At 48.8% G+C, this 142,451-nt stretch overlaps 4 protein-coding genes across 4 annotated transcripts; 1 reads left to right on the top strand and 3 right to left on the bottom strand.

The window, feature by feature from the left end:
- Positions 1–47,249: 47,249 nt before the first annotated feature.
- NEUROG3 (neurogenin 3) lies at positions 47,250–47,792 on the bottom strand. The gene has a single exon (XM_036385612.1). It carries the CDS (start codon positions 47,790–47,792, stop codon positions 47,250–47,252), a length of 543 nt encoding a protein of 180 aa, XP_036241505.1.
- Positions 47,793–59,109: 11,317 nt separating this feature from the next.
- TSPAN15 (tetraspanin 15) lies at positions 59,110–77,916 on the bottom strand. Its single transcript, XM_036385903.1, has 8 exons — positions 77,794–77,916; positions 73,216–73,401; positions 71,296–71,370; positions 68,945–69,040; positions 67,223–67,339; positions 64,412–64,459; positions 62,934–63,050; positions 59,110–59,880 (listed from the first exon to the last, which is right to left on the bottom strand). Exons 1-8 carry the CDS (start codon positions 77,887–77,889, stop codon positions 59,734–59,736), a joined length of 882 nt encoding a protein of 293 aa, XP_036241796.1. The 5' UTR covers positions 77,890–77,916; the 3' UTR covers positions 59,110–59,733.
- A 6,543-nt stretch (positions 77,917–84,459) lies between these two features.
- On the top strand, positions 84,460–95,086 carry TACR2 (tachykinin receptor 2). Its single transcript, XM_036385778.2, has 5 exons — positions 84,460–84,878; positions 88,329–88,523; positions 92,198–92,354; positions 93,045–93,241; positions 94,642–95,086. The coding sequence occupies exons 1-5, from the start codon at positions 84,475–84,477 to the stop codon at positions 94,835–94,837; spliced, it is 1,149 nt and encodes a 382-aa protein (XP_036241671.1). The 5' UTR covers positions 84,460–84,474; the 3' UTR covers positions 94,838–95,086.
- Positions 95,087–97,170: 2,084 nt separating this feature from the next.
- Positions 97,171–135,278, bottom strand: HK1 (hexokinase 1). Its single transcript, XM_036385308.2, is given in 19 exon segments — positions 97,171–100,299; positions 101,000–101,233; positions 101,905–102,060; positions 103,796–103,979; positions 106,143–106,242; positions 106,951–107,046; positions 107,909–107,937; positions 107,940–108,027; positions 108,128–108,276; positions 108,783–109,087; positions 111,628–111,861; positions 113,508–113,663; positions 113,832–114,015; positions 114,101–114,200; positions 115,882–115,977; positions 118,988–119,107; positions 123,763–123,911; positions 128,553–128,715; positions 135,149–135,278. Coding segments are annotated over 19 exon segments (2,751 nt in total). The 5' UTR covers positions 135,212–135,278; the 3' UTR covers positions 97,171–100,154.
- Between the last annotated feature and the right edge of the window lie 7,173 nt (positions 135,279–142,451).

Below are 142,451 nucleotides of genomic sequence, written 5' to 3'. Positions count from 1 at the left end.
AGACAGGATACTGTGGGAGCCCTAGACCCTTCCCAGTGGCAGCTGCTGCCAAACTGTTATGGAGGTGACATTGTCCCACGACAAGCCTGCCAGCCTCTGGGATATAGAGCAGCTGAGGACTGGGAAGGGCCAGGACCAGGAGAGGAAAGAAACCCCTAAATCTCTCTGCCCTGGTGTCCCATTTGTGTGAGAATGTTCTGACCTTTCCTCACAAGGGCCCTGAAAGCTGCTGAGTTTTTCTATTTCCCCATTGCTGTTTCTGTCAATGTGAGGAGAGGCAAGCAAGGTGAAGCAGGAAGGGTGTGAGCCTGGGAGCAGATTGATGGTGTCAGAGAGCAGCATGGCTCCACAGCAGAGTTTTCCCTCCCACCACCATTGCTTTCATAGCACCTGATGTAAATCCTCCCTGGCAGGGTAATTAACCTGCTTTATTAAAAGCAGCTCTACCAGTAAACTTTCAGCCATCTACAGTCTCTTCCAGCTTGTTGGGTTTTTAGCTGCCACTGGGGGCTCTGCCTCCTTTTAGCAGCATCACAGGGGGACTGTGGAAAGATGCTTTTCTGTCCCAAAGGCACACTTGGCAAGACCAGTTCACACAATGGCTGCAGTATTCCAGGATGTAGCATCTCCATCAGGCTGGGGGCCCAAAGGGCATGTCTGAAGCCGAGTGCCAATAAATAAACTTGTTTAAAGAGAAAGGGTCAATCCTTCTCCTTTTGGGACTCATTAAAGTCAATGGAAAAAAAGCTCTTTTTAGCTTCCTTAGTCTTTGCCACTTAGGTCTCGTGCCAGCTCAACATGAGTGCAGTCACTCTAGATTTATGCCAGTCCAGAAAAAGGGAATCTGTTGTGACAGGCCCCAGTGAGAAGAGGGGAGATCTGGGTCATCCCACTACCAAACTCTCTGTCCACATGGCTAAGCCAAGCACTCCTTTTTTACCTCAGGCATCTGAAACCTCATCTTGATGCACTGCAACATTCTTCCTCTTTCTCCTCAATAAATCAGTGCTGTCCACTTCACGTGCACACTTTGTATTTTTTTCAAGTTTGAGAGGCCTGTTCATGATTGCAAACAGCAGGAAGTAAAGCACAGATAATTACTAGATCAGTATTAAGTAGTCAACAGACCCTTGCAGCGGCCCTTGAAGGACATCAGTCTGAAAGAGTGGTTCACCTCCTTCAGGCTCAAAAAATATTTTTCTTTAATTTGGCCAGATGCTGCTACTAATACAGTGATTAAAATAAACTTCTCTGCTTTAAGAGGGGTCAGCAAGGAGACAGTTGTGAGCAGGGACTGCTGCCTACCACACACCTTGCAAATCACAGACTCATTTAGGTTTGAAAAGACCTCCAAGATTATGGAGTGTAACCTTTGTCCAATCACCTCTTTGCCAACAAAACCATAGCACTAAGGGACACACTCAGTCATTCCTTGAAAACCTCCAGGAATGGTGACTCCACCACCTCCTTGGGCAGCCTGCTCCAGTGCTTCACCTGTAGGTGAAGAAATTCTTTCTGAAGTGCCCATCCTGCCCGTGTCAGTGGATGTTGCAATGGATCAGGGCAAAGCCACCATATCCCATGTTTATCACAGAGCTTTGCCTTTCCTGAGGGCTCTGATATGTGTTGGTGAGGAGGGAGCTGCCTCCCACTGGCGCCCCAGCAGTGGGGAACACTGCTTGGCTCTGCACACAACTGTCCCTGCATATTTGGAGCACGGGGGTTTAGTGCAGAGGCTGAAATATCACGCCTATCAGTAGGGCCCTGTGGACAGAAAATAGCAGAGGATCTGGTGGCAGTTTCCTTTCAAGACATACAGGAATAGCAGCACACATCTCTGCTGGATCATGTGGACTGAATTCCTCAGCTGAACTCCTTTGGCTTTGAATTCTACAAACCAATTTTTCCCTCCTTGGCTTGTTTGTTGTTTCAGGACCACTAAACTACCAAGAATGGTTTACATTATATAACCACCCTGTCCTTATTGCATTTTGAGGAGGAGGCTCTGACAAACAGCCAGATCTAATTTGTTCTTTAAATTGGCTTCTAGGCCAGACAGTCATGCCTTCCAGATGGAAAATCCAATTGCACTCACCAGCAAATATCCCAGCACATTCAGGTCCCAAATCAGCTTTGTCCAAAGCATACTCTGGCATGCAATTTGATTTTTTTTACACCCTATGACAGGCTAATGGTCACTTCAGTCCCTGGTGAGGCAGCACGGTTTTTTGTCACCTGTACCAGTTCAGCTGTCAGCTCTGCCCTGCTGTCCTGTTATTTTTCCTAGAAGCCTATCTGACAGCTGCAGCAGCTTTATAACTGCCAGATTCAGAACTGGTCTTCCTGGGAAAGTCCTTTCAGGTTGTCTTTTCCAAGAGTGACTCTCTCTCCTAGGCTTGGTCAACCTGTTTAACACTACCCCACATCAAACACAGTTTTAAGAAAGCAAACGCCATGCTGCCTTTGGGTTTGGATTCTCAGGTCTCCTGCCAGGACAAAATCAAGGATACATTCAAGGCTGGCTTAGGTTACAGCCAGAGTATGGCCAGTGGCACGCTGTGCATGGGACACTAACTCTGCTGACAGCCACCAGGTGTTAAAATCCTGCCACTGACAGCAACAAGGCTGAGCTGCCATTTGCTTTGTCAGGCACCACTGAGGCAAGGTGGCAAGGGCCTTGAGGCAGCCCCCAAACGTGGCTGGGAGCAGGACTCTGAGTTGCACTGCTCCACACATCCAACTGGGGAGCTGGGGGCAGCAGCAGCCCAGGTTGACACAAACTGTAGCACACAGGCAGGAGCAGTTCCAGGGGCTGAGCACTTGCAGGGAAGCAGCACTGGAAGTGCCATTGTCTGCAGCAGAGACAGGTGTAATCTGCATAAGAGGGTGGCCTCAGATAGACAGTCTGTGGCTTTCTCTCAGTCCCTGTGGCATTTTTTGTCCTTTAAGTGTTTTTTGTTGCAAGGCACATAAGATTCTAGGGCTCTGATAGATGGACACCTTGGTGTTTTTCCCACCTCTGCCACTCTATTGCTTGGTGGCCTTTGGTGATCAATGAATCTTTTCACTCTTGGAGTATTCCTCCCTTTCCTCCTCAGGGAAACAAGGCCACTCTGAGCTGTCTTGAAATAAACTGCTGACAAGGATCAAAGAAAGAAAGAGATGAATGAACAGTCAGCCACCAGGAGTTTCAAGGCAAAGTTATCAATCCCTTACTTTGCAAGTCCTGAATCTCATGGTGCCATCCTCCAGGTCTGGAGAGGTTCCTGTCAACCAGGACATCACTTAAAAGCCTGTTTATGTTCAACTCACACCTCCAAGACACATGTGCCATGTGTCATCCAGGGAAAGGCAGTGAGTGGTGCTGAGGGTGACCTGAGAAGCCCTTAGGGACACCAGTGAGTAAGCCTCCCTCACCCTTAATGCTTTGAAGCTGATAGAAGAACAACCATTCCATTGCAATGACTCTGTGCCCTTCCCAAGTTCCTCCATGTTTTCAGGGGCTCTGTCAGCCTAGCAGCACGCATGGCACCAAAATTAGCTCTTTGGGAAAAGGTTAAGAACAAGCTTTCTTGGGATTATGGTCTCTGGACAGCCAGAGCTTGTAAAGCAGGTCAGAGGATTGTCAGCCATTCTGTGGATGGGCAAGGTCACTCCTGAAAGCTTTAGTGAAGCCCCACACTGCAGCTGAGTGGGTGGACTCACTTGTAACAAGACTGCATTACACAAGGACACGACCACAGTGGCTGGCCTGCAAAGAGAGGCTCAGCCAGGCACGTTTTCTGTGAGGGAGAGCCAAGGTGCTGAGCAACACCCAGCAGAGACAGGCACATATCTGCTGCCAGGTGTCCACGACACAACCTAACAGTACCCACGCACCTCCCGAGTCTCCACCTCCCAGAACCTCTTGTAGGGACACACATTTAGCAAACAAGTGTAAACCACCATCAAATCTGAGTGGCTGCACTTTACAGCCACTTCAGCTCAGGCCCAAACAACGGCATGGGAGTCCACACTTGCAAAGACCGAGCCAGTGTGTTTCTTGAAAGGAATAGTTTGTTTTGGTTTCACTTCCCTGCCCACACCTCTCTGAAACTGCCCTCTGTTTGCCTGGGATATTTGCAGGCATGCAACGTTTTCCTGGCTGACTTCACAAGGGACATTGTGGTCCTAACAGGCTCTGCATTTGACTCCTGTGCTGCTGTGGCCAAGTCCTGGATTCCTCTGTGGAGTAAATCAAATAATGTGTGCAGAAGCAGATGTGAAAAAAATAACATATGCAGAAGAACTGACATGTTAAACTATAAGCAATAACTGCAGGTGTGCAAGAGAGCTCCAGGGCTGATGCTCGTTGCTCCATTGGATAAAAAACATTAAAAGTCTGGAGGACCAGGCAGCTATACAATAGGACCCAAGTCAAATTCAGGCAATTCTCCCCAAAAACTGGCATTTTGCAAAGTATGGAGACTGCAACACCAAACACTCTCAGGCTGCAAACAGCTCCCACCAGGCCCTGTCCCCCTTTGATGCTCCCCTTGCACGGGACTGGGAGGCCCAACAGCAGGGATTTATGAAAACTGGTTTCTGAAAATAAGGAAAACAAGTTTCCTGAGGGAAAACAAAACTCAGGCTTGTTTCGCTTTGAAGGCTTGTTTGTTTGCTGCCTTTGGAAAAATGAAGGAAAATAGCAATGGCTTCGATGAAAAGAAAAGCCCAAATGCAGAAAGAAAGAATGAAAAATTAAATATTGTTTTTTGACAAAAGCGTATTGCCTGGCTGCACTGCTGTGTCTATGTCAGAATAAACGAGAGTCCTCACAACCACTGCTGGCAAGAGCCACTAAAATCCCCACTCTGGCCTGGAGCTCTATTCATAAATTATGTGCAGTTTCTGGGAATGGTATGGTCCCAACAGCAGGCACATTTATCAATCTGTTAATGGCAAGCTCTTGCCTACCACATGCCAGGGTCGCCAGCTCCCTCTTCTTGCTCTGCTTGCACCTAGACAGAGCCCACTTTGCAGGTTTTTCCACTCCCACCCCACCGTGCCAAGAAGCACCTGCTGGGGATCAAAGCCTCCTTCCATCAGGGAATCAATTTCCTAAGTACTCCCATCTGGCAGATTTCTTGGTGCTACCCTTCCAAAGAACCATGCAAGGGTTGTTGTGGGGAGCAGTGCTGGAAAGTGCATAGAATCACAGAACAAATCCCAGAATGATTCAGACTGGAAGAGACCTTAAAGATCATTTCATTCCAACCCCCTCTCATGAGCAGGGACACCTCCCACTAGATCAGGTTGCTCCAAGCACTGTCCAGCTTGGGTTTGAACACTTCCAGGGATGGGGCAGCCACAGATGCTCTGGCCAACCTGTGCCAGAGCCTCATCACCCTCTAAGAATTTCTTCCTAATCTAGATCTCTCCTCTTTCAATTTGAAGCCAGACACTAAGCAGTTAAGTATTTTTTCTGTGTGAGCAGCAAATCAGTCCATCAAGCTGCCTCATGCTCCCAGCCTCACGAGGACAAAACCACAATGAATGATCCAAAGAAGTAGTCTTCAACATCCCCTTTTAGCCCTAAGCCAACTAATCTGCACAGTCATGAACTATACACAATTCTACAATATACCAGAGGGAGGGATACCTTTCTTGGCAGAGCTGTGTCTCAGTTTACATCACAATTGCAATAAAATCATGTTATCTTCATTTAACTTTGCACAAATCTATCAAATCTATCCTATAGTCAAAACCGATTGTCTCACAAAATGCATGTTATCAGTTGCAAGTGCCAAAGCAACTTTTCTTCCTCTTTGCTTAGACAAAACACCTTCTTGCCCCAGAAAATGAGCACATTACAGGGTTTCTTACATGATAACAGAAACCTGTGTTGTCATCACGACATCTAGTACTCTGAAACTGAAAACCCACTCAAATACTTCCCTTGAAATGAGAAAACAGAACTAAGAAGCTCTGTGTAGACCCAGCAGTGGGGTCTGCAGGGCTTGAGCTGACCCCTCAGGGTCTGCCACTTGAACCCCCAGCCATACAGAAGAAATGCACGTTTCTAGGCTCGTTTTCCACCTTCTCTTCACATAAATGTGACCCAAACTCAGGTTGTGTGGGGTTGGAGGTGCCCAGCTGTCACCCAGAGGGTCACCCACACTCCTCACCTCAGCAGGACAAGGAGAAACCCAGGGGCACGTACCTGCCCCATCACGGCATCTCCACAGGTGCGACGGGGCAGGACCCCCACACCTCCTCCTCATCTTCCTGCTGCCCCCTGGGCTGTTCATCACTTTTTTCCCCCCTCATTTCTATTTTCCAGCATTTTCCCCCGTCCTTACCTCACTCTGCCCAAGGTGTCACACCAGCGGGTCGGAGGGGCTGGGCTGAGCAGGCTGAGCCGCCGGAACCGGCTGGAACCGGCTGTACCTCGGGCAGTTCCCGCCTTCCTTCCGAGAGAGATCTCTCTGCCCCACCATCATCGCCGGGCATTCCTGCCTGTCCACACAGGCTCCCTCAGCCCCACCGCCATCATCGGACATTCCTGCCTGTCCACACAGAACCCCTCAGCCCCACCATCATCGGACATTCCTGCCTGTCCACACAGAACCCCTCAGCCCCACCACCATCACAGGACATTCCTGCCTGTCCTCACAGATCCCGCAGCTCCACCATCATCCCCGGGCATTCCTGCCTGTCCTCACAGACACCCCTCAGCCCCACCATCATCGCTGGGCATTCCTGCCTCTCCTCACAGACACCCCTCAGCCCCACTGCCATCCCTGAACATTCCCCACCACCCCTCAGAGATCCCTCAGCCCCACCGCCATCTCTGAGCATTCCTGCCTGTCTTCAGCCCCACCATCAACCCCGGGCATTCCTGCCTGTCCTCACAGACCCTCCCTCAGCCCCATCGCCATCGCTGAACATTCCTGTTTCCCCTCAGTCCCGCCACCATCCCCGAGCATTTCTGCCTGTCCTCAGCTCCACTGCCACCCCTGGACATTCCCGCCTCCCCTCAGAGATCCCCTCAGCCCCTCCACCATCCCTGAGCGTTTCTGCCTGTCCTTAGCCCCACTGCCATCCCTGGACATTCCTGCCTGTCCTCACAGACACCCCTCAATCCCACTGCCATCCCTGGACATTCCTGCCTGTCCTCACAGACACCCCTCAGCCCCACCATCATCGCTGGGCATTCCTGCCTCTCCTCACAGACACCCCTCAGCCCCACCACCATCATAGGACATTCCTGCCTGCCCTCACAGACACCCCTCAGCCCCACCATCATCGCTGGGCATTCCTGCCTGTCCTCACAGACACCCCTCAGTCCCACTGCCATCCCTGGACATTCCTGCCTGTCCTCACAGACACCCCTCAGTCCCACTGCCATCCCCAGGCAGTTCCTGCCTCCCCTCAGAGATCCCTCATCCCCAATGCCATCCCTGGGCAGAGGGCACCTACTCAGCCTCGGTGGTCTGGATACCTGGGATAAACATGCCTGTGCTCAAGGAGCAGCCTGTTCCTCACAGGGACCACTGAGTTCTTCCCTTCAGCTGCCATCTCTGGGGGTCTCACCCTGTGCACAGATGCATCCCCATGTTAAACACACCCCTCTCCCCACCTCAAACTAAGTTTCACAAAATGACACTAATTACATTATAAACACTGCCCTTTCTTCCCCCCCACCACCTCCATGTGTTTTCACTTCAGCTAAACAGCAGAAATATTTCCTGGCAGCTGTCTTCAATTGAGGGCAGGGAGGGAGGTGAGCTGGTGGAGAGGAGATCTGTGGAAAGGACCCACTCTATAAGCCTCTTCAAAAGGAAAAAAAAGAAAAAAAGGGAAAAGGAGAAGGAAAGGTGTCATTGCTCAGTTTTGATGTCAGTGATGCTAAGGACAGCTGTGGGGAAGGCAGGCAGTGAATACCAGCCCCATCACCTCAGGTTCCGATGGCAAAGCCTGTGCGTCCATCTACCCTGCACATGACAGCTCCTGCTGCAGCTGCACCAAGAGGAGCCTCCATGGCTGGGGTCAGAGGATCTTCATAAGAGGTAGAGAAACTTTTCAGAAACCTGTCTGGAATAGGAACCCACTGACAAATCCCTCCAACTGCAAGAAATTGTACAATGGTAAAGATGCTGTCTTAGGGGTGAGAGGGTGCTTTCACTCACCACTTCCCAAGCCTTGGAAACCTGAAGTGTCCCTAACATTCCTCTTCCCATTTGGCAATCTCCTGCATGAGGTGTGTAGAACCTGCTGGCAGCAGGGGTAGAAAGTGATGCTATCTTGGCTTTATTCACAGTTGCAAGCTGAAGATCAGGACTAGAAAAATCAGGGACTACAATGTAGAGGATCATGATCCAAACTTGCTGACTATCAAGGAGCACTTGGAGCTGGACAAAAACTCTACAGCTTCTCTTTGGGGACAGGGGCTCATGGCATCACATTCCTGTGCAGAACTGTCCTGCACCACAAGAGCAATACGGTGAAGTATCGCTTGTAAGCAGGCAATTTCACCTCACCTCCATTCTCCCCATGTACACATAGTGCTTATTTTCCTGCAGTACATGAGGTTCTCTTCAATATTATAACACTTCCAGCTGATCCACTTGTACTTTTTTTCATAACCTTGCTGACACATTAAAAAGAAATTAATAAACAACTCAGCGCAAAGCTGTTTTTCATGGCATAACTTCCTGGCTTCCCTCCTCCTTTCTATAATCCCAGTTTTTCTAGGACCTTATACCAAAACCTGACATTTATTTACACTTGAAACACACTCCTGCTCTGTCCCAGCCCCTATGCTGAAGTAGTCATTTCCAGAGGGAAAGTCCAGTAATTAACAAACATCAGAACCCTGGTGGTTAATCACTCTGCATGAGTTATATTTGTACTTGGATTTTCAGACAGCACCATCCCGCCTCTATTGATCCCCTCATCCATAAAAGCCAGGTCCCAACCAGCCCTTTCCAGGCCACTCCAGCATTTACTTTGCTGCACCATAGGCTTGAAGGGTAAATGTCCCATGCAGGTTTCATCATGCCATAAAAACCAAAATATCTCAACTGGGCACTTGCTTCACTTCAATATCCTGCAGAAACCCCCAAATACACTAAACTGTGCATTTCAGTTAAAAAATGGGCAGACACAGCCAGCCACATTCAATACTCAGAGCTCTACCTGCATAGGAACACCCAAAAAATCCTAATTTTACAACGTCCTCTTTACCTTTCATCTTATGCTATGCCCATGGTGGGAGAAGCTGAGCTCCCACCTTGCCACACAAGCTCTTCTCCTCAGTCCTTACAACAGCCTGCAATCAGGAAGGTTCCTCTTGCTGCCACGCTTCCTGGTGGTCCCAATTAATCCCATGGAGTCAGAACACAGCACATAATCGGGAGCTCGCCCGCACAGTCGGCAACTGGAAGCCCCAGACACACTGTATTTATCTGTAAATCAAAGTGAAGCTAAGCAGCTCCCTGGCCCTGACAGCATTGGTGTGTCTCCCAGAACATTTTACAAATTGCTTCTATGACATGCTCCGTGTCTCTCCACGCTGGACAACATGTTTACTCAAGGGTTTCTTCCAAAAAAAATGCCAAGGACAGCCTGTTGGGACCAGAATAAATTCAAGAGGATATACTGTCCTGTTTTATTTTTTACTCATCAATAGCTATTGTGCTGTTTAAAAAACTCAGAAGATTTTTGTTACTGGAAAGCTTTTCAACACTTTGATTTCTACTTTTTTTATCCTTCTTTTCTCTGCAAAATTCCACTTGCAATTCTCCCCCCCACCTCCTTTTTTTTTCTGGGTGATTATGCTAAAACTTCTGCTCAAAGGCTTTTGGCCACATTTTGTCCTCAGATATGCACATTCAACTGCCAGTGAAATTAGTGGCTTGTTTGCATGCGAGTTGGAGGAAGGAATTTGGCTCCATCGGCAACATTTTCTGAGTGGTCACAGAGTGCAATGCACACCAAATTTTTGGACCCCTGCTTCAGACACCACGGCCAAGAGGCAGCTAAATTCCCAGACCACCTCAAGTGGCATACCAAAATCTTCACACTGGTGAGTGGTGCAGGAAACACACTGAGGCCTTGGCACTGTGACATATCCCCATGGAATGCCAGCATGGGAGCCAGATGTTGGTTTTGCTCTCCAGGACCTCACCACTCTTCTGGTCACAACCCAGCCCAGCTGCAGGTAGGGTCAGCATGGAGGAAAGTTGGTGTTACACATTAAAAACGTGCATTACCCTCATGTTGAGGATCTCCCTGAGGTTCTTGGTGGGCTCATGAGTAATTCACCTCATGTAGGAGCAGCTCCCTCGCTCTCCCACTGGTTGCAGAGGGAGATGAGTGTCTCCATGCACTGCCTGGAGTTATTTCACCAGACATCCACAGGCTCAGATGTCACATCCCATCAGATACCCCCCACAAAGGCAGAGTGGAAGGAGGTCTGCTTTCATCCTTCCTGGCATCTGGAAATGTAACAGCTGCTCTTCGATCATCTGCTCCCCTTCAGGCTCATACCTTCCATGTGTGGAGGCAGAAAAAAGAACCTCAGGGGTGGCTCTTGCAGTTGACCCCAGCAGGAAGAGCAGGTCACAGAAAGGCTGTTTTGAGGACTGTGGCAGACTCAGGTAACAACTCAACTAACTTTGTGCCCAAAAGTCAGACAAGACCAAGCTCAGGCCTTTCCCACAGACATATGTGCATTTAAATGTGAGCACACGCACACATTTAAATACACACAGGCAATCATAAATTTAACATCCCTCAGCCCTTATTGATTCTAGTGGAAAGGAATTAGCACGCAAGCTAGCCTTGTGCTGGGAGCCTGGTGTGACCAAGCCATTTTGGGGAGGCTTGGCTCCTTTCCTATGGCTGTGCCGGCCTGGTGGTCTTCATGGACAAATCTGCCATTACATGGAGACTGGGACACAGGAAGCAGCGCTGTGCACGGCTGGTCCCCTTGTTATTTTGGTTAGTGGAAATGAATGGTAATGAATTCCAAGATGGGTGGAGGGTGGAAAAATGAACCAGCCCAGCCTTAATCCCTTTTGTTTGTTCAGCTAACAGCATAATCTCCAAATGTCCACAGACAGTTCTTCAGAAGAAGGAGTATAAAGAGCAGAGGATGTAAAATGCATGACACACTTCCAGTCCAAAGGCCTTCCTGGTACTTCTGTCTGTCTGTGTTCCAAACCACTCCATCCTGAGATGGTGTTTTCTCCCTTATGTATCTCTGACCCAGGGCACAGCCAACATACTTTTCAAACTTGATTTTTCCCTTTCTTGGGTTTTAGGAACCACCCTAAAACACACCCTGAAATGGGCTGTTTGTAGACATCTCCCAGGTTAGCTGTTGAACAGGAGACAAATAAGGCATTTCCAGTCTAAAGAATTGAATTCTGATTTTTGTCTATAGGATTTCTTAACACCTCTGGAGCAGCACCTTCTTCCAGAAATATGCAAATGACTCAGTTATTAAAGCTGCCAAATCTTTCAGTCATTCCGTTGACTTTCTCAGCCTTTATCCTGCAATTCATGTTCTGCAACAGTCCCACTGACCTCCATGAAGCTGATCATTGAAAAAACACTCCTTGCCATCAACAAGAGCATCAGAAGGTGACTTTGTAGGAACACATGGGACTTACAGACCTATTGAGATAGTGCAATACTTTCAGACCTTCTGCCCAGACAGTGCTCACAAATAGACTACAACAGCTTCACCTTGGTTTTAGACCTGAAATAGAAATATTTCTATTCCTCAGAAGGCTCTCTATCTCAGTAAATGTGAGGGGTTTTTTTGGACTGAACTTGTCCTCTGGCATCCAAGTAGTCCCAGTGGATCTGAACCAAAAGAAACTTCAATAAACTGCTCAACTAAAAGAACAGAAATCATTGCCCCCAAAGGAAGAACCTCTCCAGTGTCACAGCTACATAACACAGTGATAAAACTGAGTAAAACTGGTCTCGGTCTCTGTTGACTCCTGAGACCTGGATGGATTTTGTTGCCATCACTTTGAACTGAAGGACACAAAAGACCTCATTTAGTCTTACTTCTTCGTTCCCTGCCATAAAAGCCAGGAAATGCAGTAATATGGCATTTCCAGTGCCATTTCATTCACTTTGTGCCTGAATTATTTTTATTTCCCAAGGCAAATGGAGAAGCGTGAGACAAGCGTCCGTCCTTAATTCCAAATTTCCTGCCATTGCCCAATTTAAACCATAGATTTAACGTTGTTAGGGCAACATTTTCTTCTATATGTGTCTTACTATTGATGTTAACCACTTACTGTTTATTTCCTACAGCAGCTGGGAACATGGAAACATGTACTGAAAGGACTGAGTCACCTCCCTGTTGTCTCATGTTAGCCTTGCACGGCTCAGTAAGGTCATTTTTGACTCCAAATTCAGGAGCCCCTCGTTGTGGCTGAACACAGACCTTCAAAGAGAAGAAACAAGTAGCAAGGAGCCCTGCCAAAACAGGGAAGGCCAAACAAACAGCAAGCAGGGGCGGACAGTGGACCTTAAATCCCACTGAATGCAAAGCAAATAGTGCTGAAGGAAAGGGAACTCCTGCTACTCTGTCTGGTTGTCAGAGCATCCAGGATTCCAGCTCTTTGTGGAGAACAAGAGCTGGCAGGGATGGAGGAGAGCCTTTATTTCCTCCTCAGTTTACACCACTGGCTGGAGGCGAGCCCCCAGCAGCAGCCCCTGGCACCAGCCTCAGGACCCCTCCATGGACTCAGCTTGGGTTAATGACATCCATCTTCCCTGGGAGCAAGGGGTTTGTTGTGGAAACCCTGCCAAAAGAACCTAACTTTGGCTTCTCTTCCCAAACATTTGTGGAAAGGCTGCAAAGCATCTGCTAGGGCCCGAAGCTGAAGCTAAGCCAAAGGCAAGCAGGGATAGATGTCCCGTTAGGATTATAATTCCTGCCAGAGATGTGATGCAGCAGCAGATCCTGGGTCTCCTGGGTAGGGATGGATAGAGGATCCTCTTCTTCCTTCCCTCCTTTTTCCTAAAATCTTCCTCCAGAAAAAAAAAAAGGGGAAAGGCTAAATCTAGGGGGTCCATAGGCACCAGGGGTGAGAGCTCAAGGGTTCCTTGCTGCCCACACCACTTTTGCACGTCTCCCTTGGTAAGGAGAGGTAAGCAAGGGTGCAAGGAAAACGTAATTAACTTCCTATTTTTTTAGGGAGATAAAGGAAAAACAAAGATGGAGGATATGAGACTGCCAGCAGGAAACCAGGTCTTGGCAAAGTGAGGTGTAATGAACAGAAAACACCAGTCCATAAGGCTCTCCACAGGGGATGCTCACAACTGTAATGGAGCCATCAAGAAATTATTGTTTTCCTTACAGTAACACCTCAAGCTCAATTTACAACAAAGAAGAGAGAGCTGTAAAAGAGTTGGAAGTCTCTTCATCCACTGCTGCTTCCCAGGGACTGCATGAGGCCAGTTCAATTTGCACCTTTTATCACCCCCGCCTGTGTTTCACTTGTTTGCAGGAACCCTCACCCCTAGGCAATAAAACCAAAATTACTGCAGAAAGCAGAACATAGAAACTGCTTGCTTGGAATTCAAAGGGGCTTTACTGAGGTGAGAGCTGCCAAAAAGCACTGCTGGACCCCTCTGCCCCAAGCACCCAAAAGCCCTGATCTCACTAGAGCCCTTCACACAACACTGGAGCAGTACAAGACGAGCTCCCCCATTCCCTCAAGTGCCTTCCCATCCATGCATTTCCTTCTGCCTCTACTTGGAAGTCCCAGCCCGACAGGAACCTGGAGGCTGAACCCTAACCCTTTAAAAAATACCATTTTTCCCACATTTTAGGGAGCCACAGCTGCTCAGCACCCAGCAGCACCATGCCCGTTTTGGGTTCAACCCAAAACACAGGAAGCTTACCTGCTCTACTTGGTTTTTCAGCTTGCAAGCTTTTCCCCCAGCTTGGCTGTTTGCTCTTGTCATGGAATTATAGACCAGCCCTCCAAATTACAGCCTGTTTTAGGGCCCAGCTGCTAACCACGAGAGCAGCAAGCCCCTCTCAAAACTTTTTCCATCATTTATCTTCTCCATTTCTGGGAATTGGGGTCCACAGGGCTCCCTGCCTCTCTCCCAGTGCAGCACTGCTGAGGATGTGAATTGCCTCCAGGAGCTGGTGCAGTCATCAGCCAGGACACATAGCACCTGCATGGAAAGGCAGCAGCAGGGGAAATAAAGCTTTTTGCCAGGGGGATTGAGCAGGGTGGATTTTTAGGGGCCTAACTGTGTTAATGATCCACAAGCAGCCAGAAGCAATCCCCAGCTTGTTCTAAAATGCCAAAGGCATTTTTGCCCATCATCTGCAGGGTTCTGTACAGGCAAGAAATTAGAAATACAGGCAGCCCTGCTTCTGTGGGCTGATAATTGCTGTGAGCTGATAAACTGCAGCTCTTCAGACTGCTGTGACCTGCCAAGCACCCCTTCCCTGACCCCTTCCTCTCCCACTCAGCTTTGCTTTCAGGAAAAATTAGGCTGAGTTTCAAGCAAACCTGGGCTGAGCTTCAAGTGAGCCTGAGCCAACTCCTAATTTATGCAGTCAGTGCATTGTTTGGGGTCAAAACCATAAGATACATGAAGGCTTTACCTCATTTTTGCTCCAACCTGCAAGCACATGTGAGACTGCAATTCTGGACCACAGCACAATGCAGGAGCAAAAGGCAGCAGGTCTCAGAGGCCAGGCTGGAGCAAAGGGTTAATGCACAGGGGACCAAGTCCAGCCCAGGCAGTTATTTCAGCATTTCCCTCCAAAGTGATGAATTCTCAAAAAAACCCAAGCCTCACTGCAGGGAAAGATGCTGCTACTCTTAATTAGGCAGAGCTGCACCCTAATCAGTAACCCTTTACCTGAGAGGGCACTGCACAAAAGATGAAGTCAGAAACAGGCTTGTGAAAGAGGCAGAGGGGCTGGGTGTCACCTCCAGTTAGCAGGGTGTAGGAAAATACCTTTTTATTTAAGGATACTCCAGAGACTGGTTGCATTTTACAGACACTGGGGTATCAGAGGGGTTATCATACATGTCTGTTACACTGCAGGCATAAGGCACTGCTGATACTTAGCTTTGCCCCTTTTGAAACATGAAAACTGACTCCTGTCCTGGTCACTTCTTGCAGGGCAAGACAGAAGAGACTTGCAGTGGAAAACAAGGGCCAGAAAAGCCACTGAGTCATTTCCACAGCTGCACATCCAGAGCCCCTCTGCTCCTCACACTGACTGAGACTACTTGCATCACATCACTGCTGCCAGAAAGGAAGTTCCAAGTGCAGGAGAAGGTCTCTCACCTCACAGCATATCTGCCAGGTGAACTGAAGAGCAAAACATCAGACTTGCTCCTTTTAAAACCTCTATTCCACTCCTGTCAAATTCACAGAGAAAGATTTGGCACCATAAAACCCCAAACCACCTTAAATTGGCAAAAGGGAATGGTAAATTAAACCAGTATCAGGGCACTAAGGTAGGATACCCCCATTCTCATAAATTTTAGCAACAGCACAGCTGGAAAAATTGGTCAAGCTTCACCAAGAACCTCAGTTCCATAGAAAAATCCCCACATATCTGTGGCATATTGGTGTGACATACAAAATACATTCAAGCCACCTTTTCACGGCATCAGCACAAGAGGCAAACCACTGTCTGCCGTGGCAAACAAGGGGTCTGTAACTGCTTTCACAGCAAACACTGGCCTGAAAGTGGCTACCAAGAAGGTGTCACAGAGGTTGCCCTCTCAGTGGAGGAGGACAAAGGAGAACAGCTCTTCTCCTCTGAGAATTTTGCTCATTTCTATGAGAAAGTTTAGTCTTGCTGGGAGGTTGCATTTATATTGTGGCTGAAGGGCTGCTCCAAACTGGAGACCAGTAAGTTAAACAATCTCCCCAGCTTGTCTTTGTGCTGCAAATATGTTCCACAGTGCTTCAACAGTTTGGGCAACAGTGGGGCTGTGTGTCATGTATTATTTCTGTCCATCTGGAAGAAGCATTAACCACAAATAAGCAAATTTGCTTGTTCTTTACTGCAAAGAAAGAAGAGCCTTGCCAGAGCAATGCTCATTTCCCCCAGTGACAGATGTTTTGGGTATGCTGGGGTACCAATGGCTGCATGTAAACCAAGAGTCACCCTCCTCCACCCTGAGGAACTGCCAAGTTTTATGGGCTGAGATTCTGAAAAACTAGAAAGAGAGGGAAGAAAAAAGATATTTTTTAAAACTGACCTTTTCATATGAGTCAAGTTTGCTTTTCCCCTGGGTTTCTGACCTGCTGTCCCTGTGGGGTGAAGCTTTCCCAGTGGGTCTCCACTCCTCCTTGCCCTGCCAGTTTTTGCAGCTTGCAGGCAAGGTAGAAGGAGCTGGCCAGGATGGCTGCCTAGCTGAGGATGGAGGCACAAAAGAAAGGCCCCCTGTGGACCATCTGAACTGGTGCTTGAGGGGAAAAAAAAAAAAAACAACAAAACAAATTTCAAGTGCCAGCCCCACATTCCCTGGATCCATACACACTTTTTCTCCCCCACCTTTTCATACACATACGGGCCACTGCTCTCCCTCCTCCAACCTCCCACATGAGCCAGGGGGACAAAATGAAATCGATAAATAACTACTGTTAGCTCCTGCATTTTCAAAGTGGCACTCAGGGATTTGAGTACATGCAACTTTCATTAACCTCATTTAGAGTCAAAACCGTAACACCTTGGCCACTGCTCTGCAAACACTGAGACTTTGCTGCAAGCCACTGGTGCTGGCAAGCCCCTGCTGTTTCTTTGCCCAGACCAAGGCTGAGGTTTGGGTTTGTTTTTGGCTTTTTTATTGCTTTGCTTGGGGTTTTGGGGTTTGGGTTTTTTTTGTTTGGTTTTTGGGTTTTTTTCAAAGAGGAACAGTTGGTGTCCTGAATTTCTCATTCCCCCATTATTGTTTTTGATTGCTGACATTATTCAGAGGTGATCTAAGATCCAAGACTATCACATCCCCATATGTCAAGGTTTCAGCAGCAGGCTGACAAAGTGCTCTGTGCTTTACTGCTAACTTACATCTGCTTGGAAGGGACACCCAGACAGTCTCATTTCTTGTAGAAAGTACCCCAAAATTGTGTGGGCTGGGAGCTCCTGGCTCAGTGCAGGAGAGGGCTTAGGTACAGACTCTGCTTCCTCTTCCAAGGCTTGTACATATGCAGATGTTTATTCCAGGATGGGGGCAGAAATCAGCAAGAAAATAAAACTGACAGGAGGCTGAGGCTTCAGAGCCTCTGAGACACTGCACTCTCCCAGAACTGGAACAGGTACATGCACAGACACACTGACCTCAGCTGAGGGCAGCTTCTGGAGAGCGCATCCCCTCTCCCATTCCACAAAGGCAGAGGATTTCCTCAAGGAGCACTGAGAGTAAGCACTGCCACCAGAGCAGGAGGGCAGGGAGCTGTACCCACCCAGCTATGCTGCAGCCCAGCAGTGCAGGCATTTGGCATTCCTTTTATAAACCACCCTTGCTTTACACCAGGTAAAAACCAAGGGCTCACTTGCTGCAGGCATTACTGCAGCCTGAGAGCAGAGGATTTCTGTGGTTTTCCAGCCGTGATAGGAAAGGGATGGAATCAGCAAAGCAATCACAGTGTTCCTTGTCTTTTCCCTGAGTGGCACTGAGCAGCTCTCCAAGCCACACCTCAGTAGCACATTACATTTACACCCTGATCAGCCCAGACCTTTGATTATGTATTTTTAGAGAAACTTTAGAAAATACTTCAAATTGTCTTCCTTTTTGGGAAGAAAAAATATCCTTTCCAAGAATACTAATTTCTAATCAGGTCTGGCTGCAGAGGAAAAGATCCTTCCACAGGAAAGAGCCTTCAAAAAGGTTTCCAAAATGTTCAGCAGCAAGTCTGGGAGGCAGGTGAATTGTTCATAGATGGTTTGGGTTGGAAGGTACTTTAACAATCATTGTGTTCCAAACCCCTGCCCCAGGCAGGGACACCTTCCACTAAACCACATTGCTCCACCTGGCCTTGAGCACTTTCAGGAATGTGCTATCCACAGCTTCTCTCAGCAACTTGCACAAGTGCCTCTCAGTAAAGATTTCTAATACCTAACCTAAATCTACTTTCCTTCAGCTTAAAGCCATTCCCGCTTGTCCAGGGAATTGTTGCAAGGTTTTCCTTTCTACTCATTTTCTCTTCTTATCTACTAGAAAGTAGACAAGAAAAATAGAGACAATAATAATTTCTCTAAAATTACAAAACAAACCCAAACATTTATAAGAAAAATGGCAAAGAAAGAAACATGTCCGTGTAAATTTCATGTAACTGAAAACCTTACTTCAGGTAAAGATACTTCCATAAGTTCATTCCCATGGAAAAAAACCCCAAACATAAAACATTTGTAACACTTTTGTCAGAATGTTTTTAAACAAATGCCTTTTGTTTAAAGAAATTCAGCTGCATCTCGAGCAGTTTAGCACATGTAAAGAAAGTGTGCAGGCTGTTGGCAAAGTTATTTCTCTGTCAGAGCAGTTGCAAGGATTTCTTATTAAAGAGAGCAGCTCTGGGCTCTTTTCCTCTCCCTCAGCATCACCAGTGGGGATGATGAATCCATGAGTTTGGTTAGTGGAAAAAGCTTCATTATTCTATACATTAGCTAAAAAAAAAACTACACAGAGGCTGGTTTTGCTCAATGAATGACTTGTTTTCAGCTGCACTTAAGCAAAGCTTTCAGGTCATGTCTGGAGATGAGCGAGCAAACCTCCAAAAGCTGTATTTGTACACATGGATGCACTTCCATCCACCTGGTGATAAAAGAACAGGGCCATCTACGCAGAGCAGAGCCACTGGCACGGGAAGATCCACACTGTTGTACACAGCTGTGGAGCAGTGCAGTTTGTGAAACCCCTTTACTACGCCCTCAGACATCTGGCTTGGCCTCTCCGGTGTCTGATACAAGTTGTACTCACACAGTGTTCCCCTCAAGCACATGGAAAGATTGTGGGGTTTTTTTAACCTTTTTATAAGGTCACCCATTTTGTTCAAACTCTGAGAGAAGGGAGAAGCCTTGGGGTTTTCTCCCTCCTTGCCCTTAGCTCAGGCTGAAGCCAGCCAGTGGGGAAGACACATCAGATGCCTGTGCATGGAAGTGCTGCCATCGTAGCTCACTTCATTTCTGCAATAAGCTGAGCAAACCCATCACCAGACAGAACTGTGTGTAAATACTGAGTCTCTGCTCAGTTCTGCACCTACATCTGGATGCAGAGGGGTACAAGTTACAGCAGAAAACCCTACCTGGGGTGCAGGAGCACACACCTCTCTCACCATCAGCCTTCCCCTCGCATAGCACAGGATCTGCCAACCTAAAAATAGGCACCCGTTCGACAGCTGATCCCCACACAAAGGGCCCTCCGTATCCCAGGAATTCCACATGGCTGACAGGCAGGGGAGCAGCCCTGCTTTGTGCCCCAAATACCACTGTCAGTCTGTCTGTCTGTCCCTGCCCAGCACCGCAGCATCCCCACAGCTGAGCTCGCTGCAAGCCCCAGCAGCCCCACACACCCCCGCAGATGCTTCTCCCTGAGAAAGCCAGCATGGATTTACACCAGCACATAAAAACTTGGGCTATTCTTCTCACAGCCTGGGCTGATTTGCCATAGAAGAGGTCTTTCTGCTCCTTTTCCTTCTTCAGCCTAAATCTGTTCTTTTCACCAAGTCATTGTAGTCTTTATGGTGGTGCTTTACAGCATCCACGCAAACTGCTCAGGGCAGGACATGCTCATCATAGGAGCCAAAGCCTGCCAAGTCTGACAGCAAGCTAGGAGAGAAACCCAGACCCCAAACAGCACAAAGCTGCCTGAAAAGCATCAAAATTATGCCACAGGTAACGTTATGAAAAGTTATGGTAGTTTTGAAAATAGCCAGCAAGCTTGGAAAGGACCTGCTGCCTGCTGGTGTGCCACTCTCGGTATTTTAAATACCCTTGGGCTGCCAGTGCTGCTATGGCAAATCATTGCAACACCTCATCAAAGCCATAGCATCGTTAGGTTGGTGGTTTTGTTCCTACCCTGAGAGCAGGTAGGAAATGGAGCATGTGCAGAGCAGCACCTGAGGGGGAAGCACAGCCCAGCCAGAGAGGGAAACAGGGAGGAAAATCCTAGGTGAGGCTGCCCAGAATGACCAGTGGGCAGGACCCCACAGAGAGCCCTTTATCCAAGAGCAGTGGATAAGGCTGGATGAGCCTCAGCCTGGGGCAACACATGGCAGGTATCACCCTAAACTACAAGGGATAGAGCTGAGACAAGCAGGGCACCTTTTTAGGACAGCAAGAGCCTTGTGTAGGAGCTGTCTGGGCAGCCAAGGCTGGAGCCAGCAGCTCCAGGCTCCGGCTGGGGGGTCCATCCCAGTGCCACCTGCTATGGCCAGTCAGCACCGCAGAGCGAGCCCACTGCAGATGGACAGAGCTCCATAGCAGGCTGATAAATGCCTTATCTTGTCATTCCATTATCCATGTGCACTTAAACCCTGGAGCAGATTTCACTGGCTCCCCAGCTGCACTGCCCCGCTCGCGCCTGCCAGGCTGGGCAGCAGAAAGGTGCGAGAGCTGCTCTGACACCAAATCTCTTTGTTGTCTATTTATACCCTGCCCTCTGGAAGCAGCTCACTAGCGGCTGTCACTTGGTGTCTTATCTCCCCTCGCTTTGCAAACTGTCTCCTGGCAGCCCACAGCACCCCTGCCACCGCCTGGGAGGCTGCTCCCTTCCCACTCACTGGGTTTTTGTTTAAAAAAAAAAAAATATCATCACAAGGCACTGTTTGGTTAAAAGGCAGGGCTTCACTCTTCTTTGTCAAAGGCATAAGGATTTGCCAAAGATCCCAAGATCCAAGCCTTTGCCTTCGTCTCATTCTTGGCATGCAGAAGTGGTTGCCTACTGCTACAAAAGTTGCTCTGATTTTTTAAGATTTTCTAAGCCTTCTAGTGTTTACATTCTTGTAACAAACTTTCTCACACACTTTCTGTAAATAACTTATTGTTTTGCATTCTTTTATGGAAGAAGAGAAATTTGATGGACTGTTGGTTTGTCCAGTGTCATTGAAGAGGTGGCACTTTCACCCTCCAATCCACTGTCACTTTTTAGAAATCTATAAATGTTAGAGTCAGAAAATAAACTTCCCTTTTCCACCTTGAGAGCAGCAGTGTGTGCACTTGTATTGTTTCGTGTCCTATAGGGACAGGTACCTAAGGCAGGGCACTAAATAAAATTCATCACAATGAACTCCAGCCATGCCTGCTTGCATAGCCTTAGATATCAAAGTCCTTTTAAAAGCATTTCTGTATCATTATTCCCATTTATAAAAAGGCAGAAAACCAGAGGCACAACGGAATCAAAAGACTGCACATAAACACTCAGAAGCTGTGATCCCAAAGCCTTGTAAGGCATCAAGAGGAGCAGGTCAGCAGTGACTGACCCATGGATTCACAGAGCACTCTCCTCCCTTCACATTCCTCACTGTCAGCACTTGAAGCCCATTCTGTTCACATCTGCAGGGACTTCCAAAGAAACCAAACCACCTTCACCAACCATGACCCAGTATTTGACTCAGCCCAGAGAAATTTCCCATTAAACCATCTCTCATGGCACAATCTCCCTCACAGTGGAGGCCCAGAGTGGCATTGGAGCCCAGCACCACACAGGGATGTGTCCCAGGGAAGGACTGTGGTGTACCCTGCTGGGAACCAGCCCCCAGCCCTCTGTTAATCCCCATTTTTCCCCAGCTCAGGCAGCAGACAGGCATCCAGGCACCAGGACTGACAGGGGGTTTTATGAGCAGCCCATGTCTCTGCACCCCAGGGAGCCTCCAGCTGTTTCTGGAGCTGCTTGCAAAGCCACAAGGCCAGAAAGTGTCAGCTGGGGCTGGGGGAGCCCTCCCTGCCCGGGTCTTGTTGCACAGTCATCTGGTGGGGATGGAGGAGGATGAGGAGGGCAGCCATGGGAAGCAGCCAGGCTGTTGGTACCTGCTTGTCATGGAAGAGTAAAATATCCTAAACAGGGAGGGAGTAGGAGCAAAGGGTGCTGTGGCCCAGGTGAAAGGAAGGCAATGGGGTGCCAGGGATGAATGATCCCACCACAGCAGCAGGGACATGCACAGGAGGAGTGACCATGCCCCAGGAGCAGAGAATCATCACAGAAAGGTCTGGGATGGCAGGGACCTTAAATATCATCTGGTTCCACTCCCCAGCCATGGGCAGGGACACCTTCCACCAGATGAGCTCACAGCCCCATCCAACCTGACCTTGAACACCTCCAGGATGGGCCATTCTCAGTTTGTCTGGGCAACACGGGCCAGTGCCTCACCACTCTCACAGGGAGGAATTTCTTTCTAACATCTAATTTAAATCTCTCCTTTCTTGGTTTGAAAATGTTCCTCCTTGTTCTACCACTATTAAAAGTCACTCTCTCTTTTTATAAGCCCCCTTTAAGTACTGAAAGGCAGCACTGAGCATCACTGGGGACAGGCTTGCCATCAACCCGGAGTCCCCACTGTCACCAGAGTCACTATTGCAGTCACCCAGCCTGGCCTTCTCTCCCGACTGTTCACTCATCCTGCCTCGCAGCTGCCTGTCCTCAGAAACAGGCTGGAAATGCGGTCCCAGCTCCGAAAAGCTGCTGCCATCTCCTGGAAAGAGGCTCCTTCCCTGGAGAGCGGCGGCAGCGCTCCCAGGACACCCGGCACGGGGACCTGCGGCCAGCGACACCTGCTGCCCCAGGGATGGCCCGATCCTCCCACCCATGGCACTGCCCGCTGACCCAGGGGGATGTCAGAGAGCAGGATTACAGGCTGGTACCACAGAGAGGACAGGTGGGCACCGTGGGGACAGGGGCTGGGGCCACCCTTGGTGCAGGCAGAGCCTTCAGGAACACGCTCCTTCCCAGTAACAACCAGCACAAACAAGACTCGAGGCAAACAAGGGTTTCCTCCTCCTCCCGAGTGAAAAATCAGAGCTTTTGAGAAAAGGAAACAGCTCAAGATGATCCCCTCACACCAGGCATCAGGACCCCATCACCCCCAGAAGACTGAGGGGGAAATCATTGTGCTCCCTGGGTCTCTTTCCCTCTGTAGCACCTCATGGGCCATGCAAAATAGAACTGCCCAAAATATAACCCACCCCTTCCACAGCTCCACACTGAGATAACTGGCAGTCCCAGAAGCCTCTCTCTGGTGCTGATATGCATTTTCATAAACACATCTGGCAAACAGTCCCCTAAAAAGGAAAAAATCTGAGCCATCTCTTCCTGATGCTGCTACAGCAAGGAGTTGGGATTGCCTTCCCTGAAGAGCAAGGCACAGCTGATGGCCCCACAACGGGCTGCTGGTGCCCAGGAGCTCTGAGCTGGCCCCAGGAAACGTCACTGCAGTATTTATATCCTTTTATTACACTTTAAACCACTGGGGAGAAACAGGTGCAGAGCTGTCTGTGGAAGAGTGGCCATCAACTACCCCCTCTCAAGCCCTGAGCTGTTATATACACCAGGACAGACACACACATGAGGGAGGACAGAGCTGGACCTTTTAAATCCCTACTGAGTGCCAAAGTCATGGATGAAATCAGTCCAGGAGGAGGACCCACAGTAAAGAGATGATGGGTCTATTAAACACAATTAATCTGGCAAGGACACCCTGCTTCAGCCCATGCAGCAGTTCAGAGGGGTCACAGTCAGCTGGAGATACCCCCAAGTGCCTAAGGGAATCTTTTCTGGCTTCTTCAACAAATAAATCACTGCTGTCCTTCCACTGCCACTCCAGGAGTGCAGTCCCAGGGGAATCTGCTGTCTCACAGGTGTCCAGAACAGGGTGGAAAGGCCATTTGTGGTGTGCACAGGGCTTGGGCTGTACCTCTTACCATGTTTCTCAGCCAGCAGTCCAGTGGTCAATCTGTCATTCCTCTGCAGAGAGGCTGGGGTGTCTCCTTCAGAATAAAACAACTCTTCTGGACACAGCCCAGGCTCTGCCCATTTGAGAGCCTCTGAAAGCTACACATCATCTTCCTTAGAAGGAGGATAGCTGGCACATTTCCTCGAGGAATCTCCAAGGAAAAACCCTTTTCCAAACCAGAGTGGAGCCACAGCATCCTTCAGGGAACCAGAACAGAAGCATGGCCCGGGATGGGTACATTATTGCCCTCAGCCCAGGCAGAGTGTCACCATCTAACCTGAAATGAACCTGACCCAGACCTTCCCAAGGCAAAATTAAGGGACAACTGGAAGACACCAGACCAGCAGTTTTTTAGCCTGAAGAGTCAAGTGCCCTCACTGAGCAGATCAGCAGTGCCACAACTTGGGTTGTGTTTGGGGACACCTCCCAGACCTGTCCAGCCAAAAACACATCAAGGGAGAGCACCAGGTGATACCTTCAGGTTCACAGCTGGCTGGCCAACACTCATTTTTCCTTAACAAGGATGAAGGGTGGCATTAGGATTAACAGTGTAGCAGCCCAGTGCTCCAGCCTGCCTGGCTTGGGGCAGCAGTGAGCTGGGCAGCAGAATTCAGTGGAAGCACCTGGATTCAGCTTGTCTGGTTTTCACAGGAAGGACACAGGAAGCCTTGGACTAATGGATCCAGCATTAATACTTCACTGCTAGAAACCAAAGCCGAGTTTAGCTTTGAAACCCAGCTTTTAAGGGTAGAGACATTACCCAGTGCTGCCCCATACTGCATTACTCCAGAGCAGGATAAATCCAGATGCCACTGTGACAACTACTGTACTGAAAACAAGCCCTTTTCCTTCCCTTTCTTCCCAAGCAGGGGGGATCAATATCAGAGTCCCCTGCAACCGAGCACCTCATAAATCTCCCCTCTGGAAGCAGGGCAGCCCCCCTCAGGGTGCAGGGAAGAAAGCAGGTATTGTTCAGCCAGAGCCAGGTACACCGCGGGGAACGTCTGCGCCGAAACCCAAACGCGTGTGCCGTGGGCCAGGCTGCTGTGACAGCCAGCCCTGACAAAGGGCTGCACTTTCCTCCCCTCCAGGCTCCAGGGAATTGTGCTTCCGAGCCTCACATGGCTTCAGAACAGCCATGCACTTGGTAATGGATGAAATGGAAATACCAAGATCAAGTTTGCCTCCTCCGCTCCCCTCTGCACGTGTGGTGGGGGTATCTGTTGCTGGACAAAGCTGGGGGGTTCCATTTCCCTCAGTGCCATCCCCAGCAGAGCAAAGCTTTCATAGCCCACCTACCAGCATCCTCCTCCTTGACTTCAAGGCCAAGCTCAGGGCACCTTTCCACTCCAACAGCCTGGGTTTGCAGATCTATCTAACATCTGGCTCAGCAAGGGGAGACCCTGTCCTCTGTGTCACTGCCATGGGGAAAATGCTTCCTCTCCCTCCACACACCTCCCCTGGGAAACCAAAGGTCAGGGGAGCCAGAGGGAAATTTATGGGCTTCCCCTCCTAAAAGACTTCTCCAGATGGGTCTCCAATGGTGGATTTTTTTTCCAGGTGAAGGGAGAGAGGAGGAGGGAAGGAGAGGTGGGGAGATGGGTAAGGGCAAGACCACAGGTCACACTTTTCTTCTCACAGCAAGAACATAGGGCAGAAGGACCAGCAAGGGGCCAGGCTGCTATTCCCTCTCAAGCTGTGATGGCAGCAGAAGATGTCAGGCTCAACAACGTGCACAAAGCCAGCCCAGGCTCTGCACTCTCAGCTCACACCAGACCAACAGCAGAAATCCCCATCACAGCAGATGGAGTTGCCCCCTGGAAAATCTCCTTGTGCACACAGCAATGTTTTGGTGATTTGAAGCACCAGCCCACGCTGGGAACCAGCAGTGTTTCAGTTGCACAGAGGCACTGCACCCTGCCTGTATTTCAGCCAGACCTGCAAGCACCAACCTCGCCAAACCCGCTGGGCAGCAGGGCCAGGGGTGACATTATTTCAGTGCCCCTGCTCTCCATAGCTGTCACCTGCAGGCAGCCAGCACAGCAGGACTACAGGCATCACCCAGCCTCCCCGGATTGCCTGTCAGGAAGAGGAAATGCCACGCATTTTCCAGCTGCTTGTACGTGTGCCAGGTCTAAGTGCCACCCTAAAAATACCCCCGGGAAGGAGAGATGTCATCGGCCGCTCGCTGGCTGCACCGCACGCTTCTGTTCAAATGAGGCAGCAACACGAGCCCAGCCTGGGCTTCTGCTCCTCCCCACGGGTCAGACGGTGACAGCCCAGCATCACCCACCACAAGGCAGCAGCAGAGCCACGGTAACACACTCACACTGGCAGGAGCCGACATCCCAGGCGCTGCTCTCAGCATCCACGGGGCACTCCAGGGACTCCGACCTGTGCTTCTGATGGAATTAAGCTCCTGAGCACTCCTGTCTGACCAGCGGCCAGCCCTGCATTGCTTTAGCCCAAAAAATGTTGATCCCTCTGGCAAAAGATGCCAGGCACCTTGCTGGCATCCCCAAAACCCACTCCTCAGTAGAGATGGAGCACCCACACAGAGCATCAACATCCAGGCACAAAAAGCATTCCTCAGCTCCAGGCACGTGCACCCAGCAGACCTGAAGCTATGTCGCAGACATCTTTTATGAAAAATCCTTTCTTTAGGATTTTTCCTCCTGAGAAGCTGAGAGGCCTCAGGAACAAAATGTAACCAATGGTTATCTGCTGCTGTGGAATGCAACAGGTGGATCTTTAATTGGCTCATGTGGTTGTTTTTAATTAATGGCCAATCACAGTCAGCTGGCTCAGTCTCTCTGTCCGAGACAGAAGCCTTTGTTATCATACCTTCTTATTCTATTCTTAGCCAGCCTTCTGAGGAAATCCTTTCTTCTATTCTTTTAGTATAGTTTTAATGTAATATATATCATAAAATAATAAATCAGCCTTCTGAAACATGGAGTCAAATCCTCGTCTCTTCCCTCATCCTAAGACCCCTGTGAACACAGTCACAAAGCAGCTCTCCTGATTTTTGGTTGTTTTTTTTTTTTTTTTTTTAACTGAACAGTGCCTTATTTCCAGTTCTGCCTTATTCAGGATAAATCAGGATGAAACCATGGATGTCACTAAGAATTACCTTCTCATTTTCAGCTGCTTTCCTGCCCCTAACAGGAAGAGATGGTTGGGACAGTTCAGGGAGGCATTAGACACCTGGGCTGAGCTGGGTGTCATCTCCCTGCAGCCTGAGCTGCTGCTCTGGGACATTTGCACCTCTAAAAACTGGCACAATCCAGGGCTATCACACTGCTGGCACTGAGCAGGCAGAGCTCAGCAGTGTCTCTTGCCTCCCCTCCAAAACAGATCCCTGCATCTGGTGGTACCCACATAGTTCTGCTGACATCAGTCTAAAATGAGGGGGAGCTTTGCCATTTGCTGTTGAAGTAGTGCCACTCTCTCACAGATCAAGGTGCAAGGGGCACCCACACACAGCAAGATGGACAAAACACCTTGGGAGCCTTCCCAGGGCCAAAAAAGGCAACAGCTGCAGCTCTTTGAGGGGGTCATCTTCAAAGGCAGCAGAGCCCACCTCTGCCTGCACCCAGGATATAGCACAGGCAAAACTTTACTGCCCAATTAATATAGAGAATTTAAGAGTTTAAACTTAAAGAGCTTAAATACCAGGCTGGCTAAGCAGGACTCCACAGTACTTACTAAGGGCAAAATTATGTACTTTTTTTCTGTGCAGTGCATTCCTGTCACCTCTTTGAAGCCACCTCAAGCCCTGCTTGAATGTGTAGACTCTGAAGGCCCACCTGATGGCTGTGAGCATCCCAGGACAAAAGGCTTCTGTGAGGGTGTCCAGGGCTGGGAGTGCAGAGGCCACCAGGGGCACATCAGCAGCTGCCCCACATCCAAAGAGATGCACCAGCACGATGGGGAAAATTGATGATGATGAGGGAAGTGCATCAGGCTGCGTGCTGGCCCCACAGATTGATGGCCTCTGCAACAAACCACACATAATGGCCAAGTTCAGGCTGCACTGGCCAGGAGCTGAAAGGCAACAGCCATAAATAAACTGGGAAAAAGAGGGAAGACAGAAAGCTGGCAGGGATAAATAAATACTCATGCTGCAGCAGGGCTGGGGGTAGGCACAGGAGGAAGGGCTGCAGCAGCAGAATGGGATGCAGCCCACACTGGGATGGAGGTGCTGCCTCAGAAGTGCCTGTTTTGGGGTGAAGTCTCCCCATCTGATAACACTGAGTTTGTTTCCTCCCCAAATCATCTTTTCACTCAAAAACACAGCCAGCTGCCAAGTGGGGATGGGGAGGGCAGGGGTGTCACACGTCCTCCCCACAAAATAAACTGCAAGGGGACAAAATTAACCAAAGGGGCTTGGGACAAGGGATTTTAGGGTTATAATCCCACTATTACCTGTGGAAACCCAGGGCACCAGGAATATTTCCCCATCTGCTCTGGGGTGCCCTGACCCCCAGGGGAGCACTGACTTTGACCCTCATTCATGGAGAAAGTTTCCTAAACTCCAGCTCCAGAATAGATTAGAATCCACTGAGGTGTGAAGTAGATTGTAGAGAGTAGTGTAGGTCTATCACTTGGTGAGAAATTTAGGTTTGGGGATTTTTAGGATGTTGTGGATGGAAGCAAGATGGAAGGCACAGGGTGTCATCCTGGGTTTCTTCTTCATGCTTCTTCTCCTTCTTTGGGTGGCATTTTGTAATTGGGTGGAAAAGTCCTCATTGTGGGCTTTTGGGGATCAGTTATCGGGTTAAAAATGGAAATAATCTAGCTGTCAGTTCTTAATTGGATAGTTTAGTGTTAAAAGACCTTGCAACAAGAGATTGTTGGCCATTTTTGCTGTGCTTTTCCAGTGTGCTGAGCCTGGTGTGGACAGCGTGCAAAACTCTAGATAAGATAACAATAAACAAGAACCTGAAGACCAAAAAGATCCAGTGCATCTCTTTCCTGACACAGGACCGCTCCAGGAGGGTCTCCCCCAACAGAGTCCCAGAAGTCAGGGAATCGGCAACAGAGACCCCAACAATTACCAAAGCTCCAATTTAGTCTGAGGCTTCCAAGACCTGGGCATCTCAGCAAGTGTCTCCCTGCCTGACCTGGCCAGCTGGGCTTTCCTCATCACCTTCTTCAGCTGACAGCATCAGCCTCAGACTGTTCCCCTTTCACTGTATTGCCCAACAACGAAGAGGGGAGATGGGGGGAGTGGAGATGGAGCTTTCCCTCATTGTCCCCATCTGCTTCATTCAGGACAGTCACTCTTCCCCGGTGTAAATAAACCCTTTGCATTTTGCTGTTGTCTTGTCTCTCTTTTGCTCGTCCCCGCCGTTTTTGTCAGGAAAAGCCTTGCCCCGAGGGGCGCTGTGATTTACGGCTGCCTCAACAAACGGCAGAGCTCGGGAGCCTTGTAGGAACTGCTCCCTGGCAGCCTGCCTGGACAAACACACTAAAAGTCAACCCTGGCGTGGATGCTTGAGGAATTAGTGTCCGTACAAAGATGCATTAAATACAGGGAGAAAGATGGGGGATTTTTACAACGGAGGTTGAAAGGTTCCTGCAGGCTGTTTAACATATGGTGCCTCTTCCCTGCACCTGGCCCTCGCCAGAGCAGCTCCTGGATTCCTGTCCTTGTCACTGGACTCAAATGCCACTCAAGTCACTGTCCCCAGTGTGGCAGGGGCTGAGTCTGCCTGCAAGGTGAGGGTTTGCACATCCATGTGTTAACAGGCAATTTTGCCCCAACCCTCTTCAGCAGATGGGCTTTGCTGGTAGTGGATATATCATAGAGCAGCCCCTGCTCAGCCAGGCAAGGCTCCCCTCTTGCTAGCAAAAATATATAATTTTTTAAACAACTTTTTAATATGTAACACAAAAAAACTTTTATATATATAAATTTTAATACATAATTTAATATATCTTAATTTCTTTTTTATTTTTATTTAATTTTATTTGATTTCTTACATAATTTTTTTTTATTTTCATTTAATGTTATTTAATTTAATACATATTTTAATATATTTTAATTTATTTTTATTTTCATTTAATTTATTAATTTAATTTGTTTTAATTTATTAATTAATTTATTTTAATTTATTAATTTAATTAATTTTGTTTTATTTCTATTTAATTTCTATTTAATTTCTATTTAATTTCTATTTAATTTCTATTTAATTTCTATTTAATTTCTATTTAATTTCTATTTAATTTCTATTTTTTAACTTTTTTAATATTTTTAATAATAATTTTTTAATGCAATAAGTAGCGAGAAAATGTTTTCAAAGTCCATAAATCGAACATTTTGCTCATGAAATCCCTACATCCAGCTCAGCCAGAGGGGACCACAGACCCAGGGTACCCAGACGGGGAGAACTATCAGGAAAACAGAGACACAGTGGCAAAAATAACAATGTTTAAAAACTCTCAACATTTCCTCAGTGGCTGCCAGGAGCTCCTCAGCCCTGCCTGTGTTTGGCTGGACCTTTGTTGCCTTCAGCCCAGGCCAGCCCTGCATCCCACGCAGCCCCACTCTGTTATTGCCATTTGCTCAAATCCCAGGTGCTGCATTAGAGAGGAATACTTTGCATATGTGTTGTCTGTATGTTTTTAAAGTTAATTCCTCCTCTACCACCTTCTGCTCAACAGATTCATCCAGCATCACTGCAGAAAGCAGCCCTGTGCCAGGAGAGACACACTCAGCCTTGCAAAGCATGGCCAGGCAATGTTCCCTGCCCGACGCCAAATTTCCAAAAAACAGAATATAGAAAAATACCATGACCTAAAAGTTTAAAAATGAAGTCAAATAAACACCCCACGGGGCTCTCAATTGCACAAAACATTTTTCCCATGCAAACCCATTGCCATATATGCACTGTCTGGGGTGTGGCCCTGCATGTATGGGACTGGATTTGTTTGGGAAGCAGAGGTGGATGGGGAAGCTCTGGAAAGGCAGTTATAAGAACCAATGTGCTGTAAATCTCCTGAATTAAGTGGGACATCATAACCTGTGGTAATTTAGCAGCTTAAGAATCATCATGTTGACCCAGCTGCCGTGATGTTACCTTAGTTTACCTCCACATTCTGCCTCCAAAGCAGAGCTCCTCACCCATCGGGCAACACCCACAGGAGCACACAGGAAACTGAAGGAAAAGTTGGAAATCTCTCCTGGGTATTTATGCAGAAGACAGGGAATGGATAAAAGAACCACTTTCCCCCACCTCCCTGGGCCAGGCCAGCAGAGACAAAGCCTGGATCTTGTGTCCCCACCACAAGGCTTGGCCTGCACAGGCACAGCCAGGAGTGGGAAGAGGAAGACTGTCTCAAGTTGAAAGATTTAATTAGGAGTGTGTACTCTATTTCTTATCTGTTAGAAGTGGGACATCTTTTCTGCTAATTAAGGAGTTTTCTTTATCTCTTCTACAAACTAATTGCCTTTCTTGGCAATGTCTTCTGTTAATAGGCTATTGAGTATCACTGCATGACTGATAAAATTACATCATCCTACTGTGAGATGCTCTACTCAGGGGGAGGAGCTAAGCATTTTTATTTAGCTATAATCTGAGCTTTAGAGTACTAAAACAGCTTTTTCCTACTAGATTTCCAGAAGAGCAGCTGTCTTCTTTACTAGATTTCCAGAAGAAGACTAAACTTATCTACACTATTACCAGACTTTTAGAGGAAAACCATACCCTTCTACAAAATTACTACTTCAACAGAATGCAGCTGTCAATCTAAGACTACAGCCACTATTTAATTACACTGCTACTAACACCCTGAGTAACAGGGTGTTGGGTCATATTTTGACTCTTTTAGCAGTTTGTTTTCTTCTTTTTTTTTGTACTATTACATTTGTATTTTTAATTTTCCTATTAAAGAACTGTTATTCCGATTCCCATATCTTTATCTGAGAACCCCTTAATTTAAAAACTATAATAATTCAGAAAGAGGAGGTTTACATTGTCCATTTCAAGGAAGACTCCTGCCCTCCTTAGCAGACACCTGTCCATTCAAACCAAGACAAAGATGCAGCCAAACAGTCAGACCTACTCACATTCCCATACAGGGCACAGCTCACCTTTCCCAAAACAACATCTGCTGGATGAAACCCTCTCCTTCCCCACACCGGGATGAATTTTTCCCACCCAGCCTCTTCCTACCAAAAAGCTGTTCCTCCATCAGGCGTGTACCAACAATCCAGGAAGGGATGTTCATCTCCAAAACAGCCAGGGTGTAGGGCCCAGAGGGAGCTGTGAAACAGACCTGCAGTGTGGCAGCTGGCCTCACCTGCCTGGAGCAGGAGCTCAGCTCTGTCCCCAGATGTGCACCCTCCTACCCCACTCAGAGCAAGGGAAAGAGCAACAACCCCAGGTTGGGCTTAAATGGAGCCAGACCATGGGTGTGGGAGGCTCCAGGTGAGGCTGCTCAGGGTCATTATGAGGCCTCAGGGTTTAGCTTTTCTATTTTTCACATTCTGTGCTGCTTTAGTGTGTGGGTCTGGGCTTCATATTATGGGATGGTGAGCTCTGTGCACAGAGCAGGGAGACAAAACAATTCCTGCTCCAGCTGGGGACCAAGGACAAATGATCCAAATCTCAGCCCCAAGAGCACAAACACCGTGGGCTGGAGAGAGGAAAACAAGGATGGGACTGCATGGGCTAAAGCTGGAATGGGACAATGAACTGCAAGATGCAAATGGAGCAGAACTGATCAAAGGGAGAGACCCCATGACCAGTCATGCATTTTGTGACTATTTTAGTTCCCCTTGGGTGCAGCCCTGGCTGGGCTCTTGTGCTGCCCAAAGTGGATCTACTGAGGCCTTTTAATAAATCCCTACTTTATTCTTTAACTCTGTCTAGTCTCTGTTCCAGGTCAGCCTTCACAGGGCATCATTAATGACAACTAACTCTTCCAGTGGTCCTGTCCCTGCTGGGGCTCATCCCTGGGGGTCTCACAGATCTGTCTGCCCCTAAGCTGTGCATAGCCCTTGCACTGTTTTCACTGTGCCCTGGCTAACCCTACCCCCAGCCCCTCTGGGCAGGTGGATCCATGCAGGATTAGTGCTCACAGACTTCCTTTGCCCATCCCCAAAGCACAGCCCAAAGTCACCCTTGCTCTGCAGAGCCTGCCATGTTCTCTGGGCAGAGCTCAGGGCAAAAAGCCTCTTTATTTGCCCTGCCAGGCCTTAAAAAGCTGAGCTCAGGCATGAGCCCAGCCCTGAAGCACAGGGAAATGTTGGGAAGGATGAAAGTTTGACAAGAAAGTCTCACAGATATCTATGCTTAGTAGAAAGATTTTTTTAATGTAGAATCTGAAGAAGGAATAGAAATGAAAGCAAGTTTTGATATAGAAGAAAATAATTGCTGAGCCAGTGTTACTGGATAACCAAGGAGGCAAAGGATGTGTTAGTTAGAAGGGGTTTTTATGGCTTAGAGCAAAGGATAAACCCACCCCAAACAAGAAGATGTTTTTACCAAGCAGGAAGAGACCACAGGCAAACAAGGCAGCAAATGTGGCAAGTAGAAAAAAGGTCTCAGAATTTTCCACTGCAAGAAAACTGAAAAACAACTTCTAGCTGAAACTGTAATGCACTAACTTTTAGTGATTGGAGAATAGTAACATGAATATGGTAATTATAGTAGCTATGATGGGCTATAGGTAATAGTTAATGTTTAGATTGGTCCTACTGTATTAAGATGCTAAGCAGAGAAAAGTCTATAATGCATTGTAACCAAAAGAAAAGTCTATAATGCATTGTAGCCAAAAGAAAAGTCTATAATGCATTGTAACCTAAACCAAAGGGTCTCCAGGCCTGCCTGCAGCTGGAGCTGACAGCTGTGGGCACAGCTCTGTCACCCACCACCCTGGACTGCTGTAACCTCTTGGATGGAATAAACTGCATTTTGGAGAGCCACCTGGTGTAGGAAAGACATTCTGTGCTGTTCTTGTGAGCCAGCAAAGGCTTCCTGATGATAAGGAAAGCCCCATATCTCTCCTGAGAAAGACCCCAAGGTTGCCACCATGGAGATGTGATGAAAGAGAGAAAGTTAAGAGATTTGGACTCTAGCTGGCTCACAGAATGCTGTGGCTCCCTCATCACCCACTGAGAACTTTGTTTCTTTCCTATAACCAATGGGCAGTGAATGTGTATGTTAAGTGAATGTAAATATCTTGAAAGAGTATAAAAGCAACATGTTGCATTAATAAATCTCTCTTGCAGCCTTCTGATGGAGTCATGTACTTTGTGCTGTGTCGTGCTCTATAAGCACAGCCTGGAGTCCCACATCCCTCATTTCAGCTCTGACAGGGAATGCTCTGCCTGCACTTCCTGCTGCAGCCACCCCAGGCACCTTCCTCTGGGTGCCAGCCAGGTTTGGGACATGCCAGCATCTCCAAAGCCACCTCTGACAAAGCCCAGCCTGTTCCCTGCCAGCCTGGGTGCCAGCCGGGTTTGGGACACGCCAGCTTCAACAAAGCCACCTCTGCAGGCAGCCCAGGCTGGGACACCTCTGACACCTCTTGTTGGGGAAGATGAAACAGGAAAGCCTTATAAATATGATTGTCTGGCAAAAGATTTTGAGAATATAGAAACTATAAGCAAGATTGAAATGAAAGCAAGCTTTGAGATACCTTAGTTACTGAACAACAGGAAAACAATGGTGTGGCCAGCTGAAGGTGATCCCCTTTTAATGGAACAACACCCCCTGCTTGCAGACAGGCCTAAGGGTCAGAGCAGACCCTACAGCTTGGCAGAAGGGGTCCAAAGAGGAGTTTGTAGGGTTTAAAATGTAGCACAGTATTGTAATGTAGTGATTCTTATAGGCTGTATGTAAATGCTATAGGATTTGTATATTGTACTAGATTGGTTAGTGAGAATCAGAATATTCAACCCAGAAGAAGATTTATTGTATTGTAACAAGAATCTCACTCTCTTACCCTTTTACTCTCTTACCGTTTTTACTTCCTTACTCTCTTACCCTCTTACTCTCTCACCCTCTCATGCTCTCTGCCCCTCTCTTCTCTCAGCCCTGCTCTGAGCTGTGCCTGGCAGCTCCCAGCAGGGCCCTGCCCCCAGGCCCTTTGCAATAAACCCCAAGTTCCTGACCTGGCTGCAGAGATCTCTCGTCTCCGTCCATCCTGACCGTCCTACCCCCACAGCTCCGACAACCTCTGACAAAGCCCGGCCTGTTCCCCACCTCCCCAGCGGTGCCAGCCGGGTGTGGCACATGCCAGCATCGCCAAAGCCACCTCTGCAGCCAACCCGGGCTGCGACACCTCTGACAAATCCTGGTCTGTTCCCCATCAGCCTGGGTGTGGCACATGCCAGCATCGCCCAAGCCACCCCTGAAGGCAGCCCGGGCTGGGACACCTCTGACAAAGCCCCATCGCCAAAGGAATCTCTGCAGCCAGCCTGGGCACCTCTGGCAAAGCCGGGTCTGTTCCCTGCCAGCCCGGGTGTGGCACATGCCAGCATCGCCAAAGCCACCTCTGCAGCCAGCCCGGGCTGCGACACCTCTGACAAATCCCAGTCTGTTCCCCACCAGCCCGGGTGGCAGCCGTGTTTGGGACATGCCAGCATCACCAAAGGCACCTCTGCAGCCAGCCTGGGCACCTCTGACAAATCCCGGTCTGTTCCCTGCCTCCCCAGCGGTGCCAGCCGGGTGTGGCACATGCCAGCATCACCAAAGGCACCCCTGCAGCCAGCCCGGGCTGCGACACCTGTGACACGTGTGACACCTGTGACACGTGTGACAAAGCCGGGTCTGTTCCTCCCCTGCCCCGCGGTGCCCCAGGCGCTGCCCCCGGCTCTGCCCGTCAATGGGTCCCTGTTCCGCCCCCGCTGCGGTTCGGCCCCCGCCGCACTTCGGAACCCGGGCTTTTATTGGCCCCTCCAGCCCCTCCGATTCCCAGAAGCTCTAAAAAGAGACTTTTGTTGCCGTGGGTTTTTTTTTTTGGGAGTTAAAATACCTTTCGTCATCCCGCACAGCAGAGCGGAGCTGGAGAAAGCGGGAGGGAAATTAAAGTAATGGGGGGGAATTATTGGAATGTGCAAGGCCCCTCCAGACACATCCCTGCCACAGGAAAGGAGCTTCAGTCCCATCTCACTGTGGCAGGAAAAGCTCTGGCTGTCAATAAGCATTTCTCAGCCTTTTGGGGACACGGAGAAGCCCCTGTGCAGAGACCCAAGGCAGAGGTGAGGTGGGGAGTCCTTAGCAGAGGCTTGGGACAGGCTGCCATGGGCTGCTTGCCCCCAAAACCCAGCTCACCGACTTGTCAGAGCCTTTATAAACCCCCAGACTCACACAGAGCAGAGGCATGGCCACTTAGTCCAGCTGAAAAAAGCTTTTCAGCTGAAAAGTAAGAAAAAAAATACTGAGGAATGTTGACTGGAGTTGATGAAGTCATTAAAGCCATATAAAGAGTAATAGTGTTGAGAAGGGGCCCTTTAACTTCTATTTGGATGCAAATATTAAAGCAAAAGTAGATTGCTGTGCATTAGTGGCTGAAGTACACCCAGCAGGTTGTTCTGAGATGTTGTGCAGTTTGGGTCTGGAGAGATGAGCCCTGTGGCCAAGGCTTTATTTGAAAATAAATTCTTTAAAAATCTGTTCTGTATATATAAAGACATAAAAATAACTAGGAAAACAATCTGGCTTCTAGGAATATGAAAATGCTGGGTCAGTCCATACCTGGCTGATGCCCTTCCAAGGTGTCCTACAAGGCAAAGGGGTCTTGGAGGGTTCTGGGGGTGAAAAAAGCACTTTACTTCAAATACCCAATAGCAAAAAAGCAGCTTCCCAACCCTGCTTCTCCCAAACTCTGTTTCCAGTAGTGAGCTTATCCTGGGAGGGCTTACAGCAACAGTAATCAAGAAGCCACAGGGTTCCCCTGTCTGTGTTTCACAGGGCTGACCTTGCTGGGGTGAAAAGTACAGGGGGAGCAGTGGGAAAGGCAGAGCAGCCCCTTGCTCTCCCAGCTGCTGGGATTTCTAATTTGCTTCCTGCAAATCCCCCCTTAGTGCAGCAAAGCCAGGTCGTTGCTGTGGCCTTACCAGGGGTGTGGCAGCAGGAGGAGGGATGAGCACAGAGCAGCAGCAGTGCCAGTGGCAGAGGGGACAGACACACAGACACGCCACCCTCCCACGGGAATGCCCACACCAAAGCCAGGAGAGGGGGAAGGAGAGGGGGGAAACATTGTCAGGGCTCAAAGTCAGGCCACAGGAGGCAAAACTGGTCAGTGCTATAAGAAATGCACATTTCCCCCCCCTCAGAACCTCCCCCAGGTTTCTCCACACACCATTAGCAGATCTTGTTTCTGCCAGCCTACTTGGAACAGTGCAAATGCAAAAACTGAGCAGTTTGATAAAATATAAATAACTGATAGATAAGTAGAAGAAGAAATATTTGAGGAGCTGCAAACTATCTCGTTCAGCCACTCTAGCAATGAGCCTGGACAGAACAGCCATGCCATGGCACGGACCTTCAGGCCAGGAAATGGTCTAAATCAGGCTTCTTCCCTGCAGTGTCCTGGGCTGCTTCCTGAGGTATTGTTGGGTTTTTTTCACCCTCTTGATGTATTGTCCTGCAGCCCATTCGGGGGCTCCCAGTGAGTGCCAAGAAACCTCTGGCTGTGACGCACCAGCCTGTTTTAGGTGGCCAGCAGCCATTCCTTCCTGAGGGAGCTGGAAGCCAGGGCCCCCCAGGGCTTCCCCACCCTCTGCCAGGGAACCTGATGCATTCATTTTTAACATCACTGAGGCATTTTTAACACCATTGAGGCAAAAAGGACAGTTTGGGGGAAGGAGGACTGTGAGCAGCCCTGTGAACTCTCTGGAGCTGTCTGCAAAGCAGAGCCCATTGCACTGCTCCAAAATGTAAGCCATCCCCTGAGTTTTGCTGGATTTGGTCAAATAAAGATAGGGAAGGAAAAAAATAAAATAAAAACAAGCCACACCTTTCCTCAGCCTGGTTCCCAGGCAATAAAAATATCTTGGAGCAGGAGCCCTGGCTTCACAGCTTGGCCAGTGACACAATCCTGCTGTGAGCCAAGGCAGCAGGGAGCTCACCTACACCACTTGGCTTTGCTTGTCCACAGGGGGGATTCTGAGGGTCCCAGTGCCCAGGCAGTATCAGCAGAAGTGATTTGAGTAAGGAAATTAATGGCCTTCCCTTCCCAATGCTCCCATGGACCTCTTCTCCTTCTCCTTCTCCTTCTCCTTCTCCTTCTCCTTCTCCTTCTCCTTCTCCTTCTCCTTCTCCTTCTCCTTCTCCTTCTCCTTCTCCTTCTCCTTCTCCTTCTCCTTCTCCTTCTCCTTCTCCTCCCTGTCCATGCCTGCTTCAAGCACTGGTGATCCCCTGCAAAATCCCAAATGTCCCTTGGGGACCATACACCCAGGGGTACATTTTTCCAAGTGTCTCTCCAAATATATATGTCAGCAGCAGAGAGGGGAGGAGAGCAAGAAAGAAAACCATTTTGTGACTATCTGCTTGCAGATCATTAATTCTCCCTGGGGAGCCCCAGAGCTCTTTCATCTGCTTTTTGCTAAGTTTAGGTCACAGAGGTTTTCAGGTGCCAAGGCAGCAGGGAGCTCACCTACACCACTAGGCTTTGCTTGTCCACAGAGGGGATTTTGAGGATCCCAATTTCCAGGCAGCACCAGCAGAAGTGATTTGAGTAAGGAAATAATTGGCCTTCCCTTCCCAATGCTCCCATGGACCCCTTCTCCTCCTCCTTCACCTCTCCATCCATCGCCTGCTCCAAGCACTGGTGAACCCCTGCAAAATCCCAAATCTCCCTTGAGGACCATACACCCAGGGGTACATTTTCCAAATATATATATGTCAGCAGCAGAGAGGGGAGGAGAGCAAGAAAGAAAACCATTTTGTGACTATCTGTCTGCTTGCAGATCATTAATCCTTCCTGGGGAGCCCCAGAGCTCTTTCATCTGCTTTTTGCTAAGTTTAGGTCAGAGGTTTTCGGGTGCAAGTGTGGTTCAGGGAAAGGCAAAGGCGCTCTGGGCTTTAGCAGATCACTGAGGAGGAATTTGGGCAGGCAACAGGAAAGCTCTTTCCCCGGCTGGGAGGCATCCAGTCAGGACAGAAACAATCCTGGCTGCTGGAGGCTTTTAGAGAAGTAAGAATAGATGTTTACTCGCAGGAAAGCGAGGAACGGAAAAAGTTATCAACGCCATTGTTTGCCACAAATAATTTCACCTTCTCTAGTCATACGGTGAGGTCAAAAAAAGCCCTGCTCTTGCTTATTTAACATCTCATACCGGGGCAATTGCGTGGCCCTTAGGGGGGTGGGCTCAGCCCGGCCGGCCCCGAGGGCTCGGCTGGAGCTCGCCCCGGGCTCTGTTTCCCATCCCCTCCCCATCCCTGCCGTGCTCCTGGTGGCCGAAACCTGGGATCCGGTTTTACCGAGCAGCTGCCCCTCTGCGGCTGCCTTCGGGGGGTGCCAGCTCCGTGATTGCCGCTTGTGAAACACCTTCCACAACCCGGGGCGTGAGGAACTTCTCGGTGCTCAGCTCAGGAGCCGTCCCTGGCACACGCTGGCTGCAGCATCATCTGCTGCGTTTGTACAGACCCGAAAAAACAGGAGAGCTAAAGCTTAAAGCATCACCTTCCCCTGATTGCAGCGGGGCTTGGGGGTTCATGAGCGAGCAACAGGGGCCGAAAACCTCCCCAAAATCCTGCTCTTCAGGCAGAAATTGTGGTCTGTCCGTCTCTGAGGCATGCTGCCCCTGGGGAAGGCTCCTTCCCGGTGTGAACCACAGCTCCCTGCTTTTCCATCGGGACCTCGTGGAGGGCTCCTTGCTCTCCTGCCAGGACCCAGCATCGCCTTCCCCGGCCCCTCGCAGCCCCCTAGGACCGATGGCTCCCTGGAAAAGGCAGCGTGCCCAAAGCCCGGCGTGCCCAGAGCCCGTGTCCGGCCAAGGCCAAGGGCGCAGGGCCCCAGCACCACCTCCTGGTAAAGCAGAGCCATGCAAATCCCCCTGCAGGCCTGGGCACAGAACCTCCTGGAGAGAGAAACCGGGGCTGCCAGACCCCAATCTTGTCCGGCCAAGCATGGGCATCGTCCCTCTGCCTGGCACCACGAGCATCTTCTCCTCTGCCTGGCACCACGAGCATCTTCCCCTCTGCCTGGCACCACGGGCATCCTCCCCTCTGCCTGGCACCACGGGCACGGTCCCCTCTGCATCCCCCGGTGGCCCAGCTGCCTGCTGCAGGGTGAATAGCGGCGCGGCTCGGCCGAGAGGGGACCGAATTTCATTTGAGATGAATGGGCACCTCCCTGCAGCCCGTGACATTTTCATTGCGGGCTAACAAGGGGAGAAAAATCCAATTAGGTGACAAAGAGGGTCCCTAATCGGCCGTGCAGCCCGGCGTGGGGCAGCCGGGACAGAGCAGCATCCCACAAGCGAGCGGGGACAGACCATGGGAAAACAAGAAACTCTCCAAAAGATTCCTCCTGTGATAGGGAATCTACAAGAGATTCATCCTGTCGTACTGCAGGATGGCAAGTGCACTCCAAAATTGGATTTATAGCGTTGCTCTTTGCACCCCCAGGGTCCCATCTGTCAGTGTCCCAGGTCACAGAGAAAGTGCCCCAAAGTGAGCTGGGCAAGGCAGGGACATCTCCTCACAGCTACAGATTCCTGCAGCCAGAATCATGCTGCTCCTCAAAGAAAATATTAATAAAATTTGGCAGACTCCTCCCATGGCACCCACCCACCACCAAACATCCTACAAAACCAAAATCCCAGGAGGAGGTGAGAATGATCCACATCAGGGTTCATTACCACAGCAGTTTTTTCGAACCACAAAAGGCTTGGGATAACCTGTTGCAGTTTTTCCAGCAACAGGTGCCTTTTGCACTGTCAGAATGCAGCCAGCAGTGCCGTTTTTAGGATTGATGGGGTGCAAACCCCTCCCCTGCCAAAACGTGGGGATGTTGGGGCAGCAGAGGATGCAGGGAGGGCACAGCAGAGCACTGGGAAAGGCGAGGGGGCACACACATAAATAACAGCTGGGGTTTGGAGGAAGGGTGATAAATGGGAATGCTGTGATCCCTCGGGAATTATTAACGGTGGGGGAGGCTGAAACCTTGGCTTTGCCCCAGGAGCTGGGCTGTGTGGGGAAAGCTGATGGGCAGGGGGAACAGATGGCTGGGGGAGGCCCGGGGTCCATGCAGGAGCAGGGGCTCTCCCCCAGCACAGGCAAGGAGCTGTGCTGAGCTACAGCAGCTGTGTCTGCCCCAGGACCCCCTGTGCCCTCTCCTCCCTGCAGCCCCTCAGGTGGCTCCAGCCACAGCTCCAGGTGGCCACCGCTGAGTATTGACCCAGTGCTATCTCAGCTCCCACCTTATCAGGGCTAAAGCCAGCTCTGGGCACCAGCACCTGCCCCATTAATCTTCCCCCTGTCCTGCAGGCGTGAGGTCTGTGCCTGAAACAGCCTGGCCAGCGAGGGAGCAGCAGGGCTTGGGGCTGGGGATGATGGATTGGTACCTGGGAGATGACAGGAGAGGTTTCTCTTTTCCCCTTCAGCTCATGCTGTTGCCCCTGCCCTGGAGAAGGGACCACCCTTTATACCAGGGCATATTGGTAGCAACTTTTTCTGCTGAAATTAGTGTGTTGTAGAGTGGGGATGTGGTGCCTTGAGGAGGAGAGGAAATGAGCTCCACTCATGAGCATGGGGTGGGAAGGAGGGGAGAGATAATTTCCCTGCACTTCAATCTGAAATAACAAGCTGAACCTGGGTGAGCAGCCCACATTCCATCCACAGCCTGTAGGCTGACGGTGGAAATGTGATTCCCCATGCCAGGGCCAGCTCCAGGCAGAGCTGCACAAAGTCCAGGCCAAATCACATCTGAGGCCCCAGGAAAAGGAGGTGAAGCCTCACAGCTCTGGCTGAAACAACAACAAAAGGCAGCAATTCTTCATGGCTGCAGCTGCACAACCCCTGGCTTCAAGGGTTAAATGCAGTCAGAAATATCAGGGGGGACCATTAAGCACAGACCTTGTTTGTCCCTCACACAGAAGGGAGAGCAGCCCCATATTTTGAGCAGGCAGAATCCCCAGCCACGATGGGGTGGCCGAGGTGATTCCAAAAGTGTCATCCCCAGAATTCTGCTGTCCCCTTTGCCCAGCAAACACCACTATGGGCTGTACAGAGCTCACAGGGGCAGGGAGCTCCTAGAGGGAAAGCTCACACACTCCTGCTTGCCCCAGGTTTTTCTAGGGATGTTCCAGGCAGGAGAATGGGAGGCAGAGTGACCCAAGCAAAGGCAACACTGAGCTTTTTCCATAAAACCCACCAAAGGACACTGTGTGTCCAGGAATGGCAGGGATGCTGTGGGTGGTGTCACACACCTCCTGTGATGGGAAGGAGGAGCATCACTCAACAGTCTGAGCTGAGCAGAGTCCAACTAGCCAGCCAAGGGCTTGGATTCACCAGCACATAGCACCTGACCAGTTCAAAATGTAAGTGCACACTGATCCACCCTTTCCACATGCACTGTGAAGCCCACAGCTCCCGAAGGGCAGTGCAGAGCAGCCCTGTTGTCACATCAGCCCAGCCAGAGGACACTGGCACAGAGGCCATGGCACTGGAGGCTCCTCAGGGAGCTCGCTGCTTGGTCGATGCTTTTGGCCTCTCCTTAAAAGCCCCTTAAACCCTCAGGTCATGTTTCCCTTGGCACAGAAAGGCAAAATTCTTATGGTGAGGGCGCCACAAGAAGCCCAGGCCAGGCTTAAGGTGGCTCAGAGGTGCTGGCACCCAGTACCACACCCCCTCCTGCTCTCCCCATCTATGCTGTGCAGACAGGATGGAGTTTCCCCCTTCCTTACACAAACTTGGGATCTCCTTTCAGCCATTGCTCTTTTTTTTTTTTTTTTTTTTTTTTTTTTTTGTATTGATTTTTAAAAGGGGGCACTGCGGCTTTAAAGAGCTTCCCAGACTTGCCTTTGTGACCGGAGGAGAGGGTGGGGTGGTGGCGGAGGTGGGGACCCAGAAGAATGAAATAAAGAGAAGTACAACAAAAAGAAGTTAAAAGTGTGAGTGACAAGTTTTCGGCAACAGGCTTCAGCCCCTGTGGGGTCGTTTGGGCGAAGAATGGCTACAAATGAACAAATGAGCTGGATTTTCATGCTTGGTGGACGGTGAATGAATAAGCATCTTTTAAAACCCTATCAGGAACTCTTTGGATTGTCATTATAGCCGGGAGGAGGGGGGCAAAAGCAGACTTTTGAAGGCTGATCATGTGAAAGAATCCCGATTCTTCGCCTTTTCTCTGCCGGCAGGCACGGCTACCCCGAAACGTGCGGGCAGTGCAGCCGCAGCCCAGCATCCTGCCCTGGCCCGGGAGCGCTTCTGGGGCGCCCTGGCGAGCCCCGGGCTCTCTGGAGGAGCTGAGGGGGTTTGCTCTGCTGGCAGGAGCCCCCTCTGGTTCCCAGAGCCGTGGAAGGGACGGGCAGCGCTTTGCAGCCTCCTCCTCCTCCTCGGAACCTGACTGCGGTGTCAGAGGCGGACAATGTGAGAGGGCAGGAAGCAACTCACTTAAAGGCTTATTTAGAGCACAGAGTGGAGGCTGGGGTCAAAGGAATTGCCCTGGGATTATGGGAATCACCTTCATTTTCTTGCCAAGCCTTCAGACACGAGGGAGCCGACCAAGAGCAAGGAGGAGGGGGATGAGTCTGTTGCTGAGGAAAGGACCGGGGTGTTTCCCCTTCCCTGGCCCTGACAATGAGCCTGGCCTCTCTGAACCGTGCAAATAATTTACAGCTTCTGTTTTCGGCTGTTTGGTATCCTCAACCCCCCCATTTTAACCTTGACTAGAGCAGAGCAGTGGTGAGACTGTTGTAGGAGACCCCACAGCCAGGGTTTGCTGAATACCTGTAAAGCCACAGAGGAGAGGGAAGATTCAGAACGAGACAGGTATAAAACCTCCTTCTGTCTGTAATAAATGATAATATCACATATCCAAAGAATCATAAAACTGGGAAATTGTTAAGGTTGGAGAAGACCTTTAAAATCATCAAGTCCAACTGATGTTTAGACAGTCTTGTCTAAACAGGAGAGCTAAAACTGAGTATTGAGGGCATGAAAACATCAGGTCGGGGTGAAGCATTCTTCCCTGGCTGCAAAAATAAAAGCTGAGTTCACCTGGCGTGGGATTTCAGCAAGCAGGGCCCGGGTTAGGTTGGTTTTCATCCTGTTGCCTGCAAATATGTGAGGGCACAAGCCTGAAACAGCCACGGTCCCAGCAGCCACCTGTTTCCCCCACATCAAAAAGTCCCGAGGCCACTGCAGCAGCCGTGGTTATAAAAGCCGGGCACTGGCACTGGGACAGCCCCGTCAAGAGAAATGAGACCATCATGCACTAAACATAGAGAAAAGATAAATGGAAAAGGAGTCTTTCAGTCTTCATTATCAAGTTTCCATGGGTTTGCTAAAACCATAGCAACCGGTTCAAGCAATGATTAACCTAATAATGTGGAGGCAAAGAAAAAAAAATGCATTCAAGCCCCTAAAGAAGTCACTAGTTCTCCAGAGGTAGTAAATCTGCCCCCCCTCCCCTTCCATCCACCCCCAACCTACAGCCCCACGGCTGGAAGACCAGAAGCATCCTAAGTCTCCAGAAAAAAGGAATCAGCAATGCAGTAAACCCCACTCTAGTGACCCCTTTCTGAAAATACAGCAGTACAGACATCTTTGTGAACTTTTGTAATACCTGCTCTTCACTGGACTCTCGTGCTCTTCTTGCTCCTTTTCTTGCCCACGTCCACCCTGAACTCTCTTTTGCCATTTTTTTGCAAAAAATGCTGCTTTTGCTGATAAGTGAGGGTGTTGAGATCGTCCTCAGCCCCACGGTACATGCAGATAGTGAGGGCAACGCGATACCTCCTGTGGGGAGATATCGGCATGGAGCTGCCCTAGCAGGGAAAACATTAAATGATTTTATCACCCAAATAATGACGGTGTTTCGCCTGTGGCCACACACGGAGGCCTTGGAGCACTTTGCAGACTGTTAGAGTAGGAAAACAATACACAATTCAGCCAGAAGGGCGGGGGGAAGGGGCAGGAATACTATTAGGTCTTTCATTGTGCCTATCTGATCTACGACACAGATAGATCACGTTCAGGGCTATGAGTACACACGGAGATGGGCACACACGGCCCTTTCCGAGCCCTCAGCCCTGCCCCACGGCCGTGTTTCTCCAGCCATGCGGGTGTTTCTTCTCAAAGCAGCGAACAGGCAAAGGAGGGGGCCTCTGCATAGACGGGCGGGTCCCAGGAGGCAGCAGAAGGTGCAGGTCTCCAAAAAAGCTCCTGCAGAAAGTGAGATCTGCTCACCTTGCCTGCCAACACTGGCACCGTGCTGCCCTTGCTCCCTTCTCCCGGCTGTGGGGGACACCTCCGTGGGACAGTTTGTTGAAGGAGGCTGGATCAGGTGCACCAGTAAGAGGTCACTGCTTCTCCAAAATCCACCAAGCCCCGTGTGTTCTCTGATCTGCAGTGTCTGGTTCAGCACCAGGGCCGTGCCGGCCTCTCCCTTCCCCGCAGCACCAGGCGATGCCTCCCACACCCCACCTGAGCGGACAGCACCCCAGCATCTCCCGGGAGAGACACACCGGGAAGGGCTCCTCATCCCCCGGGCAGGGCTGAGCCTCGTCCAGGGCACAACGGCGCCGTGCCTTCAGCACCATGGCCAGAGCCCGGTGCGGACCGGGGCTGCTGCGGGCATCGCTCCGCGCACCCACCGCACCCAGCGCACCCAGCGATCCCACCCGCACCCAGCGCCGCCACCCTCACCTAGCGCTCCCTTCCCCGCACCCAGCGCTGCCACCGCACCCAGCGCTGCCACCGCACCCAGCGCTCTCACCCGCACCCAGCGCTGCCACCCGCACCCACCCGCACCCAGCGCTGCCACCGCACCCAGCATTCCCTTCCCCGCACCCAGCGCTCCCACCCTTACCCAGCGCTGCCACCCGCACCCAGCGCTCCCTTCCCCGCCGGGGCTGCCCCCTCAGCCCGCCCCAGCCCCCGGGGAGCGGGGGCAGCGCGCAGGAAGGGGACAGAGGGGCAGAAAGGGGCTCCCCGTGGTTGCCCCCCCACCGGCGGGACGGGGAGCCCGGGCTGCCGTCCCCGCTCAGGTTCCGCCGCTTTGGTTGCGGTGCGGGAAGGGGAGGTTGTTGCGTGGAGGGGGGAGATGTTTGTGCGTGCAGCTTTGTTTCCAGTAACCAAATTTCTTTTGTTCTACAAATTGCCTCAATAGCGTCTCTTTGCCGCGGGCAAACGGGCTCCGCTGAGAACAATTAGCATCACAATGGGCTTTTGGCCCCGCGGGCCGCTTTGTCTGGCGGCGGCCGCCCCGGCGGGGCAGCGCGGAGCAGGGAGGCGGCCTGGCCGTAAATCCACCAGCTACAAATTGAGTCCCGGCAGGAGAGGGCCGGCGAGGGCTGACGGAATTCATGCGGGCTCTCCTCTCGCCACCAGCGTCTTTGCCATCTCCTGCGCTCCCCCTGCCCCCGCTCAGGGCTTCGCGTTCCGGCTGCTGCCCGCGGTGCCCGGCTAAACTCACCCCGGGGGAGGATGGGGTGGCCCTGAGGCGATCCTGCCCCCCGGGCACCAGCGCCGCTCCAGGAGCGCCGTGTCCTTAAAACAGCCGGGCACGCCTCACCTGGAGACGGGAGCTGCCGCAGCTCTGCGGGAAAAGGCATCTGCAGAGAGAGGCCGGGTTTAAATCCGAGCGTGGGCCTGGACGGGCACACGCCCGGGACCCCTCTGCTCCGCTCTCCATCGCCGCTCCGCCCCGCACGGGAGCGACCCCGCACCGGGCACAGCGCCCGGGGCCCGAGGGAGCCCCGCGGGGCCGGCGCGGCCCTCCCGGCGCTGCTGCGCGCGATTTTGGAACTCCCGGAGAGCCCTCGGTGATAAAAACACGGCCTGGCACAGGTCTGGCCGCGACACGCTTTATTTTTCCTCTTCTTTTTTCTTCAGAAAACTCAAAATATAGCTGCGGGTACAGACAGCTGGACCACCGCTGCTGAAAATACTCTTATATACAAAATACATATTTGTTACGAAATATAATCAATAAATACCGATAGCGACAAATTAATATAATTTACCGTTAACGAGTACAAAACCGTGATTTGTTTCTGTCCGCCCGCTCCCGCTGCGCTCTCCAGCCGAGCGGGACGGGACGGGGCGGGGGCAGCGGGGGTCCCGCCGCCCCCCGGCTCTTTGAGGGCCACCCCGGGGGGACACCGGCCGGGCGGGGGCTCACAGGAAGGCGGGGAAGGCGGCGGGGCCGCGGCGCAGGGCGGCGGGCGGCGGGGCCGCGGCGCAGGGCGAGTCCCAGGGCCCGGGGGAGGCGGCGGCGGGGGGCGGCGGCGGCGCGGGGGGCTCGGGCAGGCCCTGCTCGGCCAGGCGGAGGCTCTGCGTGAGCGCCCAAATGTAGTTGTGCGCGAAGCGGAGCGTCTCGATCTTGGTGAGCTTGGCGTCGTCGGGGAAGGTGGGCAGGACGCTGCGGAGAGCGTCCAGGGCGGAGTTGAGGTGGTGCATGCGGTTTCTCTCCCGGTCGTTTGCCTTCATGCGCCGGCTTCTCTTCTGCTTGCTGAGCAAGCCCTCGCTCCGCGCCTTGCCGCGGCCCCGCCGCGCCTTCCCCTTCCTGCGGGCGGCCGCGTCCCGCGGGGCCAGGGCGGTGCGGGCGGGCGAGGCGCCCCGGCTGCCCCCGGAGGCCCCGCCGGCCGCCGGGGAGGGATCCTCTGCGCCTCCGAAATACGGCTGCCCTTCGTCCGGCGAGCGGTCGCTCTGCGGGGCCATGCTGAGCAGCCAACCCCGCGTCGGCCGGCCCGGCAGAGCCGTGTCCCCCGCGGCTGTGCGTGCTGAGCCCGCCCGAGGCTGCGGGGCAGGAGAGCGGCTCTGGCTGCGCGCTCCGCGGCGCTCCCCGCGGTGCCTCGAGTGCGGGCAGGAGAGGTTGTGCCGCCGGCACACGACTGCCGTTTAGCCCCTATATATAGGGCCGGCAGACAATGGGGATTTCCCGGCCGGGCGGCGTGTGCGCCCCCCCGCCCGCACCCACCCCTTGGCACGCTTTTATCTTATCAGCCCGACGGGAGCGTGCCGGCTCCGGCACCGCCCGCTGCCCCGGCCACGCCACGAGAGACCTCGCCGGCTTCCACCCCGCGTCCTGCCGGGACCCCCCGGCCCTGCCCGCCAGCCCTTCCGGGACGGGACCCCCGGGCCGAGCCCGTGCTGCTCGGGGGCTGCACCACGGCCGGGGCGGCCGCACGCTCCGGGGCTCCGCCGGGGTGCAGCGGGGGTCGGGGCGGGTACAGGGGCCCAGCGGTGACAGAGGGCTCCCCAGCGCTCGGCTGCGGAACGCGGGGAACCTCCGGCCTCCCGGAGTGGCCGGGGACGCACCGCCGGGCCAGGCGCTGCCTCACCCGGTGCCAGACGTGAGGGTCCAGCCGGCACCGTTCCGGCTCCGCTCCTCTCGGCACAGCCACAACCCCTTGCCGCTGCTCCGGCGCCGCGGGGCAGTCCCGGAACATCCCCTCCGGTGTTCCCGTCACCCTTGTCCTGGCCCCTGCAGCGCCGGGAGCATCCCCGCGCCCCCCGCGCACCGACCGGCGGAGCTCTGGGCGCTGCGCTGAGAGCGGCGAGCGCCAGCACCGGAGGGCACCGAACGCCTCCTCCAGTCCCCATTCGCGCCGTGACTTTGCTCCCACAAGGGAAGCAGGGGCTGGATCCCGCGGGGGAAGGGCCCTCCCGAGGCCCGAGGCCGCCCCGGCCCCGTCGGGCCCGGCGCTGGGCCCGGGAGCTCGGTGCGCAAAACGTGCCGGGGATTTTTGCGCACCGGCTGCGGCGGGGATGGGGAGCGGCCCGGGCCCGGGGCACCTTTCCCCGGCCGAGGGCGAGGGACCGGCAGGAGTGGAGCCGGGCTCCCCCTGCACGGCCCGACGCCCCCGGGGGTGCGGGCAGGGCCGCCGGGAGGGCGCAGCCCCGGCGGGGCGGGAGTCCCCCCTGTCCTTCACCAAAGCGGCGCGGCGGAGCCCGCTCGGGGATCCCGGGGCCGGGAGCGGCCGGAGCGGCCCCGTCGGGCCGCGGCGGGGCTGGGGGCAGCTCCCCCTGCCCGGGCCGCTCCCCGGCCCCGCGGGGCGGCCTCGGGCGGGCGCTGCCGGCGCTGTGGGGCCGTGCGCGCCGCCTGGCCCGGAGCGCGGTGCGGCGGGCGGGCGGCCCCGCTGGGAGGGCGGGGGAGGGTGCCGAGGGGGGGCGGCCACCGCGGCGGCTCGGGCGCCCCTTCTCGAGGGGCGGCTCGGAGGGCAGCGGAGGATGAATAGGAAGGGCCCGGAGGGGTTGGGGTTTTTTTTTTTGTGCCTGTGCAATTGGATGACAAAAAAATCTGGCGAGCGAGTTTCCAAGCCTCAGACTGCCCACTTCAAACGTCCTTCAAACAAAAGCTGAAGAGGAAAAGAAAGCCCCACCTGGTACCGCTGTTTGCTAAAATAATAATAAATAGATTTCGTTTAATAAATAATTACAAGAGATTGTAAAGTGGAGTACTTTGGGAAGCATTAATCATGGGGCTGGGGGCAGACATCACCTGCTGGCAAACAAGACAACTTTATTGTTAAATCACCTTCCCACTGCCACTTTCCGATAACTCCCTCCCGTCGCCACAAAGCCCGGCCGGGGATGTTTACTCATAGTTAGCATAACAAGCACCATATTACCACGAACGTGATAAAAACCTGCGGGGGCACCGCTGCGGGCTCCCGCTCACACCTGGCCGGGCCGCCCGGTGCGGAGCTGGCACCCAACGGCCCTTCCAGGAGGGGCCCTGCTGCCGTTTACATTGGCCTGGTTTATGCTGCTTTATAACAGGTTTACTGCAATCCCTATCTCCCGGCCCTATTTGTCTTATTTTATTGAAAACATATGGTAACCAGAGCGGCCCCGGCGCATCCCTCGCCTGCCAGGCGTCGGGAACGTTTGGCGAGCCGGGGCTCGGCCGCAGCCCGCCCGCCCGCCCTCCGGGGGCTGTTTGCTCGGGAGAGGGGAGGGCAGATAAGGCTGGGCCCCCTCTCCATGCTGGGGGTGACCCCAGGGTCCGGGGGGCTCCGGCCGCTCCGCGCCCGCCTCCACCCCGGGGCCGGCGGTGCGCGCCCGCGGGGCCGGGGCTGCGGCGGCGGAGGGCGCACGGCACAGGCACAGGCACCCGCCCCGGGGGCCTCGCCATCCTTGCCCCGCTCCCTCCGGCCGGGCTGCTCAGGAGGAACCGTGATTTGCGCTGCCATATGTCGGGCGGCTCGGCGGAGCAGCTGCCGCCCCGGCCCTACCTAGCCGGGGCATTATACCTGCGAGCCCCGCGTCCCCCTTTGAGAGGGCAGCGCGGCGGGGCCGGGCCCTCGCCGCTGTTTTGTGACTTTATTGTGGCGCCCAACAGATGCACGCCGGCCCCTCCTGCCCCTCGCCCCGGTGCGAGCGCGCTGCTGGGGACACAAGGAGCACAGATGCCAGGCGCAAGGTGCACCAGATGCCCCCCTTTGTCAGTTCAAACAATATTTCTCCCTTCCTCCCCCCGCTCCTTCCTTTTCCTGCAAGAGTGGGAGATGAAGGGGCGCAGAAAGAATTTTATATATATATATATATAGTGTGGAGAGGAAAGGCGAGCAGCGGCAAGAGGCGGCCGGAGCGCGTCCCCGGAGCCGCCCGACGGAGCGCACGGGCGGGAGGGAGGGAGCCGGCCCCGGGCAGGGCCAGGAATGCCCGCCGGGATGGCAGGAGCCGCCTCGGGGAGTCCTTCAGTACCTGCCGAGCGCTGCCCTGGACACCGCAGAGCGCGGTCTGTCCGTTCAGTGGGCGGCTGAGGAGCTCCAGAGCCGGCCGATGTGACCAGCCCTCAGCAGCTGTTATCACACAGCAAAGTGTCCCCCGGGGACACGAAAAGGCTCCAGGGGCTGAGAGAACCTCGGCTATGGGACAGCCTGAGAGGGCTGGGGGTGTTCAGCCTGGAGAAGGAAAGGCTCTGGGGAGACCTCAGAGCCCCTTCCAGTGCCTAAAGGGGCTCCAAGAGAACTGGAGAGGGACCTGGGACAGCACAGGGTGACAGCACCAGGGGGGACAGTGGCTTCAAACTGAAAGAGGACAGGGACAGACGGGATATTGGGAAGGAATTCTTCACCATGAGGGAGGTGAGGACCTGGCACAGGTTGCCCAGAGAAGCTGGGGCTGCCCCATCCCTGGAAGTGTCCAAAGCCATGTTGGACACTTGGAGCAACCTGGGCTAGTGTGTGGCATCCCTGCCCATGGCAGGGGGAGTGGAACTAGGTGATCTTTAATATTCCTTCTATCCCAATCACTCCATAACTCTTTGATTCTGTGCAAGGATAAATAAGCCCTGGGATGAGGGATGCTGTCACTTCACCAGAAGAGGAGAAGCCCTGATAGAAAGCCCAAGAGTTTTCACTGGGGCTTTCACTTTCACTCTACAATAAACCTCTCTCCATGCTTATGTGCCCTCAAAACAGCCAGACAGGAGCTGGCTTCACAAGGCTGCAAGAGCAGACAGCTGTTCTGAGCCATTCTGATCAGAATGCAACAGTCTTTAGCATAGAAAAAAACCTGGACTATCTCTGGATAGGAGAGAGGAAAAGAAACACCATGGAGAGGAAAGGCAGGAAACAAATGCCAAGTACACGAGGGTCAGTCTGTGATGCTGCAGGTGGGTCCTGTGAAACCTGTCACCTTAAAGTATTTATTCAGCCATCCAAGCATCTACCCAGGCAGGGCAGGATGGTCCTCACTTCTCTGGGAGCCAGCCAGCCTCCTCCTGTCATTCCCAGCTCTGCCAGGCTTGCTCCCCTCCCCATTTGCCTGTCTCCCCTGCCAGAAAAAAAGGGTTTCTCCTGCACTCTGTTGGCAGCCTAGGCAGACAGGGTGGGTTACACATCTCCTTCACTTGGGTTTTCCACGTTCTTTAAGCTTTACACCGAGTTTTGGTGAGCTCTGACAGAATCCAGCAGCACTCAGAGGTCGATTTGCCAGCCACCAGCTGGGCAACACAGACTCGAGGCTTCAGAGCTCATCTGCACCAACTCTGCTTTGGCCACCAGTGAATAATTACAGGCCATGGCTATGCTGAGCTCAGACTGCCACCTTCCTGACCAGCCCTTCATTCCTGTAAGGATAAAAAGATGACTTCTGGCATTTTGATGCATGATGGGGTTAGAGGCACAGCAAACTGGTCATGTGGGCTCTCCCTGAAACTCCTCACTCCCCAGCTGCCCATCAAACAGACACATGGTCCTTAATGGCCTCCAAAAACGGTTAAAGATGTGCTTTCCTCTCTTGGTTTAGAGGCTCCACTGGTCAGACTTTGATCACACCAGAACCCACCAGAGCTGGCTTTTGAGAAGCAAAAAAAGTTGCTAAAAACCAGGAGTTTGAAAGGAAATACCCTGAACAACCTGGAAAAGGGGCAGAGGTGCCCTGATGGACTCACACCCACCCCTCCAGAGAGCTTCATCGAAGCCCTCAACATGAGAACAGAGCAAGACTGGGGGCGAGGGGGGTGTTTCACCCTTTCTTTGCAACTGAATTTGGTGCCAGGTCGCTGCCAGCACAGAGAGGTGTGCCCAGTGTGGTGCAGGGTCCCTGCTCGAGCCAAACCCGGCTGCCAGAGGGATGTGACTCAAACCTGTGGTGTGGATATTTCCCCCCTGGCCTCACGCCGCTCATGCTCCTCCCATCGCCATTCCTGGCTGTGCCATCCCCATCCACATCCCCGCAGTGCTGTCATCACTGCCCCGCAGGGTTTAATGTGCTTGGAGCCCCACAGCAATCCCAGCCACACCCACACTGCCTGTGCATGACCCCATCCCCTCCCTGACCCTTCCCTCTTCTCCCTTCTTTCAGGCTCGGGAGGCATCATCCCTTGCTGGTTTTCCATTCCCTTGCTGGTCTCCCCAGTTTTCCATTCCCTTGCCCCCTTGCTAATTTCCAGTTTTCCTTTCCCTTGCCCCCTTGCTATTTCCCCCAGTTTTCCATTCCCTTGCTGGTCTCCCCAGTTTTCCATTCCCTTGCCCCCTTGCTAATTTCCAGTTTTCCATTCCCTTGCCCCTTTGCTATTCTCCCCAGTTTTCCATTCCCCTGCCCCCTTGCTATTTTCCCCAGTTTTCTATTCCCTTGCTATTTCCCCCAGTTTTTCCATTCCCTTGTCCCCTTGCTATTTTCCCCAGTTTTCCTTTCCCTTGCTATTTCCCCCAGTTTTTCCATTCCCCTGCCCCCTTGCTATTTCCCCCAGTTTTCCATTCCCTTGCTCCCTTGCTAGTTTCCCTAATTTTCCATTCCCTTGCTCCCTCCCCACATCCCACACCTCTCTCCTGGTGCCTCCTGCCCGGGTGTCCCCATTGCAGCATTCCCCAGCCATTCCTGCCCATCTGCACTCCCAACCCTTCATGCAGCTCCATCTGCCAAACTCCCAACCTTTCAATGGGAGCCTCCTCCTGTCCTGCCCTGCCGCAGTGCTGAGTAGGAGAGGATTTTATATCCAGATGGGACCATCTGCTTCCCCCAGCCCAGGTGTGTCATGAACCTGGGGAGGCCACAAGCAGCACAGCCCCTCCTGCCAGCCCATGCCAGGACCTCTGTGAAGCTGGGCACCCAGCCTGACTCCTGTATTTCAATTAAAAGATCATGTATTTGCAATTTATTTTTTTTAAAAATCCGTGTGTTTGCAGCCGAACTGCAGTTTAGCTGCAGCAAGAGCAGTCACCAGCAGCCTGTGTGTGTGATTTCGGTGAGGCTCAATCTAAACTCGCGCCAGCAGGCTGCAGTGGGAGGAAGGCAATGATCTCAAGGCAGGTAACAGCAGGGAAAGCTCGGAGCCTTGGCCACCTGCGTGCAGCCAGGGCATTGTCACCATCTGCCCCAGCTGCAGGGAGGGAGCAGCGCAGCCCTGCCCGCGCAGCTGGGCTGGGGGAGGGAGGGATGCTCCAGCCCCTGTCCTGAAGGGTCTCAGCATTCCCGGGGTTTATCAGCTCCCTCATCATTGTCCTTCTTTGGCAGGCAACCAGCCCCAGTCCCCCCAGCAGGTTCTGGGGTTTTTTGGGGTCTCTGGCTCCAGCAAAGCCCCCGTGCTCAGGGTTACATTATCTGACACCCTCCCATCATCTGACATCCCCTCAGTCCGGGGGCTACACCTCCCTCCCCCAGCTCTTCACCGCAATCCCCACCATTTTCCACCATCATTTAAGTTTCTGAAGTAATTTCTTTTTTCTTTTTTTGTCCTTTTTTTAAAAAAAAAAAAAAAAGCAAACCATCTACCATATGTTCTCCCCTGAAAGGGGCAATTGTTAACAGATCATTAAAACACCGTGGCGAGTGCTCTGAGATTCCTTCCCTCAGTCTTACGCTTTATCCCGTCTCTGTCACCCTTTCAATGCGGCTTTGAGGGCTCTGCTTTTCTAACTTCCTTCTCGGGGGGGAAAAAAAAAGAAGAGAGAAAGAGCCACTGAAATGACCCTCTTCACAGCTCTCCTCCTTGCTTTTCAATGTCCTTTGCGACACCCAACTATAATTGGGGTGGGGGGCTGGCGTGCCGCCGCTGCTGTCACCGGGCTGGGGGTGGCAGGGCCACATCCTGCCCCGCTCACAGGGCTGGGCTGGCAGGATCAGGGGTGACAGGGGTGCTGCAGGCAACCTCTCCTTCCACTGCTGGGCCAGGGGACTGCTCCTCTGGGGAGGCTCAAACAGCACATCCCAGCCAGCCTGGGGCCGTCCCTGTTCCTGGGATGGGGCTAGGGGATGATCCCATGGCACATATGTGTGCAGACACAGGGAGCTCATTCCCTAGAGACCTCATTCCCTTGAGAGCTCATCCCCAGAGACCTCATCCCTTAGAAACCTCATCCCTAGAGACCTCATCCCCCTGAGACCTCATCCCTTAGAAACCTCATTCCATAGAGATCTCATGCCTTAGAGATCCCATCCCCAGAGACCTCATCCCTTAGAGACATCATTCCATAGAGACCTGATCCCTAGAGACCTCATCCCTTAGAAACCTCATCCCTTAGAGACCTCATCCCCCTGAGACCTCATCCCTAGAGGCCTCATTCCATAGAGACCTCATCCCCCAGAGACCTCATTCCTTAGAGACGTCATCCCTAGAGACCTCGTCCCCAGAGACCTTATCCCTGGAGACTTCATTCCAGAGACTTCATCCCCAGAGACCTCATCCCAGAGACCTCAATCCCTTAGAGACCTCATTCCTTAGAGACTTCATCCCTAGAGACCTCATCCCTTAGAGACCTCATTCCCAGTGACCTCATCCTCTGAGACCTCATCCCTTGGAGTCATCATTCCCCAGAGATCTCATTCCCAGGGACCTCATTCCCTAGGGACTTCATTCCATAGAGACATCATCCCCAGAGATTTCATCCCTGGAGACCTCATCCCAGAGACTTCATCCCTAGAGATCTCATCCCAGAGATGGGGTGGATATTTCACCTCCCTTTCCTGCAGAACTCACACTCTTTCAGGAAACACCAAATGATGGGAAGCTGGAGACCATCATGGGATGGACCAGCTCTGCCTGAGCAATGGCCTTGGGTTGAGGGACACTTCCTGCAGGCTCTGTGCTCCTCTGATCAGGAGGGACAAGGCTGTTGGAACTCACACAGATGCTCCTTACCTGCACCTTCTCCCCTTCCACCATGGACTTGGCCATTTCTCCAGAGGACCATGTTCCCCAGCTCATCCAGCCAAGCTCCAGGCATGGTTTGCACCTCTGCTCCACCTTTCCAAGCAACCAGCATGAGGCTCTGAGAATTTGAGCTTCCCCATCCAGCAAAGGAGTGTGCTGCATGGGACCAGAGAGCACAACACCCCTGCTGGGAAAGAGGGGGAGAGGCAGCTGCCCCAGCCAGCAAAACCCAGTTATGTTTGTAAAAACCACAGAAACTTCCAAGCTCTACACACAGATTTCTCCAAGAACCAATATTCCACAGCAGCTCAGCTTTGCCAGGGCCTGCACACAGCTCCAGGGAGCTCAGAGGGCTCCATTGCCCCTGGCTCTTGCCCTGCAGCCAGCAGGTTTTCCCCAGCTCCCTCCAAACCCCTCCCTTTATTTCAACCCAGGAAGGTGCAGCCTCAAGCTGGAGGAGGCAGTGCTGCTCTGCTTTGCTCCAGCATCCTGGGAACAGGAGCCAGGAGCTCCTTGTGCTTCCCCAGGCAAAACTCCCATCCCAGGACCCTGCTGCTGAATCTCCAAGCAGGGCTGAGCACTGTGGTGGGCTTGGGATCAGAAAAGCAGTCCCCAGTGCCCAGGAGGATGAGGTGGCTTTGTCCTGGTGTGCACATCCCCGGCAGGTGGGCTCCCCTCTTCTCCCAGCACAGCAGCTTTCAGCTCTTCATCAAGGATAAAACTTTCCACAGGGAAAAAAAGGTACCTCCTGCAAAAGAGCAGGCTGGAATTTCTGGGGTCTCTCACTTTCCTGAGGGCATTTAACAGCTGCCTTTGCCGATGGCTCTGAGTGCTGCTGCAGGGCAAAGCTTTGTCCCTTGGAGCTGCAGAGACACTTCAGGCCAGGAGCTGAACCCAAACCCAAGCAGTTCTTCCATCCCCAGTGCCAACCCAGATGGAGCTGGGTCAGTTTTAAGCAGCAATTTTGACAGACAAACAGCAGCACAGCTCTCCCAGCAAGGATGAAGATGCTGCCCCCTCTTCAGGCACTAAATGAGGATGCAGACTCAAAGCAGCTCCTGTGCCACGGGTGTTCCTGTGGTGGAGATATCTCCCTGGCCCAGCAAGTGGCAGCACCTGCCCTCTGCAGTTCAGCACCCTCCACATTATTTCAATTCCTGCACCCACACAAGAACCTTTGGAAAATCAGCTGGTGCAGAAAAGTCGTGAATGCCAGGAAGCCCTAGTGAAAAAAAGAGCTTTAGGAGCACAAATCTACAAATCAACTTTTAGCTAAATCGTTTTTACATCCTAAACACTGATATTTTTCCCCATCAGAGGGAATTTAGCTCATCCCAGCTCTGAGGAACGAAGGTGAAGCTGTAAGTACAGCAGCTGTGTCCTGAGCGTCACAGGAGCAGATGGTGATCACTGCAGGGATTTCCTTGGAAGCTGTGCCTGCCCAAAGGAGCTTCTCGAAGCAGGGCAGGGGAAAGGGCCACTGAAGAAACCCTGCATGTGTGGATGCAGAGATTTCGTTCCCAGCGAGCAGGGATTTAATGAGTGCCACCAGAGGGAGACCTGCCCGGCATCTCTCCTCTGCTAATTAAAGATTTCTATTGATTTTTATTTCTTCTTTTTAGATCCTGTGCATGGGCACCCAGCTCACCCAGGTGCTGTGCCAAGTCTGTGCCTCTGTGGCCTCATGGAATAACGAGGTAAATCTCTTTTTCTGAGCCCTGATGGAAAGCAGGAACACATGGAGCAGGAACCACGGGCAGCTCACAGCTGTCAGAGCGCTTTAAAATCACACACACAAGAATAATCCATAGTTCTGGGATGTTGTGGAGTTGTCTCAGGCTTTCAGGGAGCAGCCAAGGAGCATTTCCCTAAACCAGGTCAAGGATGCATCTGTGAGGAGCAGTCCAGGCTGCTCCTGCCAGGAGGACAGGGATTAAATTAGATCAGCATTCTTCACCCACCTGAAGAGAATTTTCTCATCAGCTCTGTGAGAAGGCAGCTGAGCAGAGAATTGCTGCATCTCTCTCCTCCAGCCACCTCCCAACAGGCATCATCCCTCCCTCCCTCCCTCCAGTCCCCATGGCCTGTGAGCCAAGAGTTCATTTCCTCAGGTCCTAGGGAATGGGAAGGGTCAGGAGTTTCTGAATCAATCATTTCTTAAACAAAATCACACAGGGTTTACTTTGGGATTGTCAGCTTGACATCACTCCCACCCAAACACCGTGAAGGATGGCTGAAAATTCAGTACAGCCCACAAATTTTCTTTGTAAGGGATAATTGCCCTCTTGTATCCCAAAATACTCTCCCCAGTTCATTTAAACCACCTGAAGTTTAACCACACTTGTGCCACCTCCTGGCTTCTGGGCTATCTCGTATTTCACAGCACCCCCACATTTACATTTATTAAAATACTACTACTACTACTAATAATAATAATAATTTATTAATGATAATAAATTAAATAAATAATAAATTAAATAAATTTATTAAAATAAACCCCCCTTAATTTTGTCACCAATTCCCCATTGATGGAAGGTTATTCCTACCTTCCCAGCCCAGTCCCTGCTACAAACCAACTCCAGCTTCAACTTTGCCATCCTCCCAAGCTGCTCCTCCTCCCTCTCCTTGTACACAAACCCACCCTTAAAACACACCTTGCTTTTTAACTTACCAGAACACATTATTCAAGACAGAGACCAGGACATTTTGGGTGAAAAGGAGCAATTAAATATTAAGTAGTAGCCATGTTAAGTAGTAGCCACTAGAGCGTGCTGCGGAGCTGGCACTGCCCCTGCTGCACTGGGATCTCTGTCCCTAGAAACCATCCCAGGAAACGGGTGAATCCTTTTTTAGTCCTGGAAATGCACAAAATTTGTTCAGAAATTCTTGGTGAAGGCAGAGAGTTAAGCAGCAAACGCTGAGTTTTGAAGAAAGCAGAAAAAAATGTCCAGGACAAGAAAATTTTTTTTAAAAAACAACAACAAAAAGCAGCAAGGAGAGAATAAAATCAGATGGTGCCCTGTTTTTCTTAGTGGAGTGTTTGGAAGAGAAGAGATTTATATTCAGGATATAAACCTGCTTTATTCTCATCCTGACTTTGGTTTAATTGCAATATTAATGATAATTAGGTTTTGCATTTTGCCTGCAGGCCTGTCTGGGGCTGGAGAGAGTGCACAGAAATGCTGAGGACAAAGGAACATCTACAAAAACCCCAGAGCTCTTGGTGGACTGAGAGAAGCAAGGGAGGCACAGATGTTCAGTGACTCTCCAAAAGCCCAGGCAGGCAGCACCCAAGCCAGAATCACAGCTCCTGCCACTTCTACCTTTTGATTCAGCATTTGAGGGACAGCCTTAACTTACACAAGAAGATAAAAATCATTTTAAACAAAACCCGTGTGCTTTTTTTTTTTTTAAGAAAAAACGACTCATTGGTTTTATTTCAACAGTAAATTTTAGAAACATCTTGACATACAGAACTCCAAAAAAATATAAAGTCATAAATCACCTAGTTAATTTACTAAAGGGGAAAAATACAGTACATCCAAGACTCAAACATCTTGTAAGTTTATACAAAAGCCACACAGTAATAAACTGCATTAAAAAATAGATCAAGCATTACCTGACTGATTTGACACTGGCATTTGCCCCGTTATTGAAAGGCACTGAGCAATGAAAGCGATCAGCATCACATCCATTATTGTCAGTAAATTCATCATGATTAGCATAAAACCCCACTATTAAACACAGCTTTCATGTTCACCGTGTGCATCAGCAAGAAATCTCTCTGGAAGGAGTAAGGAAACAAAGCTGGAGAAGGACAAACACTAATGTGACATCCAGAGATGGAAAGACACGTCCTGGAAATGGAAGTTCAGCTCTTCTCCAGTTTCTCTGGCTGTGTTATCCCAGCAGTCACTCAAAGGAATTAATGCCCCAAGAGCCCCGCGGGGCCCCTCTGCTGTGTCCTGGCTCTCCCCACTGTGGCTGCTGCAGCCCCCAGTGCCTGCCAGCCCACAGCAGCCGGGTGTGCCTGCTCTGGCAGCGCCGGGCTCCCCATCAGCCCGGGTAGCACATGCAGCAGCCGGCCCCGGCCAGGTCGGGGGCAGGAGCAGCCCCACCAAAGAGGCTCTGGCCCAGCTTGTGCTCCGCGATGATGTCCTCCACCCTGGTCACGTACAGCAGCGTCAGCAGCACCCCCAGGAACTGCCAAGGAACCACAAAAGGGGCTGGTTATAGCACACATGTACATGCTATCAAGTTTGGGTTTATGGGTTTAGTTATTTGAGAAGACAATTTTCGCTATTGTTATTATTTTTAAGCGTTATATTTTTTAGTTTATGTTTTTTTATTGGGTTTGTTGTATATAGAGATGGTTTGTATATAGGTATTTTTGTGTAATACTTCCTAGGAATTGTGTTTAGAGGTTGTGAGCTTTTTTATTATTTTTTGGTTGATGATGGTGAGATGTCACAGACATCTTTTATGGAAAATCCTTTCCTTAGGAAAGAAGCTGAGAGGCCTCAGGAACAAAATGTAACCAATGGTTATCTGCTGCTGTGGAATGCAACAGGTGGGTCTGGGATTGGCTCATGTGGTTGTTTCTAATTAATGGCCAATCACAGTCAGCTGGCTCAGACTCTCTGGTCAGTCACAAGCTTTTGTTATCATTCCATTCCTTTCCTTGCAAGCTTTCTGATGAAATCCTTTCTTCTATTCTTTTAGTATAGTTTTAATATATAATTTTCTTTTAATATAATATATATCATAAAATAATAAATCAGCCTTCTGAAATATGGAGTAAAGATTCTCATCCTGGGACCCCTGTGAACACCACCACATACATGGTATTAAGTTTGGATTTATAGGTTTACATTATTTGAGAAGACAATTTTTGCCGTTGTTATTTTTTTTAAGCATTAAATTTTTTGGTTTATGCTTTTTTATTTGGTTTTTGTTGTATATAGAGATTCTTTGTATATAGGTATTTTCATGTAATACTTCTTAGGAAGTGTGTTTAGAGGTTGTGAGCTTTTTTATTATTTTTTGGTTGATGATGGTGAGATGTCACAGACATCGTTTGTGAAAAATCCTTTCCTTAGGATTTTTTCTCCTGAGAAGCTGAGAGGCCTCAGGAACAAAATGTAACCAATGGTTATCTGCTGCTGTGGAATGCAACAGGAACAAAATGTAAATAACCAATGGTTATCTGCTGCTGTGGAATGCAACAGGTGCATCTGGGATTGGGCTCATGGGGTTGTTTCTAATTAATGGCCAATCACAGTCAGCTGGCTCAGACTCTCTGAAAGTCACAAGCTTTTGTTATCATTCCATTCCTTTCCTTGCAAGCTTTTTGATGATTTAGTATAGTTTTAATATCACATTTTCTTTTAATATAATATATATCATAAAATAATCAATCAGCCTCCTGAAACATGGAGTCAAGATTCTCATCTCTTCCCTCGTCCTGGGACCCCTGTGAACACCACCACATACATGGTATTAAGTTTGGATTTATAGTGTTTAGATTATTTGAGCAGTTATTTTATTTTTATTGGGTTTTTTTAAGCGTTGCGTTTTTTGTTTTATGGGTTTTTATTGGGTTTGTTGTATATAGAGATTCTTTGTATGTAGGTGTTTTCTTGTTATGCTTTTAGGATTTATGTTTAGAGGTTGTGAGGGTTAGCTTTTTTTTATTATTTTTTTGGTTGATGATGGTGAAACAGAAGAAATTTTCCAGAGTAGAAATCTATTTTGATTAAGTGAAATGTACATCTTTGAGTTAAGTCTGTAGTTTGAAAACATAGGTGTTTAGTCTGACTGCCTGTTCTCATAAAAAGCCTAAACTCAGAAAAACTACTTCATCCAAAAGACAGAGATAAAGAGAGGAAGACAAGGAGACAGAGAAGCTGCTGTGAGAGCAGGCCAACCTAACCTAGGAATTCTTTCTGATGAAGAAGAATTAACGGCAAATATCACACGAAATTTGTAAAAATGAATATGTATATACCTATTGTGAAATTGCATGCATATGGATTTGAGAGAGAGATTAAAAAAAAAATCTTAAAAATCTTAGAGTTCCCAGAGGTGCACATGTCTGTCAGGGAGAGGAATCCCCACATGTGTCCAGCACTGTAATAAACAGAAACTTCCACAAAGTTGTGGAGTTTTGTTTATCTCTGCAAAGCAATGGGATTATGTGACAGGGATTTTAAATGTTTTGTTTTGTTATTGTTGAAAATTGTAGCTTTGTTTGTAGTATTTTAAAGATGGGCTAATTAAGTAATTGTGGATTTGTTAGGTTTTTGAGTGTAATTTTTTTTTAGGTTACGAAGGTTTTTTAGGGAACAGGACTTAATAGTGGTTTTTGATGTTGGCCCAGCCCCAGGCAGGCAGCACAGGCAGCCTGCCTCACTGCAGCTTTAGGGAGTCACAGGTGTCATGGATAGGGGAGGACTCAAAAAAAAACACCCAAGAAAAAGCAAATGGCCTCACCAAACCCTGCAACAGTGATGCTACTAAGTGACCAGAATGCCATCTCAGCTTATCAGCTACATTAAATTCAAAATTCAATGGGATTTCACATACTGACAAATGAGATGTTTGATTCAAATGCCAGAATGCCACCCCAGCTTATCAATTACATTAAATTCAAAAAGAAAATTATGATTATGGTAAAATAGGATTTCACATACTGGCAAATGAGATTTTGGTTCAAATGCCAGAATGCCACCCCAGCTTATCAATTACATTAAATTCAAAAAGAAAGTTATGATTATGGTAAAATAGGATTTCACATACTGGCAAATGAGATTTTGGTTCAAATGCCAGAATGCCACCCCAGCTTATCAATTACATTAAATTCAAAAAGAAAATTATGATTATGGTAAAATAGGATTTCACATACTGGCAAATGAGATTTTGGTTCAAATGCCAGAATGCCACCCCAGCTTATCAATTACATTAAATTCAAAAAGAAAGTTATGATTATGGTCAAATGAGATTTCACATACTGACAAATTATTCAAATGCCAGAATGCCATCTCAGCTTATCAGTTACAATAAATTCAAAAAGAAAATTATGATTATGGTCAAATGGGATTTCACACACTGACAAATGAGATTTTGATTCAAATGCCAGAATGCCACCCCAGCTTATCAGTTACAATAAATTCAAAAAGAAAACCATGATTATGGTCAGATGGTATTTCACATAGTGACAAACCAGATGTTCCCCCTCACAGTGGACACCCTCTTACCTGGGGCAGCAGTATGCCAAGCAGCACACCAGCCATGATGCTGTAGTTGTCCAAAAACCAAATGAGCACAGCATTGGTGCAGCCTCGGACGTGGATCACGTGCTGAACGCTCAAGCGCTGCAAAACACCAGAGACAGGGTTCAACAGGAGCTCCACTGCTGGGAGATGCTTGGGGCACCTCAAAACTCAGGCAGCCAGATGTGGTTTGCCTTCCCACCTCTTTAAAGCCACCGAGTTTAACAAAAACCTCATCAGTAACTCTTCCATCTGTTGTTAAGCTGCTCCACACCTCAACAAATCACTCTTATTTTTAAAAGTTATTCCACACCCGAGTAAGTAACTTCATTGCCTTAAACCTGTTTGTTACAGCTATTTTTCAACAAGAAATGCACCCAATCCTCATTTAAGACCACTTGGCAAGCAGAGAGGTCTCTCTTCAGCTTTCATCTCTGCTCCCAAGTTGAAAATACATCAGCGGAAAAACATAAATTGTTTGCAAAAAGACCCAATAAAGGACAGGAACAAGAGGATTTCGGATTCAGTCCTGCAAGCTGTGCTGCTCCCTGACCCCAACCCATAATATAAAAGCACTTGAGGCTGCAGAGGGTCCTAAGCAGTGAATGGGATGAAGTTAAGAAGAAGCTGAAGTGCTCCGTGTTAGAGCCTGGCTGCAGCGTTCAGGTGATTAAGCCACAAATCAATGAACCTGAATGAAGACAAGCTGTATTTAAAGATAACCAGTAATCCCAAAAACCAACAACCCGGGCTGGCATTGTGCTCCAAGTGCCTCAAATGAGCTGGGGAGAGGAGATTTCCAGACCAGCCCCCGCCCTGCCTCCTCCCAGCACTCCAAGGCCAGCAGTGGAGAACTCAGGGCAGATCCAATTACCAATTCCCCTTCTTAATCACTCTGCAATTACCGCCTTGAGCTGCAGCCCCTCCTCTGGGGTCTCGGGGGCTGTTCCCAAAAGGGAAGGGTGAAGGAGGAGGCCCCATCCCACTCCTGGAGGGAGGAGAAGGCAGCCAGGGAAATCCCACTGCTCCTCCAGGTGTGCCACCACAGGCTTGAAAATAAAACACCCACTCCTGGGGTATAAAATACTTAAAAACAGCTCAGTTGGCTTTTATCAATGCCAATTTTACTCAGTAAGAAACTCGGACTTTTATGTACTAAAAGCTTTCCCCAACTCAAGTCACTGCTCCAAATTTTGAAAGCAGCTTTTTTGTGCATTAATTGTGCAATTAGCACGGGGAAGTTGCCAACAAACAAGGAATCGAGGAAAATGAAAAGGGAAGATACAAAAATCAAACAATATGAGGCTTTTCTCATATATGGAAATTATTCCAGGAAAAAAGAACCATTTTAATTGCCAATTTAACTGCCTGGCAGATGAAAGCACACAGAAAACACTTTTATAACAGACCAAAAAAAGAAGCAGCACCCTCTGCCACGCCAGGGTGGGCAGTGGCTACGTTACCTCTTGGTCAATGGTTTTGTATCCACACATAGTGTTGATAATGTCTGTCTGAAAAGAAAACAACAAATATGAACTGCAGCAGGAAACTAAAATCACAGAAATATTATTTTTACCCTGTGTTCACCCAGCTCATACAAAAGCAATGAGAGGGTTATTTGCCAGTCCAACACCAGTTTATCCCAGCAGCCCCAGTGTCAGAGTTAGTTAGAGCTCCCCATGATTTTAGAGCAATAAGTATTGTCAGTGTGTCACTGACAATTTGAGCCATTCCTATCCAACCAAAGCAGGGTGGCACCAGCATCCAAACCAAGCTGTGACAGAGCTGTGTGACACAGCTGCTTCCACAGAATCAACAGCTGGATTTCCTTTTAAAGCCTTAAGAACTTAACACACCTTAGTACTAAAACCAGGGGTTAACACAGCCTTCATGCCAAGATGATGACAAATTTAAGCTCAGAAATATCTTCAGGTCCAAATAACTTCCAGTACTATGAATGCTGTTTACAACACTAAATTCATTACAATATCTATACAATACCATTATACACATGAATATAAAACTCATATATTCAAAAGTGACTGAGTGCTTGCATTCACCACAGATTACTAACACATTTTCTGCAGCCATGTAATGCCTTCTGTGGGTTCCAAGGCTCTACCTTGAAAGCCTGGAAAAGCCAACCTGAAAATCATGAAAATGAAAATCATCCAACGTAAAAAACCACTGGCATCAAAGGAGGCAGAAAACAAAGCCAAAGGCATGGAGGAGAATGAGAAGTTTTTAAGCTGGACTCTCACCTTGAACACACAACTGTCTGACAAACAATTCACAATTGTTCAGCACATTCCTAGAAGAAAAAGCTCAGACTATTCCACAGGGCTGTTGGGAACTGTGTGGGGCACCCCTCTGCCAAGCACAGGGAATAAATCCACTTGGAAGTCAGTACCAGAACTGGACACCAGCTTGTTGTGTTGGCTGTGAGTGATTTCATGTTCCCCAAATGGCTGAGGCCTGACTGACAGACACGTGGTCACTTCCAAAATATGTCACCACAAGGAGGGCAGCCCCATCCTGTAGCTTTAAACACAGAATTTGTAACAGGACGTTGTGGCATAAGCAAATGCACACAGAGGATATAAATACATTGGAAACAGAAGATTATAAGCATAATTTCTATCTGCTCCACTAGTGTAAGTGTTTAATAAATAATTTGACATGAAGATAGTTCCTTTAGAGCCCCCCCAGCCCTGGCTGCTGTTAGCAGGAGGCTTTTACAGAGGATCAGAACCCAGGCACCCACATTAGCTGGAGTTTTCCATGACTACAAAGCCCATGAGTAATCACAAACCATATCTGCAGCTTTCCAGGACAGAAACCAGCCTGTATTTGGAAGGATTTGTCAAACACAGTAAGATTGATGCACCTTCTGGTTGTTTTTTCCTGGGGCAGCCATGCACAGCCCTGGTGCTGGCTCCACACAGGGCTCAGCAGCAGCATCTCCTGCCCAGAGCCACCAGCCCTCACCATGCATGGAGCACTCTTCCATCTGGGGCTTCTCCCTGCCCTCCTTTACCTTCCCTGAGCTTCACACCTCATGGGACACAAGCAGCTTAACCCTCCCTTCCCCAGCTGTCAGTGAATATACTCCCTGGAGAAGTTTTTATTTCAGTGGTTTTCCCTGGAGAAGTTTTTATTTCAGTGGTTTTCCCTGGAGAAGTTTTTATTTTAGTGCTTTCCCTTTCCTGAAGGCAAAATCCTGAGTTGTTCTGCTCCATCCAGCTGCAGGTTCTTGCTCTCAAACAGCTAAGACTCAAAGCATGATGTTCAGCTTTGGTTTCTGAGACTAAATCAAAGCTCATCACAGGTTTAAACAGACCCATTCCCACACACCAAAAATGTGTGTGCACATGTAATAAACACCTTCCTGTGATAGACATCTCTCAGCAACACCTAGCAGGATTACTTACACAACCACTGCATCTATTTTTCCTTTTTTTTTTTTTAATTAAACAGCCACGCTCAAGGCAGATGTTGAAAGGGCAGCCCAAAGCAGGCACAGCAGGATACCCATCACAAACTCTGCTCTTCCACACACCCAATCTCTCTATCTCATGATCAGACTGGAGACCAAACCCCAGAGAGGCAGGGGCTGCCTGTACTGGAGTAGTTGAGGAATTGTTCTTTTTCAAATTCAGCATTACATGCATCCCTCAGATGAAGAACAGTGAATTACAGAATTAATTAAAACACATTTGCATGAAAATCAACTGCTGCCCCTGGTGCTGCCAGCACCAGTTGGGACCAGTTAATCACAGACTGGTCCAGACTCCAGTCCCTCCAGGATTTTACAGGCAGGTGGTTTTCAAGGGTAGACTGGGCAGACCTGTGCCCACAAGCATGCCCTCACCCTGAGGTCACATTTTTGGATTATTCTGGAGATGACAAGGTCATTCTGAGTGGTTCTTAATTCACTCTGAACCCCCAGCCATGGAAGCCACCAGGTCCCAGGATTCCTGGCAAAGCTGGAGCAGCAAACCCTGGGGAAAACACCAGCAAAAGTGAATTTTAAACAGCTCTGGTTCAGGTGAGCCACGAGATTAGTGGAGCTCCCAACATCCCTTCTGGGCTGGGGAGTGGCTCAGTAAAATCCAATACATCAAATCCATTATTTCCTCCCTTTCAAGCTGTCAAGACCCACAGATCCATCAGGGGAGGAAAGAACCCATTTTCCTTCACTTCTTGCCCCAGATTTCCTAAAGCCAGGCTCCTTTTTGGGTGAACACCAGTGATGCTGAGGTGCCAGGACTCACCTTATTTCTGATGCAGCAAGTGTAGGGCACCCCACAAGCCAGTGGTCCTGGAGCCTCACAGTTGTGGTACACATTCTGGGACCAATCTCTATAATCCTCACCACCACAGCACTTGAACTGGAGAGAAAAATAAAAATAAAATTTAAAAAAGACAAAAAACTCAAGGATCTTTAAGGTCTTCTCCAACCCAAATGGTTCTATGATTACAAAAGGAATAGGAAAAGAAAATTTCTACCTTAAACTCTTTGAACAAGTTAGAAAACAAAGTAAGAATGAAACAATTTTAAAAGCCCTGAACTACCAAAAAATCCTATCATTTTATCAGCATGGCATGTATGAATGTACATGATAAATACAATTAAAAAGAATTAAAGATAAAGGTAATTCTCCTCTGTCACCTGTTGAACTACAACCCAGGGTGCCAGAGCAAAGTACTCAGTGCCAAGTTCCACCTCCCATCTTTTCTGAGCTGAAAAATTCTCTTTCCAGCTCTGGACATCATTCAGCAGTGCTTTTACATTGACTCTATCTTGACCTGCAATCTACCTCTGCAGTTGTTTTAAGGGTTCCAACCACATTTCCAACTGGATCTAAAAGACAAAAGCATTGCTCCAAGGCATAAATTAATCTCACCAAAACATTGTGGGTGTAATTTAGAACAACTGAAAGCTGGCAAACAAATACTCTTAAGTTTACACTGACTTAATATAAATATTCCCTTTATAATTTAAACGAAGGGGAAAGGAGGAGCTCATTTAATCACTAGCATGAACATAGCCATCATTTTGGGCAGTGCATGGAAAAATTAAAGCATTATGAAGTCTAATGACCAAATTTCCTCAGGATGCTCTGCTTCTGACAGACTTTCCATGCTAACTTTGTTTTTCAAAGCAGGCTGCCAGCTCCATAACCATGTCCTAGAACATATGGATCACTTCCTAAGTCAATTTTTTAATAACCATTACTTGGCATGGTCACAGACATCACATGGGCCCTGACATCACCTTGCTGAACACTTGTTGCTTCTCCTGCAGCCTCTGAGCTGCATGGCAGAGCTCTTCAGTTACCCAATAAACATTTCAACAGATCAGCCTTATTAAAAAAATAACATGAAAAAGCCTGTGAGTCAACACCACGTGCCATTAGGTAATGCCCAGCTGGGCTCAGCACAGTTTCTGAATTTTAATGACAGGTAAATACCCTTCCAGTGGTATTTACCTCCAATAACCACCTTGTTAAAGAGCTCTGTGCATGCCCTCGAGCAGCCACACAACTGTGGCAGCCTAAATGCCACCTCATTTCTCTTTATTTCTCTTTTTCCAATGCTTCTCAATCTCCTGCACCAGCCAGCAGAAGTGTTGAGTGCCAGGCATGGCTGCAATTTAGGCTGAATTCACCTCAATCCAGCTGTGGGGCCACTACAAAGCTACAGGTTTGTAGGATCTGACCTTGAACATTAGAATTGCACCTGCCAAGGCAAAAGCTGCATTTTGGGCCTCTCTTTTTGCAGTGATGTAAGAGGGTTTAAAATTTTAAAACCATTTAAATGGTTTTAAATCCAGCTGGAATGCTGGATGAGCCCTGACCTCAGCAGCAACACCAAAAGAGATGACACACAAGATCTCACCCCTCTCATCAGTAACAAATTGATTGGCACACCACTGGAAAAACTCAAAGCTGTTGCTCAGTTAGTCCCAAGGGGGAAAAAAAACCCCAACAAACCTGCTTTTGAACAGAATCCATGATGTTCTTGAAGTCTAAATCATCATAGTAATTCTCAATTCCTCTTCTAATGTTATCATTCAAAAATTTGATTGTCTAGAAAGCAAAAGGAAAACAAGATCCATGGGTTGCACAATGGGCACATGGGCTGGAACAGAATTAGAAGAGCAGCTTAAAGTGACAAGTGTAACTGATGAGCACAAAGGAAAAGGCTTTTTTTCCTTTCTTTTAGAGGAAAAACCCAAAACACTCGTTACAAACAAATTTTAGCAAATCCTGCAGGGACCAACCATCTGTTCTCCTCCGGGGAAGCAGCCTCACTGCTGGGTTGGGCTGGCAAGCTCCAGCACTGTGACACCTCTCACTGCTGAGACCTCCCAGCATCTCCAGAGATGGTCCCATCACCCTGGGACATGGATAGCCCAGGATCCTGTCCCTGGGGACCCTCCTCATCATCTCCTGGATGGCAGAGCAGTGGCGTTGGGTGGTGGATCTCGGCCCCTGGTCTGCACCACGCCCTGAGCAACCAGACTTGGCTGTGTCACCACCATCCAGGAATTTTATTTTCCGTGAATTTTCCATTAATTTGATTTTCTAAAGAGTTCCTAATTGCCAGATAGAGAGCTTTGCTCCACATGGAGTGGAAAAAAGGTGTGTTTGTATGTTTTACAGTGGTTGTTTTGAGAAATATGGCAGTGTGGCGACAGCAGATATAAAATGGTGTCTCCTCAGCATGGCATACTAAAATTAAATCAACAAACTGTTTTTAAAGTTCAGAAGATGAGAGAAAAGGAAAAAAAAAAGAGTATTTAGTTTTCAAGATCCAGCATAATCTCAGCACAGCAAAACCAGGGACTAATCACTACCAGAATGTAACAACTTTCCTTTCAATCCAGCTGCTGAAATGACAAAGCTAAAGCCTTACAGGTCAGAAAATCTGAAATACACACTCATCTTCTCAGTATTACAAACTGCAACAGCCACAAACTAAGCAGAACAAAAAGGACTATCACATAAGTGATGAGAAGTAACACAGGACCCTCCTAACAGGTCAAAAACCTCATTTAGACTCTACAGATTTGCAAAAGAAGTAGAGAAAGAAATGGGGAAAATGCACATGACATACAAAACAAACAGGACATACATAGAGGCTACTACACTAGGCTTCCATAAATACTTTTTTGTTCTCCCCATACTAACCCAAACTTCTCCACTAACCTTGAAAAACAAGGGAAGAAAGCTGTCCCTAAGTGTAGCTGTCCTGCTATAAATCAAAGCATAGGCATCTAGTACTTGCCATAGTGAATACATTTATGTTTTAAAGCATTTCTAACTGAATAACATAGTCTGCTGCTTTTGGTGCAGAAAAATGAAGGGTTGAGTATAGTTATAGGATGCTTGTCAATGATGGAGTCTCCTGTATAAATTTGTTATGTTGCTTATGGATGTGGGCAGGGAAGAGCTGTCCTTTAACTGAGGCAAAACATTTGGCCATTAAAAAACAACAGCCTCCAAATCCTTCTGGAAACACCCCAAATCAGCAGTCAGACCCAGATGGCAAAACAGAAGAAAGCATTTTGTCATCCACCAAGAGCTGGAAACTCATTCTGCCTGTATTGCACATTTGTAGCCACCAGATTTCCTCCAACTCCTTAACCTGGAATTCCTCTCCAGAATGGTAGCAAAGCCCATGGCTGAGCCCTGAAAAGCCTTTCCTTATCTCTTCCACAACCACTCCTCCCTGGGGGGGGGACCATCTGCTGATAACAGCTATTGAATGTCCCTTCATGGCTGGTAAGAACTACAGCATCCCATTGGGAGATGTGAGCCCAGAGGGAGGAGCCAAGCATTCCTACCTGGATATAATCTGAGATTCTGGAACCCCAGCACAGCTTCTGCACTGGATTGCCCAGAGGAACAGCAGCTGCCTCTTGCCCTGGATCTGCAGAGGCAGAGACTGCACCTTTCTCCAGGATCCCTGCTCCAGCAGAGCCAGCCCTGGCACTGCAGGAGGGCTGAGCCACAATTCCAATGGGACTGCTGCCAGCACCCTGACCCACAGGGTGTCAGGCTGGGTTCTGACTCTGGCACTGTTGTTCTAGTGTACTGCATTGTTTATTTTATCCTTTTATTTTCTTCCCTATTAAAGAACTGTTATTTCCTGCTCCTGTATTTTTGCCTGAGAGCCCCTTAATTTAAAATCCATAGCAATTCTGAGGAGGGGGGGTTCATTTTCTCCATTTCAGGGGAGGCTCCTGCCCTCCTTAGCAGACTCCTGGCTTTCCAAAGCAAGGCAGCAGCTGTTGTTTAGCAGAGCTCAATCATGCCAGCACCTGAAGCAAGCAGCTCACCTGGTTCCTGAAGATCAGGGCCACCACTCCACCTGTCAGCTCGATCAGCAGGCAGATTCCAAGGATGTACATGAACTACAAGCAAATAAGTGCATGTGAGTCATTAGCCACAACTCCAATTACTCTTGCAATTAGTTCCTTTAAGTCTAGCATTCTATTGCCAATAGACTTGGCTTTCAGCATGGCATTTTAAAGGAAAACACAAAATTATAGGTTTGTTCTTATGAAACTGTCAGTGTCACGAGAAAGCCTTTTTTCCTCACTTAAATTATTCTGGGTTTTGCCCAATTGGCAAGCACATTATTTTTCTGCTCTGAACAGACTCAAAACCATTAGATGAAATTATCCTGCCAAGATTTTCCTTTCCACACCAGCATCCCAGAGAAGCACATTGATGGGCTGCTGCAAACCACACCACATTTCATTTTTTTATGTTTGCTTCCTACAAAACCAGCACTTACCTGTTAGCTTTCAATTAGTGGATAAAGCAGCAGCACACCTTAAGATAATCCAAACCACCTTCTTCTACACTGCCAGTGCTAAATCAAAGCAAAATTCCAGGCTTAGTAGCTTTTATGTGTTGCTTCCCACATTTATTTGCCTGTGTATATACACGTGCTCACAAGTGCACTCACACACAACCATGTGTGCATCCATGACTGCCCAACAAAGCGTGTGCAAAATGTGAAAAACATGAAAAAATCCATTGCACTGTGAGAGAGCTGCTGCATGCCAGTATGTGAAATGTTTTTCCAACTCTTCAGGCATAAAAGGCATTGAGTGAATTTAGGTCTGCTGTGTAACAATGAGCTTCATCAGGAGCGAAGTTTTCAGATCCCTTGTCTGAAAATAATCCCTCATGCTCTCCCCTGAGAGCTGTTTTAACTCCTGTGTGCTCAGTGTCAGGAATTCACCAGACAGGTGTCTTTTCTCCTGCTAAATCTGGAATCTGCCTGGGAAGCTGGCATCAGGGACTTGCTTTGTTCAGTGCCCAGCTGGGTTTGCCACCAGGATGGGGACAGAAAATATTCCTGGCATCTGACACACCACCATGCTCAGTGGGGAAGAAGCCTCAGGAGGGTAAAGCCTCAGTAAAATTCCAGTATAACTTCAAAATCCATGTTTATTTCTGGCCTTGCCCTCCATAACAAACCAGGGATTTAGCATTTTGTTAGACTGAACTGACATGACAAGACTGGGTTGGGTTTGGAGCAGCCTGGTCTGGTGGAAGGTGACCCCACTCATTGCAAGGGGGTCAGACCAGGTGGCCTTTAAAAGGTCCCTTCCAGCCCAAACTCTGTGTGATTCTCTGCAGGTGGAAATGAAGCTTGCACACCTTAATTTCAATTAGTCACATGTGCAGCTTCCATTTGCAACCACAGGAATTTCCCTAAAATTCACCTTTTCAGAGCCACTGGGGAGAAACACCCTGTGCCTTCCATTTCACCCTCTGAAAGCTCCAGGTCTAACTTTGAACACACATTTCTCCATCTCCCCTCTGCACTGCACTGCCCAGGGAGGACAGACAGACTCTGGCCACTGAGCCAGGGCTTTTCCCTTGAGCTGCTCCTCTGGGCTGACACCCAGCATCAACAGGCACGACAGCAGCTGAGTTTGCACAAGATACACACTGACTGATAATAACTCACATTCCTGCTCATTTTCCATAACACCTGAACTGCTGGGAAGCTCCTTTTTCCCAGCACTGGGCTCAGACCCTCACTGCTCCTGTCACTGGCAAGACCCAATGCTGCTGCTCCCTGAAGGAGGGAGCCACTAAATTCAGATTTCATTAAAAAAAAAGAAACCTTGTTAAAATAATTTTCAGTGCAGGCATAGTTCTGGATGTGAATTCAGAGGACAGTGGAAAGAAAAGCAACAAGCAAAAGCAGAAACTAGGAATAAAGATCCAACACTTACTGCTTGCAGAAGGCATAAATTGTCTCTCAGAGAAGCCAGTACACCCACAAAGGATACCAGGAACATTACAATGCCCAGAAGTATTAAAATAATTGCTGGGGCTAGAAAGGCACTTTCTAGAGTTTTGTACTTCTGTCTTTCAATTTCTGCATAAATCCCAACAGCGAGGACGAGGGCTCCAATCACCTGGAAGAGAAACAGATTATTTAACATCAATAACATGTTATTTTTTCTGCCAGTAAATAAACACAGAGATGACAGGCTGTGAGTACACAGGAACCTGCCACTGCTCACTTCAGGATTCATTATAAACAATGAAACATCCAAAGCAGAAGTTTGGATTTAAAAACAAAAAAGAAACCTCAAAGATTAAAGAAGAAAAAGAGCTGAGATGGAAAAAAAATGAAAGTTGCTCACTTCAAAAATATATTTCATCATGTTTTAACATTCTGGTAGTTAAACTAATCAAAATATACATCACTGGCTGAAATGTAATTTATTACCCATCTGAGATCACATATATTACACATATGAGCAATTGCCATGGCATTAATGACCCTCCTCTGCGTGTCTGTCTGTCCTTCTCTCTGTGTGTATAAATATACAGAAACATATATGTGCCCCTAACAGAACCCAGTTTCTAGGCTGGTCTGCAAACAGCCTGTCTGTCCCTTCATATTAACTCTTACTGTATTTGGGCTCAGTAAATACAGTCAGATATTTCCTGTACCTCCACTCCTGCTGCCAGCAGGAGAAAGGCACCAGATTAAAAACTAAAAAAAAAACAAACCCCAAAACCAAACAACCAAGTTTGAAATTATATCACTTCCTTGAGCAACTACCTGATAAAGCTGACAAGTGAAATAGGAAGGGACATATTTCATTTAACAAGGTAAAGATATTTCAATCAAAATAATTAGATAAGTCTAAATCATTTGGTAATAGGAAGGGACATATTTCATTTAACAAGGTAAAGATATTTCAGTCAAAATAATTAGTTAAGTCTAAATCATTTGGTATTAAAACTACAGTGTGCTGCAAATCACTTTGAATTATGCTGAATTAATTAAAATTAAAAATAGACCACAATACTTAATTACAAAAATTGCAGTGGAAAAACTTTGCTGCCGACTCCAACAGCCAGACACATCATCAGGGAAGAGAGCAGACACAAATCAATCATTCTGGCAATGTGATAAACAACACTCCCCTTTCCTGACCTGACATTTCCACAGGAAACACAAGCCTGCTCTCTGCACAACAAGGCTTCTTAATTGTACTTCTTAATTTTTAACTTCACTTCTTCATTTTGGATGGGACACAGTATATCCCAGACAAAGGGCTAGAGGGACTCACAGTGTGAGTTACCAGTCCATGAGCCAAACAGCTGAAATGCTTTTTTAATTATAGGATATCTTAAAATAAATAGCAACTTACTGGAAGTTCTTGATTTTCTATGGAAATGAATAATGACACCAAAGGACAATATGTAGGGAATGCCACCAGTTTGTCATTGAAAGAGAGAAAATTCTCAGAAGGGTTCACCCATAAAAAGGAAATTTACTGAAGCTATTAAAAAAGCCACTTAAAATTTGACCACATTGAGTTGAGAGCAACCCCAAAATCAGATTCTCCTGCAAACACTGAAGTGCCTTTAACAGCAGTAACTCTTGCCTGGTAGAGCCCTTGTTTAAAAAGTAAAAAAAAAAAACAAACACTGGACATAAACCACAGGTATTAAAGCTTGATGGGGATTATCAGAATTTCAATGAGAGTGTTGTTTCAAGACTAGAACTTTTTACTGAAATGTTTTTTTCTTAACCATAGTTTTCTCATCAAAGCATTAAATTTCAGGGGGTTTTGACTAAAAGGTGCCTGTAAGTAAAAGACAAGATACTTCCTACTTTAAGAACTTAAGATACATAAATAGATATAGCATCTTTATGCACACATATCTTCACCCATTTTCACTTCCATCTGTGCTCCCACACACTCCCAGATTTATGCTTTCATTATCTTCTATTTTTTAAGCATTTAATAAAAATATTTCCAACTTTTGGTAAAACCAACAGCAGCATTTACTGGAGGCAAGCAGATGTGCAAACCCAGCAGCCATCCCATCCTGTGCTCTCCCCTCCTGTGCCTGGGGTGGGGACACAACCCCTCCCTCGGGAGCCAGGGGCTGTTTACAAAATCCTGCATCCCTCACCACAGCTCCAGCCTGGCAATTCCAGCTGTGAGCACAGGAAAAACCAACTGCCCTGACTCACACTGAGTGAGCATCCACCAGCAAATACCAGGGGATTTCTCCGGGGCTTTTGCACACACAGAAGCTGCTTTCCCAAGAGAAAGGAGAAGAATTCATTTATTAGCAGAAGCTTTAACCCTGTGTTTACAGTTCTTTCTCTTAAATAAAGCTCAACAACAGCACCTTCTGTTTAAAACGCTGGATTTTGTTTCAGCTGGGCAAGAAACTTATATGACAGCCCCATTCACCCCAAATTACATGACAGCCCCACTCACCCCAAGTTACATCACAGCCCCATTCACCCCAAATTACATCACAGCCCCATTCACCCCAAATTACATCACAGCCCCGTTCACCTTTTCCAGAGGTGTCTGGAAGAGTTACAGTGACAGCAGTTTTTAAAAAGCCCTGGGTGACAGGGGAAGACCACAAGGCAGTAGCAAACATCCCCCCTGGCACTCCCAGCAATGCTTTAATTTCCTTTCTGCTTTGGATAACGTTGGTATTTAGTTCCTGGGGGTTTAAATCCATCCTGGGGACTCAGATCTGGGACTTCATCACTCATGAGGTACCAGAGGAACTGCAGCAGCAGGGAGGGAACTGAATGAACTCAGCATCCAGCGGGTCAAAGCCCCAAACAGCAGCACAAACCACAAACCACCCAACACTCAAGAAAGCCAACACTCCCACAGCTTTACTTCCATTTACACTGATTAAAGAAAAAAACCAAACCCAAACCAACAAACTCAGCAGTGCTGAGAAGAGAAGTGACATTTCCAGCCGATGAGATCTGCTTGGCTAAGCTGCAACAAAAGGAAACCCCATGGGTGATGCCCACACACCTCACACAGCACCAGCAGGACGCTGCCCAGCACCAGCCACCCCAAAACACCCCCCTGTCATCCCCCATCCTTCCTTCCTCCCTCCCAGCCCCCATCCTCCCCCCTCCCAGAGCAAACCATCTCCCCTGGCCAACAAATGGAAGCTCTTGTTTATAAACCAGGGCAGAGCATTGAAAATCCAGAGCCAGCGACTACAAAGAGTAAATAAAATCCTCAGGCTGCCTGAAAGAGGCTTTGTCCTCCGAGGATGGATTCAGAAGGGCCCTTTCTCTGCCCCCAGATGAATGTTTACATCCCACCAGCCAGGGCCTTGCTGCCGACAGAAAACGCAGAGCAGACAACGAGCAGGGACCTCTGCGAGGGACATGCTGCAAAAAAGGGTCTGAAAAATAACACAGCATTAAATAAATAAATTGGAATTTTCCCTTTTCTGAAACTCACAACTGCAGAATAGCTGTGGAGGAACACAGGGAGCATCAGGAGTCTTAACCCAAGGGTTGGTTTGTCGGCTAAACAGACAAAAGATATCCGAGATCCCAAAAAAGCCTGAATTACACCCTAACACTTTGCATTTCAGTCTTTGTTCATTAAATCCCAGGGTGAATCTGACATTCACTATCAAACCCGATGGATCTAAGCCTCTTCTCCCACGCAGCCAAGCAAAAAAAGCCTTATGCTCCCAGCTGGTAAACACTGTGTCAGACAAAAACAGACCAGCCAAACTAGAACTTGAGCAGCGTTTCAAGTGAAAAAGCCAGACAGAAAAATCCCTGCCTGAGCACCTCTGACACCAGCATCTTCCCAGTATCCCAGTGCCTGAAAAAAGCACCTGTAAAAATCACAGTGCTTACAAAGAAAAAGGGAGAGAAAAAGAGAAAGGGAAAAGGAAGGAAGGAAGGAAGGAAGGAAGGAAGGAAGGAAGGAAGGAAGGAAGGAAGGAAGGAAGGAAGGAAGGAAGGAAGGAAGGAAGGAAGGAAGGAAAAGAGATAAAAGAAAGAAAGAGAGAAAAGGAAGAGAGAGAAAGAAAGACCCACTTGCAAAGGGCCCCAAGGGCTCCTTCAGTCCGGGGGGTGCCTGGTGTGGATTTACCACACCTCAGAACTCAGTGCCCACAGTCTGGACCCACCAGCCGGGACTCTCTGGCTTCACCTGGATGAGGACAGCAAGTGCCACCCAGCTGTGACTCTCCAGCCCGGCAGCCTCACCCTGCCGAGCTCAGGGCATCCCCACGCACCGGGGAGCGACGCCGTGGGGCAAAGGCTCCATTTGCCCACCTGCCCCGCAGGCAGAGCCGCGTTCCCTGCGCACCTGAACGATCTCCACCTGCCGAACTTCCAGCCCCATCCGCCAGAACCAGTCTGTCCGTCCCTCGGCGAGGTGTCACGGCCCCGGCTGTGACACCCACGGCCCCGGGTGTGACCCCCCGGGTGTGACAGCCACGGGGACACCCCTGCATTGCCGGAGCGGCCCCGGCCCCGCGCTGCTCACCCAGAAGGTGGTGGAGTAGGTGATGAGGCTCAGCTTGAGGCACAGGTACGAGAGCCGCCCGCAGTACCGCGCCTGCTCCGGGTCCCCCGCCGCCATCCTCCCGCGGCACCTGCCGGGCCCGCCGCCCCTGCCCGGCCCTCCTCCTCCTCCTCCTCCTCCTCCCCTCCCGGGCCCTCCGCCCCTTCCCAGGCCCGAGCGGCCGCCCCGACGGGCGGGCCCCGCCAGCGCTTCCGGCAGCGGCGGCACCGGGAGCGGCAGCGGGAGCGGCTGGAGGGCTGCGCCTTCGCCTGTCGCCTTTCTAATTTTCTAATCTTTCTAATTTTCTTTTTTTCTTTCCTTTTTCTTTTCTTTTCTTTTCTTTTCTTTTCTTTTCTTTTCTTTTCTTTTCTTTTCTTTTCTTTTCTTTTCTTTTCTTTTCTCTTTCTTTCTCTTCTCTCTTTCTCTTTCTTTTTCTTTCTCTCTCTTTCTTTCGCTTTCTTTCTTTTCTATCTTTCTTTCCTTCTCTCTTTCTCTCTCTCTTTCTTTTCTCTTTCTCTTCTCTCTCTCTTTCTCTTTCTTTCTTTTCTATTTCTCTCTTTCTCTATTCCTTCCTTCCTTCCTTCCTTCCTTCCGCCACTTCCGCCACTTCCTCTCTTTATCTCTTTCTTTCTTTTCTCTCCTTCTCTTCTCTTCTCTTCTCTTCTCTTCTCTTCTCTTCTCTTCTCTTCTCTTCTCTTCTCTTCTCTTCTCTTCTCTTCTCTTCTCTTCTCTTCTCTTCTCTTCTCTTCTCTTCTCTTCTCTTCTCTTCTCTTCTCCCTTCCCTTCCCTTCCCTTCCCTTCCCTTCCCTTCCCTTCCCTTCCCTTCCCTTCCCTTCCCTTCCCTTCCCTTCCCTCTCTTTTTTTCCCCCTTTCTTTCAATTCCTTCGGCGAACAAATGCCCGGCCTCTCTCTCTCTCGGGCTTATCCCTGCAGGAGAAGCAGATCTGGCTGCTCCCATAGGAATCTGGCAGTGCCACACGCATCCCCAGAGCTCTGCCATGGCCATTAGAACAGGCGGGACAAAAATCTGCCCGTGGGAAGGTTTTTGGTGGAGCATCCCAAAACTGGCAGAGCAGAATCCCTGCACCAGGGCCCATCAGCAGGATCCCTGCACCGGGGTCCATCAGCAGGATCCCTGCTCCAGGGTCCATCAGCAGATTCCCTGCTCCAGGGTCCATCAGCAGATTCCCTGCTCCGGGGTCCATCAGCAGGATCCCTGCTCCGGGGTCCATCAGCAGATTCCCTGCTCCGGGGTCCATCAGCAGGATCCCTGCTCCGGGGTCCATCAGCAGATTCCCTGCACCGGGGTCCATCAGCAGATTCCCTGCACCGGGGTCCATCAGCAGGATCCCTGCACCAGGGTCCATCAGCAGATTCCCTGCTCCGGGGTCCATCAGCAGGATCCCTGCTCCAGGGTCCATCAGCAGGATCCCTGCACCAGGGTCCATCAGCAGATTCCCTGCTCCGGGGTCCATCCCCATCCTGCCGGCTCCGAGCTGGATCATGAACTGCAAACGCCATCCGTGCCTCCGAGATGAAATCAGCCCTTTCAAGCCCGCCGTGCTGCACTCCTGTCCCACAAAGGGCTATTTTCCCCCCAGGGAAAACAGTCTCATTCAAAGCGGCAGAGAACTGTCACAGAGTCGGTTGTTTGAGCCTGGCCCGGAGCAGAGACAGATGGCATTGAAAATCAGTGTCTGCTGTCAGGGGAGATGAAGTGGGGCAGCATTTATCCCTAAGTTACCCAGCAAAGAGACTGGGAAACCTCTGAGCTGCCTATGAGAACTGTGTAAACATTGTCACACATCATTTCTTTAGGTCACACAATGCACCAAAGTCTCATTTCTAAAGGCTAAAAAATTTCCCTGGATAATTCTGTTATAAAGAGTACTATTGCTATTGCCTGCAGTGCTACTACATCCTGCTTCTGGAAAACAATCCAGCCCAGGACACTCCCAGCAACAGAACAGCTCTTCACCTCTAATGTTTCTGACAGAAACACAATGTCCTAGAGCAGTCATCCTCTGAAGTATCAACAGCCTCCATTTTCAGAGAGATTTGCAAACATCCCTGACACTCAGCAGTGGCATGCAGGCTGGAAATCCCATCTCATGTAGTTGCTGGGAATTAGTGTCTGTCACATGGTCTCCATGTCTCAGGGGTGTCATTCACATCCAAGCATGTTCTGTCACTTAGGCATCTTCCTTGTTTGACTATTTAATTAAATTAATTGTTCTGATTTGACCTTTTTAATACCTTACCTTGTCCTTTGTGCTGATTCCTGCATGTAAAATTTCAGGGCACATCCTGCTGGATGGGGAAGTTGAGTAAAGGAGTGTCTGTTTTCCTGTTGTTTTCCCTCAGAACTGAGTCAATGTATCAAAACAGGTTCCTGTTTGGAAACTGCTCGACAATAATTGAAACTGCACGACCACAATTGGGCAATCCCTTTCTTTTCCTGAATCCCAGACTTTGTCTATACAAATGGCAAGATTTCTGGACACAGTATATAGTTTGGCAGCAAATGGTGGTTAAAGTAAGATGTTATGGACTGCCTAAGGGTCCCTCAGGATTGGGTTCTCTCCCCCTGAGCCCAGTGCAGCACAGGGCTGCAGTTTGCCAAAAAAGAGCCTGGCAGATTGTTCATTACAGCATCTGCTCCTGGGACCATCCAAGAGCACAACTAGCAGTGGTTTTGTTCATATTGTGAAAAATGTATATTTTATCATTGGCTTTTCACAAATACTCAAATGAATATTATATGTGTAATGTTAGAAAGTGATGCTGTATTCATTTTCTTAAGTACTGTGGTAAATATAGTTTTAGGTTATAATGTAATGTTAAAATAGAAACTATGCTATGCAGGATACTTTTTTTTTTAAGAGAGGACTTGCACTGAGACAGCAGCCACAGGACACCCAAATCTTTCAGAGAAAGAGAATTTATCGCTCCATTATCAGAAGAAATGAACTTCTTCCAGAACTTCTGCCTGCCTCACTCAGCCCTGAAGACTCAGACAGGATTCAGAGGAAGAAGCTGACACTGCCCAGACAGAATCCTGGGTTTGAATGGAATTTATGCATCATGGATGGGGTGTATGAATATGCAACAGGCTGTTGCTTTTAAGGGTTAATCCTCTGTTAACGTGGGTCCTTTTTTGGGCTTATTTTACCCAGAAAAGGTACCCAGACTGTCTGTAACTCTTTGTTTCTATTGTCTCATATTGTTCTAATCCAAATTGTCCAAATTTTTATTACTCTAATTATATTGCTATTTTTATAACCGTTTTATTATCATTAAACTTTTAAAATTTAAAAAAACAAGTGATTGGCATTTTTCACAATATTAAGGATCAGTAACTTCCACATTTCCTCACTCATGGCCAGGGTTTGTCCTGAAGACACCAAGAGCCATGGACTGCAGAGCCTTTGCCCCAGGGCTTTAGGAGCTCTCTGGAAAGAAGTGAACCACAGCTAGCCCTGCACCAAACCATGTCAGAAAGACCCAAAGGTTTTCAGTGCTACCAGAGGCAATTTTGCTGCTTCCTTCCAGCCCAGCTCTGGCTGAGGGAGCTGCACTTTGCCCACCCCAGGTGGATGCTCATGGTCCTCCTGTCCTGCTCTCAGAGCTGCTCCCTGACAAAGGTTCTTCCTCCAGCAGCAGAGTCCAACTTGCAACACAATTAAAGCCTCCACTGCCTATATTACCTTGCATTATGTTTCCAAAGCACAAAACCCCCCTCAATCACCCTTCCTGGCCTTGCAGACCCACATCTTTTGTTTGCACCTCTCACCCTTTGCTCAGACCTGGGGCTGGTGACTCAGCACGGTAACGTTTGACCTTGACAATCCTGCCCATAATAAAAAGAACAGTGAAACCAGCCAAACCCCCTGCTCTCAGGTGATCCCTTCCTCTGGTGTAACTCCAAAACCACTGCTGAGGAGGTTTTACCCACTGTCTCAGGCAAATGTGACTTCCCTGAGGAATCTGGAGGCAGCCTGTGTCAAAAATTGCTCCAGTTTCCAAGTCAAAAGGCTGACAGCACACACTAAAGGGCTGGCCAGGCTCCAGGATGATAACCTTGTCAATGCACAACCAGCACAGGAATAAAAGGAGTGGGTGTGGATGCAGGAAGGCAAATCCCTCCTGACTCATAAGATGAAATGTTGACCAAAGGGTGGCTGCTCCTCGATTATCACCTGAGTAACAGATCAGGGACCGGGGCAGATGGGTCACTAGAAGGTCCCTAAGAAACCTGAGCACCTTGAATGTCTTCAAAGCCAGCCAAGAGAGGTTACAGCTTCCCCACTGAAGGGTCAATAAGTGCAGCCCTTTTTCTGAGCACTTGCTCCCGTTCTACTTTCTGTAAGCAATAAACCACTTTGGTGCACTCCCAGTGAAATGTGGGGAGGTTGTTGCTCCTGTTCTCCTTCAAATTTGCAGGGATTTCAGACAGCATTTTAAAAAAAAGAACACGATTAGGTGTTGAATTGGTATTGCAAGTCATGAACAGCCCTCCTGAACTGTGTACAGAAAGTGGAAGGTCCCTAAGCTGTTTAATGAGGTGTAAGACTTGGAAGAAGCACCTGGAAGAGCTTTGTAATGCACTCGAGAAGAAAGGTACAAGTGTGCATTTTCAGTTTCTGAGTAGGGGAGTGAGAGGGATTACCTGCAGGGAAGAGGAGGAGACATTACATACAGGACTGCAGGTATTGATTTCTTTAAAAGTGTGAAAAATGCCAATCACTTGTTTTTTTAAATTTTTTAAGTTTTGTACTGATAAAATGGTTATAAAAATAGTAATATAATTAGAGTAATAAAAATATGAACAATTGGGATTAGGACAATATGAGACAATAGAAACAAAGTTATGGATGGTCTGGGTACCTCTTCTGGGCAAAGTAAGCCTGAAAAAGGACCCACATTAACAGAGGATTAACCCTTAAAAGCAACAGCCTGTTACATATTCACACACCTCATCCATGATGCATAAATTCCATTCAAACCCAGGATTCTGTCTGGGCAGTGTCAGCTTCTTCCTCTGAATCCTGACTGAGTCTTCAGGGCTGAGGGAGGCAGGAAGAACTCGATAATGGAGCAATAAATTCTCTTTCTCTGAAAGATTCAGGTGTCCTGTGGCTACTCTCTGGTGCAAATACTTCATTCCTCTCTTTAAAAAAAAAACTATCTTACATAGCATGGTTTCTATTTTAACATTATGTTATAACCTAAAACTGTATTTAACACACTGCTTAAGAGAATTAATACAGCATAACTTTCTAACACAACACATAAAATATTCATTTGAATATTTGCAAAAAGCCAATCATAAAATATGCATTTTTCACAAAAAGCAGAGAAAACCTGCTTGAAAGCATTGGTTTGGTGATGTGTTAACTCAAGGCTGCCTCCAGAAATTAATGAAGCAAGGAAAGATTCTGGGCTGAGCTGGTGCAAAGGATGCTGAAGTGATGAGCACTGCCCTGTTACAGGAGAGCCTGGCACCAGCTGCAGGAGCAGGAAAACCACTGCCATCCCAGCACCAGAGGCACTCTGAGTCCTGGAGGCAGCTCCTCATACCTGCAACCCCTTCAGCTCCCAGGCATGAGTCAGTGCCAAGTACTCTTGGAAATCTCAGCCTCGAGTGTCACTTCTGGTTTGCTTTAAGCTGACAGCGAGCAGGAGCGCTGTGCTCCCAGCAGAGCCAGGGGTTCCTCTTTCCTACCCAAAATTTCTGCCTGCATGGGGTCACCAGGTTCCCACAGCGCACACTGGGAAAGGGGATGCAGCCATCCAAAAGGAAGAATCTTGCTGAATTGCATCAAATATAGTTTCTCTCTTGCTGGGAGAGCTCACGGGAATTCAGGCAGCGTCCTGCAAACTTGTGGATTTCAGGATTGGTAAACCTGGAGAAGTAACTACCCCTGCATGTAAGCCTGTAAAATCCTGACAGAGCAGCGTGGCCATTGCAGAGGTTATTCAAAACTGAGTGCAGCAGGGGGGGAAGCTTCACATACCACTTTGCTACATTTACTTTGATGTCAAATTGGTTGTTTAATTTTTCCCCGCAAGAGACTCCACCTCCTTTCAAAGTCCCCTTAAAACCTGTTGAGATTTTATCCCAGTGCAACTCCTGCCTTGTGCTTAATAGTTGCACAGGGAAAGAAAACAGCAAATGTCCTCAGTCCCACTGCAGGGGATTCAGACACCTGGTGCTTTAGAAAACTGCTGCCCTGTCAAAGAGTTTCTACTTGGATTGAAGTGGGTTTTGGCTTCCATTTATGCTCTCTTGTCCCTGAAAGTAATCTAAAGGAAGACATCACTTGCTGCTGGCCTGGAAAACATCTTCCTTTCCCTTTTTTTTCCTTCCTTTTTTAGAGGAAAAAGAAACTTGATGAAGAGAGTTGTTCTTCAGTTTTTTGCTCTTCAAGCATAGGTTAAAACGCCAGGGAAGAAGGAGGAGGCCCTTGGCATGGCTCATCTTCTCCTGGAACTGCATTGCATCACTTGCAAGACAGGAGGAGAGGACATGAGACAGCTCATCCTGATGTCCTTTTAACAGCACTTGGTTAAATGCATGGAAATTCATACACCAGCATCCACTGCAAGGAAATGAGCAGGTGCCAGAAGATTTTCTTCTACACTTACAAGAAGTGAAAAGCCATGGGCGTGTTTTCTGTTTTTAACGCCAGCAACGTTTCACAGGCCAGCTCCCTGGAGAATGGCAGCAACTGGACAGCAGCAACCCAGTTCAGCCAGCCAGGCTGGAGGATTGCTCTGTGGGCCATCACCTACTCCTTCATCGTGGTCACATCCATCCTTGGCAACGCCACCATCATCTGGATTATTCTGGCTCACAGGAGGATGAGGACGGCGACCAATTACTTCATCGTTAACTTGGCCCTTTCGGACCTGCTGATGTCCGCCTTCAACACCATCTTCAATTTCATCTATGCCAGCCACAATGTCTGGTACTTTGGTGAGGAATTCTGCAGGTTTCAGAACTGGTTCCCCATCACTGCAGTGTTTGTGAGCATTTACTCCATGACAGCCGTGGCTGCAGAGAGGTAAGAGGCAAATGGAGAAGATGAGGTTCAAAAAGATCCCCTGTAAATGATGAAAAAATCATTGCAATAGTTTGGCCCCCAGTCTGTAAGGTGCCTTATCAGCAAAGTGGAAGGAGTGCCAGACTGTGGGGTTTGATGCTACTTATGGCATGATCCTCTAGTTTTTTCCCTGGTCTGAATCCCCTCCAAATCTGTAACAAGTGGAAGTGGCTGGTATTTTTGCTGTTCCCACATTATTGATCATAAATTGTTTCCCAGTCATCCTGAAAACCCTCCTGTGGCATTGTTGTTTGTTTTTTTTTTTAAACCATGAGACAGATATATCTGGAAAAAGGAGAACATGCTGCAGGCTGCTGAAACTATCAGCAGCCCTAATCCTGCTGTGAGTCCAGCAAACCACCAGAAATAATGGGAATTAGATTAGAAATGGCAGAGTCTGCTCCCCTGGTTCATTAGAATGACTTACTCTGAGAGGGAGGGAAGAAATTACAGTGATTCTGTTTGACTTCTGGGGCAATTGAGTATTTTCATAAAATTCACTTCCAACTGCCAAGTCACTTTCACTTAAGCTTTAATTTCTGGAGCCTGACTGTGTTTACAGCTCATTGCTAAATAGCATGAAGCTGTTTTTCCTTTTTACTAGAAAGTGGCCAAAAGCCTGTGGGAGTTTCCTCCCTTGAAGGCAATGCTGTGTGCAAGAAGCAGGGGAGGTTATTTCCCTTTAGGCTCTCTGCCCTCCTTCCTTCCTTCCTTCCTTCCTTCCATCCCTACTTCCCCTCTCCCTGCTGCAGCCTCACTGGCAAGGACTTCCCTGGGGCAGCCTGACCCGGCAAACTACCATCATTCCTTTAACAAAGGAGTGAAATACCATCATTCCTTTATCAAAGGAGTGGAATACCGGCACTCCTTTATCAAAGGAGTGAGATAAAGGCACTCCTTTATCAAAGCCCTGCTGTTGACTTTGCACTTTCCTTCAGGTTTCCCTGGGGGCAGCAGGGATCCAGCCTCCCTCTGGAGCCCCCCAAAAATCCTTGCCCACGTCCTGAGCCACAGGAAGCAATCACAGACCAATCAGCCCGGATAAACAGGCTGGGAGAGGGAAAAGGGCTTTTCTCACGTGTAATGCCCGCTGAAATCTGTGCAGGAGCTGGGGACAGGGCACAGGACGTGCCCTGTCGTGTTTGTCAGGCTGCAGTTGTCCAGATGGAAGCAAATCCCTATTTAGAACCAGTGGCAGCTCAGTTTTAAACTCAAATACTCTTTTGCTGCTCCTGGCTGTAAATCAAGGGTTGTTGTTTGCTGCTATTTTATACATGTTGTCTGACAAAGAATATTTTTAAAAAGCTGTTTCAGCCTGTTGTCACATCTTCTTAATCTTGTTCCTTAGGGATTTTTGGTGAAAGCACCTATAGCCAAAATCTCTTTAGTCATGTGGCACAGATCAGAAAGAGAACTTGGCACCTCTCTGCAAACCATATTTAGCTATTCTTTGGTTGGCCTTAAAATAGATCCTGACACTGTCTCCTGGAAACTCGACGCTTCCATTTATTGTTAAGAGAACTTGTGTCCACTCCAGCCCCAGTGTTTAACTTCCATAAAAACAACATCTTCTGAAGTGGTTTATTTTAAGGAAGGAGGCTGAGAAGTGATAGCTCTAAGTCACTTTTGTCTGGGATGGAAAAGCCCCTGGTGGTATTGCTCACTGTTGGGTTCAGGATCACTCCATTTCCCCATTCCCAGAGCAGCTGTTCCCACTGCAGTGCTCGAGGCAGAAATGCAGCCTGATTGATCAGCTCCAGTTTCACACTCTGCTCAGCAAAGTCTCCTATGCCCTCACTGGAAAGTGCACCAGAGGGTCCAAAATTCATCTTGTTTTGTCTACATGGATGAGGAGCATAGAAAGATTGTGGTCCCAGCACCCTGGGATGTCACAGGGCATTGAGAGAGGGCACAACAAGCACGAGCAGCAGGGAGCAAAGGGGCCAGGAGATCTCAGCAGGTTTGCTAAATCCCCCAGCTTGCAGGAGCTCACCTAAAATCACAGCTTGCCACAGGGGTGGCTTTCCCTGGCAGTGGGAAAGCCTGCACCCAGCCCTCTAACACCTTTGATGGCTGCAGTGACAGCACAGTGGCTGGCATAATTTCTTCCCAGGATTTGCCATTCACTGAGGGTCACAGGTCATCATTTCAGACACTTTTGTGGGCAAATAATCTGGAGAATATCCACCAGTGGATTCCTCCCTGAGCAGACTGGAGCACTGTGCTACACTGCCTATGGCAAGCTGAGGAAAAGTGAGGTGACATGAATATTTTATAGCTAAATAAGGCCCTGCACTGCTCACTGTGCTGCCTGTCCTGGGCAGAGCTCCCTACCAACAGCCTGGCTAAGAGACAGCAAAATTTGTCAGATTTTTCCTATGAAAACCAGGAAGCAATGGGCATTTTGGCATTTTCCACCCTACTTTGCCTTTGTTGCAACCATGACAAAGAATGGGGACAGCATGACAAGAAATGCATAATTGATTGTGTACTCGTTACAACACCGTGCATTTCCACACAGGAAACTTAAAACCAGAGAGCTCCTGAGTAATCCAATAGTCAGATGTGCCTGAGGGCTCTGAGCAGGTGTGGGTGAAAGGGGCAGCCCTTCCCTGCTCTGCAAGCACAAGTGGCAGTCACAGAGGCAGGCAGCAGAGTTTTCCACAGCTCAAAAGCAGTGGGGAAAAAATCAGGGTAAAGGATATTCAAGAGCCCAGCCTGCTCTTGTGCTAATAATAAAGCATCAGAGATGGACATAATTAGGAGGAAAAAGCATCTTTGGCTGGGCTTTTGCTGGTAAGGCACTTGCAAAAATAACTTAAATAAAAAGTGAGAATGCTTTTTACAAGGGCCTGGAGTGACAGGATGGGGGGAATGGCTTCACACTGATGGAGTGAAGGGTTAGATGGGATATTGGGAGAAATCCTTCCCCTGTGAGGGAGGTCAGGCCTGGCACAGGGTGCCCAGAGCAGCTGTGGCTGCCCCTGGATCCCTGGAAGTGTCCAAGGCCAGGTTGGACAGGGATTGGAGCAGCCTGAGATAGTGAAAGGTGTCCTGCCCATGGCTGGGGATTTTAACAATCTTTAAGGTGCCTTGCAACCCCAAACCATTCTGGGATTCTATGAAAAATTCCATAAGGGGAATGCTTGCAAAGCCTGTCTGCAGAAGACATAAAGGGCTGCTCCCTCCTCACACCAGCAGCATCCATCCATGTGGGTTTAATAAATCCTGCCCTAAGACTTGCAATCATTCTCTTCAGAAAGGATTTAGTTCCTTATTATTTACAGCCTGGAAGCTGTCAAAATGTCTATATTAATAAAGCTCACTCACTCCTGGTGAGTTTTACGCTTGCTGGGTTTGTTGTACAGATTGCCAGTCTCACTGTAAGAGCACTGCACCTGTGTGTTGCAGGTATGTGGCCATCATTCACCCCTTCAAGCCCAGGCTGTCTGCTGGAAGCACCAGAGTCATCATTGGGATCATCTGGCTGGTGGCATTTGGGCTTGCCTTCCCTCAGTGCTTCTATGCTGAGATCACCATGGACAATGGCACCATGAAATGCATCGTGGTCTGGCCTGATGATGTGGGATCCAAGCACCAGCTGGCGTAAGGGACACCATGAAACTCCCAATTCTGCCTAAAGTTAAGCAGGAAAATCATTTCAGCTCCAAACTGCTGGCTGTGGGGAGCGCTGGGAGAGAGAGCAGCAGAATGTGGGGCTGGGGCAGCCCATCCAAACTCCATTGGAGCCAGATGTGCAAAAAGCTGCCAGGTGGTGGTGGTTCAGGGTCATCCTGAACCTGCCACCCTCCCCTGCTTTGAAAACTGGTTATAATGTCCAGAAATCATACAGACAGGCCTTGGGGAAATTAAGAGAAACCAGTGCAAAAATCTCTAACTAATCAGTAAATCCTGGTTTGAGAGGTTCTGGATTTTCTTCCTCTGTCAGGCAGGAGGAAACTGGGCATCTCTAATGCTGAGAAGCCACGTAATTAGTTAAAAATTATGCTGCTCTTTGTGGGGGAAAAGGAAAATAAAAGAGAGAGCAGCATGTTTCAAACATCCCAAGGTTTTATAGACATATTTATCTGGGCACACATCTGCACTCCTGAGGGTTCCAAAAATCAGGGTAAAGAGCCCAGTCTGCTCTTGTGCTAATAATGAAGCATCAGAGATGGACATAATTAGGAGGAAAAAGCATCTTTGGCTGGGCTTTTGTTGGTAAGGCACTTGCAAAAATAACTTAAATAAAAGAGCGAGAATGCTTTTTACAAGGGCCTGGAGTGACAGGATGGGGGGAATGGCTTCACACTGATGGAGTGAAGGGTTAGATGGGATATTGGGAGAAATCCTTCCCCTGTGAGGGAGGTCAGGCCTGGCAAAGGGTGCCCAGAGCAGCTGTGGCTGCCCCTGGATCCCTGGAAGTGTCCAAGGCCAGGTTGGACAGGGCTTGGAGCAACCTGGAAGAGATTTTAATAATCTTTAAGGTGCCTTGCAACCCCAAACCATTCTGGGATTCTATGAAAAATTCCCTAAGGGGAATGCTTGCAAAGCCTGTCTGCAGAAGACATAAAGGGCTGCTCCCTCCTCACACCAGCAGCACAGCATAATTACTAATGTAATTAGTTAAAAATTATGCTGCTCTTTGTGGGGGAAAAGGAAAATAAAACCTGAGAGCAGCATGTTTCAAACATCCCAAGGTTTTATAGACATATTTATCTGGGCACACATCTGCACTCCTGAGGGTTCCTGAGCCTCACAGAGATTATTTCCTCCTACCTGAAAGCAAGATTGTTCAAACAGATGAAACAGGCCATACCCTGCATTCAGGGGATCTCCTGGGATTACTCATCAGTCAGAGCACACCATGCACCTTTGAGAAATTTATCAAACAAAAAACATATAAATTTATACAAAGAAGCAATGAAAGAGATAGTGGAAAAGGAACAAATCAATTACCAAAGTGCAAACAGTTTTTCAAACCAAACCCCACTGTGAAGGCTCCATGCACGTGGGACATTTTCCCTGCTCACTCTTCATCTCTGGCAGGCAGCTGGGTGCCTCCTCAATTTAGCTATTACCAATTAACTGATTTTCACACTAATATGTGCCAAGTTCCACGACCTTTGTGTCATTTTGCCCCAGCTGCAGCATGTTCAGGCAGTGGTTGCCAGTTGTTCCCCACTGAGCAAAGAGTAAAATCAGGCTCAGATCTCTCATGCTGGGTGATGTTCCTCCTCCTAGGGGCTCCTTTTTGGTACCCTCTGGTGCTTTTTGGGGAACAGTGTGCCAGGCTGCTGTGGATTGAGGAGGAGGGAGAATACATAACCACAAATACATGAGTCACTGCTGACTATTCCATTCAGATGAGAAGCATGAGGTTTATCTCTCCCACATCCATGGCACAGAAAGGATTCAGCTGAGCTCCCCAGCATGCTGACAAAGTCCCTGTGGGCTGCAAAGGCTGGTCCTGAGTGTGGCAAATAGCAGGGCAGGTCCTTTCTGGGATCTCCAGCTGAAGAGCAGCAGCTCCTGACCACAATCCATCACTCACCAGCTCTGTCTCCCTGAACAGCCTCAGATCTGCAGGTTCTGGTATCTCTCCTAGAAAGGAAGTGGGGAACATTGCTCCCCAGAAATCAAACTGGGTGATGGGGTTGTTGGGACAGATGCCTGCAATGCAAACCATGGAGAAAAAGCCATGTGCAGCCATTCATACCAGGCCAAATAACAAGGAAAAGAAATATTAAGAAACCCAAAAAACCCTAAAAAAAATTGAGAGCTGGGTTCCTGTGTTGACTGCGTGCCCTCTGAATCCTTTGCAGTTGAATAAACCCATCTTTCAAAATTTCTAGACTTCAGAACATAGGAAAATCCTTTTCTGAAGGAAAGATGTGCATAATTATGACAGAAAGAAGTAAAAAAAGAAATATTAATAATAATTTTTAAAACCCCAAACAATGCACTACTGGCTGCCAGTGCCTGAAAAATATTGGCTATAAAGGATATAGAAGTTTATTAAGGATATAGAGTAAAGAACCTTAACCACAGAGGAATTTTCTTCTGGTGACAGGTTAACTTTGCAGCAAAGTAGTAAAGGTACAAGACTGAGAGTTTCTTTTTACATGTGCTCAAACTCAGGCTCCCATCCTCCCTTGATGGGAACCCTAAAAGGGCTTTGCTGCACTCCACACACAGCATTAGACCTTCAAAAGAGGATCTGCTCTGAGCACAGCAGGAAAAACTGGAAGAAAGGCAGGGATGAACTGGCACATCTCACAAATATAATATTTTCCTCTATGCGGCCACCAGTGTGGTATTTGCAGCCACCCCAAGGAACAAACACCACTGCAGGCCCCAAACCCCATTCCAACAGCAAAGCTCTCATGTGAGGAGTGACCCCAGAGCCTGGTCAGACTGAGAAAGACCATTTGTACCCCCCCAGTCTCCTGGGGTCACTGCCAGCAGCGTGTGCCAGAGCCCTCCTGCCTAATCCTGCTCTTCACTGTGTTTATGTTAATTTGGCAGCTGCTGGAAGGGACTGAGCAGGTTGTTCCCTTCCCATAAATGGTGCTTGCTCAAACTGATCAGCCCCCAGCAGGAGGGAACCTGCAGAAGTCTGTGGGGTGGCACAGAAAGCTCGAAAGGGCTGAGGTTAAAATACAGCTGAGGGGATGAGTGCCAGTGCCTCCAGCTGGAGCAGAGCCTGAGTGCCCTGCTGGGGGTGCTACATGAACTCTGTGTGCTCACACAAACAAAACCAGCCAGCTACACAAACACAGGCAGCATCCCTCCCTCACTATCTGCATTTTGTGCACCCTGTTAGCAGCCAGATGCCTTCCACAGTCCCTGGTCTGCCTTTTTTCCATTGTTGTCACTGCTGCATTCGTGGAGTTACTCTATAGTTTCTGGACTATTCCTTTGCCATATCTGTGATTTAAGGGTTGTACTTTTACCACCATGTCTCTCTCTCTCTCCTGGCTGCAGGGGGATAGCAAAGCTCAGTGCAGGTGGCTCTGGACTGCAACCCTCTGCCAAAAGATCAATGATGTTACTCTGCCTTGAAGGAGCAGGGACTCCAGCCCAAGGACCCCTCATCACACCACCAGAGAAATGAGATTTTGCTGCTTACAGAGGTCCCTGTAACAATAATTATAGGCAAAATTTCTTCTTTGTGGTTTCACTAATGGGAGCCAGCATACATATCCAAAAGACAATTTCTGAAAGAGCTCTGCAGGAGCCACACTGACTGTGAAAAACTGCTTGTTCTTCTCTTTCAGGTACCACATTGCTGTGATTGTGCTGATTTATTTACTGCCTTTGATGGTGATGTTTGTTGCATACAGCATTATAGGAGTCACTCTGTGGAGCAGCACAGCTCCAGGCAGCCACCTGAACAGAGTCCACTATGAGCACCAGGTTAATGCCAAAAAAAAGGTCAGAAGTGAAACTTAAGTATCATTACTCCCAGCACACCAGCCCTGCTGGCTCCAGTTCCAAAATGGAGCTGGTGTTCCATACAGAATCTAGTGGGATTGGGCTCGAAAGGTTAACAAAATATTTTGGGACCAGGGTAAAGGGACCCAAAACGCCTGCAAGTTTAAAAAAAATGGTGATGGCATGCACCAGGCAGCCTTCAAGGAAGAAAGGCTCACAGCAGCAGGCTGGCTGCCCACAGCCCTTAGAGAGTGAAGAGAATCCACACAGGATAAACCAGGGTGAAACTCTGGGCAGGATGGAGCAGTCTCAGTGCAAGAGCAGCAATCTCCTGTCCCTGCACATCTCCCTGGTGCAGCTCCAAGCAGTTCCCTGTGCAGAGTGCACTCAGTGCCCTGGGAAAGGTTTGCTTTAACCCCCGCCCTGTTCCATCACCAGGGCACTCCCTCCCTGCTCCAGTTTCCATGGCCAGGGCACTCCCTCCCTCCCTGCTCCCAGTTTGCATCACCAGGGCTGGTTTCTCTGCCACAGCAGTCCAGGTTTCTCTGCCACAGCAGTCCAGGTCCACATTCCATGCTCTGCACTTTGGGAGGGCAAACCAGGCTCAGAGTGACACCTGCACTCCCCACTGCCCCAGCAAGCCCAATCACCCAGAGCCCAGGAATAATCCCCTTGGCTTTGTTTTCCTAGTTTGTGAAGACCATGGTGGTAGTGGTGATCATTTTTGCTGTCTGCTGGCTGCCCTATCACATCTATTTCATCCTGGGGAGCTTCAAGGAAGACATCTACCAGCAGAAATACATTCAGCAGGTGTATCTGGCAGTCTTCCTCCTTGCCATGAGCTCGACAATGTACAACCCCATCATCTACTGCTGCCTGAACCAGAGGTGAGCCCAGTGTGAGCATGTGTGCACAGAGAAAAGTAAAATCTCAGCCTGAAAAAAGCATAAATCTCTGGAGTGAGAACAGCTGTGATTTTCAACTGCAGTCCTTAGGCCAACGAGACAACTTAACTTACCCTGTGCTGACAATGTGAGATGGGATAAACTCTGAGCTTTTAACTCAGCCTGTAGCATTTTCTGGCTCTGAATAAAGCCCAGGCAGCAGGCACAGGATCAGCACAGCCACATTTGCCCCCGTTTCCACACACAGACCATCCTGCTCCCAAGGGAGGGATCTGCAGTCCCTGCACTGCATCTGCTGAGCTAATGCTGGGCTGGCTCAGCCTCCTGCCCTTCCCAGGCCAGCCCCAGCACAGTCCTGGGCTCACCCCACGGGTGGGAAGCAGGAGCAGCCCACGGTGGCTGTGGAGGTGCCGTGGGGAGGTGTCACCACGAGGGAGCAGCTGGGGGAGCACATCCCCAGCGTGCCAAGAGATGTCCCTCTTGCTCTGCGCTGCAGAGCACAGGGAGCTGCTCTGGCTGCCCGCGGATCTCCGTGCTAAATCCCGCATCCACAGCCCCCCCAGCCCTCTCCAGGCTCGCTGTGAGCTTCAAAGGTAATAAATAGTTATCAGCACAGGCCCTGAGCAGTGTCGCTGGGGCTGCAGCAGGCAGTGCTTAACTCCAGAGTGATGCTGCAAGGCTCGCTCCTGTGAGCTGGCTAAAGAAGAGTTTTGCAGCCCATTCACCCAAACTGCATTTAACATGAAACACACAAACATGTCCTCCCCCTCCTCTCTCAGAAAGCAGCTTCCTCATTTAATTATTAATAGGGTTTTTTTTAAAGCTCCCAGTGGGTAAACACATGTATTTTCCTCAGCTGTTCTGTGTCCCACAAATGCAGTTACCAGCACGGCCAGCACCATCTACTGAGCACATCAAACTCCCTGCCATTTCACTGATCATGTATGTTAACTTAAAATACAGGGAAATCTGTGTCCCACAAATGCAGTTACAAATAGCATGGCCAGCACCATCTACTGAGCACATCAAACCCCCTGCCATTTCACTGATCATGTGTGTTAACTTAAAATACATGGAAATCTGTGTCCCACAAATGCAGTTACAAATAGCATGGCCAGCACCATCTACTGAGCACATCAAACCCCCTGCCATTTCACTGATCATGTATGTTAACTTAAAATACAGGGAAATCTGATCAGAAACTCCTAGTGCACCTCCCTCCATGCTTTCATGCATTTGGCTTTTCACCTCATTCCTTTGATTTCAGCAGAAATATTTATTTCCATAATCATTCACAGGTAGGACCAAGCCATGAGTTTTTTCATCCTCTGCACAATTAGAAAGATCATTTCACCACTTAATTGCTTTTCTCCCTTTGCCAGGTTTCGCTCTGGATTCAGGCTGGCCTTCCGGTGGTGTCCCTGCATAAAAGCAACTGAAAAAGACAAACTTAAACTTATGTCCCCATCTCTCTACCAGACAACCCACAGGAAGTCAAGAACAACAAGTTTCAACACAGAAACTCAGCTGAATGAGAAAGAGAAGACATCCTTTACCCTCACCCAATTAACACTCTGATTTCCTGCTCCTGGTTCTGGCTCCATCCCATACACCAAGCCAAGGCAGCAGATCTGCAGAAGCCTGAAAATCAGGTCTTTTTCTCTGGAGCAACTCTTTCCTACAGGTCTTCTTTAGATGCCATCAGCATTGAAGGCAGCGTGTTGATAACACTTACATCCATGTAGGTCCAAGCTGCAGGTACAAGTTTAGCCCTCCCTTACATCAACAACTGCTATACAGAACAGACATCAGGCCCAGGAGGCCAAAAAATCAGGAAAGCAGATCTGAGGCAGTGCCAATCAGGAGAATATAAATTCTTCTCTTCTACATTGTGATCTCCTGATTTCTGTTCCACCAGGACATTTGAATTCAGGAAAGAGGCAGTGGAGCAGAAAGGCTGGGGCTCACGTGGCCCAGCTGGGATGGACCCTGGGGCTGTGTGGGCAGCCAAGTCCCAGGGCTCAGCAGCCCCAAGGCACTGTGGACCAAAGCCTGTTTACAACTAACACGCCCAGACTGAAAAATCCAGCCTGCCCTCAAAATTTTCTGCATTCTGGGATTTTCATGCCTGCAATTTCACCAGCAGAAACAGTTCCTTAAGATGTTGTCATTAGATTTCTAGAACCCTTGTCCCAAAATATGATGTTAGTTTCCTATTAAACCATGCTAAAGTGATTTCTCTTTCACATTAATTGTGGTGCCTAATTTGGAGAGTGAGGCTCTCAGAAGAGTCAGTAGCCAGGGATGGCCACTGGCTTGGTCAGGGCTCATGGATCCAATCAGGATCCACCTTCTTTACATCCTTTTAGCCCTAAGAGCAGTGGTCCATTGCTGTCTTTTCCCAGATAGTCCCTTCACCTCCTCTTTCCAGACTTACCCCATATTTATCCTCACTGCTCTTCCCAGGTATGAAAATAAAAGCTGGAATATGTCATCTTCCCAGCCTGAGGCATTATGTGCAGGCACACAAACCAGGAGAAGCTGAAATCTAAACATTATGTAAAAGTAATACAGCATTTAATAATGGTGTGATAGGTTAGCACCTTCACCTCTCATGACAGGTTTGTAAATAATATCACAGAGCCATACCTTATCAACTAAAAAGCTCCTGTGAGGTTGACAAGATCCAGTTATTTGAAATATTCTGCTTTGCTCAGTGAAAGCCAAACTACAAAGTGCTGCCAGGCTTAAATTCTGCAGTAAATCCAGAGAAAGCATTCATGGCTTGAACTAAAGAGTTCTCAGGGATACGATTTTCCCAAGCCTGCTCCAATACAGGTACGAGATATATGTTCTTCACTTCTCCACCTCCCTGGCCCTGTGGAGAACAATTATTTCAACAAACTTGTCCCACAGTTTGGACAAGAGAGCCCAGGTTCCTCTGAAAAGGTTCACAATTTTAAATCATTCCAGTCCACCTGGCCAGCCCTCTCCCCAGGCCAGCCTGCTCTTCCCACAGCTGCCCTGCTGGAGTGTGTGCTGGGCAGAGGGAGAGCAGCAAGAGGCATTTACCAATTTTTGGTGGCATTTAGGCCAGCCACCAAAAATTGGTAAATGTCACCAAGTCACTCTGCCAGTGGGACTGAAAACCCTTTGGGAGGGATGCTCTGCCAGGCACACATGGCTGGGACCAGGCAGAGACTCCTGCTCTGGGGAACTGAAGGACAGCTACTCACAGAGCTCAGTATCTGATATATGTGAGCTGCACTCCCCCTGCCCAGCTGCTGTGAGTCTAAGGCCTTTAAACTCTGCAGCTTTCTAATGCAGAGCTTTTTAGATTAAACAGGCCTATCCTGAGCATCCCAGCTTCCCCCTCCCTCTTCCATCACACCTGAACATCCAGCCAGAGCCTGTTCCAGATGCCCCAGAGTCACACACGTGCTGCCAGTGCATCCCTGTGCAGTCCCTGGCTGGCACTGATGTTTTCTGACAGCTCGAGGCATCTCTTTCTCTTGGTTGGGAGCAGAAAGCAGAGGATGATTTCTTCAGGTTGCAAAAGGAATTCTCTGTGCCCTGGTGGACTCACAGTGCAGATCCTGAGGTTTTATCTCATAGAAACAGCTACAGTTAAGGAAGCAGAGATGCTCCAAGCCCTTGTTACATGGCAGGCCTCGTTATTCCTGTGATACATGAGTCATGCCCCATGGTAAGTACATGCAATTCTCCATTAATAAATATAGACAGGGTTAAATACCACACAGCAGTAAAGACCTCCAGGTTGGCAATAAATCCCTCCCCTGCATGTTCACTTGTGCTCTAAGTAGCAAAGAGTCCCTGCAGTCAGTAAAGAAAAACACTTTGAAGAATCTCATTTTTATGGCAAAGGAATGAACAAAAAGCACAGAACGGGGTTCAGAAGTTCAGAAACACTTTATTTTGCCTTCTGCTATTTTCTTAAGAAAACAAAACAAAACAAGGTCTGCTTGTTTTAAAACCCATTCAAAAGGCTTCTGAGAGAACCCCAGAGGAGTAAGGAGCAGATGACATTACAACAGTGGTATGCAAATGGTCTTTTCCCCAGGAAATATAAGATTCTTGTGTTCATATTGCAGTAATTACAGCTTAACAGTTAAGAGGACTGTGATTTTATTCACCAAGCCTAAAAGCTTTAAGAAAGACATCTCAGTCATTGATTGGGTAACATTGGAGACATTTCTTCAGACAGTTATAGCTTGTGATTCACTTGGAACAGTTTCCTAGGGGTAAGAAGTAGTCTGGAAATGGAAATCCCACCATGTCTCCCTTTGGAAAAGAACTGCCATTCTTGTCTTACCAAGCACATCAACTATGGTCCACGGTAGGAAAAGTTAGAAACACAAACTCACTCCCTATTTGTTATGAGCTGGATCCAATAAACAAAACGATCTATGCCAGCATCTCCAAAATCCACAGTCACCCTGAGACCAAGTTTAACTTCCACTTCTCCTTCACCCTCTATCCTGCTCTGAGCCTGGCCCTCAGGTGCCAAAGAGCTCCAGAGCCAGGTCCCCAGGCACGGCTCACACCACCCCTACAGCACTGCCGGCGGCAGGCACAAGATCTGCAAACCTCCAAGCAATTCAAATGCAACGTGTCCCCTGTGCCCAAAAAAGTTTCTCACCTTCTTCTGTCTCCTGTTTGGGGTCATAGCTGCACATCAAGGCTGTCAGAGACTATTCAAGCTGTAACATAAAACGTGTTATTGGAGAAGCACAGCTTTAGTGTACGCAATAGGGGCTTTCATCTAGCACAGCCCCATCACAGGCTGTGCCAGCCAGGGCTGCAGAGCACCTGACACCGGGACCGAGCCGGCGTTAACCCTACACACACAGGGAGCTCACATGTCCCTCACAGCCTAGTGAAACCACACCGCCCTCAGTGCAGCACCCCAAGGCTTTCCTGCAGCACAGATCCCCCTGCACAAGACAGGGGCACCCAGACAAGCCACAGGGCCCCTAAGATTTGGGCGCTGTCAGCGCTGTGCCTCTGCTGAACTACGTTAGGAAACACGAGGCACGGGGACCTGTGTGAATCTGACCCCGAATGCCCGGGAATAAAAACACACACACAAAACACAGGCACCACTGGGATTAGGTTGCAGCTCTCCCTAGACAATAGCTCTTCCCAAAGCACTAAGCCACCAGCCAACAGCACCTCTTCCAGAAAGAACCACTAAACACCAGTTAACGCACATCAAAAAAGTTTAATATTTTCACAAGTATCACGTAACACTAGTACCGGAGCTACTAGTGTGCAAAGTAAAAAGATGCTCTACCTTTGCAAAACCAGTTAGGCATGCAATTTTTCAGGTAGACACACACTTAAAGCTGCAATGACTGTTTGTGACTTACAGGTTACTTTACAACATTCACTCACGGTGCACCATAATGCATATTGAAATGTTATCGATAGGTAGGGGCAATCCAAATCTTAGGGAGTGGAACGAGAGCAGAGAAGAGCAGCCTGCAAATCTCCATCTACTTTCTGCAGGAAAAGGCAGCAGGGAAAACCATGTGGACATCTCAAATTCATTTTTGGTAGAAGAGTGGGAATTAAGGGCTAACTGTGTGGTCTCCCTCCTTGCAGAAAGTGGCGTGACTTACAAATGTTACTCAAGATGCACCTTCCTAACTGCTTCTCAATTTAAGTGATGGAAATATAATAATGCAAATATAATAACGGCATTGACTGGACAGAGGACAGGGTACACCACGTGTAAATGATCTGCTGTTGCCTTCGTCCTTCAAATAAGCTGCACCCAATTTCGGCTTTTTGGGTTGTTTATGCACCCGGGTCCTCAAAGGCAAGATCAAAACACAACCTTCCTCTTCCTTTCTGTGCACTAACTCTGGCTGGGTGTCTGTGTTCTGAGTGACTGCTGGACAGCATTACAGATTAAAGCTCTGTGTGGAAGCAAATACCCATTTAAGGCGAGAGACGGAAGCAGGCGCATCCAGGGGACGCGGCTGAGCTGCAGGTTTGGTGGAAGGGCAGCTGCAGTGCCCCGACCTAGACTAACAAGAAGAGACAGGAACTATTTTCTCTAAGAACCCTTTGACAGAAGAACACAGCACAGCCGTGTAGGGAGCACAGATCTATCGAATTGGCAGGTCTGGAGATTTGGATTACCCCAGTCACCAACCTCTCTTTAGGGATTTCTCGCCGAAACGTGACGGATTTCGCCCAGGAACACAACACTACTCACAGAAGCAATGGGGAATACCAGTGGAACCAGGTCTGTGGGACAAGGGTGTTTACTTTCACCATGACAGGAGGCATCAAGGAAGCGAGTAAGTCGTGGTGTCAAGTCCCACTACAGAGTTACGTGCGTGCACGGTGCTGACACACCAAAATGTTTTCACAACCGCTTGAGACGAAACAACAGCAGGTAGATAATGCAGGAGGGAACTGTTGCTTCCCCTTCACTTAAAAGCATCAACACCCAGCTCTGGTGGTCAGCGTGCTGGCAGTGTGCTTAACAGGGATGCTGCAAAGAACACATTTGGTACGATGCAACGGGAGCTCTCAACGCACATCACTTGGGGGCAATTTTGTCTCAGACAACAACTGATTTTTGACAACTGCAGAAATTATAGACTGTTTTTTTTTTTCCATGACCTACAGATGGGGAAGGTACCAACAAGGTGAGTAAGAAACATGCAGATTGGGGTCCAGAAACAGGAGATATTATTAAGAGCACACATTCTATCTTGTATCCTATTTTTTTTATGTCATTAGTTGTAATTTTTTTTTTCCCCCGATAAAGCAGTGAGTTCTGAGTTTTTTACCAGTTCTGACTATGCAGTCGCTGCTTTATGAGAAACACAAGACAGAATTGAGGCCAGGGTTGTGGAGTTCAGTTCTGCTCAGCCTCACGAAGCCTGCATCCCACGGCTGTGATGAGCGCTGCCCCTTTCCCGCTGCCGTCCTCCGACAGCAGGAAGGTCACGTCGCAGTTGGGTGCCAGGTCTTTGACTGTTTGGTGCATGATCCTCGAGAAGCTGTGAAAGCAAACAAGGGCAATGAGTGAGGAAGGTCCTGCAGCAAGTGTGGAGCACCGCCATGGGCATTTGCGTCCCCTTTCATCGGGCTAAGATGTAAAATGTTGGAAACCAGGGGGGATTTGAAGCCTGGGAGCAGTAGGAGTTACAGGAAAAAAGCCCTTGCATCCCAGCTCTGCCTGTTTTGTGTGAGGTTAACTGGGATCACTAATCCACAGCAAAGGGAAAAGAGCAGACCACATAAGTCCACATAAGTCCTCTCCTTCCCACCCATCTTCCTTCATGCACACTAGTTCTCTTCTGCTCCTGCCCCCAGCTCTTTTAGACTCCTGCCCTCATCTGCATTGCTCTGCAGCGGCTCTTCTGCACTGGACACTGAACAGAGACATCCTCCAAAGAGGCACCAGGCATTTCAGCACTGCTCTGTCATTGCCTGTCCAGAGCCAAGAGATCCCTTCCTTGCTACACAGCTTCCAACTCACTCAGCAAGCTGTGTCCCCTGCAGTTTGTCACCACCCCAAGAATCTTTCACAAGCCATTCTTGATCCTCTCGTTGCCCTTCAGAAAGCCCTGAGCCCCCTGATTAAGACATTTTTTCCCCTGGCTCTTATCCCAGCAAATGAGAGAGTCCAGTTGGGAGCATCAGGAGAAAGGACACACACGCAAGGCACAAACAAAAGCTGAGAAGGCAAACACTCACTGTGGGTGGAGTTTGTAGAGAGTTCCATCCACACCAACCGTTATCTCCAGGCGCTCCAACCCTCTGTTCTCCCTAATTTTATCTACAATGGCAGCCATTCCAGCCCCACAGAGCTGGGCTGCTCGCCTCGACACCGCCCCGCAGACTGTCTTGACGATGATGCTGTCGTCGCAGGTGCTGTTGAGCCCTAGCTGCTGGAGGATGGTTCTCACCTGCAGCAAGGCTAACCTGTCACTGTGGGAGGAGAACACCGTGTCACAGCTTTCCCTCAGTCAAGCCATAAACCCCACAGCACTGATGGTGCAGCCAGCCCAGGCAGCAGCCTCTCCTGACAGCACAAGTGACGCCAGGGAAGGCAAATTCAGTCACCCCTGCACTGTGCTGCAGGGCAGGACAAGGGGGCAAGCAGCAACACAGGCTCCAAGTCCAGCTCTGCACTGCCTCCCCTTCTCTTTTCTTACCATGGGGCATTCCAGGAAAATACTTTTAGCAGTGACCTTGGGGTGTTTTTCCCCCGTGAAGCCTCAGAGATTGCTTTAAAATACAGAGTCCAAGCAATAAAAGCACAAAAACACGCAGTAAGCAGTGCTCACTCAGCTAGTGCTCATTCAATTCCACAACTGCAGCTAAACACACACAAGGGGCCCAGGAAAATGGCTTGATTTCCAAACAAGGAAATAAAATGATAGCATCAGGGAATCCTTCTAAGCCCTTCCCAGGGTTTAGAAGTGAGCATTGCTAGAAATTCAGCTGATATTGTAAAGAATCCTCCTGCACACAAACACAGGCTGAAACCCAAATTCTCTCCAGAGAAGCAAGCAATGCTCTCCAGCTTTCCCTCCTGTCCAGCAGCATCACCAGATGAACACTACTACACTATTTCACCTCCCCTGCAGTGCTCTTACCTCTCAATCTGAGAAAGGAACTTGGTTTCAAAGATATGCCTGGTCTTCAGTGTCTCTGAAATCTGGCCTCGGAACAGGAAACCCCGTTTGGTGAAGTCGATCAAAATATTGCGAACTATTTCCCCCAGGTACATCCCACTGATCATTTTCTCATACCTGCAAGCAAAGACAGCAGTCCAGCTCAGAGGGAGCCCACCCATGTTTGCAAAGGCAGCATCATTATCAGCCAGGTGCCCTGTGCACAGAGGGCTGCAGGTACCAGGGCCAAGCATCACTCCTGGGACTCTCCTTATCCTGTGCTAGACAGAGGTCTGCAGGTGGAAGAGATTTCCTCTCTCTACCCTGAGGCAAGACTGGAAGTGGGAAACTTGGGTCCTGTGTGCAGAGTTGGAGGCTGAGAGGGGTTCAAGACAGTTTTGGGACAACTGGTTGCCTATTGGAAACCAGGTGCTTGAATTAACTGAGGAGCATAAACCAACCCTGGACCACCAGATTGCCAACTTGCAGGTCAGTGGTCCTGTGAGCACACTGGACATGGTTTTTCCCATCCTTTATCTTGCACAGGGATGGTTTTTAAGCACAGGACTCCCTTTAAAACACTGCATTTGCAGTGACTGTACCTTGTGGTTTCCCTGTAATTTTGCTGCATGGAGCCACTGAGCTTTTTCTGTCAGGAGGTCTCAGCTATGTTTTGCTCTCCGTCCTCTCCTGCTTTGAATGGAGCATTTTGGGGTCTGTAAGTTGTGTCCTTACCAACAAGAACTGAACAGCCCAATTTCCTGAGAAGGGCATTCAGTGATGCATCCTTTATTTCACCTCCTGAAGCTCCACAGCAGGGTTTGTGCCCTGGACTGAGCAGAGCCCAGCACGCCATCCTGCTGGAAGCAGGCCATGCAGTCCATTTAATACCCTGAGCTCTCTCAAGCTTGTACCCAGCAAGTGTCCTCCCTCCTGAGTGCCTGACTATCTCTGGAATAAATTATTCCCCTGGCAGTCTCCAGTACTGCCTTTGGCTGCTTACTCCATGCCAACTCTGCTGCTGCATCAGGCTCGCTCCACGTCTGCCCCTCTGGGTCTGTTTGAGCCTCAGCTTCTAAAGAGCTTCCCGTGGGACTTGCCAGCTTGTCTGTATTCCTCAGGTTTTTGTGGGCAGATTTATTCTAGTCACAAAATCTTTTTAAAAGCTCCTGGCATCAAAGCACTGCTGCAAAGAAATGACGAAAGTTTGTAGTCCTAGCAAGCAACAGTCTCAGCCCAGTTTTATCAGTGCTAGGTACTGGGTACACCTCCTTGTCAAGTTTTTCTTGAAGGGGACAGGGAAGCACTTGCCCAAACAAAAGCTGAGCCCCAAAAAGGGGACCAAACTCCAGAAGCAAAAAAGGCAGGCCCTCTAACATGACCTATCCCATCCAGAAAATTGTCTGAAACAAGAGCTGGCTGCAACTGCTTGAGAGCTCCTGACTGCTTTCCAGTGAGCAGCTCCAAGCTTTAACCATGCCAGCTGGTGTGAGTTCAGGACTGCCACAGGCACAGCCCTCTACAAAGAGAGTTCATCTAAAAGAGATTAACCTGAGACCCAGAGAAGAAGAATGACTAGCCATCTCATCCCCCTCCATACAGCACAGGATGAGAAGAAAAAGGGTCACTTCATAATTTCAAGACTTTTGAAGTCCTCACCAAAAGCCCTGCTGTGGAGTCCCATGGCAGCAAATAAGTCACAAAAAACCAGGGTCCAGGAAAAGCACAGAAAGGGGAGATCTCACAGGATAGCAGAACTGCAGTCATTTTCCACTCTCAACCTCTCTTTTCTCAGCTGGGAGAACCAATTCTGTCTTAAAAGCACTTAAGGCAGCCTGGCTGACAGGCCCAGCACCCATTTGTGCTGCAGTACCTCTGCTTGCCAGCATTCAGGGAGAAGTCATCGACTGCTTTGTCATATATTGTCCTGATGTCGTCCAGGCAGCCGTTGTCCCCGAAGGCTCCCCACTCCGTGTTCACACACATCCTGCCCTGCTCACCATCCACCATCTCTATGTTCCTCATCTCCTCCATGTAACAGGCATTGCTGCCCGTTCCTGAAACGAACAAACACCCAGGTTATCTTTGGTTGGAACAAAACAATGCTAAAGCCACACCTGACAAACCTTCTGGTGGATCTTGAATGTGGTTCTTTCTGAAAGAAGTAGTTGAATCATCATTTGAAACACCACAAAAAAACCTAAACCCCGACTCTTCAACAGCCCTAAACTGAAGGAGAACAGGACTCCTGTGGTGCATTGCTCAGGGAGGCTCAGAGAGGAAGCTCACCCAGGCCAGCTGAGGGTCCCACACTGCAGGGAGGAAGAGCAGGGCAGCCCTTTCAGCACACAAAACCTCACATGCTTCTGAGCCCAAAACTTCAGGAAGCAGACAGCTGGATTTTGCAATTGGGAACACCTTCCACAAAGCCCACACATCCACAGAATTCAGGGGAAAATATGCTGAACTGGAAACCTCAGCAAGTTCTGAGGCAGCAGGGGTTTTACCAGCTGATTGCTTGGGAGGTTTTCTGATTTTAATTGCTCATTTTCTCCAGCAGGAAGGTTACTTCCAAGTTGAGATGAGGCCATATGTGATATTTCTTCAAAAATGATCCTAAGGAGTGTGGCAAAGTGCTCCATGTACACAGAGGTCTTTAGGGAGAAAAGCTTTATTAGTAAAGAGAGGCAGCTTTAGCTGCTACCAGGGCAAAAGTTCTCTTGAAGTTACTCAAACTCTCATTAAATCCTGCATCCAGATGATATACCAGTTGCTACAGCACGTCTGTTTTCCTTTGCCATGTTTTTAGGGAATTACATCAATACAGTCTGAGCTAAAATAGATCCTCCCACAGTACTCCCCTGCTGCAGGAGAGCTGAGCCCCAGCACAGGGCTTGGCAGGGGGAATGTCTGGGTTTGCAGGCTGAGAGCCAGGTTTGCAGGAGCAAACCAGAGCAAACCCAACTGCAGATTGCCACCAGTGCCCAGGCTCCCTCAGGTGCTGTCAGCCAGGCAGGGCAGAGGGAGCTGTCAGAGCCTGGGGCTCTCATTCCCATTATCCCAGCGGTGCCCAGGCCCCTGTGACAGCCTGCTCTGCACACAGACATGCTGGCTGCACAGCAGCTCTGGCAGGGCTGCAGTGGACAGTCCCCAGGGGGTGTGTGAGCACCCCAAGGACACGCTGTCCTTCCTGCAGGGAGCTCTGGTTCCTGCAAACAGCCACCATGGAGCTGCTCAGGCACAGCTTCCTACCCACACTGCACCCTGCTGACTCATCCTGGACACTTTCCAGCTGTCTGCAGGAGAAATTGGTGGGGTTTGATTTTCCTACAAGCCACCTTCCAACTGAGAGCACTCCTAAAGCTTGCAGGTGCCTTGTCCCTTTCCTCCCATGGAAAACTCATTCCTCTGGAGAGCTCTGGGAATTCATCACTGCCCCATGACTCAGGCTGCCCAAGCGTGGCATTTGCAAAGGCAGCAGCCCATGGAATTCCTTCAGCTGTCACACTGCTGGTAAGGGAGCTGTGTCACTGTGCTCAGGCTGTCACAGCTCTCCAGCATATGCCATCTGGGAATTGTGGCTGCACTCTGCAGCTTTATTCTGAGAGACCACTTGTCGCCCTGATTTTTTAAGATTTTCTAAGCTTTCTGATGTTTACGATCTTGTAACAAATTTTTTCACATACTTTTTTAAATAACTTCTAGTTTTGCAGGAAGAATTTGATAGACTGTTAGTTTGTCCAGTGTCATTGGAGAGGTGGCACTTTCACCCTCCAATCCACTGTCACTTTTGAAAATCTATAAATGTTAGAGTCAGAAAAGAAACTTCCCTTTTTTCACCTTGAAAACAGCAGTGTGAACACATTGTGTTGTTTTGTGTCCTATACTGACAACCACTGGCTTGAAGAAAGCTGTGGGCCACCAGAGCACCCCAGCAGGGACACCTTGACAGGCTAAACTAACAGGAGTTACTGAGGCTCCCTGAGCCCATATTTGCTCTCCTCCCATGCCTTTATCAGATAAAACAGGCAGGATTTACTGTGCATCACAGCCTCTGCTCATCTTGACTGATTGTGGACAGAAGTAAGCTGGCTGTTGAATTTTGCTCTCCTTTACCCTAGAAATCCTAGCTTTATTTTCAGTTAACCACAGATGCCTCCATGAGAACACAGGCAGATGTGTGGATGTGCTGTTTAATAAAAAGCAGCTCTAACACGTACCTACAATAAGCCCAATTTCACAGTTTGGATCTTCATAAGCACAAGTCATCATTGTGCCCACTGTGTCATTCACCACAGCCACCACATCCAAGTCAAATTCCTTTGAGAGAGAGAAAATAGCAGTGAGAAAAAAGCAGTGAGAAAATAGCAGTGAGTCCCTCCCACCAAAGGGGATGATGTAGAAACACACTGGAAACAACTGAAATCACCAGCCTCATTTCACACATGCAAAAACAGGAATTTAATGTGCTCTACCTGTGACAGACTGTCTTCAGAATGAAATTTATCCCTGGCTTAAGCATGTTTAAGCACACATCTTTTACACAGGCACATGGTATAAACATTCAGTATCACAGCAGTTGTGTGGCAATTCCAGTAACAAAGCTTTTAAGATTTCCTTTTCACTGGCTGATAAAATCTGTGCAAAATTAACACCTTTCTCAGGCTATTTTCTTCCCTTCCTAGAAAGTTTTGGCCAAACTGGTTGAGGCTTTTTCAAGATCCAGAAGAGGAGGAGAAAACTGTCATTTAGGGTGCACCAAGGTGCATTCCTACAGTCACCACTTTGAAAACTCCTGCTTTCTCCATGCATGGGGAAATTGCCACAGAGTTTGAAAGAAGCCTTGAAAGTTCTGGCAAATGTGGAAAGTCAGAAGCCTCTGGGGAAAAACAATTTTCTGTGCAAGACAGGAGGCACAGCCTCTGTCTACAAGGCACACAGATCCTGTGAGAGGGAGCCAGCCCGACCCACAAGGTCTGTCAAGTCTGGACAGGAACAGAATGAGGAAAAAAAAGAAAGAAAAATCACCTCTCTTCTTTTAATTCCTTCTCTAAGTAAATATACCACATCTTCTCCCTCACAGTCTGTAGCTTTGAAGCCTTTTGTCCAATTGAGAAGGATACCCTATAAAGCAAGAAAAGAAGTTATCAAGTTGTTAGGACTCAGATGTTATTCTGTATACTTAACATCTCAAATACTCAAACTCTTCTGTAAAGCATCACTTTAGTGTTATGTTTTACAGAAGAGTTTCTGTGAAAAGGACTATCTCCTCAATCTCCTCAGTATGTTGAATTTGCATCTAAAACAACTAATTGCAATTGGGCTCTAAATTTCCAGAGCAATGCAACAAACTAAAAAAAAAATAAAAATAAAAAAAGAGGTGACAGGAACAACAAACTCAAAAACCCCAAATAAGTGTTATAGAAAATGTGCCTTTCTTAAAAGAAACCCCAGCTAAGTACACAGGAAACTATTAACAGCTGCAGAGGTTGGTGTAAGGATGTGGCAGTGAAGAAATTGAACACGTAAATGCAAAGAACACAAGATCATTTGTCAGGGATGTGCTGCAAGCCACACTGTCACCCTTAGGGTGACACAGCCCACAGACTCTGGTGCAACCACTCCATCCAGTGAGACAAGATCATCTGGGAATAGGCACTGGCAGCAGGGATGGACTTTTGCTTACTGCTTGCAGAATCAGGGAAGTGTCACAGACCAGGTCAGTTGGAAAAAACAGAATGCTTTATAGAAGGGCTATGACCACCATGGAAAATTTAAATGCTCTTATCTGTCACAGCCACAGGCAGCATTTGCACTACCACCCTTAAAGGAACTATTTATAGGAGCAGCTGTACTGGTCAGGGTCAGCACAGGAACCTTCCCCTTGTGTGACCTTCCTGTAAGTGTCACGTGGATGACATGAAGGCAGAGAAACCAGGTCTGGCATAAGAACAGAAGCAGATTGAAAAGATATTAAGGAACTTACAGCATCCAGACTGGTCTGCTTGCAAGGAAGGAAAAGGTGAAGCCAAGAGGAAGACGTGCTCCTTTTATTCCCATATAATCCAGGAAGTCAGAAATGCAGGTAACGATGTGATCAAACAGCTTTGAAGAGAAAAGTCATAATATTTGAAGTTGTACATGTTATGTGCTCTTAAGGAGTTACTTAAAAAGCAGCAGTGCAGCCAAAGAGAAACACAAATACCTCTTCTCCTGTTCCCTGCATCACCTCTATGGGAATGGCATAGATCTTGTTGTGCATCTCCACTGTTCTCCTTTTACCACTGCGGATTTTCACCAGCAAAACTCTAAAGTTTGTCCCTCCAAGATCAAGTGCCAGAAAGTCTCCATTCTCTGTAAAAGAATATGTATGTATATTTGAAGAACCATAAGTAAAATCTGAAGAAATGCTTCTCTCAAAGTTTTTTGATAGAAAATCTCCTAAAAACTCAGTTGGGAAGATCTTCATCAAAGGAGGCCTTCAGATGCTGCTCTGATTATTTTGTTTTCCTTTAAATCAACAAGGGGAAAAGGACTCACACAACTGTTCCGTGAGAGAGAGCTGAAATTGAAAGTACCCTGAAATGCAAAGTACCCAAATAATGGGTACTTTGGGTTTGGGTCATATGGGTTTGGGTTTATGATCCCAGCTGTGGTTTTCCCCCCTCAAGCTGTGACTTTGCTTGCACCCTGAGGCAAGGACACAGGATCAGGCACAGGGGCCAGCGCTGAGATCTCCTCCTTTGCACAGCTCAGGCTCCTCTTTGGTTGCACCAGATCTGCTCAGCTTTGACAAATGGGAGCCAGTTTTGGGGCTGCAGCCGAGCCATCATCCCCACTGCAGCGAGGGCGCGCTCTACCTGTCCCATCCGGCGTGCTGCGGACAAAGGTGGGCAGCATCTTCACTTTGGCGGTGTCGTGAGTCTTCTTCTTCAGCCCCGCCTCCATCTCCGCCCTCATCCTCTTCTTCACCTGCAGCAGCTGCTCGTGGGTGAGCTTGAACTCGGCCAGGGTCTCGTCGATGAGGCGGTGCTGCTCGGCCAGCCGGTACGCCACGGCCGTCACCATGGCCGCGCCCTTGCCGCTGCCGCTCTCCGACAGCAGGAACCGCACCTCCGAGTCGGGCACCAGGCGCCGCGTGGTCTTGTGCAAGCGCCGGGCGTACCTGCGGGGAGGGGAGGGGAGGCTGCAAGCCCGGCCTCTGCACTGCCCAGTCCCTAAATCGGCGCTGCATCCCCCCCAGAATCTGCACTGCTCCCCCCGCAAAAGCTGCGCTGCCCCTTCCCTGCAAAACCTACACTGCATCCCCCCAGAATCTGCACTGCATACCCCCCAGAATCTGCGCTGCCCCTTCCCTGCAAAACCTACACTGCATCCCCCCCAGAATCTGCACTGCTCCCCCCGCAAAAGCTGCACTGCCCTTCCCCACCAAAATCTGCACCGCATCCCCCTCAAAATCTGCACTGCTGCCCCCTCCAGAATCTGTGCTGCATCCCCCCCAAAATCTGCACTGCCCCTTCCCTGCAAAACCTACACTGCATCCCCCCAGAACCTGCACTGTATACTCCTCAGAATCTGTACTGCCCACACCCCAAAATCTGCACTGCATCCCTCCCAGAATATGCGTTGCCCTTCCCTGCAAAATCTACAGTACCACCCCCCGCAAAATCTGTGCTGCATCCCCCCAAAATCTGCGCTGCCTTCCCCCCAAAATCTGTGCTGCATCCTCCCCAGAATCTGCACTGCCCTTCCCACCAAAATCTGTGCTGCCTTCCCCCCAAAATCTGCGCTGAATCCCCCCCAGAATGTGCGCTGCCCAGTCCCAAAATCTGCACTACATCCTCCCAAAATCTGCACTGCATGCCCCCCAAAATCTGCACTGCCAACACCAACCCAATGCAAGAGGAGTGGGCAAACTCACCATGCTCAAACTAACTACAGTTTGCCAAGTAGGAAAACTGCCAGGGAAGTGCAGTTCTTCCCCACTTCTCCTTCCTCCTGAATTTCTAATTTGTTCCTCCCCAATTTCTAAGCAAAACCAGCAAAAAGCAGGGGAGAGCATGTCTCATCCCCTGAACCTGATCTTGGATGGAGAAACTCCCTGGCTGCAATGCTGCTCCAATTCCCTCTGCTGGGGTCCTCTCCTGAACTTGATGGTTTAGATGGTGTGGGAAACCAAAATTGTCCATGTTCCTTATCTTAACAATCCCCAGACCTTGCCCAGTCTGGAAAAGCTAGTCAGAACAGCACTCTTGGAAAATTTTCTGTTCTATGGTTTTCTTTAACAGAGGAAAATATCTTTTTCAATAAATAATGAGAAACTGAAAATGAAACATTAAGCATACTTCTCCTTTCAGAAGTTTCCCCATGAACAGAATTTTCTGATTTCTACATAAATCTATACAGCTGTTTCACTAAAAATGTAACTTTCAAGATGGGGAAAACAGGACAAAGCTGGTTTTTTAAAGGCCACAGAAATCTAAGCACTACTTTTTCCCCCCCTGGTTTCCAAGTGTATCTTCAGAAAAGACTGGCAAAAACAGGGTTAGGAATGGGCATTGAACTGGAAATGGAGGTGAAGGTGAATTAATGCAGGTCTCCTCACAGCCCAATCAATGGGCACAAAGTAGTATTTTATACAGAGAAACTCTCCTCCCTCACCACCTGGGTGATGTCCTGAGATGACCCCTTTGCAAACCAGAGCCCAGCCTGGGTGATGCTCTGGGACCACAGGCAAACCAGAGCCTGCCTGGGTGATGCCCTGGGATCACAGGCAAACCAGAGCCTGCCTGGGTGATGCTCTGGGACCAGAGGCAAACCAGAGCCTGCCTGGGTGATGCTCTGGGACCACAGGCAAACCAGAACCTGCCTGGGTGATGCTCTGGGACCACAGGCAAACCAGAACCTGCCTGGGTGAGCCCTGGGATCACAGGCAAACCAGAGCCTGCCTGGGTGATGGCCTGGGACCACAGGCAAACCAGAGCCTGCCTGGGTGATGGCCTGGGACCACAGGCAAACCAGAGCCCACCTGGGTGATGCTCTGGGATCACAGGCAAACCAGAGCCCACCTGGGTGACCCTCTGGGATCACAGGCAAACCAGAGCCCAGCCTGGGTGATGCTCTGGGATCACAGGCAAACCAGAGCCCAGCCTGGGTGATGCTCTGGGATCACAGGCAAACCAGAGCCTGTCTGGGTGACCCTGGGATCACAGGCAAACCAGAGCCTGTCTGGGTGACCCTGGGATCACAGGCAAACCAGAGCCTGCCTGGGTGATGCCCTGGGATCACAAGAAAACCAGAGCCTGCCTGGGTGATGGCCTGGGATCACAGGCAAACCAGAGCCCACCTGGGTGATGCTCTGGGATCACAGGCAAACCAGAGCCCATCTGGGTGATGCTCTGGGATCACAGGCAAACCAGAGCCCACCTGGGTGATGCTCTGGGACCACAGGCAAATCAGAGCCTGCCTGGGTGACCCTGGGACCACAGGCAAACCAGAGCCTGCCTGGGTGACCCTGGGACCACAGGAAAACCAGAGCCTGCCTGGGTGATGGCCTGGGATCACAGGCAAACCAGAGCCCACCTGGGTGATGCCCTGGGATCACAGGCAAACCAGAGCCTGCCTGGGTGATGCCCTGGGATGACCCCTTTGCAAAGCAGAGCCCGTGGCAGGAGAAGTGCCAGTGGCAGGAGCAGGGGCACTCACTGTGGGTGCATCTTGTAGAGGGAGCCATCCACGCCCACGGTGGTGCGCAGGCGGCCCACGCCCTTGTTGTCCCTCAGCTGGTTGAGGATGGCTCCCAGCGTGGAGGCCACCAGGTTGGCCGAGCGGAAGGACACGATGGTGCAGACGTGCTGCACAGCGATGCAGTCCTCGTGGGACGGCTCCACCCCCAGCCGCGTCAGGATCTCTTTGGCTTTGTTCAGACCTTCTTTGCTCCTGCAAAGCAAAAGGGGACTCCTCAGTGGGCTGCAGGACTGAGGAACGTCCAAACATGGGTGTCCCTGCCTGCCTGGGGTTTGAGAAAGTTAGAAGGAACATTTCTTAGAGATCTGGACTAGAACGCTCCATGAGGCTTGAAATAAAACGCTTTGAACATGCATTCATTCACAGATGGAAAAGCTTTCCACTAAAGCATGTTTCCACTAAAACATGTTTCCACTAAAGCATGTTTCCACTAAAGCATGTTTCCACTAAAGCATGTTTCCACTAAAGCATGTTTCCACTAAAGCATGTTTCCTGGTGCAAACATGCCACCTACAAACAGTGCAATTCCAGGTACCACAGCAGCAGCATCACAGGGAGGACCTGGAGGAATTAAAATGGTTTTTCATTACAGTGATGCTTTAAACTGCAAATGGCTTCTCTCAAGCATGAAGCACCAGCCCCACAATTCAGCACAGGCCTGAGCACACACGTAATCTCACACTCATTCCCTTGCTTGTCTTGATAAATTAGGCCCAGTGTGAAAGACAAAACCCTGAGCAAAGATTGCCTAAGCAATTTCATCCTAACGGGTCTCTTTTCAGGCTTTTACAACCCTACTGAATCTCTGCCTCTTGCATTTTTTTTCTCATTAGCATCCAGCCTGAGAGCAAATCTGGCCAAACTTCTCCTTGCCAGCTCAGCCATTTCCCAGACAAAAGTACAACAGGTGTATATCTTGTCATCCCTAAGTGCACTCCATACATCTTTTTAAGGACTCCTGCATCTTGCTAGCACCAGCTAGAAATTGGAAGCTGCACAGGCATGTGCCCCCTACTTATAACCAAACTGCCTCTTCAGGAAGTAAGGTGGGATTTCAGGGCAAATTTTTGCTCTTAATAACTGAATTTCTCAACAATTGCATTTTTCTCACTGCTGTTCAACATTACCTTGGTCCACAACACAGACCTCTGTGGTTAAAACAAATGAAAAGCTAAAATTTAATGAAAAGCTGTTCAGACAACATGGTCTGCAGGGAGAGGAGTAAACTGTGGCAGGAGGAACAGGCATTATAGAAGTTACTGGCTGCTCTCTTGGAGTTGTACTTGCCATTTCAAAAAGAAAATCCAGCCCAATGACTATGGTACAAACTATCCCAGTGATGTGAATTTTAAAAACACAGGGGGGAAGAGCCTGTGAGTACTGACCAAAGGGGTGATGACACTCTGAGAAACCAACTGGCACATAGCTCAGAGGTCACTGTGCAGCACCCGGCCCTGCCTACGAGACTGAATGCTCTGCCTTGTCACACTTGTTTTCCTTCTGCCCAGCAATCCCAGGGATACAGCAAGGAGCAGCACAAGCATTTGCTAGGAGGCACTAAGCCAACTCACTCCCATGTTTAGCTGCAGGGTAGCAATTCTGTGAGCAGTGAGAGAGGTACTGCAGCTCGTACCCTGAAAGCTGCGGGCAGGCAGAATTTAGAGTTCTCCCAACACAGAAGAAGGGAGAAATCTTGGGGACGAGGGCACAGAGTGTCTGCTGGGGGAATGGCAGACACCCCCAGTGCAGCATGCTTGCCCACAAAGCAAAAAGAGCAGGAAAATTAACGTTCAGAGTCACTGTGAAGCCCAAGGAGTGAAAAGGGATAGCTTACTCACTTTTCAATGGCAGAAACATGCTTTGTCTCAAACTTCCCTTTGGTGAGAAGCTCAGGGGTGATTCTCCCCTCAAAGAGCAGCCCCTCCTTGGCCATCTTCACCAGGATGAGCCTTACCAGCTCCCCCATGTACAGCCCACTGACCATCTTCTCAAACCTGCAGGAGAGGACAGCAGTCACCCACGAATCCATGGGCAACGCTGGGAAGCAGAGCCCAGCCAGAGGTTTGCCTCACCACAGGCAAAGCTTTACTGAGCTGCAGAATTGCTAACACAAGAGGGAAATGGGGCACAGAACAGAAAACAAACGTCCACAAATGACTCACAGCTGCTTGCCAGGATTAAGGGAGCCACGGTCAATCTCTCGATCGAACTCGGTCCTGATGTCTTCCAGCGAGCCGTCGTCCCCAAAGGCGCCCCACTCGGTGTTGATGCACATCCTGCCCTCGTCCCCCTCCACCAGGTCGATGTGCCTCATCTCCTCCATGTAGCAGGCGTTGGTGCCCGTGCCTGGGGGGAAGGAGAGCAGGAGGTGCTGAGGGGGCCGGGCAGGCAGAGCAGAGCAGAGCAGCCCCGCGCCCGCCCGGAGCGTTACCGATGATGAGGCCGACTTCGCAGCGCTGGTCGTCAAAGCCACAGGTCATCATGGTGCCCACGGTGTCGTTCACCACAGCCATGATGTCTGCATCGTAGTCCTGGGGAGCAACAGGGGTAGGGGCATTTTGGAAGCAGTTTTGAGTGAGTTACAGATGGGATCTCTGAGTTGGTTTTGATGATGGGGTTTATTTTTTTATCTTCTACGTAGGTAGGAAGGGTGAGTTCGGCTCACATCTTTACTGGATGGCTCAGGTCACAAGACCCCTAGTTACAAGATCTTTTAAGGATTTATTGACTAATAAAACACTATATATGTTTCTGACTCAATCCTTAAATATTTCATCTTATGGACTCATGTAACACACAAACCTACAGTATTGCATTCTAAACTTCTTCTTTACCCTTGTAGCTACTTTTATTTTTATATCTTAAACTCTAAAACTCTAAACTTTCCTCCACTTAGCTTAAGATGTTTCTGCTTCAAACTATAAATCCACATTCTTGCTTCTAGCACCTTAGTTTAGGAGCCTTTCTCAAGGTCTCAGATCAAATCCTGTGTTTAATTTTAAACTTTGACTTAGAGGCCAAAAGTTCTGAGAATTCCCTACATTTCAAATTCCAACAGCTTGGGCCACAGGGCTGCTCTGGAAAACGCTGCTCCTGTTCCTCACCAGTTTCACAAGGAACAGGAGACAAATAATCTGTCTGAATACCATAGCTCATCTTTTAAAATATTCCCTGTTCTGTCTGCCAGCTCCCCATCCCACGTACCCAAGAAGGCAGTGAGAGCAGACTAATGCAAGCAATAAAACAGCACCAGAATCACTCTAGAGAGCACAGCCCTGCTCTCACACAGGCAGGAAAGAAAAGGCCTATACATGAGGGAGAAGGAGATTTGCACTGAAACATCATGGAATGATTTGAAGCAGTTGCTTGAGGTGTCAATCTAGAAAATATTTCTTATAGATTCACTTAAAACATCAATGTGTTTTATTTCAAGTGAAGATTTTAATACAAAAATAATGTAATTAAATGAATTACATGCAGCCATTCCTTTCCAGTGTGTGAGATTCTGCCAAGTCTAATGATAGTAACTGACTCCAGTAATGTTGTTTGGTGAGGGCAAAATTCAGGTTTGCTTGAGTCCACAACTGCCCAAAGAAAGCAAATACTTCACAGTTTCCAATGAATTTTTGGATGCTGAGTAATCAACATATGACCTGGCTGCAAGCATTATGCAAACTCAAATTCATTCCCTCTCACGCTCAGTGCCTTTTTATTTGTTTAAATCAGCAACCTGGTCACCTTCACTCTCTATAAAGTCAACACAGAGAAACTGCAGGGAGCAAGAGCTCACTGAGCCTGAAATCCCCTTCTCCTCTGCTCAGCTCCTCTCCTGCTCCCACGCACAGCAGGTGCACAACTCAGCTGAGTCCAGTCCACAAGAAACAAGTTCCTCAGGAATGGGACGTGTTGGTATCACTGAAAAGCCACAGCACTGCCACACAGCACCTCTTGAGTTTTTGAAGAGTGATAAAATCACTGAAGGTTGCCAGCAAAAAGCCACGACACAGCAACTCAGCTCTGTGCTGTGAGGAAAATCACAGCTTCCACACGGCAACTCTGCCGCCGCCTCATTTCTCCAGCAAACCCACGCATTTTCATACAAGGAAGCAGAGCTCCACCGCCACTCAGAACACCTGCTCAAGTGAGTGACATGAAGAGTGGTCCCTGCCAAAGCTGAGATACAGCTAAAAGAGAAGAAGAAGTGCAATTTACCCCACGTTTCTTGATGGCCTTGTTGAGCAGCCTCACGACGTCTGCTCCCTCCACTCCGCTCGCTTTGAAGCGCTTTGTCCAGGTTATCAGGAAACCCTGAGAAAGCAACACAGCAACATTCAACATAAAACACACACTGGTTTTTTTCTTTTTCCTTAAAAACAAGATTTTATACCTCAAATGAATGTTCAGGTCTCTTTTCTCACATGTCCTCCAACAACCCAACCTGAGACAATTGGTGGTCTTAGAGCCTAATTACAGTGAGATGAAAGATGGAAAATCCTTTTCCCCTCCCTTGCTAGAAAATGGTGTGTTTGCATTTTGTATTTTCAGCCTACTCTTCTCCCTGCTACTCCTCGACAGTTTTTCTTGGAAAACCATTTAATCCTTTTGGGCCATGGAAATAGACTGCTTTCAGAAAAAGCTGACTGTACAGGACTGACTACAGAGCAGGGATATGATGTTGGCATGTCCAGGATTCAGCTGCAGTGGGGATCAGGCTGCTGCACATTCACTGCCTGGAGTCCCATCTGTCTGAGCTTGTTTAAATGTGTTTATGGGTTGAGGCAAATGAAAAAACTGGAGATGTAACAATGCACATCCCTACTTTATAGCACAGATCAAAAAGGAAATCCTGGTATTGAACTCCTTGTCTGCAAACCATCATGAAGAGCCTGCAAATCCCCCAAGGTAATGACTACACTGATTTTTTGCTATTTGCATAATTCCTGGCTGAATCAGAGCATTCAGTGTACAGGTAAATAATAATCAAAGAAAGAAAAGAGTATTGACAGTAATCAACTGACAGAAAGACAACTCAAACCAGCTCAGCTTTCCATACCCACCACAATATTCACATCTGCCACAACAGGAGTCCAAGAAGCTAAAACCCAAAAAAGCTGAAGCCTGTAGGCACAAGCAGCCATTGCCCAAGTGTATGTTTGCCCATATCTCAGCTTCAAAATCAAATTTTCCCTCCAAACTGAGACAGCTACAGGGAACAGAGGGTCAGGGCAGCTCTTTCCAGACCAGGAGATACTCTCCTACCCCTCGACCACAAACTCAGTTTGTGTAAGTTTTGCCAATGTGCTGCCCTCGTGGGCACCATTTAGAAACCCAGCAAAGCCCCGTGCTGCTGTGCAGGGAAACTGTGGGCAAAGCTGGCACAGCTTTCATAGGCAAAAAGGGCACCTTGTTTCCCAAAACTTTTATAAGAAACTGGTCAAACCACACTGGCAAAGAGCAGCTCCTCTCAGCGTGACTGGCCACTGTGCTGGAAGGAATTTTTCCTTCACCAGCAAAGCCTTGGCAGCAGAAAGGAGCCCTTGGAATGCAGCAGGGTTGAGTGGGACCCAACCATGCAGTGCCCATCTTATCACCCTTGGAGCAAACAGGGACCACCTTGTCTCCTTCTGCTCACCAAGCACAGAAAACAGCACCCAGGCAAGCACAGCCTCACAGAAGCAGCAATCCAAGAACAAACCTGGCCCACAGAATCCAGAAAAAACATATTTTTCAAACACTCAAAACACATCAGCATAACTGTCAGTAATTTTTTTTGTTGTTGGCTTTTCTCTTCAAGAGACACCCACCCTTGTCTCGTTACTACCCCACTCCACTCTGCCACTGCTCAAGAGCCCCATGGCTCCCCTCGTGCTGCCTGCCCCACACAAGCAGGACTCCATCCCAGCTGGCTGGAGCAAACCAGCCCACAAACAAGCACCTTTCATCATGCGGCTAAGCAAACCTTCCCAAGGGCAACTCAACTTCACAACCACAACCCCAGCACGGCTCTGCTGTGGTCAGGAGCCTGAGCCTCACCATGCACCACAGCCAGGTGGGAGAGCTGCCCCAAGATCAACTCATCTCTTCTGATCTGATGCAGATAAAGGCAGCTCTCTGCTCTGAACTGCTTTCAGACCCTGAGTTAGTCAGCACCCTTGGGTTCAGCTCTCAGCACTGCCCAAGAAGTATGAAATGTAATGAAAATCATGCCTCACCTGGCCCTCCTCAGCACCAGCATCTGAGGGGCTGTTGCACCAGGCTAACCTAGAGACCTGCAAGCTGGAAAAGCAGGTCATGCTTTAACAGGACAACCTCTGCGTGTTTTGTGCAGATTTAACTTTCCTGCACTCTTTGCTACACTGTTGCCATGGCAATGCTGTACCGGGAGCCTGCTGAGTCATTTGTGGTACAGGAGCAAAAGGAGGAAAACACCACAGCATCCTTGCCATGGGAATCTCACCAGTGAGTGCACAGGCTGCTTATCCCCATCCCTGCCATGGGAATCTCACCAGGCAGTGCATCCCCATTCCTGCCATGGGAATCTCACCAGTGAGTGCACAGGCTGTTTATCCCCATCCTTGCCATGGGAATCTCACCAGGCAGGGCACAGGCTGCTTATCCCCATCCCTGCCATGGGAATCTCACCAGTGAGTGCACAGGCTGCTTATTCCCATCCCTGCCATGGGAATCTCACCAGGCAGTGCATCCCCATTCCTGCCATGGGAATCTCACCAGTGAGTGCACAGGCTGTTTATCCCCATCCTTGCCATGGGACTCTCACCAGGCAGGGCATCCCCATTCCTGCCATGGGACTCTCACCAGGCAGGGTACAGGCTGCTTATCCCCATCCCTGCCATGGGAATCTCACCAGTCAGGGCACAGGCTGCTTATCCCCATCCCTTTGGGCAGCAGGCTGGCCCCAGGTGACCTTTCCAAGTGGCCCTGGTGCCCAGGATCAGGATCCTGCTTGGCATAGACACCTGGATTCAGATCTCTGTGCACTCGTGAGGGGCAGCAAAACCCAGCAAACCCTGCTGGGCTGGCTCACACCAACCACACCCTGGGGAAAGGGGAAAAAGGCTGCACAGGAGGCAGGGAAAACCACTGCCATGTCTAGAGGGTAAGCCATAACACTGAGGAGCTCAGCACAAAACATTGCTGTCTCCTCCTCTTTTGTTACCCAGGCAAAAACATAAACACAAACACAGTCTGACAGTGAAATATAACACTCATTTATCCCCAAAACAAGACCTGTCTGGGATACTGCTTTAATAACATGGCAGCTCTTCTGTGTATTAAGAGAATTGTGAAATCTTCTTACCTCATCTAGCTTGGATTGTCGGCAGGGGAAGGAAAATGTAAACCCGACTGGCAGTTTCTTGTCTTTGATTTGTTGTTTCTCCATAAAGTCTCCCAGGCATTCAGCAACATGATCAAAAAGCTGTAAGAAAAATATTAAACCACCGTGATTAGAGATACAGCTTCAGGGAGAAAATGTTTCAAACTCTATATGAAAACTGATCTGAGTGAGGGGAAAGGGGAAAATAGCTCTCCAGATTTTAAAGGATGTATAAATGGCATAGCTATGAAAGCAGGGTATATTAACACCTTAATAATTAATACATTATGAAAGGCACTGTCCTTTTACACACCTAATTCTGCAGGCATCTTTTACACCCATATAAAAACAATTCCTGAAACAAGAGGCTCGTGGCTCTCGAGCCTGCTGTAACCCTTCCACTTAACATCTGATGAGAACAAAAATGCTCTTTTAACCTTTCTATAACAGGAAGGAACCAGTCCAAAGAACATTTGGGATCCAGTCCCAGAGGAGGTGGAGCACTTTTACAGTGATGTAGAGAAGACAATATCTGCTTCACTCAAGCATTGTTGAGAGCAGAGAACCCAGCACTTTGAAGGAGCCACCCAAAAGAACATCATCTCATATCTAGGCCTAAAGCACACAAAAAACAAACAAAAAGGAAACCCAAGGGATTCATCTAAATATTTTCCATGTTCTGAGAAACAACCCAAAATGGGGATATTTTCTGCATTTTTTGAAAGGTTGAATTATGCAGGCAGTCTGCACCAGGCTTGTGGGTACCAACTCCCACCCAGATGGCACCTGTGACCATGGCACTCTGTGTCCCTGTCAGCCAGGCCAGGAACCAGGCAGGCACAAAGCACACTGAGCCACCTTGGAAGCCCCTCAGGTAGAGTGCAATGCTCAAAGCTGGAATCAAGCCTGAGCAATTGAAACAACAAAACCACAGATTTGTATTTACCAGCACCAGAAAGCCAGACATGCCTTCAACTGACCCCTACCACAGATGGATGGCAAGCTATTAACAAGTCACTACCTGCCCCAGAATATAACTGTGCCTCACATTTTAACTCCCTGAAAAACAAAAACCCAAAGAAAATGAAACAAATCCTATCTACAGCATTGGTGGGATGAGAGGAGGTAATCTGCCTAGAAGACTGGGGATAACTGGGAGGGAGTACACAAAGACATCTGTTGGTTCCAATTAGCCCACACAGCTTTATTAAGAACAATTGAGAGTCTTGGAGAGACAGGAATGTACTACAGACAGACTGCAGCAATTACAAAGGATGAATAGGAATATTTTGTCCTTCAAAGCAGGTCAAGAAGCAGTGTGTGTAATGTTACAATTAAACTGAACACCTTAAACTCATGCCTTAAATGAGGTCAGATTTGATTAAGGAAAAGTACAGTGGTTTCCCAGGGAGAATGTTGCCATTCATTGCCCTGGGCAAATCAAAGACATTTTTCTGAGCCCACGCAGAGAAACAACTTGGGAATGCAATGCACTCTGCTGCACTTCTGGAAGACAATTTTCAGCTGTCCAGATGAGAGACAGAGGAACTAGGAAAAGAACTAGTTACATAATAAAATATGGCAATTTCTCCAGGAGGAACACAGAAACAGCAGGAGTCTGTGTTTTGATTATGCTTCCCATCTGAAAGTATCTTGCTGAATACTCAGTCCTACTAAACTTTCAGCTGCTTCCAGGATTACAAACAAAACCCAGGGGCCAACCTCAAACCCCTTGGGAGTTCAGAGAGCAGGAAGCAGAAATGTTGACTGTGTATGTTGTTACAAAAATCCCTCTCATGCAACAAACTACAAATGCACAGAGAAAAGACGGGATCTGCTTTGTAAGTCTAAATGCAAAAAATTCCTGGGCATTCCCAACAGACTCCAAAAGCTCCATGCACCTGCTGTGTTTGCCCACACAGGCCAGGCAGGACCTGCTGAAGACCACCTGTGTGAGTTAGCAGCACACTGGGAGGGCAGCTAATGAGATGCAAATGCAGTTAACCATTAGCCATAATGTGGACACTACAGGAGCTGTGTCTAGTCAGTGATGCACAGTCTGGCTGTGCTACTGCTGTTCATAAACCACAGAGGGATGGCATGGCTCAAAAGCAGAAAAAAGACAGGCATTTATTAGTTTTGCTACCACTGACACTCATAAATTTTTCCTAAGGAGACTCAAGACACACTGTGTGTGCCCATGCCCATACTAACATCCAAACCTCACCAGTGCCAAATGACTCTGACTGGACAGTAGAGGCAACATTACAAAGATCCAGTAAAATTTCATTAAAGCAGGGAAGGTGCACCAAGGAAAAATCAAAATCTTCTTTTACCCACAGATTTGCAGTAGGGAACACTGTGAGCCAAATATTTTATCATATGTCAAAAATATGGACAGAGAGTGGCCACAGCCAAGAGGAAAGGACCAGTCTGATTTATAGACCTGAGGCAATACAGCCTGAGACCCTGAGCAGCAGATCAGGTTTAATTCCCCTGACCAAGAAGCTGCCTGCTCAAGCTGGACTCTGAGGTCTCCACAAGGATGCATTTGGCTGTCAGACAGGAGATTTGGACAAGCAACTGGAGTGCCAAGCTCAGGCCCAAGCCCCTCAATGGGGATGATTTAAGGAGCAAGGAAACCACAGTTTCAGATCCAGAGAACAGCCACAAATCTGTAAGTTACCTCCAGTGGAAGAACACAAAAAAGCAACACCAAAGTCAAGTCTCAGGCACATTCCCATTCACTGAGCTGGCACAGGAGATAGGATTCTTAGAAATTTTAGACTTGCTATTACACTGCTGAAGTCAATCAGAGTTTTGCCCTTGACTTTGATGGGGAACTGTCTCTGAGTGGTAAAACTGTGAGCTCATGCCTGACAGATGGACAAAAATGGAAGTTTGAATGCCGTGAAGTAGAAAATATCAAAATGAACCATGTTAGTGAGATGTGAAGCCATAAATCACAATCTTTCAATAAGCTGATTAGGCACTAAGCTTTAGGAGTGTAATTCAGCAAACTTAATGACACAGCTTGCTGGAAATCATTAGTAGCCTACCCTACACAGGCAGCTCAGTCCAAGTATTCCACAAATCTGGCTCAGACATTTCAGAAAACCTCAAGGGTAGACATCAGTCACAAGCACCAAGTCACCAGCTGCCTGTCTGCCTCCTGGGCATCCCCCATGCTTCCCTCTGAAGGCACACAGCAAGCACTGGATATCATCATAGAACAACTTCAAACCCAGCTGCTATTCTGATAACGCTTCCAAGTTCTGCTCTTATTTTCCTGGTACTTCAATACCGTGCCCATGGGGTCAGCAGAAGCCTTGCTCACCTTTCTTTTAGCCTAAAAGCCATGACAAAGCCTATCAGCCTAAGCTCCACACTGCTGCTTCCCAGCAGCCAAATGGCCTTTGGATATTGAAAAATTAAAACACAGATATGACAAAGACATAGAAAGAAAGCAGACCTGATGTCTCCCTTCCCAGCTCCTCCTTAGCACCCTTACCATGTCTCCATCCAGAATCCCCTAAAGCCAGCCTGCCTTGCCTCCCCAGGGCAGACACTGGGGTGTACAGACATCCCTGCTGCCTGTCAGCCTCCAGCTCCTGACACCCATCCATGGACAAACAACCCCTGCTGCCACCCTGCCTCCGAGCAGCCCACCCAACTTCCCTGCCCCTGCCAGCCACAGGCAGCTCAGCTCAGCTCAGCTCCAAAACCACCCTGTGGCAAAGCCACTGCATGACCTTTTGGCCCAAAACCAAAGCAAAAAGGTTAGGAGAAGTCCTTGCAAGAAGGTTATTTTACTGCCATGGTTCAGGTATCACAGCAATGCTTTTATCAGTTCTACTGACAAGCCATGAGTGCCATCTTACACTCACTACGTACAGACAATAAAGGTATTAATGTGACTACAGAAAATATATGAAAGGTAGAAATGCTGTTCCCATAACTTTTCTTTTTCTCCTATTTTGCTTATTCTTCTGAAACAAGCTTTAAGTTTCCTGCAGGTCTCACACTCCTGAACAGCACCTCATTCTAATAAAAAGTGTAGAAACCTTGCTGTTTCCAATAATGAAAATTTCTTGTTTTGCCTTAGGCTGACACAGAGACAAATCTGCCAGTGTAATCCACTTCCTGTTCATAAAAAAAAAAATACTTTCAAAGAACTCAATTTGAAATCCAAGTGAATGGATACAAATATTTTCTACTCTTGGAACAGGGAAGACATAAAAAAAAACCAAAAAACAAACCTTTCAATTACTCAACAAAACTTAAGTGAAGCTGTGCCAAAACATTCTATCAAGCTTCCCGTATTTTTTTTTACAATGTACTTGTACTTTTCATGAATGCTGAGTTGCTCAGACTGCCAGCACAGAGATGTGGCTGTCATGGTGATTTCTACCCCTCATCTAACACTACAATTGCAGGGCTGGTCATGTTCACTGCTTACAAAGACTAAGTTGTTTTCCTGCTCTCCATTTGTACTAACAGAAAGTAAGTTCACTATAAAAGCCAGAGTTTTTATTTCTAAGCCATTTTCCCCTCTCTTATCCAGAAGTCTCCCACATGATGACAGCAGCTTTGCAGCACCCATGCATGCTCTGTTACACTGCTTATTCCTTTTCAGTGTTGACACTGAGGTGCAGTCTGCATGCTGCAGGTACAACTGGCTAAGCTCAGTCTCGTGGGATTTTCTAAAATCTAAGGAGCTAATCTCCAGAGAGATGTGCCAAGGAAGAGGTGCTTACCCGTGTCCCACTCCCATGCATGATGTCCTCTGGGGTATTGTAAATCTCACTTTCCATCTGCACCGTCTGCTTTTTCTCATGCGACACCTTCACCCGGAGGATTCGGAAGTAAGAACCACCAAGATCCAGTGCAATGAAATCTCCTTTCTCTATGTGGAAAACAAGACACAAGTGATTAAAAATCATATGCAACACAAATCTGGGAAATATCAAGCTTGGTTAAGCGCAGCACTGAAGCAAATGTCCAGTCCCTACAGTGCCAGCTGCAGAGCACTCACCTGAACCTGATTCCATCAGTCTGATTCCCTAAATTTAGCAGGAAGCTGGTGCAATGGCAATGCCAACCACCACTGATACACAGGCAACTGCAATGAAGTTGAATTCAAAACAGTGAACAGTCTGTATCCAGATCTCATGATGAAGATGGCAGAGCAAAGATATCAGGAGAGACCCAAAAGAGATGTTGAAAGCAGAGACAGTAAAATGAAGGGATGCCAGACCACTGAAAAGCTGCCTTTTGCTGTAAATAAACCTGTGTCATTTTGGCAAATAACAGTGGATGGTGGCTGCTCTAAAATCACCAAATTACACACTGATGTAATGAAAGTAGGAACCCCTCCCCATCTCATGTCCAGAAAGGCTGAAATTCACTGCAAACTGCAGACAGATAAGAGAAGTCAAAGAAAGGACAGCTTAAAAAAACAGCCCTGTTTTTTTTAACCCCAGTACAGCAGTCCTGTACTGCTGCAGGAGTTACTCAGCAGGTGTGATGCCTTGCACAGAGCTCCTACCATCTGCCCAGGAGAAAAGAACTGGGGTACCTCCATCTCCCCCTGTGCTGGAGAGAGCTGAAGCCAATCCAGAACCCTCCAGTGTCACAGACTCCAGGCACACGGCCTGGCTATCTGAGGAATGACACCTTTGGCACCCCTGGAGAGCAAGGCAAACATATTTGCCTGGCCTACTCGTGCTATCTCATGCCCTACAAAAAAGGGAGCAAAGACAGTGATTGTCAAAGTCTGCAAAAAGATAATATTTAGGGAAGCAGAGTGCACAGCTTTCCCACACAGGAGCGCGTGTCCAGGCTGCAGATAATCACCAGGGCTCTTGGCAAGGATTTGTGTCTGTGCATGGCATCCCCAGGCTAACTGAGGCTGCTCAGAGGGCAGCAGAGCAAAGGCAGTGGTGTTTTCTCATCATCTTCCTCATCAGCTGTGACTTTCTGAAGGCCATTCCTAACATTGCCATTTTTCCACTTCTACCTAAACTCAAAGTGGAAGAAGCTCTAGCAGCTGGGATGATTGTTGTGACATGTTATCTCAAACACACTCAGCTCCCAGAGCCTTCTGACCCCAGGCTGTCATGAAAATTCCAGGAATGCAATTTATCCACGAGGATTTCTAGAACCATACTTGCCTCTGAGATTACTCTGTCCAATCTCATATCAAAACTCCTAAAATCTGACCTAGTGAGCTGTTCCTCCTCATCACCCCATGCACCTCTGAGAGCCTCATCCCAGTCAGCAAAGCTGATGAACTGCACAAGGTGGCCCTCAGGACAGGGTCTTTAACAGAAGCAGACCAAGAGAGGCAAAAACACACTACAAATGTCCCTTTGGTTTTCCAAGGCTGCAGTGTAACACAGAAACAAAACACTGTCATGTGAGAAACCACAAAGAACAATAAACACCATACAGAAAAACACAGCAAAATTACAGTGGGAGCCCACAACTTCTAATACACCTCCTAATTTTACTGCACTGCAATGCAACTTGTCCTTCTTGCCGCTCAGGACATGGGCAAGTTGAGTTTGCCAAAACACAGATCTTGCAGTGCTTCCCTGCCTGTTTCTGAGCAGTGTGGCTTTAAACACTGCTTTGCACCAGTACAAATGTCATTTAAAACATGAGCACACACAAACTGGAGATGCAGTTCCCTTTATTTGGCTCAGCATAAAAAATTCATAACCCACTTCACCACAGCCAGTCTGGAAGTCAAACACTGAGCACAAGTTTCTCATTAAAAGCCAAATACCCAAATAAGCATTAAGTTATGGGTATCATCTGTTGAGTGCAAGCCATTACCTCCAAGAACTAATGGGAAAATCAACACTGGACCAGATGGCCCTTTTTAGTGTTTACCTCAAACAAACACTACACTTCTGAAATACCTTCCTTGTAAATAAATTAACAGGTTAGGGTGCTTGATTTCCAGCACCATCAAGCTCATTGCAAGGTAAAAAATTATGAAGAATCATCCTTCACCCTTTAAAAGGTCTCTGAACTAGAGTGTAAGCATTCTGCATGCAACTAGAGTTTTGTCTTAGTGTACTTGTGGAATTAAACCCAAGTAGCAGCATTTAATCTGTGCCTTGTAACACCAAGGCACAATCAAAACCTGCTGTGAATTTATCTGGACTTTGAAAGCATTTTGAATTAGCTTGAGGTACCATTCTGGGCACTGGGGACTGAAAAACCTCATGGCTTTTGTAAATTAAACAACTCTGAATGAAGGGGGGGAAAAAACTGCTAACATCAACACCTCCAGAGTCTCTAGAATTATTGCTCACAAACTCCTTGTTGAAAAAGAACACAAGCACAGATCTGAAACTAAACAACAGTATTTTTCTGAATAGTCAGCTCCCATAATAATAATTGGACTCAGAGGAAAGAGCTTACAAGGCAGTAATTAGAGACAGGCCAGAGAAAAGGGCAGGCTTTCAGCCTCTGGCTTTTCCGGAGGGACAGCTGAAGGCAGAAATTGCCATCTTTGGGCACATCAACACAGCCACATCCATGAGGGCCCCCCAGAACCTTTGGGAGGAAGAGGGAAGGGGCTCTACACCTGTCCTGGCAGCACCTGTGCCATGGCTGTGCCAGGCATGACAGGCACACAGGGGTGAGTCAGGGAAAGAAATGCCACAACACCCCCTCAAAGCAAACATTGCTCATACCCAGCCTCAGAACATGCCCTTTCAGGGGCAGAATGGAATGGCTCTGCCTGCTTTTCTAACACCTATCCAAAGGGGCTCTAGCCACCCACACACACAGATCACCACCGAGTTCTACAGAACTTGTCCTGGGCAAGGCACTGCCTTGCTGTAATCCATGCTGCAAAGCACTGCCAGCAGTGTGCCCAGCCTGGAGAGGCTGGCAGGAGCCAGGCAGGCTCAGGAGCAGGAACTGAGTGCCCTGGACACAATACACAAGGTTCTTTTTTAAGTAGGTGTGTAATGCATGATGTGAAATGAATGCCCTGGCACACAGACACACCTACACACAGCCAGGGCTGCTCACTGCTCTGGCTCCTCCTGGGGCCCAGCAGTGCTCAGCAACTTCTCACACTTCTCTGGCCATGTGCAGGTCCCCCTTTTCCTGGGCCATCTCTAAGCCTTCCCAGATCGCACAATGGAACAATTTTCAAAATTATTTGACTCACTGCAAGCAGCTCAGGTTTGGTACTGTGCAGTGCCTGATGAAGCAGGGAACTGGGGACAAGTCACTACTCCAATGAACTCAAATCAATGAAAAAACAGGGATTTTTGGAGCCAGTAGAAATGCTGGGATTCCACACAAAAGCCCTCAAGTCACCTCATGTGCAAACCCTGAGTGCAACCTCTGCCTGTGACCCAGCTGTGCGTGGCAGCTTCTGGTTTTCTCAATAGCTGACAAATTTCAACACAACATTTCAACATAACAGCCAGCAGTGCTAAATTAAGGGAAACAGAGGATTCACATACATTCTCCCTTTGGTTTTCCTCAGACAGCAAATAACATCTCAACTAAAAGCTTGAGATGGCAGAAAGCAACAGCAAAGCAAAGCTATCAAAGACTTTCACCTGCCAGACAGCAGCACCAGTTTACACAAAGCACCTGGCCTCATGTTCTTTCACCAATAAATTCTCAATTTTAACTCAAATAAAAAATAAAGCCTCTGTTATGCAGTTCTTGCAATTTGGTGCACACAGGTAGGCACCACACTAGTTAACCAGCTCATGCTACATGAGAGGGAAACCCAGTGTTACTACTAAATAATAAACACTATTATATAATGTTTATAAATACATTTAGATACTCTATATATGGTATTTTTTACAAACACATAGTAATTTTTAAGTAACAAGCAATAGAGGCAGTCTTGGTCTCAATTACCAACATAACACCTTTTTGGTGTCTGTGCCACTTTTATCTGGTACAGTGGGCATGGAAAAAACGAGCCTTGCATCCAGATGGAAAAAGCTTAGCACACCAGAGCAGCAGCTTTGCAGTCACATGCTACATCCTCCTCAAGTTCTGTGAGTTTTCCCACCAAGACAGTTTGGAAGAGGAAGCTACAAAATGCAAAATTAATGCCAGGAAACTCAAATTCAGCCTGTAATGGTTCACAATTCCACTGGGGAAAAAATAAGAAGAGGAGATGTTAAAGGAAACAGCACATCACTAAAAGCCATTGTATTTAGGACTCTAAGTCACATGAGAGTGAACTGCATGAATCAAAAATCATTCTGTGTGAAGTACTGACTGTTGGCAGACAGGTCTCAGATTAAATGTACTGAGGGATAGTGAATGACTGCTAGGAAGGGCCCTTCCATTGGCATCAAAATGGCTTTGACAAAGGAATCACAAAATCTCCCAGCATCTGTGGGAACAGACCTGCACAGAGGGGGGGCTGCCTTTGAAACGCTGTCTGGGCTTGCCAGGAAGCAAATCCCTCTTGTTCTTGGTAGGACATTGTGCATTTCCCACAAAGCACACCGTGCTTACTATGGCAAACAAACCCTCAGCTGCTTACCTGAACCGTCAGGAATGGACCTCACAAAGGTGGGAAGCATCTTCACAGTGGCTGTTGGGTTGAAATCCCTGGAGAGGCCGTTCTTCATCTCCCTCCTGAAGCGAGCCATGACGTCCAGCAGCGTTTCGTCCGAGAGCCGCATGGCGTAGAGGTACTTGTCAATCTGGGGGGACACACAGCACCCCAGCGTCAAGGGCTGCCCTCTCTGTCACTGCAAGGGTGGTGTACAGCCCCAGCACGGCCCCAGGGCTCTGGCCAAGCTCAGGACACAGCCTCATGCCTTATCTTTTGACTCAAAGTCATGGAGAATGCTCAAGTCTAAGGCCTCCGAGGTGAGCTCCCTCCTACTGTCTCCCCACGGCACAACACAGCCCCACATTACTTTGCCTCCTCACTCCCACACAAAACCATCTGCCCACAGCCTCAGACCACTGCCTCCAGCCCTTGCCCAACTTCTCAGATCTCCTGAGTGTCCATGAGCTGAACAGCTGGAGCTAAAAATCCCTCTTTTGGCACCTTGTCCCAGCTGGGGAGATGTGGGTGTCAGGGGTGTGTTGTGTTTAAAGCCTCACATTGAGAAGGACTTGCCACAGGGGTTCTGGGGCTACATCACAGGCTGAGAAATTATTTTGGTGTAGCAGACCACTCTCTCTATCCCACTCCAAAGCTATAATGACCAGAGGGTCTGGAAAGACAGACTTGACTGTGAGCAGATGGCACCTTCCTTCTCATGACAAAACATCAAATTAAAAGTTGTTGACTTCTCCTTTGTGGCTTGTTTTACCTCCTTGGAAAAAGGAGGCAGTTCTAGTTTTCCAACAATATTGCTTTCCATAATATTACAACCACCTTCACTGTCAGGAAGACTGAGAGATGCTTTGATGCCTAAAAAATACAACATGGCCTGGAGGGGTTCTTGCCAAACACACCTCCCACCCTTTTTACCTCAGTTGCCAGTCTATTCTTGCCTTGTTTCTTTACCTGCCTTGGAAATTTGGTTCCACAAATGGCTCAGATCGAAGCCACACCTTTGGGATCACTTTTGCTTGCAGCTTAGCAAGACAAAAAATAAAACCCTGCCCATGTTTTCTGTCCTCAGCAAAACTGGAAAAGCCACCTCATCTTAAACTCCAGGCCAGCTCTGTGCCAAGGCTCCCTGTGTCTCCTTGGCTGCTCTGGAAGCCCTGAGAACAGCTCATCTCCAAGCTGGCATTTGTGTCTTACAAGACCAAGGCCACAAAAAAACACTTGATGTAAACCATAGGCACACAAGCACTCCATATACCAGGGACTTTGAGACGGGAAGCGATGAATAATGCCCTTCACAAAGGAAATGCAATCAAAATCTCATTAAAGCCTAAACTGGCCATAAAACCAGCACCAATCTAATTGCTCATACAGAAAGCACTCCTGCCCACCCTACTCAAGGTCTCCCCAAAGACAGTATCTCCCTGAGCCAGACACCCTCCTGCCATGACCCAGCACTTATTTACACAGACAGGCAGAAGGCATGGAGAGTGCTGCTGGGCACAGCATCCAGCCTGATCCCCAACCACAGGGCTGGGGGCCAGGCAAGCCTGGACCACAGGGGACACAGCCAGAGGCTGCACAAGCTGTGAACTTTTCAATGTCGTTGCTTGCAGAGGAACAATACCATGATTGATAACACCACGATGAAATGAGACCGTGCATTTTCCCCACGAACCGGTGACGTGACGGTGCAGGCGTACAGCTGAAGGGTAGAAGAGCTGAGCTCAGGTTCTCTGCAACAGAGGCCAAATGCAAGACCCCAGGGCAGCATCCCCACATCCCTGCTGTGTCCTGTGCCGCCCTCATGGGCCAGCAGCCCCTTCACAGCAACAACCACAGCCAGTCACAGGCATCCTTTCACTCCAAGAATAAAATCCTGGATGGGATGTGCCCTCTCTGCAGCCCCAAACGCCGTGGGGATTGATGCAGAGGCTGGAGTCTGGCTAAGCAAGGTCTCTCCTTCATGGCAAACCCTGCCATGTTTTTTTAGCAGAGTGTGTAAAGCCATGATGTCAGAGCATGAGGATACTCCCTTTAAAAGGAGGGGAGGAACCAACCTCTTTTTCAGACTGAGCTCTCAGCAGCCCACGCTGCCGCTCAGAGGGACGATTCCCCAGCTCTCCCAGTGAAAGCTACAGTAAACACCACTCACAGTCAGACTAATACACCCCTCTACAAAGCCCCACTGCTGCATCCTCCTCCCAAAAGCAGGGCGGAAGGGTTCCCGCTCACCGAAAGCGCTGCTGTGAGCGCAGGTTGTGGCGTTTGCACAGTCAGGACTGACGAGCCCATTCTCCCCACCTCTGCCCCTGTGCTGCCCTCAGCAGCGAGGGAAAAGGGAGGGAGGGCTCTTTCTGCTGCCGTGAGAGACCAATGAGCGCTGCCAGCGCCCTTACATAATTGGGCTGGACTCTCCTGCACGCAGGGAGCATCCCCTGCACGGCTTTGCATGGCACCCGGGCCATCCATCTCCACCGCCGAGAGAGATTCCCGGGGCGGGGACACCGAGCCTCTGCTTGAAAAAAGTCACTCCTACGTGTTACAGCTTCCAAAACCACGGAAAACTTAAAAAAAAAAAAAAAAAAAAAGGGGGGGGCGGGGAAGAGAGGCAGGTTTTTATTTTCTCCCTGGCGGGAAGAGGTTTAGTCATTCCAGCAGTGTGGCAGCAAGGGAGTAAGTGCAGCCCTCCAAGGGAAAACTCCCAGCAAACAGCCATAAATAACTTGAGGAGGGGGGGCTGGAGGCTGGATTATGGGATGGAGGTTTAATAACTCCCTGCTCTGCCGGCAATAAAAGCCGATCAGAAAGCAAATCTCAGCCATGGGCACGGGGAAGCTGTGGAAAGGCTGCCCAGGACAGACAGGGGCAGCCCCACTGAGGCTCCCATGGGAGACAGGTACAGCCCTTCCCAGGGGATGGCAGAGGGCAGGAACAATTCCAGACAAGGAGCAGCAACACTCCTTTATTTAGCTGCCACCTCAGAGTCACCTCCCGAGGAAGGGCATCTTCCCAGACTGCCACTATGGGAGTCCTCCAAGAGCTCAGTCAAAGCTCTTTCTCTTTTTCTCTTTTCTTTCTCTTTTTCTCAAAAGAGACCAACACAAACCAGAGACAGAATCTGTGAGCAATTTTTTAAAAATAGGATTTCATCGTCTGAACCACATTCACGTTATTTTTCCTGGTCACACAGGAAGGACACAGTTTGTACTTGGGGAAAAGAAGTTTCTGAAAATCCAGCCACTGCAGCAGTTGTGAATAATTATAAATGAAACAGGCAGCACTAAAGGCTTAAACTTAAGGGCCATTCCTTAAACACATGCCTCCATCCCCAGACACTGACAGCAGTCAGTGGTATCCAAGAAGAGAGCACGCCCAGAACAATTTCAGAAATCATTAGCACCTATTTTACCGACACAGACTTCATGCCAAAACTCTTCACCACGAAAACATTTTTCTGCAGAGCTAATCATACTCCTTTCAGCATGAGGAAGATTCATCAGGAGCCAAAGCAGGTTAAAACAAGTAGTTTAGACATTTGGAAATTGTTTGCGCTTACTGATGATTTATCAGATCGGTTCCTAAAAAGCCTTTATAGGGGCGGGTCACCAATACAGGGATCTTCTGGATACGAGTTGTTACATTTTATACTACATTCCAACACATTTTTTCAAGGTTAAACATCTACATGTCCCTCCTGGACTGCAAGATCCTTTTCTTCACTCAGGTAAGACAACAAAAACATATTGTTCCCCTGACAGACAGAAACCAGGCAACACCTAGAGGCTCCCTTTGCCGGGGCCAGCTACGGCAGGTACAAACCTGCTGGGAACAAAAGGCAGTTTTACAAAGTTTTACAAAGCTCTCCCCACACAGGGCAGTGGCACAGCTGCCAGGCACCCTCCGTGTCTCCCTCACCCCTCAGGATGGGATCCAGCCCTTCAGAGAAATCAGGGCCACAGCTGAGTTTGGGCCAAGTCCCCTGTCTGAGGCAGGCTGCTGAGCTCCTGCTGTTGTCCCCAGAATGTGACAAACATTCAGGTGACAGATGTCTGCAAAAACATCTGGATAATTTAAGCTGCTTGGACCACATGTGCATTCACACAGCGCAGGGCGTCACACACTGCCAGCTTGCTGCACACTAAGGTGGCATGGAAGTGCCATTATGAGTGATTTCACTGGAAAATGCTCCCTTGCAGGGGCCACAGGGTTCACACGATGAGCAACCCCTTCCTTCAACTCTACACCTCCACCTTGCGAGGACTCATCTTGAAAAACATTCAAAAAATTACATTAAAAAAAAAAAAAAAAACCACACTGAAACTTAAGGGGGCACCCACAAACCCAGCAGAACCAGTACAGAAGCACTGGCTCTCAGATACAGGTTATGCCTTTCAGGGCCTGAAACCACCAGCCCCATCCATGCCCCTCCACAGGCTTCCCACCGTGGAAAGGCAGCTGCAGAGCATTTCAGAGAAGAGAATTCAAAAAAAAAAAAAAAAAAAGAAGGAAAAGAAGGTCACAAGAGAAGAAGAAGGTTCAGCTTTGGCTCGCCGGTACTTTTAGCCCGTTTCCAACCCCCCTGTGAGCCACAGCAGCATCCTGAAGGTGACCTGCCAGCTGTGCCACCAGGCACTGAGCCTGGCTGTGGCAGACCAGCGAGGCAGAGGAGCAGCCTCGGCATCCAGGAGCCCCACGGGGCAGCAGGGAGAGCAGGGACAACGCCTTGCTTGGCAGCCCTGAGCCACAGGCACGTACCAGCAGAAAGTGCTGCTCTCCCGGAAGCCGGGAGGAGAGGGAGGGACCTGAAATGAAGCCGTGCCTGCACGTATCCCTAGGAGCTGCACACTGATGGAGCACAAACCTCGCCAGCAGCACGCTGAGGTGGAGCAAGAGCACTTTTGCCCCACGGGGAAGCAGGGAATGGAGCCCACCAGCTGCCAGCAGCTGCCGGGCAGCAGAGCCTCTGGCTGCCACAGACATCCTCCCCGCAGGACAGCCACAACCGAGGAGGCTCAATATCCGTTCCAAAAGGACACAAACAGGAAAAGATGTCTTACAGCCTCTAAAAACAGTAGCCTGCTTTTTTGACTTTTCAAATGGGTTTTATTTTTTTAGTTGGCTTTTCCAGACAAAACCAGCTTGATCCATAAGAATGCTTTACAACTCCCTGGCCAAATGGTTTCCCATACGGTCAGACAATAGCAGCCCCATGGTGCCAAACCAGCCTGCAATAAATAACCCCCAGAACACCACAGAGTTTCTCTGTGCCTTCCCCACAGCCTTTCTGCCTCCCCTCGGCCACCACACACACTCGTGCTTATCTTGGCCTTCTAAATATAACACACACAGCGAGACAGAGAAGGCCCTGGCCGGGCAGGCACGCCTGGCACCAGCAGCAGCACTCACAAATCCTGCAGGCAAAGGAGCACAGTGGGCCTGGCAATAGGAGAGGCATGGATGTGCGGCCAGGAGGTGCAGGATGCTGCAGGCTGAGCCTCTGGCTCCTCATGAGAGCCCAAATTCCAGCAGTGTGGCAGCAAGGGAGTAAGTGCAGTAACCATGGGAAGCTGTGCTGGGTTTTCTCCGAGGGAGGAGCGGGCACGGCTGAGCCCACCTCGAGCGGGGCACGAGGGGTCACCCAGACACTGGAGCTGAGGTCAGCCCAGGCACAGGCAGCAGCCCAAAGGGATGGATGAGGTGCTCTCCTCCTGCTGGGGAGATGCTCAAGCCCCAAGAACACTGCAAATCAGTACTACTAATGCCGTCATTGAGGCTTTCCCGAAATATTTTAGGGATGCCCACAGCCACACGCCCAGGTGGGTCACACGGCACGCCTGAGGAGGTGGCAGAGGGGAAGCCTCGCTTTCCTGACGTCAGCCCGACTCACCGACATTTGCAATTATTTTCCCAATTCGTGTCCCCACATCCTAGCCCCAGGCTCCCCGCTCCCTACAGCTCTGCAATATGCTCAGCCAGGACCTAACTGCCATGTTTTTATTTATCCTGTTCCCCGCTCCCTTTTCCTTGTGCCAGTGCTGGATCCCAGCGCTGTGCCAACCACACAGCAGCAACCTCCTAATGCTGGAGGGAAAGAAGCCTATAGAAATGCTTCTTTTTAAGCACAGCCGACAACCATTTCCTGTAAATTCCGATCCTCCAGCGGCACATAATTCAAAAACTGCCTGCTCCTCGCCTGCCGGAGTGGGGATGCTCCCAGGCATCCTCGGAAAGAAGGGGAAATCCCCTTTCCGGGGATGCTGGTGCCGACGAAAACCATGAAAAGCCATCGCCCCCATCCCTCACTGCCAAAGCCCCCAGGTCCTGCCTGACCGGCCGCTGTGCATCCATCACCCACACCCCACTGCCATCTCCACCGGCGATGCTCTAGAGAGTTTAAACGCGGGGTTATCCCTCCTTCCTCCCGCAGCCGGGTGGCTCTGGGGACAAAGCAACGAAACCGTGCGGGGGGAGAAAAAAATTAATTTTTTTTTAACAATTTTAAAAATTAAAAAAACCCAGGAGGTGTGGGCGGGGGGCGGCCCTGGGCGGAGGGATGTCCATCTGACCTTTTTGACCTGGTCCTCCTTCAGCTCCGTGAAGTAGTAGGCCAGGAGCTGGGCGGCGATCATCCTGCCGGCTGCAGCGGCGGCTCCGCGCACGCAGCGATGCGGGGCCCGGGGATGGCCGCGCCGAGCCCAGCCCAGCCCAGCCGAGCGCCGCCCCTTCCTCCTCCTCCTCCTCCTCCTCCTCCAGCGCCCGGCCCCGGCCCGGCCCGGCCCCGCCCGGGTGCGGGCGCCCAGCGGGTCCGTGCTGTGCCCGGCCTGCAGGAGGAGGAGGAGGTGGAGGAGGGCAGCGCCCCGCTGTCACCCTGAGGGGCTCCACAGCCGCCATGGAGGCGGGCGGCTGAGGGCTTCCCTGAGGGGAAAAAAGGAAAAAGGAGACAAAAAGCCCTTCTTGGTGGCCAAGGCCGGTGGCATCGTGGCCTGTGCCAGGGATAGTGTGAGGAAGCAGAGGATAGAGGAACCAGAGCCAGGAGCAGGGCAGTGATTCTCCGCCGTGCTCAGCACTGGTGGGGCCGCACCTCGAGTGCTGTGCCCAGTTCTGGGCCCCTGGATTTGGGAAGGTGCTGGAACGTGTCCAGAGAAAGGCAGCGGAGCTGGGGAAGGGTCTGGAGCACAATTCTCACCAGGAGTGGTTGGGGAAGCCGCGGTATCGAGCCCGGAGGAGGCTCAGGGTACCTGATCGCTCTCTGCAGCCCCCTGGCAGAAGGCTGTGGCCACGAGGGGAGCAGGCAGGAGGAAAGGACATAGCTTTAAGCTGTGCCGGGGGGTTTAGGTTTGGCATTAGGAGGAATTTCTTTAGGAAAAGGGTGATTAGGCATTGGAATGGGCTGCCCAGGGAGTGGTGGAGTCACCTCCCTGGAGAGGTGTGAGGAAAGATTGGACGTGACACTGGATGCCGTGCCTCAGCTGACACGGTGGGGTCAGGCCTAGGAGGCACAGGGTGTACTGTGGTGATTGTTACAGGGATCCTGTGCAGGGCCAGCAATCCCACTCTGATCCCTGTGGATCCCTTCCAGCTCAGGATATCCTATGATTCTATGGTAATACACCGATGGAGACAGCTCCTCCTCCCCACAGCTTTGCCATGTTGGAGCGCATTCCTTGCACCCCAAGGAGTCATCCACCACCATGGGGGCTCTGAGGGCCCACACACACATAAGCAAAGTGACACAGGGCCCCTCCAAAAAAAGCTAAAGGCCTTTGTCAAGTGACACATTGTCAGCAGCCCGTGGGGGCTCTTGCCTGCACCTTGTCCTTGCACAGGGACAGGAACACACACCCGTGCAAAGGAGGAGGTGTGATTTGCATACAGATTGTCTACCACACTAGAAGTGATTAAAAATCTGCCTCTTGAATTTCCGGCTTCCTTTTTAGTGCTGCTTTAATTAAATGGCCAAAATCAAGAGCTGTTTTGGCAGACACATCCTCCTTCAGACTGCCCTAGTCACTGCAGGCAAGGTGGGCAGGGTTTCCTTCTCTGGCTCCAAGCTCAAAGAGACTTTCATCACGCATTTCACTGCTCTGCACGTGTTACTCCTGCTCATTTGTTTGCCAAGCTGAGGAGCAAGCTGTGCTCCCCAGAGCAGCCAGGCTGCCCCGCTGCAGGCACAGGGCCCTGCCACCAGCACAGCTGGAGCTCACAGGGGGAGCCCACGCGTGGCACAGGCACTGGGGCTCAGCTGAATCATCCCAGTGCCCAGCAGTGTCACCAATCCCTTGCACAGACTGACCGAGCTCTCCTGCAGATGTAATTCCCTGCTCAGTCATGCTCCTCCTCTGCTGCTGGTCAGAAACTATCTTTAATTCCCAGCCAGGCTTGCTCCTGTTTTCAATCCATCTGTCATCTGCTAAGCCCTGTCTTTCATCTGAAACCACTCTCCTCACTCTCGGGTGCTGGCTTTCTATAAATACTCTGGAAGTAACCCGACACATTCACAGCTTTTGCTTCACTAGGTGAGACAGACTTCACTCTTTTTGGTCTGAATGCTGCCTGATACTGCTCAATTCCCACAGGATTTATGTCACTGGAGCTGCCTCTACGTGTGGTTTACAAGTGCTACTATCTCCTCCTGCTCAGACACCCCGATCACCACCCACATGCACAATGCCCCCTTCAGTTACCTTGCTGAGGGAATGCTTGCTCATTTAAAACACCTGGACACAAACTTGAGTGGTTTTCAATCAATCTTTGACCAAATAAAAGGAATTCAAAGCATTCCCTCTGGCACTCAAGGAATTTAAATCAGACAGCTAAAATACTCACAGTGGACTTTTTTTTAATATGACACTGTTGCAAGAATATGGAAGAGTAGGACATTTGGTTTTTTTGTCTGCCAAAATTGTGACTTGGGAGTGAATTCAGAATGTCATAGATCACTGAAGTGGCCTTTGGCTCCCTAGTCATTTGCATTGTAACATATTTCCAAACTCAAAAACAACAGTCTCGGATTTCCTTTAAGCGACAAGAAGCAAAAAGTAAGTTCAGAACATCACTAGACAAGGATATCCTATGATTCACACTTGGTTCTGTGCAATGAAAATAAAACCTGCACACATCACAATCCCCCAAATACATTAAAGAATTAAGTCTACACTGGTGCAGAAGAGGGTTCATGTGACATAGTCAAGAGCAATTAAGAGATGGTTAAACAAGTATTGCAAATAGTTGGGTTTGTCTTCAGTTGCTGAGCACGGCATTCAGGAAGAATGAACTTGACAGAGTAAAAGCCACTGGAGAAAATGTAGCAGTCCCTGCAAGGCAAGAGAGCTGCAATATTTAAATGTGTGGTGGTTTTAAGCTGCTCCATGAGAGGGTAGGAGCACATGACCAGCTTTGATGCTGTAACCAGCACTGGGATGAATGAGCTCCCCCCTGCCAGGGAGCTGGAAGGGCAGCCAGACATCCCTATGGACTCCCCAACCCTTGGCAAGCCCCCCTTGCCCTGCCAGGCCAGCAGCGAGGCCCAGGTGCTGTTTTGGGGGGCCTGGGAGGAGCTGTGAACAGGCTGCCAGGGAGAGGCAAGCAGCTCTGCACTTCTGTGAGTCTCCCACTGCCACAGCACCCAGCCCTGGGCTTGCCTTTCTGCTTTACTGGAAGGGATCAATTCAGCAGCCAATTAATTACCAGCATCTCAGCAGGCTATTTTGAAAGGCACTGTCCTTTAAGACAAATTACTGGAGGCTGAACGTGACACCTGATGACTTGCAGCTATTTTGATTGAGCTCTAATCTTATTGGCCCCATTTAACGCTGCCCAAGTGTCTCAGCTGACTGAAGTAATTCGGTGAATCAGCTCTCCTGGCTGTGGGTAAGATTTTTTTCCCCAATTTGCCAATTTCTTCATTAAATATTCACTGCTTTGTACAAGTGTGCATTCTGATTGAACTGTACAATCAGGGGATTCTTTTGTTTCAATCTTATCACATAGTTTTGATGTACACAGCTGATAGATGCTTCCTACTTTTGTAGGAAAAAAAATAAAAGTTGTAGTTGTGTTTGCTGGGGTTATTTTTAGGTGTCTGGAAAATGCTCAATCCCCTTTTCTCCCACATTGCATTTTCCTTTCACAACCCTCAAAGCAAAGTGAAAGAAAGCAGCATCTCTAATAAACACTAAGTTCCCAGTTCCTGCCAGCAGTTCTGACTGAGGAGGGAAAGCTCCCATTCCACTAGGAAACCAAGTATTTGCACAGAAGAAATCACCATTCCTTTGTGCTGAACTTAATGCAGAAGCTACTAAGAAACTCTAAAAGCAGCAGATAAATCAGTTTGATGAGCAATTCAGTGGAACAAGTTTAACCACATTATATGCAATTTCACTTTGCCAGGGGACACAGCAAGCAGGCACTACCACTACCATACAGCCAGCCAGGATGCTTTCTCTCAGGTTTTCCCTATGAAAAACCCAGATTAGCTAGGAATGCCTTGAGGGGAGCTCATTCCATGCATGGGAAAGGCAATTCCATGCGTGGACAGAGCACTGTTCACTTTAAAAAAGTGCTCCTGGTACAGCATTCCAGGAGTGTGTTTCCAAAAGATGTTTAAGGCAGGAAGATTAACAAGGGGTTTGGCCCATTCTTCTGGAGATGTTCCAGGGGAAGGGTGAGCTACTTTTTAATGAAATCCCCTGTAGGAAATGGAAAGATAAAAACTCCCACAGACATGGAAGGGTTTGATTTGCAGCCTTGGGAGAAGCTTGGATTGATGCACAAATAAAAGTACACAAACATTAAGCAGAAAAACTATAAACTTATGGTTCTAGAGTTGTTAAGTATGCCTTAAGTAAGTAAGAAACTACTGAGTAAAATTGTGAAAGGTTTTATAGTGTAGTAATGTAATTGTATAGAGTAAGCTAAGAGTTTAGAAGTTAAAATACAAACGTGTGTGTGTGTACATGTAGTAGTAACCCAGTGGATAAAAAGGTACACAATGCAGCAGAATTAAGCAAAGGCAATTGGTTAGAAAAACAAAATAAACTTTGTAGCGACTTTCCATTGGATTGGAATGTTATATATTGCCTTGCAAAGAGGAATTTGTGACTACTCTGAGCTATGGCCAACTTCTTACTCCTCTGAAATCCCACAGCCTCTGAGGCTGATGCTTATCTGAGCAATAAATCGTTTTTAGCCCAACAATAGTCCCATCCCTTCATCAAGGCACGGATAACACTCCCCCACCTTTGGAAAGGTTTTAGCACTGCTCACCACACTGAGCACTTGAGGGCTGAAGACACTGCACAGGCCTGTGGGTTTCCAGGCTTCAATCCCTCCAAAGACAAGGCAGTACTTCTGTAAGGTGTGAACTAAGCAGCTAAGGATCACAAACAGCCAGGTCTAGACTCTCAACCCTGGCCATAGGTGAGAGGACAGCAAAGGAGGGGAATTCACATTCCCCTGATTCACATGGGAACACTCCTGGGGCAGATGGAGGTGCTCTGTGCCTCAACTCCCCATACCTGAGTATCAGTCAGCTGTGTTGGCTTTTATTTCTTTGAACTAGTTGCTGTTCTTCAGCATCAGAGGGGTGCAAAGAACATGACCCCCACACAACCAAGAAAACCAGAAAGCAGATAAACACAAGCCCCAACCTCATGGCTTACAATTAAGCCCCATTATTTGGAAGGTCTGGATGATGATTCTTTCTCAGCCTCTTAGTAATTGCAAGGTTCATTAAGCTGGGGAAAAATCAAATTACTCCAAATTTAGTTAACTGCTGCTTCCAAAAGCTATGGGTTGCCTGAGCAATCCTGCAAAGGACTTCCCACACCTGCACATATGTGGGGAAAAGAGGAAACTGCTCCCTGGAGCCTCAGCACCACAAAACCTAACCTTTAGCTCCTGTGTAGCACAGCAGAGCTACTCTGTGCTGCTTTGCACCCCACTGAGGTTTTCCAGCTCAGGTCCAGCCTGCTGGCATCCCTTGGCACTTGGCATGCAAGTCACTCACTTTGCTCTTGCCTTACACACCAAAGGGGAAACACAAGTGCAATCCAACCAAACTGATCTCTTTCTTTTTTCCCTTCCTGTCCTAGATATTCACCACTGCACCTTCTTTCTCTCCAGTGTCAGAAATACAACTGATTTCACATCTCTGCAAAGGAAAGCAATAACAATTCCAGTTTTCTGACTCAGCCTGGGCCCTGCACCAGTTAAACATTTTTTCCATTGAGGTGAGAACTGCTGGATCAAGGAAGCATTTTTTATAGTAGTTAAGTCATTATTGCAGCTCATATACCTATGAATCAGACCATACACACACATATTTATATGCAAACAGAAATATATCAACAAACTCAATGAACTGCCTTTCTGAAGAACTGACCAGAAGGTGAAACCTTTGTTTCATTTCATAAAACATCTCTTGACTCCAGCAAACTGAGTTGAACACAAGTGCAGATTTCTTGTATCTACTAAATGTCCATTGCTAGTGAACAATGCTAAAAGAAATTGTGCTAGAAAAAGGGCAAAATATAGAGTGCTCACTGGTTTAAAATTTCAAAAGGGGCAAGTTTAAAGTATTTTCAGTTGTTGGATTCAAATTATTTTCAGAAGAAGCAGTTCAATACCAGTTAAAGGATGGCTGCATAACCAGAAATTCACTTAAATGATAAGGCAATGATTTAAACAAAGGAAAACATAACCTAATTTACTGTACTCTATGGAGACAGTTTTCCTAAATCTGCTTTCAGCTCCTCACAGATCACTGAGCTCATTTGCCAAAGTTTAGCTCTAACACACCCACTGTGTGGGGAGACTTTCAAAACCAAGGGCAGTCCTTCAGCCCTGGAAGAAGCAGTGAACCTCAGCAGGGAGCTGGTGTCTGTGCACTGTCCCAGGCAGGTCTGAATGGCAGGGGCCAAACCTTAAACTGTTGTTAAAGGGCACTGCTGTAAAATGCCCTTCAACAGCAGTGCACCTGTGAAAAATGCGTATTTTCTGATTGGCTTTTTGAAAATATCCAAATGAATATTATGTGTGTTATGTTAGAAAGTTATGCTGTATTCATTTGCCTAAGTAGTGTGTTAAATATAGTATTAGGTTATAATGTAATGTCAGAATAGAAACTATGCTATGTAGGATACTTTTTTTTAAGAGAGGACTCGCAGTGAGACAGCAGCCGCAGGACACCTGAATCTCTCAGAGAAAGAGAATTTATTGCTCCATTATCGAGTTCTGCCTGCCTCACTCAGCCCTGAAGACTCAGTCAGGATTCAGAGGAAGAAGCTGACACTGCCCAGACAGAATCCTGGGTTTGAATGGAATTTATGCATCATGGATGAGGTGTCTGAATATGCAACAGGCTGTTGCTTTTAAGGGTTAATCCTCTGTTAACTGTGGGGCCTTTTTTGGGCTTATGCTGCCCAGAAAAGGTACCCTGACTGTCTGTAACTCTTTGTTTCTATTGTCTCATATTGTCCTAATCCAAATTTTTTCTATTGTCTCATATTGTCCAAATTATTTTTACTCTAATTATATTGCTATTTTTATAAACATTTTATTATCATTAAACTTTTAATTTTTTTTAAGTGATTGGCATTTTTCACACACCTTTGCTATGTGAGCAGTGAATCCATGACCAAGAGCTCATCCTTTCAGCACAGGGAACACAACCTGCCCCTCTTCTGTGGCTTTCCACCAGCACCAGGCAAGGTGACAGCTCTGAACCCAGCCTAAGAGGCAGTTTCCATAAAGGATGCACATTTCTCCTTCATCCAGCATTTAATGCCAGCAAAAATCAGTTTGTATCACAAGTCACAGAGGTGCCATCCATAATTGCCAGAGCCTCAGGTTTGTGCTCCTTTCCCAGCA

Source organism: Molothrus ater, chromosome 8 (genome assembly GCF_012460135.2).
Source record: "Molothrus ater isolate BHLD 08-10-18 breed brown headed cowbird chromosome 8, BPBGC_Mater_1.1, whole genome shotgun sequence".
In the NCBI taxonomy this organism is placed as follows: Eukaryota; Metazoa; Chordata; class Aves; order Passeriformes; family Icteridae; genus Molothrus; species Molothrus ater.
This window is presented reverse-complemented; position numbering and strand designations above follow the sequence as displayed.

Bases quoted from the DNA above. Each gene is read 5' to 3' on its own strand.
- NEUROG3 (XM_036385612.1), bottom strand. From the start codon at position 47,792: ATGGCCCCGCAGAGCGACCGCTCGCCGGACGAAGGGCAGCCGTATTTC.
- TSPAN15 (XM_036385903.1), bottom strand. From the start codon at position 77,889: ATGGCGGCGGGGGACCCGGAGCAGGCGCGGTACTGCGGGCGGCTCTCG. The intron at 64,460-67,222 runs GTGAGTCCTGGC...TTTTCTTTTCAG, and splicing joins CTTGCTGCATCAGAAATAAG to ACAGACATTATCAACACTAT. The intron at 59,881-62,933 runs GTAAGAGGGTGT...GTTCCTTGGCAG, and splicing joins TTGGCATACTGCTGCCCCAG to TTCCTGGGGGTGCTGCTGAC.
- TACR2 (XM_036385778.2), top strand. From the start codon at position 84,475: ATGGGCGTGTTTTCTGTTTTTAACGCCAGCAACGTTTCACAGGCCAGC. The intron at 84,879-88,328 runs GTAAGAGGCAAA...TGTGTGTTGCAG, and splicing joins ACAGCCGTGGCTGCAGAGAG to GTATGTGGCCATCATTCACC. The intron at 92,355-93,044 runs GTCAGAAGTGAA...TTGTTTTCCTAG, and splicing joins AGGTTAATGCCAAAAAAAAG to TTTGTGAAGACCATGGTGGT.